The sequence below is a fragment of the Homalodisca vitripennis genome, chromosome 4 (assembly GCF_021130785.1).
Source record: "Homalodisca vitripennis isolate AUS2020 chromosome 4, UT_GWSS_2.1, whole genome shotgun sequence".
Lineage (NCBI taxonomy): Eukaryota > Metazoa > Arthropoda > Insecta > Hemiptera > Cicadellidae > Homalodisca > Homalodisca vitripennis.
The window spans coordinates 34,183,638-34,327,816 of record NC_060210.1 but is presented as its reverse complement, the minus strand read 5'-3'; the positions used below and the strand labels follow the sequence as shown (position 1 = coordinate 34,327,816).

Sequence of the window (144,179 nt, the reverse complement as noted above, 5' to 3'; positions counted from 1 at the left end):
CCGTATAGTACCCCTAGCCATTGCCTTGATCTCGTTGTGAAACATTCTTCTTTCCAGGATGAATCCCGCCAAGCGGTTGATCTTGTCCGTGAGTGTGCGTAGCAAGGCTTCCTCACTAGTCACAGACAGTTTCATCCCCTCGGCCTCACTTGTAATAGTAGGCATGCACGGGGCCAAGTGGTCCACACCTGTCACACCAGCCTGAATTGGCCACATCGTACATTTGGCTCCCCCCAAAATCCGTGGAGCCAGCACCAACCACCGGGGTTTTCACCCGATCGGAATTGGTGACGGGATTTCCCTCGCTAGTGAGAGTACCCGCTTGGGGTAGTGTGTTTTGATGTACACTTTCCATGTTTGGTTTTTATTTCGGGGTACCTTCCCCTAGCTGGTTTTGGTCCGCCCCGAGTATTTCATTTCCTCGGTACCACCCATATCTGAGAAGCATTCTCCGATCCGCCACCTGGGGAGGCGCTCGGTAGGGGACCAGCAAACCCCTCGAGATGGGTTCCTGCGCGCGCGCGCGCGCGCGTGTGTGTGTGTGTGTGTGTGTGTGTGTGTGTGTGTGTGTGTGTGTAATTACTTGGTAGAGAGGTGACATCTAGTAGCGTCAGTCCTCTCAATTGCACTCTCCGCGGTCTGTTTAAATTTGCCTACATGCTCATACTCCACCGAGATCTAAAAACTTGTGCTCCTTCCTTCCTGTTCAATTAAACGGGCAGTTTTACACCGCTAAGGAATAATAATACACCTGAGGGGAAATAATATTATTATATTTGGTATCGAAACTAGCCACCCGCAGCGTAAAATAATGCGTACATGCTACTGGCTCAATGCAAACGAACGTACATGAGAAATAGTCAAGCCAATTTTGTTGCTCTTCCTCCGTAACAAAATTATATGCGTTTTACGGGGACTTTATGATAATGATTTTATTTACCTGAAAATTACCGTAATATACTGTAAATACATTTTAAATTTACATTATTAATAAATCCATCGTTTGTAATTTATTTATCGTAGGCTTAATAATTTTAAGTTATAATTCCTTCTGTATTTGTAAGTGTATTTCAACTACTAAACGGGCTCTAGCAATAAACGCGTAGGCCTACTTACATGTTTAAGCTCCGTGTCTACAGATATTTCTCATTTCCAATTTTCTGCAATTTTTATTGCTAGGAAGTGTAGATAATAAAGTAACAATTTTACTCAGTTTAAGACAGTTACTAGACAAATCCCTCTGAGTACAATTTGCTTTGCTTTTATTGACAGTGAATATATGAGCTATTAAAACTTATTAAGACCGGTTTTTGTTTGTAGACTGAGTTTTTATTACGACCCTTCTTCGGTATCGCCCTTGCACTTATCAATTTGGCCGTGGGATATTTCTCCGTAAGAGATCGTGCAAGATGACAGGTACATCTGACAAAGTAATTTATCACGAGTAGTTCAGCAAGAAAGAGCATACTGAGCAATTTGAGTCGGAGTTGTTCCAATCCTAAGCCTCGAGTCTTAACTGTTTTCCCTAGGACTCAATTTCATTTAAGAACTATACCCTATAAAACCACAAATCTCAGTCTACCACCATTCAACAAATGTGGAGGACTGGTTTATAATGTTTGAAATTACATAACTTTTACTAGATTTGTCATTGGCATTATTGTGGATACCACATTTTATGTTGTAGCATAGATATTATGTGAAGAGATTTGATGTAGAAAATATACATTTAATTCGTGTTTCTTAAGGACGATCTTTCAAAGGAAAAATCTTAACATTTCCTCTTCAACTTAATGTTTTGTGTGTAGAGGTAATAAGGTAGCTGGAGGAGTGACGAGAGAGAGGAACCCTAATTTACCTCTATATACCTTCCTTAGTTGCGAATCCACGTTATTACCAGTATTTAAACAAGCACTCGACAAAAGACCCTCAGTAGCAGGTTTATCATCTCAAATTATTTAAATGATAATAATTCCGCCGCGGCGGAACGGCGTTCCGGGACCTCTATCCTTAAAAAAAAATAATAATAATAATAATCTGTACCAAAAAGCCACTGAAACCAAAACTAAATTTTTGTTTGGTGAGTTAATTACCAAATTTATTATGAACATCAAATTCTTAAAATATATGATTACTATAGTTTACCTCGCAATCAATAATAAAACATTCAAATGTATCACGAAGCTATCTCGAAGTGCCTACAGTTTTTAAAATGCGCCAGAAGCCTCTTAATCTTTCCTCCTCCACATGCGTCCTCCCCTCCGTCAGTGGCATATAGACTCGCCTGATTACTAACTTCACCCCCCCCCCATATGTTCCCCCTCCACCATCAGCGACGTATAGACCCGCCCGTTTGGCTGTGTCGACGTGTCGTATTACGCATTCGCTCAGTTGCTCAGTAGTAGTGGTTTCAAATGTCTATGCGCCTCTCCATCGAAAACGTGGTTTTCTTGCATTTATTATGTTACTTCATTGAGGTTACATATTTTTCTGTGTTTGTATTTGTTATTGAAGTGTTTATTGTGAAGTAAAATGAACAAAAAATGAACAGATTACTTTTCGTCTTCGAGTGACAGTAAAGGACTTAAACGAACTGTTGCATGTCCAGACAACCATGAACAACAGATTTCATCGACGTCACAACCATCTTCTAGCAGTGAAAAGGTAACCAGATTTGAAATTAATGTGAAACCCCCTAAAGAAAAAGAACAGCAGATCGAATGCAACTTAGAATGACTTGCCAGACTTTTGGAATAACTCGTAAAAAAACAGAATTTTGCAAAAGGTATGACTGGTTGTTTATTAAAAATTGAATGTTAGGATGTAGGACTTGTAAGGAAGTTGGAATCTTATCTGTAAAGAAAAAAAACAGGCATGAAAATTTCAAAAGAATGGGCAAATGGTGAAATAGACAGTTATGGAGACACAAAACAGAAAAAACAAACTTCATTAAGGAAAAAAATTCATGACCACAAAGAGAGTGCTGGCCATAAAGCAGCAGATGAAATTTTATCCGAAGCTAAAGACGGAGCATTTGAGAAACATATCTTGAAACAGCGTTCCCAGGAAAAAGAAGTGACTGAAAAAATATTTTGAACGGCATACAAGGTTGTTAAAGAAAATCAATCCTTTAATGATTTTGAAACAGAAATATATTTGCAAGAACTTAACGGGATTAACATGGGTCGCATTTTACATTCTGACAAAGCTTGTGCTAACATTGCTTTGCACATCAGTAAGGAAATGAAGAAGAAATTTGTAAGTAAAATTATTGAGAATGAGACAAAAATTGGTCTGATAATTGATGAATCCACTTCCTTAAGTTTTATTGTATACGTCCGGTGTTCTTTGAAAAAAACTGGCATGTGTGGCTCCACTGACGTATTTCTGGATCTGGTAGAACTTGATGGCGTTACCGCTAAAGAAGTATTTAACTCTTTAATGAACTGCCTTCATTCAAATGGGTTATCTGAGCAGTTTTTAAGCGATAACTTGACAAGCTTAACTTGTGATGGTGCTGCTACCATGCTCGGAAAACACAAAGGAATTGGGGCATTATTTTTTCAGAAATTCCCTTCTATTTTTGTCTGGCACTGTGCAAACCACAGACTTGAGCTGTCAGTTTCAGACGTTATTAAATCTGTTTCAGGAGTAAGCAGATTCAAATCCTTTATTGACAAACTCTATGTTATCTATCACGCCTCACCAAATAACAGTAGGGAACTCCGGAAATGTGCGAATCTATTAGAGGCAGAACTTTGAAACATTGGAAGAATTTTGAGCACCCGTTGAGTCGCATCTAGTTTCAGATCTGTCTCAACTGTATGGGAGTCCTACGAGGCGTTAGTACAACACTTCAAAGAAGCTTCAAATGACACAACTAGAGACAACAAAGAAAGAAGTACTTTTTCTGGCCTCCTCAACAAAATCACATATACAAATTTCATATTAGACCTGGGTTTGATGGCTGACGCTTTACAAGAGCTTTCAGAACTAAGTGAAGCTTTACAGCATTGCAACGCAGATTCGAGCTATGCAAATAGAAAATTGCAAATCGTAGTTGCTTTATTCGAAAAAAGGAAAACAACTCCTGGTCTATACTCTAAAATGGCCCAAGAAGCAGTTGACAACTTGTCTTTTTTCAGTATTCCTCTCCAAACAAAAGCTGGTCGAGTAAACGACCAACCGATGAACTCGGAAATATTTTACGGAGTACTGAAAACGTCTATTGAAGCGAGACTGTTAAATGAAAAAGACAACAAGTTAGCAGAAACTTTCAAAGTTATGGACACTAGAAACTGGCCTGAAGGCATACCAATAACGTTCGGAGAAAAAGAATTGAGGGAACTTGCTTCCAGGTTTAAGCTTCATGAAAGGCAGTTAATAACGGGTTTCAGAGAATATATCTACTCCAGAACGTTACCAGACAGCCTCTGTCGGCTCGAGCAATCGATCAACTCGGTTGCCATTTCATCAAGTGAATGTGAAAGAGGGTTTTCTCAAATGAATTTAATAATAACACCTCTGAGATCGTCACTCAAAATTACAACGGTGTCTGGCCTGTTGTTTGTAAAAATAAATGGACCTGCTCTCCGGCTGTTTTAACCAGAAAAGTACGTTGACACTTGGCTTGTTTCTGGACACCACTCAGCGCTAGCTGTCAAAAGTAAGGAGAGATAAAGAGAAAAGAAATACGATGAAAACAAGTTAAAGTTTTGGACTATATTTTAAAAATAATCCGAATACAAAAAGTAACGCTGTATTGCTCTACTGCTATTTATGTTAATAAAAGAAGTTTGAGTTCTATAAAATCTTCTTGTTTCATTTCAAGAACCTAATTCTTTACACAGGCAAACACTGTTTTGTGTTGGAATGATATATAATAGAAGGGGGTGGGGGATAAGTCTCGGCAGGTTGCAGTTCCGGTACCTCAATTTCTAGAAATCGAGCACTGTATATATATATATATATATATAATATACACAATTAGAATAGTGAATAAACCATACCAATATTTAAAACAAAGCGTACAGAATTAAGTTGTATTTCATAATGAAACGCAATACATTATATTACCAATGTATTCATTACCACAGTAAATATATTAAATTACTACATAAATTCACACACACACACAATCACACATATACAAAACACGTACTTACACGTACACACACATACATATATACATACATACACATACATTCATGCATATATATATATATATATATATATATATATATATATATATATATATATATATATACATACATATAAATACAAACATATATACATACATTTACAAACATACACACATTACCCAAACATATATACACGCATACAAACACATTACAAAGATACTTAGACACAAAAATAAAGATGTAACCGTATCACACTCATACAATAAAAAAGTTTTTGGCAAAAATGGTATCTAATTTAAAGTCACTCTATATGAACAGTTGTAAAAAGCCAATATTTCAGACTCTGCATGAACGTACCCAATGTTTTTGAGGAGGACTCAGCGAAGAGTAATTTGTAATAGAGCTCAGGAGCTATGAACGTATAAAAACGTTTGTAAACTTCTAATTTAGGTAAAGGCATAGTTACACAGTTTACAATTTGTAATCTAATTGAGTGAACGTTTTATCCACATTCAGAAGGTAAATAACTTCAATAGACAACCACTTTCCTTACAAACTCAAACATGTTTTACAGTTATTACCTGCTGCAGGGCAGGCCTCCCTATCTGTATCATTTTCAGTTTCTGGTTGGAACTAATAAAGTTATGAAGTGTTTTTTTAATACTTTACGTTCAAAATTGAGTGTTTAAGTTAACAATAGCGTATTATGATCCCGATGATGCGAGGCTACGGAGACAGACCTATGGTATAAACAGAATGTATCCATACTTTTGCCTCACACTGTATTTTCTTGTTTGTGGGAAAAATGCAAACTAATTGGCGTTGGAAATACTCGTATAATTCACCCAAACTGCTCGTACAGTTGCAAAGCCTAAGTAATTACGTGCGAAATCGCAAGTATAGCAAAGTAGTCAGACATTAATGGTCTAAAACTCAACTCAGACAAGTGCACAGTTTTGCACACTGCCCAGTGCAGACCCTTAAAAAGAGTGAGGTGAGTGTCTCAATTGAAGGCAGGAGTCTGGCTGTGACAAGACTAAGACTCTTGATCGACCTTGGACTCACCTTTACTGAACATGTCACACATCCTCCCAGCGTGCTTTGGGAAGACTGAGAGGTCTGTATAAGTTTAGAAGTTGGCTTCCAGAAATCGCTAAACTTCATTTAGTGCAGTCACTGATATTTTCAGTATTTTATTACTGCTTCCCTGCATATTTCAATAGTATTTCTACGGAGTACATGGATCGTATACAGAGGCTCAAAACTCGCGCTTTATTTTTGCTTGAGAAGGTTCTACCATGTATCTCCCTACTGGGAAACAGTTGCTGTATTCAGGTTGTAAACTTGCTGCATGACACATTGTTTTTTGACGATCTACGGGCCCGACTACCCTTACTAGAGTCTCTCTGCCTGTGACGGGATATATCAGCGCAGGTCTCAATTTGATAGGAGGCTTCACTTTCCTAAGGTAAACTTAGAATTGGGGAAGAGGTTACTTTACTTATTCATACTTCGGCCCCAAACCTTACATCGAGCTTCATATGACCTGAAAACATTGTCATACAGTATCTTTAACGTTTAAGTAAAAAAAGATGTTAATGCGTTAAATTTCCACTCATGTAATATAATATAATGTTAAGAATTTATGACAATAGTTTTAATATTTCCAAAAATGATATTTTATCAGTGGGAGTTTAAAAGAGAATATTTATTTTAATTAATGTGTAGCCTATTGCATCTTGTGCATATTAATACTCAAAATTCTCCTCTTAAGTTTTAGTAAATAATTATTGTAATATAGGACATATATTGGATATACTCATCACAATAGACACAGAACTAATCAGATGAGGGTACTTGATTATAATTATTTAGAGTCACTGAATATGTAGAGGAAGACTACTTAATAAATTTTACTTCAATATTCAACACTAAATCTGGAGGGTATTTAAAAGTATAATAATTAAACATTCATTACGCTCATTAAGGAATGAGACACAAGTATAATCCTTTTACCTTATTATAACGAGATTATGAGGTTAATTGAAGAACCTTTGATAAAATCGCTCAAATGAATAAGCTTTAAATCAGTATCCAATAAAATATTATTTAATTAACTTGCATTTATCCTGGTGTAAAAGCTTCTTTTAATTCCATTACTTTTATCCAATTTAGTAATTGCATAAAGTTTATAACATAAATTTCTCCAATTTTGTTAAAGGTTCAGTGGGATGAGTGAATCTTTTCAACTAGACGTAAGATAATATAGTGATTCTTTTGTAAATCAAATTAATTTGTGTGCTTTAATTTTAATTTTAATTTTAAAAGTTACATTTTACGCTTGTTCAAAATATTAAGACTTTACTGATTGCTATAAATATGCTGTATATTCAACAAAATATTATTTGATAGATATAGTATTTGAGCTTTAACACTCTTACCCTTCTGTGTCTTATAATACAATATGTTTCATAGAAAGGTAAATGTAATAGCTAAATAATATTGACAACAATATAGTCTAAGAATAAAACATAATGTACTCTTACAAAGAAACCTATTTTGTATGTTGCATTGTGTACACATATGTGGCGCCAGTGAAGAGTAAGAATCAATAGTTTAGGTATAGATTCCAGCCAAACTGATAATTACAACCAAGTCTGATTATATTTTAAGTACCTAGCAGCCATCGTGATAGCTCCCTCAGAGTTCAACGGTTTTAACAAATTTCTATAGTTATATGTATTTCGAGCTGATTTCATTTCAATTACGGGTTTAGGGGAGGGAAGTACAGAGGTCATAACACCTCCCCAAATATTGTTCCTATATACAATATTTGGGGAGGTGTTATGACCTCTGTATATATATATATATATATATATATATATATATATTTATATACATATATTGTTTAGTTTCCTTTTCGACAAAAGCAAATTTTAGACTCCAAAATACATAAAAAAGTAATTTAATATGTATTTTTTATTTTCTAGGAGAAGGCCCCAGACATCCGATATTAGTCCAATCACAAAATTAATGCTAAGATTCGATAGTGTTGTATTAGGAACTAAAAAATAAGTACTTCATAAATAGTAGTTCCTGGGTCTGGCCGTAGGATCACATTGTGGACTTTACTCCAGTGTGAAATCTGTGATTTATATTTTTGTGATATTATTTTAAGTTTATTTCTCAAACTTGCTAAAAAAGAATGTCCTAGATATCAGCTGGTCTGAAATTGGGAAGCTTATTAACTGGGTTTCTACTTATAAAGAAATGGCTGGTTTCATACGTATACAAGGTACTGCTCATAACAGCCTTCTCTGAGGTTCCTTTCACAATTTAAATCGATATAGTATTTGCGATTGCTTGTTCATTTAATTCGCGATATGTCCAGATAGATCAACAGATAGGAGAGCATGTTTTAGGTTTTATAGCCGCGTTCACATAATAAAGGTTCCGAAGAGGTACAGAGGGCTCTACAAGTTAGTTTTATTCTATGTATAAAAATTTCTTATGTTAAAGTCTCATTTTATTGTACTATGTCCTTTTAAATATTAGTATACTCCACTATTTTTTTGTTGTCATCATAGTTACCCAAGCGAATCATGTATAAATATCAGCTAACGCTTAGCTGTAAAAGTCCGGCTACATATTTTTAAATGATTACCAACTACGGGAACAACTCATCATGAAGACGACCAAACTTCTAACCGCAACTTCTACAACTGGTTGAGTAAAGTCTAAGCTATTCCAAGATGACAAGACTGAAATTTAATACAAAGCCAAAGTGCTACACAATACAGACCAAATTAAGTTTTCTAGATAAAACCGGTTTATATTTTATCTAGAAGTTCCTTCCTTTTCCTCAATAGCATATTTTAGTTTGGGCATATTTTATAAAATATATCTTAAAAACATAACTTTTTATTAAAGCGACTGTTTGAATTCATACTAATCGCATTAAGTTAAAAACTGGAATATTTATTCGTTTATCTGAGTGAATATCTTTATGGAATACCTATAAAGGACTGTTACAGTGCTGGTAACTGAAATGGACTCCCTCCGCGCCTAAAGAAATGTTGACATCGGCTTTCACTTACACTTCACAAAACCGATTGAGTCGATCTGTCACCATCGAGATCTCGAGAGATTCTGAACGAGAAAGGCACAAAAAGGGTGAGAATAAATTCTATTGTATTATTCTATCTATAATTGCACGGTTCTGCATGTAGCAGTATCATTGTGACATTTTACTTAAGTAATAATAATAATAAAACATTTTCTAATTGTACTTTTTACAACCTTGTTTTTTAGGTATGAGCTTGATGCATACTCATCGTTTTGTCATAGTGAGCGTTTAAATTTAATATGTTACCGACAATGTAAAATGCCCGTAATCCTATAATTCTATAGTTATGAGCTATTTAATTTATTCCTTAATTTTAGCTGTGTGAAGTAATGACACTCTGATTTAATATTGGATTCCTGTCAACACAAATTATTTTTGTTGCAGCAATTTAACAATTATTATTTATTTGATAAGACTTAGCCTATTCTTAACAAATGTATACATCGTTTGATAAACAAAATAATACAGCCTTATAAAATGTTATAAGAAGATTAAAAATCACAAACCAGAATTATTTAATGACTGTTCCTTGACATTAAAGTAGCATTTTCATGAATCATGAATAATAGATTAAGAATTCTCTGCTTGAATATCTTTTTTATGTGTCAATTTTTTCCCGAATACAACGCAAGAAATTGTAAGAAATGTCTCTAAACTTGTCTCTAAAAGTGTATCTAAACTTATTCATCATGTCATCCCCTACTGTTACTTCAAAACTAACACATTTTCAATATTTTACAAACTGTAACATTAAAATCTTACTGCTTAAAATTACAGAACTCTCAAGTTTGAAGATGACGAAGAACAATGATAAAACCTGTAGAATTATATATAAGTAGATTATAACGCAATATCACTTAGATATTCTGCGTTTTTGTAACAAATACTTATTATTATTTATATCAAAATCTACATAAATAGACACCAAATTCAACGGACCTTCAGATCAGATTGACATTAAACTTTGTCATCTTATCTCTTAGGCGCTCATTAAGAATCGAATTTAATAATGTCGTAGTCTTACCACGGAAACCTGCGAAAAACTATACTTTTAATTATAATGTTATCACATTCGTAATTTTCGAACCTTACAAAATAATTAGCATTATAGTCCTACATGAGCTATATATATATATATATATATATATATATATATATATATATATATATATATATATATATATATATATATATATACAGGGTGTCAATTAAGTCTGGAACTTTTTTAATTTTTGAACCATAATAGAAAGAAATACCAAAGTTCACACGTGCTTACTGGTGATAGTAACGCACACATCTGCCCAATTACCGACCGGATAATCCCTTTGGGGGACGGTCCACAAGGAGTCAGACAAAATTCTTAAATAGCAGCATAGTTCAAGTTTGGTATCAAATTAAAGGTCTTACTTAGCAGAGTACAATGCCGCAAACTCGACTTCAAAAGGTGGATTCATTCAGTAGTTATAGCTACTTGAATTTTAAAACAATTGAACAATGTAAATTATTAAGTATTAAGTACCTGTGATCAAAGTAAGTGTTCAAAATGTTCCCCTCCCATCATCTGACAATGTAGTAATCGAAGCCAGGAATCAATAATTATTACCAATAACACAACTACTGTTAGAATGTGAAAGTGGCAGATTGAGTCATACACAGCATCCACAGAAACTTAACGTTTGGGCAGGTATTATAGGAAATCAAATTATGGGCCCATTATTGATCAATGGTAATTTAAATGGTGACCCGTATCTAGCAATGCTCCAAAATTAGATAATTCCTGCACTACAAGCTGCTCTTGGTCGACAATTTCAAAGAATTTATTTCCAACAAGATGGCGCGCCACCACACTTTGCTCTCCTTGTTAGAGAATACTTGGATACAATATTCCTTCACAGATGGATTGGAAGACGTGGTGCAGTAGAGTGGCCTGCTCTTTCCCCTGATTTATCTCCGCTGGATTTATTTCTTTGGGGATACCTCAAAGATAAAGTTTATCATACGAAGCCTCGAGATTTGGCGCACCTAAGAAATCTCATAGTCCAAGAAGCTCAAGATATTCCTCGTGATTACCTTCAAAAATCAGTGGATGGCTTTTACAACTGCCTAGTACATTGCCAGACGATGGTAGGGAAACATTTTGAACACTTACTTAGATCACAGGTACTTAAAAATTGGTGTTTACTTGTAATACTTAATAATTTACATTGTTCAATTGTTTTAAAATTCAAATAGCTATAACTACTGAATGAATCCACCTTTTTAAGTCCGGTTTGCGGCATTGTACTTTGCTAAGTAAGACCTTTAATTTGATACCAAACTTGACCTATGCTGCTATTTAAGAATTTTGTCTGACTCCTTGTAGACCGTCCCCCAAAGGGATTATCTGGTCGGTAATTGGGCAGATATGTGCTTTACTATCACCAGTAAGCACGTGTGAACTTTGGTATTTTTTTATATTGTGGTTTAAAAATTAAAAAAGAGGTTCCAGACTTAATTGACACCCTGTATATATAATTATATATATGTGTGTGTGTGTGTGTGTGTGTGTGTGTGTGTGTGTGTGTGTGTGTGTGTGTGTGTGTGCTCGCGATGTTTTTTGTATGTTCCTATAACCAATGGCAAGAATTTGTGAAAATCCTTGATCATGTATCAACTCATCACAAAATATTACGAGATAAATATTCGGTGCTGAGATTTGAAATACGGAGAATAGTTTATCCACGATATTATTCTTCCTCACTAAGAAACTATTTCAAACATTTTAACAATGAGAACATCTCTTCATCTATATTACACTGGATTGCTGCTGGGCAAACCAGCCTTTTTGATCTAGGTGTCTCAGATGTCGATGCAATGAGTCTACTTTGGTCCAGTGTCGCTGCACTAAGTGGAAGGTGAAATTGAACCCTTATGTGAATCCTATTACGAAATAATAACTATATTATGTGCCAAGTAAGTTTAACTCACTCATAATAAGTAACAGTATTATTCGCTATAATATCCTTTCTATCGGACCATGTTTACACATTGCTACAGTATCAAATCATATCTGTTAATGAAATTATTTTATTTTAAATACTCATATGTTTGGAATTCAATGTTCTGAACTATTAAAAAAAACTTGATCTCATCTGTTTTATGAAATGTGGGCTGATTTTTCTAAAAGAATTTTGTATTACCTAAAAAATATGTGTATATTAAACCTTAAGAACATAAATATGAAAATAAATTTAATATTATTAGCTAGAATAATGTAAAATCTATATTCAAATATTCAGATTAATATAACTACGAAATTAGCAACAATTTTGTGCAAATGGAATAAGAGATAATACAACTACACTGCTATTGACTACTGAAAAATCTCTAAAGATATTGTTAGTTGACCAAAAGAGAGATTGATAGGGTACTTTCAAATTTGAGAAAATTATAATATTAAGAAAGTCCTATTCGGGCATATCATGGACACACTTACATTTTTTCTTGTTTGGCTAAGGGCTTTCACGTTTTAAATAAAATATCCGACTTAGTTTTAATAGATATAAATAAACTATTTTCAATATATTGGTATGGTTCACACACCACATGGTAAGGATATCAACTGCCATAAGTTACTTGGCAAAACACTTAAGCTGGTGCCCATGTAAGTGTAAATGGCTCAAGTGTTTACGGAGTAGGCCTATCTGCCAAACATAAACAGGATCCCTAGCAAAACAAGGACGGTGTGATGCATAATCATGTAAACAAACTTAGTGATACAGCTATTTGCACTGTTTTGTTGACTTTCCAAACCACATTTTATTACAGCTACAAAAAGTATCAGACGTGGAATTGTAAAGATCAAGGCATTGACTTCAACATTACCTATTTAAATGTAAATTTTTAATTTTCAGTTCCGTTTTGAGATAGTTTTGATATCTTATTTAGTAAGATACTGTATACACATATTAAAACGATTAAAATTTTTTAAGTACTAATACATTTTAACATTGTAACTTAAATATTCTTCAGGTGATCTTGCAGACAGACAAATACATATAGACACGATTCTTGTACTACCAAAGTTAATTATTTGTTTAGCGCTCATTCGACTAAAGTTGTGCTTTGTATTACTTTAATATATCCATTTAACCATTTAATAAGTGACATTCAGAAACATATACTATTTTAAACTCTGCAGACCAGAAGTGTTAAAAATCTAAGCTTTTGGAAGACTTGATTTGTAAATACAAAAACGCTAATGTGCTTATTAACTACTCCAATTTAGTACGCAATCCTTAAAGTCATATCACGTTGGGTAAACATTTTCAAAGCCCCAATGATTCTATAAAACAACAATCTCGTTTACAACTATTTCGCTTACGAGTTATGCGTTGTTAACATATCTAACATAAGTACATTACATTTAAAACTATTTTATTCATATAAATTTCTTCCATATAGGATCAAATGCACTACTTTTATAGACGTTTGATGCCAATTATTATACAGTTCATACATCTATGAGTCGTACAGTGTAGTTTCGATGAATATAGTAATTTTGGTATCGGATCCCAACTTCATAATAAATGAACTTTATGAAATTAACTACATATGTAAGAACATTTAACAAATTATTTAGTCTGTAATCCATAAGGGATTTGGAGTAATTGAATAGAGAAAAGTACTAAACCTGATCCTTCGCCTCCCCCCCCCCCGGCGTCATATTTTACCCAACAACAAACTTTAATTTGCATACATTTGCTAAACTTTATTACGCCAATTATCGGTAAGATCCGTTAAGGTAATGTGTAGATAACGCTGAGTAATAACAAAGATATTAGATATCATGTCATAGATATCTGTCAAAGATATCAGAGTTTCACCAATAATGCTAGCTCACTAGATCAAGAAAATAACAGTTAGTAAACTATAAAGAAGATTCTCCTGGCTTTACTGTGGTATTTTAATTTACATACCCGTTGTTAATGACGCTTGGTGCAAGTAAAGTGTACATTTATTACTAATTCTCTGTATACAGGGTGAGTCAGAAATATGGTAAAATATTTTAAGACGTGATTTTAGAGCTAAAAATAAGAAAAAAATGTTAAATAAAGGTAGGTCCGGAAACGCTCCATTACTGAGTAATGGCTGGCGAAAGATTTTGCTTTGTTTTCAGTTCACCTGATGAAATTACGTGATTCTGAAAGGTTTTGTTCTTACTTTTTAACTCAAATAAGATGGATTTATAAAGAAAAATCACCTGAAAAATCAAATAAAACCACTCTAGAGGTTGTAGTGTGAACAGTTTTTGAGAAAAAGTATGAAATTTGCCAAAAATCTAATAACAAAAATACCATCTTAAATGTTTGAAGTCAAATAACATTGTTAAATGACCAATATACAAATTGTTTTTCCTAATACAGATTGTAGAGAATTTAATTATGAAAACAACCATAATAAACAAAGTTAACTAAATGTGTAAAAAAGTTATGAAATTGACTCCTCACGTATTACACTACACAGCAATGTTTTGCTGTTTTATAATAAGAAATGAATATCAGATTGGTAATGCTGGTAATAATTAATTATTCAAACAAAAACTGTTTAATCATTAAAAAAAATAATCAGCTTGGCATTTATTATTAGATGACATAATTATGACACCTCATTGTTGAACAAAACAGCAAACTGTAAAGATACTATGTGCTTGTGTTAAGTACTTTAACGAGTTATTTCCATCCATTTTATTAGTGATTTTGTGTTGTGTGTTTAATTTATTGCAAATGGAAGGTAATATTCATCTGTATTCAAACTCTGATTTAGAAGACATGCATTTTAATGTATGGTTTGGGACGCTGCTATAGTACTGCAGCAAGACGTCTGTCTAGCAAGAGACCTTTCCTAACCGCAGGTGTCAAAGCGCAAGATTTTTGCCACTGTTCATCAACGCCTATCTGAAACAGGTTCTTTGAAGTCTTCGGAGCATAGTGATGCCGGCATCGCCCGATCATGTAGGACTGTTGAATTAGAAGAGTTGGTTCTTAATAAAATTTCTGATTATCCTGAAAAGAGCACTAGAGAATTGTCACTACAGTTCAATGTCAGCCAATCTAGTATTCGGAGAATACTACACGAGTACCAGTTACACCCATACCACTTCCAGCATGTTCAAGCAACTCCATGATCCAGCAACTCTTTTGCCACAAGACTACGCTCCCCATGTTGTTTTTTTCGATGGCTTCTGTTAAAATGTGCTGATCCAAACTTTTTGAATACAATTTTGTTTACCAATGAGGCTCACTTTACAAGAACAGCTATCATTAACTTCCATAACAACCACATTTGGGCAGACATAAATCCTCACGGTATCAAACCTAATCGCCCACATCAGTTTTCAGTAAATGTTTGGGTTGGAATATTAGCAGATCATTTTGTCGTATTCGCACTTCCTGCCAGGCATAATGGCGTGGCGTACTTGCACTTTTTAAGAGACGAACTACCTAATCTGCTTGATGATGTACCTCTGAATTTGCGCCAAAACATGTGGTTTATATGCATGACGGGTACCTGCGCACTACTCTCTGGCTGTTCGTGGACACCTAAATGAGAGTTTCACAAATCAATCGATAGGCCGAGGTGGACCAGTTTCATGGCCAGCAAGATCACCGGACTTAAATCCCTTGGAATTTTTACCTTTGGGGACATTTAAAAACATTATTTTACTCTTCCCCAATAGATACCACTGAAGAACTCCAATTAAAGGTTTCTAATGGAATAGAAACCATTAAGCAGACACACCTGGAGTTTTTGAACGGGACCGAAACTTGATGAGAAGACGCCTGAACGCGTGCATTTTGAACAATGGAGGTCATTTAGAGCATCCTTTTTAATCTTCCGGTGGGACTAAAAGCGATTGTAGATGTTTATTGTATTAAAAAAAAAATTTTTGACCTAAATATGTTTATTTTTCACCAGCTGTTACCAATCAGATACTCATTCCTTATTATAAAACAGCAAAACATTGCTTTGTAGTGTAATACGTGAGGAGTCAATTTCATAACTTTTTTACATATTTAGTTAACTTTGTTTATTATGGTTGTTTTCATAATTAAATTCTCTACAATCTGTATTAGGAAAAAAAATTTGTATATTGGTCATTTCACAATGTTATTCGACATCAAACATTCAAGACGGTATTTTTGTTATTAGATTTTTGGCAAATTTCATACTTTTTCTCAAAAATTGTTCACACTACAACCTCTAGAGTGGTTTTATTTGATTTTGCAGGTGATTTTCTTTATACATCCATCTTATTTGAGTTAAAAAGTAAGAACAAAACCTTTCAGAATCACGTAATTTCATCAGGTGAACTGAAAACAAAGCAAAATCTTTCGCCAGCCATTACTCAGTAATGGAGCGTTTCCGGACCTACCTTTATTTAACATTTTTTTCTTATTTTTAGCTCTAAAATCACGTCTTAAAATATTTTACCATATTTCTGACTCACCCTGTATAAAGCCCACTAAGGCGAATACAATGAACTTTAAATGTTACATGGAGCTTGTTGGATTTCCGTCGCTGCACAAAAATATAAATATGTTCGTATGTATTCTTCACTCTCAGGGATGAGATACTATTTAAATTTATATTTTATTTATGTAATGATCCTAACACTGGATGAGGCATTTTACATTGTTTATATTTATCAGGAACGGTAAAGAATATCTTCTTGAGAATTATCTTGTGATCTATAATAATTTGCATACTAAAGTTTGGGTTACCACGGCTTGAAATAGTAATGGACTTACGATTACTTGTGATTGTCCGCAAAATTCAAATTTTACACATAAATATCACCTCCTTTCGCAAGAAATATAAATAATGTTTCCATACCTTTTGAAACATATACTCTTCTTGTAAATAGTAAATTAGTCACAAATGATATCCAATCTTCATACACAAATAATTTAACATCAATAAGAAACTGGTAGTGTAAAATAAAAATTAAAACAACGCATCACCTCTATACGAGTAGATGCACTACCTTCGTCTAATTTGCTTGTAGCTTCAATAAATTTCATTTTAACCATAAATTGCTTTAGGTATCAAAATTTTAGTGAGTGTCATTAACTTATCTAACTGAATTGTGTAGATATGTTTATTCAATTGAAGTAATCATAATTATCAGATTTGTTTATTTAACTTGTCCACTTCTTAATACCAATGGTCAGTTAAGTAAGAAATCTCCTGAAAGTACTTATCACAAAGTAATTTTATTTCGGAGAAAAACTTCTAATTTTTTTGGATCGATCATTTTAAATTTACAAAGAAGGAAAAGAAACAGAACCGCCAGGAATTCACATGGATTCCTGGCGGTTCTAAGTTAGTCACGATTCCATTCGTAGTTACGATAAGCGATAAACTATAAGAGATAAGCGACAAAGATGGTAGGAATAAGTCAGCAAGAAAATGCCACACAGTCTGTAGACTTCACTTGGAGCTTCAATGCACTCCGTTTTCCGATACCCCACATATATCTACAGGCTAGTCATTCCCTAAATACAAATTCCCAGTACGCAGTAATCATCTCTTTGTGGTAATTTTAAAAATGTATGATTTAAAATAATTTTTGCAGTACAATACAGTACCTTTTTTGTAATTTATTAATCATTGTACCTAAATGCAACAAAATTTGCAACATATTTAATATGTTCAAATAATAAATTGTCGGTATTAAAAGAGCGTAATTGGTTCCAGTTGCTTAATGACCCGTTCATTTTTCACATTCTCGTTGGTCATGTCTTATTACATCCCATGTATGTTTAGTTATGTAGAGGTGATGATTCAAGTATGGGTTTTACGACGAGTAAGCGAAATGTTATGATGTAACAGTTACATGCCTTATGGACAAGCTTTTATTAAAAAATCACAGAATACAATCTTTTTATGACAAATTTAAAAGCATAACAAACTAAAACAAAGAGGGTGTATATTATGTCTGGAAACACCCAAAATATATCCTTTAATAATTTAAATATAAATTTGAAACCTCTTACAATCGTGATAGAGATTGGGCATCTACTTTTTGGAACAATGTTTTGTTATGTCACACCAACGGGGGACGTCCCTGCCCGAGGGTATCGTGAATACTCTTAATGGAAGCCTATACCTTGTGATACATAATTTTTAAAGGTAATATCTTACTGAATTGAATGCCACAAACCGCATCTCAAGGGAATTATTCTATCAGAAAATAGAGCATTTTTTAGTATTGAAAATTTACTGATGTTCAACAATGTAATTTTAACATGGTTCTTGCCGACAAAATGTGTTACACTAATTTTTTAGCATTTTTTTAAATGTTCAATTAAATAAAACAAAAATTTCATTTTATAAGCTGGTTCTATTAGCACAAATTTGCCAGTTTTTATTACAGTACAATTATGGAAATACTTTATGTTATTGATTTCTTATTACAAATTAAAAATAATGTATGCTGTTAGAAAAGTCTTACAACCAACGTTTTATCTGCATTTGGTGTCAAAAGCAATTGTTCGAACTGTGTTCCTTCTACGGTTTGACAATGAGCCAATCTTGTGTAAAAATGAATTCGACAGAGTTGCCTAACATTTCTTCAGTTATCAAAGCAATCTCCTCTATAATCCTGTTTCTTAGGTCTTCCAAATTATGAGGCTTTCTTCTATAAATATTGGATTTTAAATGACCCCATAGGAAATAATCGATTGGTGACAAATCCGGAGATCTTGGAGGCCATTCGATTTCTCCTCTTCGGCCAATCCATTTATGAGGAAACCTTAAATCCCAAATACTCTCTTACCTATCTCCCATAATGGGGTGGAGCACCATCCTGCTGAAACCATACATTTATCAAAGTATTCTCCTGATGCATTTTGAATAGCTTGGGATTATTTATTTCATTTTGGAGCATATTGTAGTAAAGTTCGGCATTTAAATTTCCATTGATGAAAAAGGGTCCCAACAATTTTTGTTACCTAAAATTCCACACATACGTTCAGTTTTTTGTGGTTGCTGTGAATGGGACTCAGTAATCCAATGTGGGGGTTTCACTAGCCAGTAACGGCAATTGTGCCCTGTTAACATTGCCATTTAGGAAAAAAGTTGCCTCATCAGAAAATAGTATGTTGGTCAGAAAATCTCTATTGTCATCACATTTGCGCATCACAAGTTTCACAAAACTCAACTCTTCTGTCGTAATCATCCTCACTTAAACTGTTGGACTAAATGAACATTAAATGGTTTGTATTTATTAATTTTCAAAATCTTACTCACAGACATAGGGTGCATATCATGTTGCTTGTGCAGCTTTTCTGGAGCGATGTATGTGGGTCTTCAATAAATGTTTGCAAAACATCTAGTGCATGTTCTTCATCTGTTGCAGATTGTATCCTACCCGACTTTGGCCGATTACGTACACTCCCTGTCATTTCAAAACGCTCAATAGTTTTTGATATTGTTGAAACACTTATTGGATTCCTTTTCTGGGAAAGAGTCATTAAACAAATTACAAACTTCCCGATAAGATCTTTGACGATCGCCATATCCTCGCATCATCAACAGAGTAATTCGTTCTCTTTCAGACAATTCCATTAAAATGCCAAATAAAAACTGAACTACTGTAATTAGATAACTTGTTGACAGCAATGCTTCAGAGACACTGATTAACTCGACAGGAATGATATGACCTTTGTCCATTTGTAAATTCCCAAGCTTAGACCTGTCCTAGTGAAAGCTCCATGCTCAACAAACTGAAACCTGTAGACCAGATGATTAATAACACAATAATGTTTCTCATAGGCTAGTGACCTTTGTCTCTTTAAACCTTCCTGCTGACTGGAAAACACCAAGTACAAGATTCATAAGTAATCAGAGAAAGTGACTCATAAGTTTTATTCATTGTAATAAAAACTGGTAAATTTGTACTAATGAAAACCAGCTTAAAAAATAAATTGTTTATTTTATTTTAATTGAACATTTAAAAAATGCTAAAAAATTAGTGTAACACATTTTGTGGCAAGAACCATGTTAAAATTACATTGTTGAACATCAGTAAATTTTCAATACTAAAAATGCTCTATTTTCTAATAGAATAATTCCTTTGAGATGCGGTTTGTGGCATTCAATTCAGTAAGCTATTACCTTTAAAATTATGTATCACAAGGTATAGGCTTCCATTAAGAGTATTCACGATACCCTCGGCAGGACGTCCCCCGTTGGTGTGACATAACAAAAACATTGTTTCCAAAAAAGTAGATGCCCAATCTCTATCACGATTGTAAGAGGTTTCAAATTTATATTTAAATTATTAAAGGATATATTTGGGTGTTTCCAGACATAATATACACCCTATAAACCATACCATATTGGTTTCATACTGGCGTGTTAGTTCCAAAGGAGTCTCTCTGCCAGTGGACCTCACATGGACAGGATAGCCCAGACTCCAGGACCTCTATCTTACCTCTGGAGTGCCTTACGTTCTTTTGGAGAGTCCTCTTAGAGTATTTGTGCGAGCGCTTTGTGAAATACTGCAAGGCATCAAGAATGCATCTCAAGCTATACAGAATTAAAGATATTAAAAACGTTAATCAAATGCAAAGGTCATATCATTTAATATAAAGTGAATTAACAACTATTGAATAAGTTATAAGATCCTTAGTTGGCTCATTTAATCTAACTTAGCACTTTTGTGTTGCAATGTTCAGTATGATATTTCTGATTAAAATCTCAACTATTCAAATGTATTATAACTGCTAGGATACGTTTTAATATGATTATTTATTACAACAAATGTATTAAAATAATAATCAAAACAGTCTAATAATAATATTCCTACCATTTTGTAATCATATAAATTTTTGTATATTAATAGAACTATTTGAATATAAAACATAATAATGACCTACTATTAAGATATTGATACTTGTAATATATTTTTAATAATTTTTTAAATTCAAATTCAAACGCAACGGCATTTTAAAATTTTAATCAACGTACATACTGGGTGCACAAATCTATTTTCCAATCTGTCTGTGTGACGCTGCGCCAGTTGGTTGACAATATTAAAGATGAAATTTGTAAATTAGTTTGAGTTGGAGGCAATCTGTATTCCCCTGTGATACTGTAGCTCAATCGTTACAATCAATTTATGACGACATAACGCGAATACGAATTTACTCTGAAGAGCTTCACAAGAGAAATCCGTGCATTTTATAACCAACAGTAAGTAAATTCCAATAGTTTTCACCTAAACATAAATTTGTTTGCTTTTCTAGTACTACAGTATAATTATATACAAATATCATGTGAAGATAAATTTTCCACTTTTATGTTGTGTTTCTTTACACAGAATGGGAAATAAACGAGGAAGAGCATTGCCAGTTTCGCTTTCACTGCACTGGCAGTTATAAGTTATAATATCTGGGAGGCAGCGTGAAAAAAGGATGATTTGTTGGATCTATAAGCATACTATGCTAAAATTTCTACATGTGGAACGTTTCTTAATCCTTGCTCATGCATCGGAGGGGCTTTGCAAGGACAGTGTTTCCTTCACTGTATTCTAGGTTTACCTACCATCATCTCTCATCTTCTCTTTTCCACTCAACTAAACTCAATATTTCTATTTGCCACATCATGGCGGGCATTATAAGAAAACTTTGTATATGTTGTACAAACAATACAACAAACTATTGGTTTTTAGTACTTCAATAGCTTCCCAGATTCATTCATAGTTTTTAAAACAACATTATATTTTTATATATTTATTAATCATAATTCGTAAATTTACTTTCGTACAAATGGTGGGTAAGTGAGTTTGTTACAAATATACGATATAAATAATAAAACTAAAATAATATTCAAAACATACTAAACAATCAAAAATCAAAGGCCTTGCACAGAATAAAAATTATATATTGGAAAATGTTGAATTTGTTTATACTAGTGATAGTACGATAAACCCTTTTTTCCAATGCTCCTAGATTCTACAATCAAAAATCTGCTTGATAAATTTATGGTTATTGAAAATGATTCAATTGCGGATAGAATTCTATGCATTACGTTGCCCGTATAAAATATAATAAATTATATACATCAGGCGGTTGAACACCAATTAATGAAGAACGAGAGGTGGCACCTTGTCTTTACAGATTACAACTTCGCCAGTTTCATACAGAGCTTTATAGATGTCACCTTCACTTACGTCACCATGTGTGTTCGATAGTGTCTACAGTTCCTACTGACCTGTCAATATTCACATGATTTTGATGCTCTGAGACAGTAAATTATGATATATATATATATATATATATATATATATATATATATATATATATATATATATATATAATATTAATACAATATATAATATTGTACATTCATCATAGTTCCTGATGATGAATTCTTAGAATTTGAAATGTACATTGTACGAAATAAAAAATATATAAAAAGGTTTATTATTGTATATATATTTATGAAAAACTTTTCGAGGCTACATCTCTAAAGTATTATACTTTTATCTATATGTTATAATTCTATTAAATATAGGATACTTATTTAATTATTATTGATGTTATATTATTACTACATAAAACGTTATTTCCAAATTGTCTACAGTTATATAACTATTAGAACAGATAATATACTTTTGGATATTAGCTGTTAAAAATTTTTTATCTATTGTACATTACCAATACACCAATATTTATTACTCAATTTTACATTGCATGCAATACAATCAACGCAGAGCAGTCAAAAAGACGTGTTGAAGAAAAACCTGGCATGCATTATTAAACATAATTAGGTAAGTCTGTAAGTGTATACTACTATCTTAGTATTAGAAGTAAATGTTTATACGAGAAGCTATAAAATTTTTTAAATGATGGTCTTTTTTTCAGTATGTTAAAGACGAGATTTTTGAAATTTGTATTTTATAATTTTAGGGAACTTAGTTATTTTGATCATTTAGAGACAGAATCCAAAAACACTCTTATCTATATTTCACATATATAACTTATATAACTTATCTATATAACACACTATATTTCATTCTATACATCAACATCTTGGTGTTCATATCTTTATGATCCCCATTACTACAAATAACATGCATTTTGTTTGGAGCATCCATCATTAGCCATTTTTGTCTTCTCAAGTTTTTATAAGCTTTTAGCAAGCATCTGCGATACACCATAATTGTGTAACTCAATCCCTATTGATTCTACTTCCCAGAGGTTAGAAAATTAGTCTTTCTGAGATAATCTCTCTACTATGAGAGTTAACAAGTTATTTAGCTTTTTAAACCCTTCAACCACTGATCAATTATCCTCTAAAAACCCTATACTTCACAATTACTTTTGAAAACTCCAGCAAGTAGAATTACTTGGCTTAGACTTAAAAATCTGGCTTGGAAATCTCCGGATGCTCAAAACCTGTTTTTAAGACTTATTCATTCATTCTATAAAAGCCTTCGGCCACTGGAAATCCAGTGTTGGAAACTCCCAACTTCTGAGAACTTCTTGCGAATTTTAATGACTGGCCATTGTGAGTTTTCATTTCAACCTTCTGCAAACTTTCAGTCTCTTATATTAAATCTGTGGATCTTCCAACGCTTATGAGATCCTGGAGCCTCATGAAACTTATGAAGCATGCTTAGGAAGTCCTCAACATAATACATCTTTCGGTCTAAGTGTGTAAATGGCTTCTTGAAAAATCCAGAATTTCGGACCCCTTGACCTCTTAGATAATTTCTTGAAAGAATATAGTACTAACCTTATAAAGTAAAAACAGGTATACCCACGGTGTGTTTGGATAAATTTTACATTATTAGACGTGTGTTAAAATGTATTAAACTGATTATTTAATCAGAACAAAATTGCATCGTACTAAACTCACGTCCTTACTGTATATTTTAGAGTGACATTTATAAAGTTAATAATTGATATTCATCAAGAATTGTTACTGCTTTTAACTAAAATTCTCATAAATCCCAACCTCCTTCGCTACTTATTCATAAGAAACTTTAAAATTTCTCTAAAATGTTTCTAAGCACGTAGTAAAGTGACTTGCAAGTTGAGAGAAAGTTGCTTCCTAACTATTGTCTCTTAATGTAGTTGGACTCAACTTGAGCAGTACAGTTTCCAGATTTTATATTAAAACAAATATTTTAGAGAAAGTAGAGTCTATTGTACGCGTATCTTGTTTCGAAGCTATATTAATTTGCTTATATTTATAAAAAAGCTATTATTATGTTTACTCAAGAAAGCTAATATGAATAACCAGTAGTATTAGAATAACTTGCTAATACATCATGACGGAAAATTTCTAGGAAAACCTTCTAAAAAACTCATAAACATTGTGAATACTTTGCGTTAGATTGAATAAGAATCTTGTTTTCCTATGGTTTAAATAGCAATACATTCACCTTTATCATCGAATGCGGCCCACTCTGAGCCTATTGCAGTGTTTATTTGGCTATATTTCCATTAATTAAAAAAAAGAATTAATGTATTTAATTTTGGTGTATTTATTGGTCAAAATGTTGTCAGTCCAGATGGAGTTCATACTATCATTAAAAATCAACATCCAGACATGAAGTTTACAATATACAAAGTAATTCTAAATAGAGTATCAAACATCAGAAAGAAGTTATATACCTTAAAACAAAGATAAAAAATTATAACTTTATTTCCAAAATGTTTTTACGTATATTTTTGATTTTCTACTCTAGTGTCTTTTTCAAGTTACTTGTAGTGGATATTTAAAATTGACAAACTGTAGTATTTCTAAGTTAGTCATTGATTTCAAACACCAGATACCTGTTTTCTTAACGTTGGCTCACCATTTTTAAAGAATAAACACTTTCAACATCTCAGGTAATCGAAGGATGTCATATAATTTAGGGTGGTCGCTTACTTATGGATACTCTATGCGACACAGTAGCTTTTTACATAAAAACGTCATTTATATTATATGACACTCACCTGTAGAACTCTACATTTCCATTTTATAAAATGTTTGTCAAAACTAGTGTTTTTACAAATAACTTTTAACTCTGGTAAATTTATAACATTGCACACGCGTTAAGCAACAATTAGTAAAGAATGGAAATAGATTTATCGTCTTCACTGCGACTGTATACATGTACAGAATGAAATAGAGATTATGTGCAAATTATTTATATTTATATAAGGAACCAATACATTCATGAATAGCTAATATCTCAATTAATCTAGGTAAATGGTGGTTTAATTAAATTATATCTTATTTGGAAAGATATTGACAAACGCTTGTATACCTGAAAGATGTGTTTCAAATATTGCAGTTTATTTAAACAATAAACTACATCATTTTGTAATTAAAATCTGTTGGTTTAAGAATAATTTCTATTCATTGCATTTGTTTCTTGAAAACATAGAAAAGGTTTAAGAAATTTGTTAATACAAATAATAATTTGATATTCCAGCAATGTATGACCTTTAGACGAGAGCATCCTTACACGACAGTCTTGCACTATCCTGGAATAAAGGTTTGCAGTGATACTAGGTTCAACAATCTGACCTTCGTGATTGGAGGATAACAGCAGTAGCCTATTCTAAAATGGAATGAATAGAAGAGTGGCCAGAAGTATACGCTGTTGCCGAATAATATAAATAGCTAGAGAAATATTTGAGTTACAGTTTTAAATGTGCTGTGGAATAAATGAACAGACTCAGCAGGGTATTGTCAAGTGAGAAAAAAACCTGCTGAGAGCTACATTTTTAATTGGGGGTTTTATTGTACTTTGGTCACGGTGCAATTCATTCTCACTTCATTAGGTATTTTCAAACTATTCCTGCAATACTTCCTAAATACATTTATTATTTAGAAAACGTTAATTTTTTAAGTAACCACCACTTATGAATCCAGATATCGCATTTATAAGATGAAAAGTACAGTTTCTTACATTAATTTGTAAATAAATATTAATTATTTATACACATATAATATACACAGATGTGGTGTTATATACCACTGTGACAACAAAGTCCTATTAATATTATAAATTTGAAAGTTTATGAAGAATGGTGTTTGGGACGTTTGCATATTATTGTACTTTATAACGTTTTATACTCAATCACACAAGATATGAAAGACAGAATAAGAAATTACGCATGAATATTCCGTACATAACAGAATAATACGAAGACGTTTTTATCCCGAAATACTACTCTTCAAAACCATATTCCAGAATGTTGTATTTTCATGAACAAAATACCATCTGGCATAGTGTGTTGCATGTAGCTATGATAGTAGTATGATCTTACTTTTACTACAGAATTCAAACCATTTAGTTTATTTTGGAAACTCGAAATTAGTTTGCTTCCTAAAATTATTTGGTTATAATTTGAGAGAACAAACGAGCCCAGGGAGTCAAGATATATCTATTTGATACCTACATATTCTGTTTTAAAATCATCATAAGGTTTTATCATATTTTATTATAAATACTTTCACTGCAAAATTAGGAACTATACTGTATTATGTTTGCATACTGATCTAAAATATTACAAGTGTTACTGAAATCACTGGAAGTATTATATTAATAATTATATGATTTTGCATAGAAATTCTGTTTATTTCGTTGGTAGATGTGAAAACTGTTGCACTCTCCGACTTAAAAGCCTCAAAATACTGTTCTTTGCATTTTTAAGTTGAATTATTCGAAAATTGAACAGGACGCTAACAATATCCCTCTATTTAGCATAACTTATCACAGGAGTATTTGTATGCAATTTAAAAAGATGTGCCTAGGGTGACTCAGTTCTTTCAGCATCAAATTGCGTCCAAAGCCGCGGGTAACTGCGTTACATTTATTTTTTTGTATTTATATTAATTAGTTATGTTTATTAGACTAATAATATCACAGTAAGGCTAGCCGAGCCTATACTCACAAGATCTGCGTTATTTTTGAGACTTCCTTCGTACTCATCTGTGATTCGTCAGCCACACCCAGTAATACTACCAGGACTTTCTACCAAGTCCTAAACCAAGTAATTCAACAACTATACGTTCTTCCATAAGAATATCAATTCGATGATGACTTATGTTGTTCATCCCTTACAATGAGGCTTACCATGATTAAAACTCTCTTGTCGTAACTATTATGCCAAGAGTATTGGATATCATATGTGGATTTGAGCGCACTTCAATATTTTAGACAGGATCTCTGAGCACGTTGGAACAAACCGAGCTTTCTACATATAACGTAGCTATGGTAGGAAGGTTTGCTTCAATATGACTGATTAGTTTAGCTTCAGTTCACATTCAAATTACACTATATTTTGTTGTCTAGGTGTCTCTGATGTCGAAACGATGTAAAGCGTTCATGTGAGCTTCTTAGTCGCCGACTTTTTTTGATCTCTTCAGACGAACATGACTCCAGATTCCAAGACGCAAGTTGTAACAGAACCAACCGCTGCACTAAAATGAAAGTGAACTGGAGCTAAAATGAACAATCATATTGAATAAATCCTTTTCACCATGGGTACGTTATGTGGAGAAACGCCTACTGATTTAAAAATGTATTTTCAATTAATTTTCCTAAATTAAAATAAGTGTGATAAGTTGCATCCCATATTCTATGAATTACTGAAATATAAGATTTAAGATGTTTGTTATCTGATCGAATCATAAAGTTACTTTATGAGGTTTAATTTAGTTTCAATTATTTTAAAAAACTTATATTAGCCCGTTCAATATTAAGAAGAAATTGGTATTACTAAGTTTGAAAAAGATGCGTGATCAGTCTTTGCTCAGGCGAAGAACTTTTAACTCACTGAAGACCCATAGTTATTTTCTTTGAGAGTTCACTAATTGACAATAAACCAACTTTAGTCACTCCTTTTTCAAACTTTACCATCATCTGTAATATTGAAATTTTCCACTTTCTTGATTCACAAAAGGTTTCTCATATTATATCGTAGACTTGAAGCTGTATTCAAATTTATTTTTCAACACAAAAAATCAACTTTTTCCTCATATCTATCTTTATAGTATTCAAGTACATTTGGAATACAGGAAAACATTCAAACAATAAATATAAATATAATTTAAACTGTCATCTCTCAAAGAGATATTTCGTTAAATACAAAGGTATGTTTAGTTATCGGGTTATTGTTTAAAGCACAATGTAAAATAGTTGTTTTCTATATTTTTCAGGTAATGTAGAAAATAAAACTAATTATTTAAAGAGTTGTGAAGAATCTATGCAATCTTTTGAATGTTTTCCCTGCCGCTTTGATCTGAGCTGCCATGTTTGATTAAAATAAGCAATTACTTGTCAAAATTCAATGTAACAAATTATATAGTCCCTGAATAACGAAAAAGTTTTTATATATTTTATCCATGTGAAAATCTATTTTCTGCTGGAAAGTAAGGATACAGATCACTTGACAGTTTTATTGGTGGTTTTAAATAGATAATCAGGACGTTTAACATCTCATCAGCAGTATTAGTGGACTGTGTATCAAAATCAAAAGAGTCATCTGCGTTGAGTTTGTCTATCCAAATTAATCTTATCTTCTTAACTCATAACAGCCATATGGCACAGGAAGACGTTGACTCCTCGCAAAAGAGTTAATTTCTAATTTGATTATCTGGGATGATACGGGTTAAAAGCAAGAATCATGATAAGAGGAAAATACAATTTAGACTATTTGTTCTCGATCTATTAATTTAAATTAAAAGCTGCAAGACACGTTATTCAATGCTGCTGTAAAAGTCATGTTGGTCGCACCATAGATCATGACAATGTTACGTGTATTAAACTAGTTTTGAAACTTACACATTAATTTTTGGCAGCTAAAAGCCACATGGGTTTAGTTAATAATATTAGAGTAAACGCCACAACCTATAGATGGTGCATGGAGCCATTTGAAATATTAACGAGGAGCTGTTTCACTTCTGATAATTATTCAGTATTCTGTAATGTGTGTATTAAATATAATATTTTTACTCCACAAACCTCCTTATTTTTTCCTTATTTTGCTTTTTATTGGCTCCTGTTCATTCTTTTAATGTAATTTTCCGTTTGAGTTACTAATAATTGAAAATTGTTGAAATGAAATTAATAACGACAAGTACTATGCAATCTTAGTTGATAGCTATTCTTTGAATGGAAAAATCAATTCAGTGGTCTATGGATATTGAGGGATAGCTGAATCTTTGTACAAATATTGCAACATAAGCTCAAGCTGTATTCAAGCTGATGCTACAATATCGCAAGCGGTTTAGGTCTGATAAAGTAAACACATCCTGTTGAGTCGGACTTGAGTTTTGTAGATTTATTGCCCAGTCTCAAAATAAATCCAATGCTACATGCTTTAAATCGTATTCTTTCTGTGATGTATTGTTAAGAGTTGCGAAAACTTTTGTTTGCAGAACTTAATGTTAAGCTATCTTCAAGTAAACTATAACTTAAAGGAAAAAAACGCCCATTCACAAATCCTAAATATTAATATATAAAAATATTATATTAATAAGATAAGAATTCCTTTTATGACAAAAGAAACATTTAGTTATTTCTTTTTCACTGTAGATTCTATCTAATCATCCCACCCTTGCCGCGTTGAGTTTCCCAGAGTTCAGTATAGTTCCAAACCGACCCCCGACGTGAACAATACGTTCAAAGGGTACAGAATTGGCTCTTAGTCTGTGGAGCCAAAATTAGAATTTAAGATAGATACTGGTTTGCACAAATTCGATAGTGTTGTGAAAATTGCCAAAGAATCCCACCTGTAACAGACAAATTACTAAACTCACATTCCCAACCGCCTGGACTATATATACTAGATTTTAAGAGAAACCATATTTTAAGGAATATGCTTAACAGGGTCAAGATTCGTACTGAATATTCTCACAGTTTTTCTATTTGCTGAAAACAATCTAATAAACCACGTTATAACACATGCAGGATAATTTATAAAAAACCCTACTTCAAAAGTAATGCCACAAAAAAGCTAACCAACAGTTGGTGAATTACGTCATACATTTAGCAATTAAAAGTACCAACTAACATGCGGATTTTGATCCAACAACTGCAATGTGTAACATAAAAGTACTATTATTTATTCCTTAATGTTTAAGGCTATCGACACGGCAGAGATAGTATCTCATGCTCAAGTGTATTTAACGATAGCCATGACGACTAATCAATGTCAAGTACAGAAGGAACGCCTAATGTTGGTTAAACGTTTTTCAGCGGACGGACCTGGTTGTGGCACCACTGACAATGACATCTGAGAGAGAGGAAGTAGTCGACGTTGTAGCCATTTACTTTGAGAATCTTGAGATATCCATTGGGATTGTTACACCTGCTCTCATTAAGTACAAACGGAACGCCTAATGCTGGTTACATGTTTTTTAGCGGACGGACCTGGTTGTGGCACCACTGACAATGGCAGCTGAGAGAGAGAGAGAGAGAGAGAGAGGAAGTAGTCGACTTTGTAGCCCCTTACTTTGAACAGACCAGGATATCCATTGGTATTGTTATACCTGCTCTCGTTAAGTGCAAACGGAACGCCTAATGCTGGTTACATGTTTATCAGCGGACGGACCTGGTTGTGGCACCACTGACAATGACAGCTGAGAGAGAGAAAGAGAGGAAGTAGTCGACTTTGTAGCCCCTTACTTTGAACAGACCAGGATATCCATTGGTATTGTTATATCTGCTCCCGTTAGGTACAAAGGGAACGCCTAATGTTAGTTAAATGTTTTTCAGCGGACGGACCTGGTTGTGGCACCACTGACAATGACAGCTGAGAGAGAGAGGAAGTAGTCGACTTTGTAGCCCATTACTTTGAATAGACCAGGATATCCATTGGTATTGTTATACCTGCTCTCGTTAAGTGCAAACGGAACGCCTAATGTTATGTTAATTGAGTTAAATGTTTTTCGGCGGACGGACCTGGTTGTGGCACCACTGACAATGACAGCTGAGAGAGAGGAAATAGTCGACTTTGTAGCCCCTTACTTTGAGCAGACTGGGATATCCATTGGCATACCTGCGCTCGTTAAGTACAAACGGAACGCTTTATGCGTATTGTAATTGTAAAGGTTCTAGAATATTGTTTCGTTACGTTTTATTTTTAAAATAAGTAATTTTTAATTTAATAATATGTAATTTTATGGAGTACTCTCTGTTGTGAGTTTATCAAATTGGCTGTTAAAAGGTGTTCAAAGTTCAACCTAAGAGAAGCTTTAAGAATTTTGTATTCAAAGTTTTAGATGTGGTTCTGACGATGGGAATAGTTGTGATTTTTGTTCTATACGTACAATGTCAATGTCTTAAAAATTATGACTTGTAAATTGCTGTGAGTTCCGTATAGTAAGAATTTGTTGCAAAATTAAGTCTGGGTTAACGAATTTATTTATTAACATCGTTTAGGAATGGAATACAATTAACTAGATCATGTTCTTTTGAAACAATACAACATACTTTCCCTGTATATGATATTGCACTTAGACGTAATAAATAGTTTTGGTTCTTTTAAGTTATCCAAAATAATAGAAAGTATCAATTATATCTCTTGATGTAATGTTGATTAAATGGGTATAATACTTGATGTAATACTCTCGTAATCAGTTTCATTAATAGAATATAACATTAATATAATAATACAGAGTGTTCCGGAACTCTCCTGAAAAATTTATTCATTGGTTGGTATAAACATATTTCACAATAAAAACATACAAGCATACCAAATTCATAAGATTTTGAGTAAAGCAATTTCAAAATTAGTCTCTAATTTTTTATTACCAAACCACTTTGAACGAAATATTATTTTCACACTGAAAGTTTGGTATTAATTCTTAACTGAAAAAAGTTTACAGCCGCAAGCTTATTACCATCTAACATATACGTTAGCTACTAATAAGCTATTAAAAAGTCAGCTGATTGTAATAAACCACTGTTAGATAAAATATCAGTTTTAATCAACCATTTTTGGATAAAATATCAATGGTTACAAACTATTGTTGGATAAAATATCAACTTTAAACTTCACTTAATGTACGAGTTTAGTGATTTGCATTTTCACCCAAAGGGCTTTTTTAATAGTCTTCCGATTTGACTTTAAGACTGTTAGAAAGCAATATATTATAAACTAATATTTATTCTTTCTCTGTATTATTTTTTAATCCAGTAAAACATTTCTACGCAAACTATTAAATAATTTTTGTCATTTAATACACATAGGGCGACAGTTCTCTCTAAAGGAGGAATTCCTCTAGCGAATCAATTCTATGCTTAACTTTATTCGAATCGGGACCTGAATTATTGCATAATATATGGAAATAAAGTAATTCAATTCCATCTCCTGCCTTAGTTTGTAAGGTTATACTCGTATGTACGACCTGGGTATCGCATGTACATGTATCATTAAAGTATGTAAACTAAAGCTAATAAGCATAATGTGTTTGAATCTGAACAATCAGCACATACATCACATGACGACAACCACTGTTAACGAGATTACAGAGATCGTGATTGTCTATGTATATCTGAGCACTTAATCATTTTAGAGTTGTAATCTGAACAATCAGCACATACATCACATGACGACAACCGCTGTTAACGAGATTACAGAGATCGTGATTGTCTATGTATATCTGAGCACTTAATCATTTTAGAGTTGTAATCTGAACAATCAGCACATACATCACATGACGACAACCGCTGTTAACGAGATTACAGAGATCGTGATTGTCTATGTATATCTGAGCACTTAATCATTTTAGAGTTTTAATCTAAACAATCAGCACATACATCACATGACGACAACCGCTGTTAACGAGATTACAGAGATCGTGATTGTCTATGTATATCTGAGCACTTAATCATTTTAGAGTTGTAAATCTAAACAATCAGCACATACATCACATGACGACAGACAACAACGCTGTTAACGAGAGATTACAGAGATCGTGATTGTCTATGTATATCTGAGCACTTAATCAACAATCAGCACATCTGTAGAGATTACAGAGATCGTGATTGTCTATGTATATCTGTAATCATTTTAGAGTTGTAATCTGAACAATCAGCACATACATCACATGACGACAACCGCTGTTAACGAGATTACAGAGATCGTGATTGTCTATGTATATCTGAGCACTTAATCATTTTAGAGTTGTAATCTGAACAATCAGCACATACATCACATGACGACAACCGCTGTTAACGGATTACAGAGATCGTGATTGTCTATGTATATCTGAGGACTTAATCATTCTAGAGTTGTAATCTGAACAATCAGCACATACATCACATGACGACAACCGCTGTTAACGGGATTACAGAGATCGTGATTGTCTATGTATATCTGAGCACTTAATCATTTTAGAGTTGTAATCTGAACAATCAGCACATACATCACATGACGACAACCACTGTTAACGAGATTACAGAGATCGTGATTGTCTATGTATATCTGAGCACTTAATCATTTTAGAGTTGTAATCTGAACAATCAGCACATACATCACATGACGACAACCGCTGTTAACGAGATTACAGAGATCGTGATTGTCTATGTATATCTGAGCACTTGTCTATGTATATCATTTTAGAGTTGTAATCTGAACAACGCTTTGTGTTGACTGATTATTAGCAAGTGCCGTCCTCTCGGAATCTGCGTCCTCTCTACTGACGATGTAATATACTTAAATAAGGTTGTGAATCAAACTTTATTTTTGAAGATAAGTTATGGGTTCCCTTGTACGATGAATTTCATAAGAAATATACTTAATTAAGACATTTAACGATGGACCCAGTAGAATCCTCAGTCTATCGGCACAAACATTTACCTTACAACATCTTTTTTAGCAATAATAAATATTACACCTAAACTACATTTCCCTTTGGTAAGAAATATTAACGGATCCATGTCGTGACAAGAATATCATGGCAATAATCAAAACAAAACTTTTATTTGTGCAAAGTATAGCGAAACGATACAGAATGGACTCAGAAAATACTGAAAGATTGAGTCATACATCTGACGTTTAAAATTAGTAAAAATGTACCTAACATCCTGAACAAGAATTGGAACAATCACTATGAGCCAAAACAATAGAACAGGTATAACTTGAAAACTATAACTTGAAATATAATGATTGTGATACACATAAAGTTTTCTGTACAGAAATTTTTCTACAATCAATGTTTACAAATGTACAATGTATTTTTTTCTACAATGAAATTTTTATACATCATGTTGATAGACAGACAAACGTACAAAAGAGACATTTTACAATTCACCCCCTTTGATAGGCTCAGCCAATTATAGGACAGGCTTTCGAAGCATTTCGAGGGATTTTTTCTATGATTTTGAAACAAAAATGAAGTTTACAGATTGGAAATGACCCCACAATTCACCTTATACTTTATTCTACAGTATACATTATAAGGCCATATATGTGTATAATTCCGTCATGGTTTCCATATAAGGTAACTCTTTTATAAACTATGAGAATCAAATTACTATAAACAATATTTTAAAGCGTTTTACAGATGGAAGATTCATTTGGAAACGTTTAACTTTGATTGGCAAAAGATAAACCAATCAAACCCATTTATATCAATAAAAGTCTCTTCCAGCAAACGTTTTTTCAACTTATTCGTATTTTACATCAACTTTATTTGCAAAAGTTCCAGAACATTTGTTTCTGTATATTATCACGATAGTATGTGTTCTCAGCACATACTGTATACTGTGAATAAGTTTTGTTGTAATATATTCCGCCTTCTTTAATAAATCTATATTTTCAAACTATAAAAATACATTTAACTAATGTACAATAACTGTCTATTTGAAATAAATTTAGTTCAAATACTGTGCAATAATTTTCTAGCTATAATATATGTATTTAAACTACTTTACAGTGACTTTCTAGCTATAATAGAAGTTCAGTAGTTAACAACTTCACTTCTGCACAATACTAAGTGAAGATATTTAGTTTAATAGACATCAAATTCACTTGGACGTCTACCGCAGCCAACGTGTTAATATTTATAAATTACAGTATTATTCGCCCTTGTGTTAGTCATAAATTTGGTATAGACTCATGTCAGTCACTGACAGCTATTCAAAGACACGTGACAGTTATTCAAAAGCCAGAGCGGCGGACTTTCTCGTTCTAAATCTCCCATTATTTAAGGTCTGGCTCAGAATTGTGGGCGCCTTAGCAGTTACTGGAGTAATGATATGGTTTCTAGACAAATATTCACCCTACAGTGCCGGAAACAATAAAAATATGCATGCGCATCCGTACAGGTAATCGGCTCTCATAATACCCATTAATTGTATATTTAAAAACGACTATTGCTTGAGTAATCTAATCGTTTCTGGATAAATATGTTACATATATAAACAATATACCTCAGTATCCATTTCAATTCAGGTTTTCCAATTGCCTCCGTCTCAATAGTTTCTGAGCAGTATTTTCCGTATAGAAGCAATAAATTTCAATATATTTAAATTTTAATTAAGTACCGCTGAAAATTAAATTGTAGTCTCATTTCCTAGTAACAAAAGAAAAACGTGGTTATGATTTTTAAACGTATAACTGAAATGCTCTCACCACAAAATGTTGGTAGGTGTGTGGTGGCTAAGATAACAAAATACAGTCATTCATCCCTTGTAAAAAAATAGTAATGGTTATACTGAATCACTTTGATACTTTTTACAACCCATGACAAATTATTCGACACAAAATTACCATTTCTATTCATCCAAGTGTTACTCATACTTTTTATGATACTTCTGTTAAAAGATGGTCCTAGTAAAATCTCATAAGAATCTCAGCACTAAAATACAAATCCAGCCAATAGATGGTGGCCATATATTTACCCATATAATTGGTTTTGTAGATAAACAAACTTCACACTTCTATGAACATATTTTTAATTATCCTATGGTATATTTTTAAGAAGTTTTTTAAGAGATTGTGATGTCAAAACTATTGAACGGAAGATCAATAATAATATAGAAATTAGACCCAGGAGTAACCAGAGGCGACAGAAATAGGATCAAAGGTTGACTCTAGAAACCGAAACAGTGGCCATATACGCTTCTTCCTTTGTCGACTCTTATCATAAATGAATGATCCATTCAGCATATTCACCTCCCAATTACTTCACAATAATTTCCATATTTTCAGAAAGATATTTAGTAACCTTACCTTTTTGTCTCTTTCATAATCCTTAATTTTCTTTATTGAATTCAACCTTCAAATCTGACTTCCACATAAGTAAGAGAAGTTGATTACATCACCACCATGCGTGCACTCTGGTTCTCTTCTATTTTCTCAGTCCTTATGCTTGTGTGTAACCTAATGTCGTATTTTGTTTTGAGCGTTTTCTACTTTTTTTTTCTTGTCTCTTTCAACCTCCACACTTTGTCAGCCATTTTACAACTATCACTACTGCGCAATTATGGAACTCAGTGTTACTTATATTGCTTATATAGAAATGATGATTTATGCATAATACATATACAAATTATTCTCAATGTATCATGCGGGACAGACAGACAGATGACAACCAGACAGAAATGATTTCTTTCCACCCCCTCGAGTGATAGGCTTCGCTAACGCTCATCCAAGAAACATTTAGTAATTTACATTTGGCTTACGTAAACGTCATGTAAATATAAAAGAAAGAATGTTCGTAACCAATTCAAAATATTTAAAGTTATCAAAAGATAGTTAATGTTAAATTTAAATTAGTTCTAAACCTACTACGGAATTACAATCTGAAACTTATTGTATAATAATCTCTTGTTTTCTATATGCTACTTCTATATGCAAACTGCCAATAAATTTAATCTACACCATAATGACGTAAAAATTCACATACTTTGGTATCAATCATTATTGATTTAATTTAATTCCCTATGTGTAAAAATGGTGTTACTTGGGTAGACGGTATAGATAATATGATAAATTTCTTGAATAGTTCCGGTTTCAGGTACATTTTTTTGCTACATACATTTTCCGTAATAACGTCTTGTTATGTTGAACAGATTTGAAAACAAATATTGAAAATATGTCATTACATAGAAAACGTCAAGAATTATATTTTTTTATTGCTATAATTCATATTTTCTCCTAACATTTAAGTATTATTTTTACTGCATTTTGGAATTTTCTCCATATAAATACATATTTTGATATGTGATAAGATATTCTAAATATTTTTCGAAGCTCCCATATACACTGAACCACTTTATGGGTCATCACATGCTCTTGTTTTAATGTCAGATTGTATATTACCAAAAATAATGTTATAAAATACGTGGTGTGAATTATTAGACAGCTGAAATAGTTCAACTCTGAAATGATTTGTCTCCATAGGTTCTGTAACAATAAATTTAAACTGGAATGGTAAAAAGAAATCTCATTTCGCATCATCCGTAGCCAAGAAGGTTCTTTTGTTTCCTGAAACCTTTTGTATTGAAATCTGCTGAAAGTATTTGTCTTCTCCTCGAATTCTGAATCTTTTTATGCGATAATTTATCCCAATTTTTTTCTGAAATGTTCTAGACTATGTTTTATTTAATATTATTTGGAAGGGAACGGTCCAAACCTCCAGATAAACGGGTAAATAAATCCTTATCATTAATTTTGATAGTACTGTAGTTTTTGCTGTTTTGAAATTCAAAATATTTCATGGTTCAACTTAAACTTGTACTGTTAACGTTGGATGCACTAGTAAACATGAATATACACAGTAATTGACTGAACCTTGTACAGTCACTGACGCAATTGTCCAGTCAGTCGAGGATAGTGCTAACCACTTCTGTGACTCACCACTGTTTCAGGAATATTAAGCATGAGGAAGATACCCTTTACAGGTGAAATAAAACCATCGACTATTAGTATTAGATTCTACACGGTATGTTACAATAAACATCTCATTTTATTGAGTAACACTACTGAATTGCTTATATACATAAGACATATGTATTGGTTTCTGCATTAATTAGCTTGGTAACCATCTCTTGACCACAGCACGAACCGCCCCCCCCCCCCCAAAAACCTTCTCACCTCTTGATGTACCAGAAAGAATCAGATAGAAACAAGTCGTTTTTATTGCAGTTATGCAGTATTCTTTTCTTTAGTTTTTTTTTGGGGGGGGGAGTTTAAAATGCTTTTTGCGCACACTGAAAGGCTCGTTGTTCCCTCAATAGTGCCGGACTCCCGTAGGCTCATTGTCCCACGGACAACCGGCTAAAAAACTCCGTCATCACCAAGGATACTAGCCTGTAAGTGTTATGCATATTACTTTGGGCTAGGCCTGTTCTAACGCCACTGGTGCTTTCCTCATCGGGAGAATCAGAAAGTGAAGACCGATCGAACTTGACCTTTTCTCACCACTGGACATTCAAACAGTTCCAGTTGTCAGGGATAGTTTAGGTCAGGTTATTGATATACCGACATTTTCAACCAACTACCTTAATATATTGTTCAAAATGAATTTTTTTTTTATTCACATTTTCATATATTACATTTGTTTGGATTCCTACAGTAATGAGATACTATCGAACCATTATCACGGAGCACGGAATGTGCTAGTACGAGTTTGGATTAATTTCGAGACAAATAGCTTTAGAAAGACGTCCTTATTTAATTAAAACTCTTTTAATTCGTTTATAAGTGATATCCAACAAGTCTTAGTTGAGACTACACTTTAGTAACATATGTACGTAATATGGATCCAAACTTTGATGATGAAGGAATTACTTTTGCTATCTTCAACGAATTACGCTATTCTCTTATGAGCAACCCAGATGAATATAAAAGTGCCATGTAGTTGACATAATATACAATTAATTATTTAACGACATCTAACCCTGTGGCGAGCTTTTATATCATAATTTTCAATGAAGTATTGGCGCTGGAAGAAGAGTGCTTAAAGACCAACAAGTATTAAAACACTGTAATAGAGCTAAGTAAGGTTACATAAATTACTAACTAATGAGGCACACACTACCCTACAGCTTGCCACACAAGACTCCGCCTCCCACTCTGTCGCATTATCAGTGACTCAATTAAAATTTCTCTTCACAAAGAAATTTATTGATTTAACGTTAGCGAAACCTATCACTTGTAAAATTTCATTTCAGCCTGTTTGTCTGGTTGTATATACGCCTGTCAGTCTGCTCGATTTCTCGAAAACTAATAGACTATCTTTAAATTTTACACGAAGCTTAATTTCTTTATAGTCAACACTGAGTACGATCATGGGTGCATGTCACTTCATTTGATTTGGTTGAACGTTATCAATTAATTTTTCTTTATTCTTCCGGGTAAAAACTGAGTTTAGACATATGATATTTTAACAGGTGACATTTATATCAATAGAGTAATATGGAAAAATTAGGGGGAAGTCAGTGATAATAATTGATATCAGCCCACAGTAGCTCATTGTAAGCTGGTACAATTACTCTTATGTCTGCCGAAGGTATGTATAAAAATATATTTATTGTTCGATGTCACCCAGGCTAACTCTGCAGGACATATCGGGAGTGTAATGATACACTGACTTGAAATTTGCCCTGCAACCTCAGGGAAGCCTATTGCAGGTATTGCTTTATTGTACGTTAATTATATACAGTTTACATAGCAGTAACATATTTTATATACTGATTAAAAAACTAAATCGTTTATTTTCATTTCATTACAATTAAACTGATTGGCTGAATATTATCGAAAATTACATATACATATGTGCATCCATGGAATTTGGCTAAGCGCCATTTAAAGCTGTCAAAATCACTCAATGGCCACAGAATTTTTTTCTGCTAAGGAATGAAATTTTTATTCTCTGTCAGACTGTCTGTCTGGCTGCAGGACATCTCTAAAGTGAGACGACATTTTGAGTTCAATCTTAGTGAAACATTTACGCGTAGCGTGATGTACAGTATCATACTTGGTAAAAATACCATTTTTTACTGTACAATTTTTTTCAAATATTACTAACAGTGGAACAGAAACATAGGAGCAAAATGAAATAGTGGAGAGATGAAGGGTATGATTGGGTGGGATCCGTCCTGTGTTCACAACTGTGTGTTGTGTGTAGACACCAACACACGGGACAGGAAGACGGGTCATCTCCACCAACTACAATGGAAGCAGAGTCATCAATGCAGTATGACCACGGACTAGTATCTTACAAGCTATAACTAGTTCAGAACTACAATTTCTGATAATTTTACATTTTAAACCCCTGTTTTCAATAATTGTTCTGATTAACCAAACCCAATTAATTGGCTTCTTGGCCCAATTTCAATAGAACATTACATATGACTTATGAAAATATATGCTGTCATCGAGACATCAAACAATAATGGTGAAAATCGGTAAAAAATACTTAGTCCACTTTTATTTCATTAGGTAACCACTTGCGTAGGAGTCAAATTGAAACAATTACAGATCAATTCAGTAAATTTAAATTCTAGTATTACTTTACGAAGCGGAAATAATATATGATAAATGTAGGGAAGGTTAATCAGTTATAAGGTTACTGGATTTTCAATGTATTCTTCAAATCAAATCAAAATCAAATCAAAATGCCTTTGTTTACAAGCGTTTTTCAGTACATACACTGTTTTGCAGAACAACTCAAGTCATTTAATTATTTAAATACTAAATAACAAAGACTTGTGATTAAAACTAAAAGGAACAACATTGGATTATACTAAATACTAAAACTTATACACTAACAACTCAACTACGTTATTTATCAACACATATGTAGTCCTTAAGTTTTAATTTAAAAGAATTTTAACTGTATTGCTTAAGGCTAAGGGGGAGGTCATTGTACAATTTAGGGCCGAAATACGAAAAACTTCTCCTCCCGACTTCATGCCTGACTTTTCGAAAGTCAAGAAGGTAGCCATGGCGGGTACTGCGTTGCGAGACCCCCTCCCGGAACAACAACCGCTCGTTCAGGTACTGCGGTTCCTGGTGTGATAGGACCTTGTGGACCAATGAGCAAGTCATCGTTATGTGATTCGTTTTCAGACAAAGTTAACAATCAGATGACTCCAGTCAGAGACACATAAGTAAACACACCATCCCCATAGTAAATGTAAGAAGCTGTGGCAAAACATTGCCTTTAGTCGGATTGAAACTCTCGCATTATAGTCACCTGATCCTACCGATCCAATGTTGCCTGAAATTCATATTAGTTTCAGAAAAGAAGTAAAATTATTAGTTCTGATATTTAATAATCGATACTATCACTTAATGTCTCGGTAAATCGTATAAAAATAAAGCATATTAAATTCAAAGCTAATTGTATTCATAACTCCTTACACGCTTACATGGTTAACCCATAAATTTTCTTCTGATACAGATGTCACGGTACTTTCCTCCTAGTTGCTTGTCTCAAAAGCCATTAAGCTCAAGCTAGGAGTACGCCACAAATTGTGTCGCGTAACGGGCTTCCCTGAGGTCGCTCTCAAAACTTTAAATTTATAGCTCATTTCATTTTATAAATATTCTGTGAAGATAAATCTGTAAATCCTCACTGCAGATACAATATTAAGTTATCATACTTAGCCATCTTTAGATCAAATCTTTCTTGAACATCATCTTTTGCAAAAAGCGAACTAAATTCCGGTTCCTGTGGTGCTGAATATATATGTACATATCGTAGCGCCTTTATTTTATTTTATATTTACAGATCAAAGCTTTTATATTGACTAAAACCTGGAAACAATTACTTTTTCTAAAGGCTTATAGTAAATTCCATTTACACGGACTGAATAATAAGGTTCTATTTATTTTATATTATTTTCTTTGATTATTATCATTATTTATTAAATTAAGTTAAACTTACCGTGGTATTAAATACGTTTAAGTTGCATCAAAAGTTAATCATGACATAAACTATTTATTTGAACTAAATTATATTCATGGCAGTTATAAACGCTTAGCCTAAGATTCCTCATATGCTTTCAATAAGACTATAACAAACTTTGACCATTCGGCTGTTGCTAATATTACACTTTTAACTGAAGAATGTTTCTAAAGGTTTAATGAGACCCTCAATAAAATTTATATTATATAATTAAGCCTAAAGGAATCTGAGTTGGACATGGAACAGTTTAAAAACAAAATTATGGGTTAATGCTAAAAATTGTACTCGAAGAAGAACAAAATTTACAAAATAAACTAACAAATATGTAATCAATCCAAACTTAGTCCTTAATTCATTGAATCCACAAATCCTGACAGCACAAATTGTGCAATCTTGATATTTCAATCTTGTTTTGATGTACGAAGGAATCAGCTAAACACTGTATCCACATAAAATATTCACAATTCACTTGTGTCTAAAAACATTAAAAAAATATAAAAAAGCCGGGAATTTCTGTTATCTATTGATTTTTAGGTGATAGAAGGTATTTCATCAGATTCAAGTGCACTATCCTAGGCATATGGAAACCTCGTATGTGTATATACAGTTTTTCGACATGTTAAGCAGTAAATTGCATATTATAGCACTATTTTTTCAGATCTGAACTATGTTCTAAAGATAATAGATTGTACTTAATATTTTCTGTACTTAATAGACAAGGCAGAAACTGAATTAATAGAACATTTTGAAGTACCACATATGAGATGCATTCTCTATCCATATAATATTTCATCAGTAATTCCAGGAGCAGTAAAACCAGTCCTTAACTATTTAACTTAAAGTTATAGCCTCACCAAAAATTTAACCATTAAGGTCAACTCGTTCGACAGTAATCTTATCGTGCAGATACAAATCTGCGTTCGTTCATCAGAAAATGGAGCGACAGGCTTCGCTAAGAGCTTATGCAATATATATTGATTATTATTGAAGGTTTGTGAAGGAAACGGGATTTCCAGACATTTGCTATCGTTCAGTGATGCAAAACATCAGCAACACTGCGTTTCGAGATCTGCAATCTGATCTCTTCTTCAGGGTAATAACTAACCTAATACTTATTATCTACCCGCATGACAGTGACGACAGAAAAACGTCCTCGGTAAGTTAATAACATTCCTATTATTAATGGATTAAAATTCATGAATGCCGGACAAACCTGAATAGTATTATTGTAAACTCATTTTACCGCAATTCCCTACTTTATAAATCTAAGCGTCGGATAAAGTGAATAATAAAAAAAACCCTTCTTACCACTGTTTATAACCAATATAACCAAACTTGTTTGTTTTTTATTTCTAGATTCATTTATTTTTATATGATTTCAATTTGCATGTTGAGAAGTTTCAAACTGATAGATATATAGATCCTGGATACATAGGAAGTGCTTTAAGAAAATCAATTCTAACGTTTTATCTGAGTACACACACATCTGAATTTCAGTTAACAGTTTCTTCTCTTTCTAAATTTACAACGGATAAGAATAACTTTGACATTATGTTACAGGACATGTAATATGCTTGCTCAAAAAAACTCCAATAAAATTTTCATTAAGAACATAGTCAGTTAAATTTTAAAACTTATCATAATTTAAAATTGAATTGTATTAGAATTGAAAATTTAGGTGTAATATGGATTTTTGTTTGGGTTTTTTTATTCACAGGTTTCAAGGCAGAAAAGATCTAAACAACTCGTTTATCTGCCCATGAGGTAAAAACGTATGAAGTAAGAATTTTAGGTAATTTGGTAATCAGGTCCAAATAAAAAAGGTAAAATATAAAATGTGAACTATTTACAATATTGATACAAGTTGTAGCTCCAAGAAGGAACAAGTTTCTTATTCTTATAATTTAGAGGAATGATATGTCTAATTAAATATAATTTGTCAAAAGTAAATGGTATGAAAGAATGTTTTTAAGATTTTTCATTTATAAATAATAACCATGTTTTTGCCTACATTAACATGTCATGTGGATGGATTTTAACGTGATTGATGTCATTTTATTTTGATCTTCAACCTTTTTACTTTGGGCCAGATTATATTATGTCCCAATGGCTTCAAATTACTACCACGTCCTGAAAGACCTAAAGCCTATATTTTTTAAGTTCCAAAAATTATTATAACCAAAATCACATCGTTCTGCCTGAAGTTAGGCTTCTGGTTCTAGCGTAGAAGATTATACCTTGTGAGGATTGTTCATTAAATCAAAGTAGAATGGAGGATTGACATTTAGTATAAGTTAGTTACGGAGTAGAAGAAAACAGAAAATTAGACTTGGATGTCTTCGCTTTATCGATTGGTGATAACCAATTATGTATTGCGTCTCATATCGAGCATTGGGAGTAAGCACATAACCTAACTGAGCAGATGCAGAATGTAGAGAACGTATTAGTTCTGAGAGTAGTGAATTGCCAGAAGAATATAACAGTTTACAAGCGAATATAACAAGAGAGTTTAATTTGTTGCATAATGTAGTTGCAATACTAAATTGTATTTCTAGTCAGAATACCTTATACACTGTTTTCCTTACTTTCTTCAAAAATAAATGTTCTGTTAATGGGTATACTGTTAGTAACTGAGACCCTTATGATTTTCCTTATATTGAGTTATGTTATCCGGGTATTGGCTGAGCATCAGCGAAGGGGGCTAAAAATATTTCTCTTCTGCGTCTGTCTGAATGTCTAAGCGTTATCTTGAAAAATATTTGTCTATAAACTTGCAATTGCATTTATATATTCAATAGAGGTCACAACGTTTTCAATTATATTGAATGTCCTCCATGGGGTTATCCTCAAGATATTTGGAGAACGAAAAATTCTATTCTTTAAATATTTTTAATACTTTGCTAACACACTAAAAGTGATGAAACTTCCTTGTTTTTTTAGTGTTTCACGCAGAATATCTCTATAACATTACATTGGGCTAATAATTTGAATATAATTTCCATATTCACAATCGATTTTTGTGCTCAATGACTTTTCTTACCATTAGCGTAGCTTATCTGTCCTAAGATTTCTCAAGAACGATTTCACCTATAGTCTTAAAATATTGCATAAATTGTCATCACTTCATGAGTCCAATTGGATGACTTTTTCTGTCTCTCCAGACTATTTTTCGGAACGTTAGGAAATTATTACTGTCCACAACCTAGTCGTAATGGCATCGCAGAGTTTGGAATGAATTTACACTTTTTCTGCCATTTTTATTAAATACGCAAAGAAAATTCAGTAGATCATCATCTCACTCAACTTAAAACAAAAAAGCGTTTGGATACCACAGTACATTTTACGATTCTAAATATTATATGCTAAAATTCCAGTTTATAATCATTCCTGTTTCAGCTATAATTTTATTTTCATTATTAATGTATTACTATTTTACATTATTATGATTGAGATAGCGAGAGTTTTCATATCTGTAATAATACGCATTCTAGATATGCTAGAAACTGCTAGAAATGTAATTTGTTTCTTGTGTGTTTCTAAAAATATTAATTTACCATATTTGGCAGCATTTTCTTAAAAAACTACAGTACTTCAGGTTTGATACATCGTCTAACTGTAATCCCATAGATGAACATTAACGAAAATCCAAAATTACGTTTAACTGCAGATTGAATTACAAAGCCGACTTAGTATATGCTGTCCCTTGTAAAGTAAGAGTACATCGTCTGCCTATCAGTAGTTTTTGGTGACAGTTCTAAGCTGACCTGTTCTTGGTCTTTGGACTCAAGAAAACTTAAACACCTACTCGAGCAGATCAGACATCTCATGTGTTGAATATAGAAGTAATTTACGATGTGCTGAAGTAATAAACATGTCGCTGAGAGAATTAGTCAAGAAACCCTATTAAGGGTTAAGTACAGAGACGTGTGTAGGTAGGCTCGAGCCTCTACAGCCAAAGCCCTCTCGTTATCAAATATGCGTTCCCTCTCGTCTACCATAATGTGTAATATCAAGACACTTGTATCATACTACAGTACCGCACTACGTACACACATAAAGATTATTTCTAATACAATAATTTAATCATGGAATAAAAATTAACTTTCTGAATCAGATTGTATTATTACGTATAATCAATTAATCAATTAGAATAACACTTTCACAATAACATTAGATTGTATAACTTAATTTATTAATAATCAAGTCGCATACTTTTTCAATCAATTAAAATACTTCTTTATTCGTTTCATAAGGTTTCATGTAAATTTTATTATACTTTGCTCCATTTTTACGGTAACTAAAACAATAATGCTGAATCTTGTAAGTTAACTTTTATCTTTTATGTTTCAACTCTCAAGAACTCATTTCCCGCTTGATTTACTTCAGCAACTTCTCACCTTCAGAATATTTTCATACACTTCTCTTTTATAAATGTTCACCTTTCTTACTGTTATAAGTAGACAGTGTAATTGACATGTCTGTAACCCCAGTTCAAACACTTAATATTTATGGTTAACTAAGAGGGTACAAGTCTTCGAAATATATTTCGCATTTTCGAAATTAAAATATATTATGATTTACGAAAATAATCTATTTAATACTGTACCTGGAATATATTTCATATACTTTTAGTCACGTTATGCTTTTATGTGTTTCAGATACCAAAAGATGAATAATTTTATGATAAAACACTTAAATACTTTAGTTTGATAACGAACTTAGTAAAACTGTATAAGTTTGTATTGTACATTTGTAGTTGTAATTTACACACATCATGTATTGAATGTAAATACCTTTTTATATATTTATTATTATTATTATTATTATTATATATATATATATATATATATATATACAATCAAAAGTTGATACGGTTTATTTTGTTGTGTTCTAAATGAGCATAAGTAGATACTGAAGATACATTAAATTCAGAAAATATATCCTAAGGTCTACTTAGTTATTAACATTATTTTGGCATTTTCATAAAGATCAAACATTTATAGGTATTTAAACAGGATTGTATCCATTACCAAAACTTAAATTCTTAGTTTCTAGATGATCTACAAAAATGAAATACTACACACACGTCTTATGCTAAATATGAAAGATTTGTCATCAACCTTCCGTAATAATTTTATAGGGTTGCAACCCATTAAAGAACTAGATTTTGTTTTTTAACTCCCTGATCCTATAAAAAAAGAAAGTATAGTACTATAGAAGAACTATACTTTTGTATTTAACATTTCCCAATATCTTAGTAAGATTAAATTTCATACAAACATTCTTCATCGCCTAAACAGAAAAATCCTAGATTTTTAGTCATCACATTAAATTAGTACGTACAATATAGGAGTAGACCACACCACGTTTCGCGTAACAGGGTTCGCTGAAGGCCAATTCAAAATTTAAAATCTATAGCTCATTTCATTATTGACTAATATAATGACAAATAAGAGATTTCTACTTTCCCGGAAAACAAAAGAGGAACCGTGTCACCCTAAAAAGTGATAGACTACAACGACGCTCAGCCAAATTTCATGGTTTTACATGCATCATTCTTGTCTATGTAGGAGGGGTGTTCAATAAAGACTGACAGTACTCTTTCAATACCTTTAATACAAAAGTTCAGACTTTAACATTTGTACCTCCTTCTAAATAGTCTCCATTTTTAAAGACACACACTTGTTCCACCGCCTCTGCCACTCCTTGAAGACGTGTTCAAAGCCCTCCTTAGACAGAACCTTCAAATTCGCCTCTAAAGTCTTAATAGCGGCAGTAGCAGTTGGAAAACGCCGGCCTTTGAACTTCTTTTTGGCCTGAGGATACAGAAAAAAGTCATTTGGAGCCAAGTCAGGGCTGTAGGGTGGATGTGACACAGTGTATATTCCTTTTTTTGCCTAGAAACTGAAGCACAGTATTGGCAACATGGGGGCAAGCATTGTCGTGATGCAGTTTCCAGCGTCCGACGAGGTCTGGCCCCTTTTTTGGGATGTTATCTTTGATTAGTTGCTTCAATACTAAGATGTAGTACTCCCCATTAATTTTCTGACTCTGTGGTATAGTATGGGTGTACATCATACCACGATACTCAAAGAACGTAGTCACTACTGCCTTTGCAGCAGACCTTTGAGTAGGATTTTTTGGCGTCAGTCCACCTTGTTCCACCCACTCTGTACTCTGTTGTTATGTTGCAGGATCAAAACAGTAAATCTAACTTTTTTCAGCAGTAATAATATTTTTCCACCATGCATCACCTTCTCGACGCAACGCAACCTTCTTTGAACGCGATTCTTTTCTGAACTGGTGTTAACAGACTTGGTGTCCAACGAGCACAGACACGTGACAAATTCAAATGATCATGCATGAGTATATGGACACTGCCAATAATTGATATATCGAGCACTATAGCAAGCTGTCTAATAGTCAAATGTTGGTCAGTGTAAATCATAACACCCCCACTGTTAATTGTTTCTTCGGTAAGGCCCACCTTCCAACTCACATGATTCCCGTTCATTTTAAAGTCTTTATGCCACCTAAAACAGGTTCTTTTACTCATTGCATCAATAACAAAAGCTTTTTTTAAGTCGCTGTAAGTATTCGTAGCACTTTTCCTCAGTTTTACACAAAAATTTTTCGCATATCTTTTCTCACTAAAATCAGCCATAGTAAACTTTAGAGGCAAAAATTTGCAACTGTTTATTAATCGGTTGCCATGACAACAATAAATATGGAATAATGCTAACAACTGATTTTTTTGTTGCTAATACTTCAATATTTCATACCAACTTGAAAAAAAAACGAACTACGTACTTTTTTTGTTTGCATGTACGCTACACTGTCGGTCTTTATTAAACATCCCTCGTAGAAATTAAGTTTCAAGTAAAACATTAGTTTACTGATAATATCTTCCTCGTCATATCTTGTTACCGATACATTCATATTTTATTTAATTAAATGAGATACCATATCATTGTTTATATCATTAATGTCTAAGGACAAAATCACCATAAAATTAAGTGCGTATGTTGGGATAGTTATGTTCCATGTTTTAATATGCCACATGTTACAACAAGCCCATATGAGGGTACTGAGTTTGTTAACAAAATATATTTTTATTCTGCTATTTTCTTGCTGCCATCATGGTTACCCATAAAACCATCGTAAAAATATTCGCTGACGTTTAGCCGGATCCCATAACCGGACATGCGTCATTATTGTGTCACTCATATAGAAATAAAGCTTCATTCATAACTTCAATTATATAAGTCAGTTTTCAATATATCGTGTAGACAGATACATAGAAATGAAATTTGTACTGTTCCTCGAGTGATATATCAGATAAATTCTCATATCAAATGTTTTAAAACATTATTTCTATCTAAATTTCACACTATTAACAATAAAATACTTATAGATGTATTAAAAAATATCGAAATATTATAAACTCATACATCTGTCAGATATCTACAATCATTACTTAAAATATTAAAATTAAGTATGAAATACAAAAATATGTGTTATAATAAACATTTTTAAGGATAGAAATGCCAGCATAAACCTTCAATGCTAGAATTAACTTCTTCTGTAAAAATCAACTACGCCAAAGCTGACTTATACTTTTTTTTCTTTCGAGATGGGGGAAAAAACCTTACATAGGCAAGGCACCACCTAGCCCGTATTAGGTGGTAGTGTGGTAGCTGACTTATACTTGAAAAGTTTGAACTAAGCTAGGGGTAAGTATTACTTGCAAGTGGTGACATCTAGATGAGATCGTGAAAAGCAAGTATAATTTAAGCATTGTATGTCATACTTACCAACTTAACCTAAAACACTTTTTGAAATATTTTCTAAATTATTTAATTAGAAAAATATTTTATAAAGAAGGCTATAAGGTGAGAACGTTGTATAAAAGCAATGTACAGAACAGGATCTTTAGATAATTAATCCTAGTATTTCTTATTTAAGTACTGATGGAAAGCAGGACAAAGAAGCAAATTGCCCTTGAATACCCACACAAATTGATTTTAATTTTTATTATTATAGTTATAATTTCGTAAACCTATTTTAATTTTACAATTTAACATTAAAATTTTGTATTATTCTGATAATTCTCATGTGGTTCACATTGCTTATTAAAATCTCTAAAATATATGAAACGTCTATTATGCAGATTACGCGTGTTTATTGTATGCCAGTTGTATCACGCGCTTCACGTTACTTTTTTTCTAACTTTCACCACAACTGTCATAACGGTCTGTCAAACACAAGTCTATTAGTCGATGGACAGTATAGAGCGGTTACACAGCGGCAGGATTAAATTAACGAATCCTTGGTCCTCAGGAATAAAGCACAATTTTCGCGGAAAAAACACACTGATTTCTAACGATTTTATGTAATTCATTCATAGAATAAAATGCTATTTGTTTAGTACCACCAGTATGCTAAATAGAATCCATTACTAAATTTAAAACAGTACTTTGTAATGCGTTTTTTCATTTATTCCAAAATTAAAGTTACGTACAATACAATATTTTATTTCCACCGTTCAGCCTTATGGTCTCTCCTATTCCAATTTTCTCCATTAGAAAATAAACCAGTTATTTAAAAGGACAAAATCCCAAAGGATCCCCAGATTATACTTCATAGAACGTGCAATGCAATTTCATTTATTGCAATGGTAAACAGGGTACAGCTTAAAACACTTCTTTGCGGTATTCAATTTTCTTGAATGAGAGGATCGGAAAGAGTGTTTCCGAGTCTTAGTTGGATAGTTCTTTCTGAAAAAAAGCCATTTATGAATGCCGCCATGTGACCTCCAACACCCTAGGACATTATTTACAATACCCTTCTCCAAGCAGTGCCATAGGTTTTCGACAAGTCAAAGAAAACAGCAACTAAGTGTTATCTTTGAATAAAAGAGTTTAGGATGGACGTCTCCAAACATAACAGATGGTCAGCAGTAGACCTACCCTGCCGAAATCCACAATGAACAGACGACAGAAGATTGTTTTTCCAGATACCAAACAAACCTAATCGCCGTTTTTTCAAGGACTTTGCAGGGGCAACTAGTAAGGGATATAGGCCGATAGCTACTTGGAGACGCTCTATCCTGACCCGGTTTATGTAGAACGATAATATGTGAACGACGCCACAATGTAGGAAATACATTTTCTAGATAAATTTTGTTGTATAAAGTTAAAAGGTCTTTCTTAGTGTCCTCCGTCAGAATCCGCAACATGGCGTAATGTATGTTGTCAGGACCTGGAGCGGAGTTTGATGTGGCCTTAAGTGACAAATTGAATTCGTTAGGGAAGGTTTAAAGGGGAGTCATTATTTCGATTTAGATTAATAGGTCATCTTTCCTGAGCAGCTGTAATATGTTGAAATTCGAGGCAATACGACGACGTCTTTGAGACTTCCTCAAAGTGAGCCGCAAACAAGTTGGCAAGTGTTTGAGGATCTGTCACTATATCACCACGACGTTCTAGACCAATTACGGAAGGACCACAGGGCCTGCTGAAAACTGAACGTAGTTTTCTCCAAAGATCGGACGTAGGAGTAGTTCTGTTTATTTTTTCAGTGTAGTCTAACCAGGATTTTCGTCGACCACCTGAAACTTCGCCTTTTCTTTGCTCTCAATCTTCTGTAATTTTCAAGATTTCGTTATGTAGGACATCTATTAAATACTTTTAGACATTTTCTGCGGTCTTTCAGAGCCTTCGAACATTCCTCTGACCACCACTGAACTTCGTGACGACTTTGTTTCTCTGAGGATTTGGGAATGCTCAATTCGGCCGCTGAAATAAGAGCTGATTTAAATTATGAGGTTTCTATTTCTATGTCAGTATTTTTAATATCAATGGTTAGAGGATTTAAGCTATAAAATTTAAGATATCTTAAATATTATATTGGGCCTTTTCGTATTTATAAATAATTTTTGGAATCCTCCAAAATGACTTATAAATCATTAATATTCCATTGTATAAGCATGATGTTTCGGATTATAATCCATTCAATATGTTACTTCTTTACTTCATAGTAATTTTTGCCTTTGTTTTGTTACAGGGTGGAAAGTTCCATGTAACATTTGGAACTTCGTCCAAAACTCCAATGGGTCCTCAGCGTATCATTATCATTGATGGACAGTTGAGAGGAATTATATGATGACGTATTGGGATTCCTAACAGACACTTTGATCTGTTATCGACTTTAGCTTGAATATTCTTCTTAAGCTTTTCTGACAGTTTCTTTCTATCTTCTAAATTTAAGGCAGGTTTTAAATTTTGCTGAACTTAATCTCTGTATGTAAGATCTTCTAATGAAGGTTTAACATAAGACTGTGCATTAGGTTTAGTGGGGTCTGAACGTCTCGGGGAGATTTACTGGGCAATACCACAGACTGTTCCCTAGTTCCCTAGGACATAAATGGCTTCAGAGTAAGGAACTCCTTTTTTGGAGTTGGGGCGTCCCTCCTCCTGTAACTCTTCACGCGCCTCATTAAATAAAAGTTCTTTAATATTAATGATGTTTAATGATGTAATTATTAATTATGTATTTTATAGACGTTCTTTATAGACGTTACACTCTCTTGAATACGCTGGATGTTTTTCTTTACAGTTGATGATCGCATCTCATTTTTGCACCCCTCCTCTTGGTGTCCACAGCGGGAACGAATGTCTCCGGGTTCGAACACACCTAACTGGAGTGCCTGAACCTTTGACAACGGAAACACCGTTGAGGGGTTTTGAAGTACAGCCGCACAGACAGAGATAAATAACCGGTTTTGATTGTTTCTGGCGAATGAGGTTTTGAAAAAGTTATAATGAGACCCGAAGTAAGCACCTTTACCCCGTTTTTGGTCCAAACTATCCTGACCACATTATTTGTCACCATCTCACAATGCAGCTCATCTTTGATTTCCTTTTCACTGCAGTTCATAAGGTCTCGACAGGAGGCGATTCTCTTGGAAAAGTTCAGAGAGGCGTGAGGCTGGACAGTAATTGGCACCTGGTCGAGAAAGCTCGTCATTTTCAGGAGCTTCTTGGCTTGGATGCAATTTGCAGCCTCCACCAGGATAGTTCCATTCCTCGGCTTTCTTATAGACTTTGGTTGCCATAGGCTACTAATGATTTGTGGATAAGGAACGGGCTCACCTTAGTTAAGCTTTTGACGTCTTCCTTATGACTCTCTACTAGAAATAAAGAACTACTAGAATAGATTTTTGGTGTAAGAATGTTTATTTCATCGTCTTTTTGTTCTTTTTCTGTTTTTCTATGCTTTGCGCAAGCTCACATTCTGAGTCAGACAACTTTCGCTTTTTCTCTACATCGCTTTTATCCCTTATTAACTACGCTTTGCTCTAACTTTAGGATGGTTTCAGTTTCCATAAAGTTTTAACCAGCACATCGTGAGCAAGGGTGCAGGCTGAGATACACCAGGAAAGGGCACGCCCTCGATAAAACTGGGTCCGTGGGAGCCCAGTTTAACCTTACCCCAGATCCCCGGGGCCCGGTGTTGACTCGTTTAACCAGGCTGGGAATTCTCGCACGGCCTAGGCTCGCACGTTGCAGCAGGAACTCCGACACTCCTGCTCAGTACACACTTCCTAACCAAGGACATCGAAGTGGCAGGCTTCTGAACCAGGGCATGACTTACGCCTCGGCAGAGGCTCCACCACCGGCTTAAGCACTCCCATCGAGTCATGCACTAGAACGATCGAATAGAGATAAAGGAGGAGAAAGAAAGTGAAAAGACTCCTTGAAGGTTCCAGTGTCGGAAGTAACATAAGTTGACCTAGGGTGGCCAGTAAGTAGAAGAAAGTGTATGGGATCCTACTTGGAAAGTAAATCAAATAGAATCCCATGCAAGGAGCATGCCACAAGTACGTGGAAGTAATCAAAAGTAAGTACTCAGCTCAGGTAACCCCGTGATCACCACCCACGCACTCATAATTGTATTAGCCCCTGAGGAAAAAGTCTATATATTTGGACAGACAGACAGATTACAGGCAAACAGAAATGGAATCTTTCTATACCTTTGAGTGACAGGCGTCGATATCCAATTATTTTTGGTTATGAAAGTAGTGACAGAGCCGTATCAGAGAGTGAACACCAAGGGATACTTGGAGCTCTTATTAACAGGACCCGACAGAAAGAACCTACGATGACAAACAATTGAAGTAGTCGCCAATGTGCGCCATTGTGATTTAAACAGATAAAACCACCAGGACCTGAACCTGTCCTCCAAGGCACAAAATATATTTACCCTAAATAACAACAAGCTAAATTCTTACTCAGCTGGAGAATTAGTTAGTGACTGTAAAATTTAAAATTAGCATTCCCTTAATTTTACTCACAAATAATACTTTTAAACATATATTACGAGACCTTAAGTTAGTCAGACTTTATTGCCAAAATTTGTAGTTTAATATAACACCGTAAATTAAACTTATAAAATATTATTGTCTATATACCTTTTATAAGGTATTTCAACGTTTACAGTGACATTTAAAATTGTTATTAACAGCATTTTACATTTTCTGCTGATATAATGTCAAAGTTTCTCTTCTCGGTATGAAATATATAAATAAAAGCAGTACTGATGCACTTCCTATGTATCAAGGATATAACTATCTATCAGTTTGAAGAAGTTCAAGGACAGATTAAAAGTTCAGCTCTTCAAGTAAAGTTCTATGAAGCAATGTACTTGTGAAAGAAAATAAAACCAAAAGTATATTTATAAAGTAATTTTTTACAATTACTATATTGGCTTCAATGTTACAATATACAAATTAAGCTTGTAATTAAAAACAGATAAATCAAGATATTTAAAACAAAGATGATGTTTCAGTAATTGACCCGCACTTTTTTTACGACAAAGTAGTTTTCCTTTTTGCTTTCTAAGCATTATATAGATTCGAAAAATCGGCAAATAATGTGAAAGAAGATTTAACGAAAGTTTTGACCTGTTTGAAATTTAATTTATATTTTCCATTTTCTATAACCTTCATTTGTAAAATATTAGAGTACGATGGAACTGGTGTTATATAACAATATTATGAAACTACCTAATTATATTTATTTGACCCTTAATTATTAGAAGATAGTTAAACTAGTTTTTAGTTTTATTTAAATGTATAGTGAATATACCCGAACGTAATTAAGATATAAAAGTCAAAGAGTTGTTAGAGCTTCTCAATTAACGGTAAAGTGTGTGGGTCGTATTTACAACTTATCAAAAAACTATTAACTGAATCCAAAGTTTTTAGGTCATTAAAGAATAATCAATTTCTCATCAAAGTTTTCGTAATATTGAAATTTTACACAATATTCTTTTTATTTTTATTTAAGTTATCGACACCTCTTCAGTTGTATACGAATGATTTACAAATACATCACTAAGTATTTGAGAATTATTTACTTGTATAATATAATACTTATATTATATATATTACTATATTATAATAATAATGATACTTGTATATGTGCTAAAGAGCGTTAGCGAAACTATTGCTCGAGGGGTTAGAAACATTCATCTCTGTCTGTAAAGTATTTCCGCACCCTATCTCGAAAGCAGACAAATCTATAGACGGGAACTTTTGTTTGAATCTTCATTTCCATACAAGGAATATCAAACTCGATGATGATGCATATCACTTTATTGAATTTGGCAAAGCGTTAGCCAAGGAGTAAATTCTTAGACAGTATCAAATAGCAGATGCTGCAATAAAAGGTAGGTAAACTGGAGCTAAACTCAAAATTCAATTTAATCAACCCTTCCTACCATAGCTACGTTATGTGTTAGTATATATATTTACATTTGTCTTGTGATGATAAATTCCTGTCCCATTTATGAAAGTATTTAATCATAACACCATCTGTTTTATAATAATTGATGAAAGTTGATGTTAGTCCTCTAAGGTATTATTACTGTTTATTATGTGTCGTTCTAGCTGAATAACACCGAAATGTACATTTTTCAATGAGTTGTTTTCTATAACATTTTATTCACCTATATTTCTTGTTAGTAACTAAAAATAAACCATTAGTAGTGCGGTATCTAGAACCTGAGAAGTATGATCGTAACATAACTCTCCAGACTCATTAAACCTATGGTCACATTGTTTAAAGACATTTGAAGGATTTGTCAAGAAGTTGGAATCTAAGACAACTGAAATAAAACTTGAAGACAAATTCAGTTTGTTAATCCATAACCTAAACAACCAGTGAATAAATTAATCTAACTGTAAAAAATGGAGATTCTTTAAAAACTTTAAATGCAGTTTATCTCAAACCCAGTAGTGAAGTATTTGTCAGATATCAATTGGTTACCGTAGAGAACAACAGATGAAACTATCAATCAATATTTATTATCTCTCAACATTTTAGATAAATATTGCCATTTAAAATCTATAAAACAGCAGATGAACATAACAACACCTATCTAAGAGATGTTTTTATAAATTTTTTTCTGTTGTCTAACATAAGAGGTCTTTTAGAAAGCACTTTGAATCAAGCTCCTACTCTTGAAGAGGCACAAAACCAATCAGCTTGTTACACATCTCGAAATTTGGAATCAAGATCCAATTCTTTAAGTAAGGAAACTCCTCTTACACGTTCTGAAAATAAGTTCAAAGTCCAATTTAACCCATCTTCATATTATTATTTCAATATTTTTAATATTATACAATAAAACGTTTGTTATTTAAACGAAGCGAGAAAACAATTCGTGCCCCTATTGTAAATAGGAGATTTCAAGAAAAAATATGAAAGACTACGATAACTCAAAGATTTGTATGAAAATAAAGAAATTTGTGAGAATGATCTGAAAAATTTACGAATCTGGGCTACAAAAAACTAAACTTTTGACTACCAAAACGTGTATAACGTAGAAAAATTACGGGAGTGCAAGAAAATTTTTCAAAGAGAATAAGCGAAATTTTGAGCTATATAAAGATGAAAAATACATGCATGCAACCGCTAATAGAGTTTCTATTAAAACTGGTGATAAAACGAGATTTGAAATTATTGAAAAAATCTATGAATCTCTAAAATAACCCTGTAGAACATCTTATTAATGTCAAAAGTTTTGTCCTGTATACAAGGTCTATTTAAGCAATACATTTTAACAAATTCAAACAAGAATTTTATGTCTCTAAAAAATATTTATCTGTAATGTGACCAGAAATTAAAAATGTAATCGGAAAATTCTTATAAAATAATAGAAACACGAGTTAGAAATGGATATCTTTTTTCAGGATCCAAATATGAAAGAGCTTTAATGAATGGCGAAACACAAACTTGTCCAATTTATTTCACTATAAATTCAGACGAAATCTTAAGTTGAAATGATTTTATAACCAACAAATTAAATAATTTACCGCATAGAGAACAAATAAATCGAATAAATCCAAATAAAGATTCTAGTTGGAAATTGAAACGCTGCAAACAACTAATTTTTATCTTAAATAAACACTAAATTATGAATGCCGGACCATATATTGATTTACCAAATGAAATTCAGGTTAAAAACACTTGTATAAACTTTAAAAGTAAAGATGATTATTCTTTTATTCACTAAATCAGATGTGCTATTGAAAAACCAAAATTTCGTCCTGAATGAACAAAACAATACGAAAAATTTGTAAGTGATGAATTATTTTCTCGGCTTGTCTATTCATTACTGCTCAAATATGTAAATATGTTATGAAAAGCGAATTTATGATATAGATATCCGAAAATTTATATATATATATATATATATATATATATATATATATATATATATATAGTTATGATGAAAGATTCAATATTGTTCCTGTGCAAATTTTATAAATATATGATTCAAAATTAAATATTAACCTATTGTATGAAGACACATGTCACTATTTTATGTTAACGTATTTAAATAACCTTGTTTCTTCTCAATTATTTAAACATAAGAGAAAAACTGCTATGTAGGCGAGTTTAATCCATTTCTAAAAATTTGGAGATTTCGCAGATCATTTAGAATTTTGTGAATTTTGTGTTTCAGATTGCTTTACTTTGTATATTCTTACTAGCAGACTTTTCATTTTAATTTTTGATAATTGAGAACAGTGATAATTTAAAATAGTATACGAACTATAATTTTCTAGCAGTTACCCGCGTCTTCGCACGCAATTTCGTACGTTTTTACTTGTATACCATTTCTGTTTCGAGTGAATTATATTTTCGACACCAATTTTGAATTTTCCTTACTGCCACGAACAAGAAAAAATTTCAAAAGTGTATATTTATTAAAACCTTACAAGTCAATAAAGTAATTTAAAATGCCATAAATACATTTGCAGTAACAAATACGTATGCTTTTTAATTTAATAATTATCCTGGAATAACTTGCTTGGCTTAGTGTGGATATACAGTACTCAGTAACGTGTTATATATACACATTAATAAAGACTAATTTAGAAAACCCTTAACTAATATATTATAACTATATCATTAATTTATACGTATAATTTATGTATCGTATTCTTAACATGAATATTACGTGACAGTATCTTAACATGACAGTAAGATTTGGCATATCATAAATCATCAATAAACCCGAAAATTATTAATGTATACCGCTATTTATTACGTCACTTAAAAATAATATTTTGTAGAGGCGTGGACAGTCTATTGAAATTAAACCAACATAGATTTGATGACATGAAAATGGTTTAATATTTATATCTACAAAAACTGACGCCTTCAAAATAAACCCATCTCACCAATCCGAGTGATTTATTGGCAGTTTTCATAGTCCAACTTCTCTCGCACGAGCCATTTCTATGTTAATCAACTGGGCTTACGAGATATATACTGGTCGATTTATAGTAAAATCAAATATTTCCTAAGTATTAATGATAATGTTATTATTATTGATCCTATGTTTATAAATAGACTATATAGGTACTAAGTTGTTATTTAGCTTAACACAGTCGTATGAGATTTCGTGGATATTAATTAAATAAAATAATTATTTCTTACAATATAGTCAAAAAAACAAGAATACTTTATGTATTAGGTAAAAATAAGTTAAATTTGTGGCACTACGAAGATTATTACGTTGGGACCAATCAAAAAGAGTCTTCATTCCCATCACGAAAATTAGTTAGCAATTTGCATTGTGTTTCAGTCAGTATTGTATAGACTATGCTGGACTACTGACGCATTTACATCTAGCTATGAACAGTCGTGGTCAGATAAATAACTTTTTAAGATTTAAAAATTACTATTCTCTTATTAAAATTTGTCAAAAATATATTCCTCTAAGCTTAAATAGAATGTCATTTTTTAACAAAAACTTATTAAAAATCATACCAAAGAGTTCTTGAAATGAGTTTATTTAACTTGCTCTAATGCTAATATCAATAGTTTCTCGAATAAGGGTGAAGTTAAGAAACTAAAATATCTAAATTTATATTTGACTTGTTTACCTGGACTGCGCTCTTGTCGTATAATGAAACTCCTTAAAGGCACAAGTTTTGTTAGCTGGAATGAGGTCCTTAACATCATTCCCAGAGAGGCTTAACAAACCTCTACGTTTGTTTTTAGCCTGATGACTCAATTATAAAGCTACTCGTATTTATTAACATTATAATATCATGCAATATTGCTAATTAGTTTAGTGATAGTATATATTTATTGAAAAGCTGTTAGCATTAAGACGAATACAGGGTATTAAGCTCAATATTTACATAATTTTAAAGGAGTTGTTTAGCCGAGAATAATACAGCAAATAGCATTTAAAAAGGTTAATCCAGTACAAAATTGCAGATCTTCAAAATTGTAACCTTTTAAAATAATGTATATCTTGAGTTATGCTTACGTTAAATGTTTTCGCCAAACTACTTGTAGACCATCTTCCATTGGATGTAAAGAATTACTAACTACTGTAAAAACTATTTTTTTAGTCTCAATTCAGTTACTATAAAGTTTAACTTTCAACCAATAAAAAAATATTAAACCATCTACATCAATACCTAGATTGCAAATTTTTCCAACATTACACCAACGTAATTTTTAAAAGTGAACCTTTCGAGATCACATTTACGACATTGTACTTTACGAATAAAAACCTTTAATTTAATGTACTACTCAACCTATATTCTCATTTAATACTTCATGTTGGCCATCTCCATGACAAAAAAATGTATTTACTTCAAAAAGTAGATTTATAGGTGCAGTAACGATTAATATTGATGATTTTATTGGTTTACCTGTAACCGTTCTGCAATAATCAAGCCTATGCGGGACTTTATTAACACCTTGTAAATTTCGTTTAGTAATTAATATAGATTGTATAATTGTTATTGTAAATTAGCCTCCTAAACATAGATTGCTGGTTGTAACTCCCCTGCCAAGCAAACGAGCTTGATTTGAATTGCTAGAAGGTACCTGCCTCTGATAATGGAACATCCAGGGCAACCAAATAATGGTCCTGAAAATGAGAAAAGCGTGTGGACTTGTGATTTAAAACACGATTGGTATTGCGATTCCTGTGGCACGTCCTTGACCTTCAAAATAAGCCTAGTCCCTTGCTGTAAGTCTTTGGATCCTTCATCTGTCCTCTGGTGGGGGGCTAATTTGAAAAAGTGGATACACCTCAGATGTGAACTCCAATCTACGCTTGCGGATACTGATGAAGTAAAATTGTTTGAAGGTAAATTGTTTGCCATTTTTTTTTTAATACCAGTATTTATTACAATCAGGCAATGGCTGTAGGAAAGCACAGATTGGATGTGCAAAACAACGAAAGAAGAGGAAACGGAAATAATAGAAGAGAACAAGCTCATAAAGAAGCAGCTGAAGAAGCGAATATTGGCAAGGAGAATATATGGAGATAATGGAGATTTTTGTAACTCCGATATGCTTCTATGAGCAATCTTGCTGATTCGAAGTTGGAAGCAGGGGAAGAAAAAACTTATAAAGTCAGAAAATATTAAGCCTCAGGTGGAATCCCTTGGGAAACTAAAGGAAGCGATCAGGAAGTAACTGGTTATTTTTGGGATTCACTAGTACTATAAAAAGCTTCAACGTTTTAGTTTAACATGTCTTCATAAGAATATAAGCAGCAAAGATTTTTTTCTTTCTTAATAAGTGATAAACGTAGTTTACTAACAGTATTTACGCATTTAGTACACCATCCCTTTACAAATACCGAAGGTATGAAATAAGTAAGTGTATGAGTTGTCCGTATTTTCTACCAAAAAAATTACTTCGCTTGACATAACTGTCAGCGTCAAATGCATAGATAGGTTTGCTTGTTTCAGTAACCAAAAATAACGTGAAATACCGCAGACTCTCGCTTAGCCAATATACCGTGTCATTGTACGTCGCGTCGCTCCGACATAAAAAGACTCTCTAACGAGAAAATACTCGGCAAGCATCTGGTTTTTGTTGCCATCGACTGCACCATATCCCTTTAGTGTTTATCTCCATACATTTTTATGCTAACTTGTACTGGATTCATATAGTAGTATTCTATTGCTTGTATTAATATATTAAGTAAATTTAAAGCGTACGATAAAATCGTACTATTATTTAAATTATATTTTTAAGTAAACTATCATAATCAGTTTTAGTTGTGACAATTCATTGAAAGTTTTTGTCTGAAAAATATTTTCTAAATTAATTATAAATTTTTTTACCGGGATTATTCTAAAATGATTCTATTATCCTTGTTATTCTCGTGACACCACGTTACGGTCTTCTGTTTATATCAACTAAGTGAAATTTTACTGTAGTTTATAGTGTACCGTTAGTTAGTTCCATTTTATATAATGCAACATTTCACAACCTAGTTAGCCAGTACAACTTAATATTATTTTTTATCCAATGTTCCGGAACTAAATTATCGACGGACTAACTACCTAATTGGCACGCGTGTGAATATTTTATTGTAACCCTTCGTAGCAGGCCAACTACGTGACCGATTTCACCTCGCGCGCTATGTCCGTAAGTAAAATTTATATTTTCGTATTATTAAATTAGCCCTTTGATGCCAAACATATAAAAATGAATGTAACGTAAAGTAAAGTTGAAAATAGTAACGTAACTTACCCTTTAAGATCTTTTATTTGCTTGATTGAAATGGATACAAGTTGTGGCGTCGTCCTTCTTACGAGCACGTTGTCGTGATAAGTTTTTTGTCTCATTAAATGGCTAATACCGTCGCGAATTTGTTTTAGGCGACTCACGTATTATTTGAGTAGATGGCTACCACTTTCATAACTTCTACTTCTCTTCTAGTAATTACCGACTAGAAATAACCCTTCTTAGACTACAGCTTCAATGTCTCGTGCCAAGACGCCGACGCCCGGGTTGTGAGTCTACATATTGCGAAGGGAAGTAAAATCTTAAAGTTTTATAACGTAAAATATCGTAGGCATAATTCCATAGAGCATTGGATATTTTAGGCAAACCTATCAGATATACATTTTTAGTTCTTGTAATCTAATTGGCAGCAACGTGGCAAGGCATACATTTAATTTAACAACTAAAAGTGGTGCTTGTAAGTTTCATTAATTAAATTGAACTTATAAGTAAACTTTGGAATTCGAGTATTTATTACTACAACCTCAGAAGTCACCACCCCCATGTGTTATCGTCATTCGGTACAATAGTGAATTCAAAAATGTAATTTGAAAACCATAAAATAATAATCAATTGTCAAAAAAACTTATTCTAATATACGGCAAAGTGCGTTTGGTTGTCACTACGGCGTACTCGTGAATTGACAACGAAATTAAACACCATATTTCAATTGCGAGTAAATCGTTACAGCACTGGCAAGCTATACAGCTTAGGCACAAAACTAATTTGAAATACACACATTAACTCTGAATAATGAATCGTAATGAATCATTCGCTAGTATAATATCTTATAAGTGAAACTTAATCGCAAATGTGTTAATAAGCGCTAATTTCGAGAACGGTTACACCAGTTAGGACTTTTTGGTAAGATAATTGTAATCTAATATATTTAGAAATCCGATGAAAGGCTTATATGAAGAGAAAGATATGAAAATTTACATGGAATATCATTTTATTACAAACAATTGTAATATTTACGTTTCTTAATCCAAATTAAACTGAGAAAAAATCGCTTTTGACACTATCTGTATAAGTTTATCAGGGAGGCAGAATTATCTGTTTAGAGTTAAAATTTGAGAACAGTGCTTAATCAGCAATGATGCAGATAGCAAAGACAAAGTTAATATCTAACTTTTACCCTAGATTGTGTCGGTGACGAATTTAAGACATCTTATGCATTGCAAAATACTGTTTAAACACTGTTATAAAACTAACCTTAACGAACAAAGCCGTGAATTTTTTCACTTCAGGATTTCAAAACTGTTTGGCTTCCTTGACATTGCGAAATTGCATTTTAACAGTGGCTTAAGCATGAATAGAAAACTGAACACTAAAATGCCACAATGATAAATTCTTCTCCATACTACAGTCTGTATAAAAACAAGACTTTTATAACACAAAACTTATTTAACTATTTTTGAAATTTTATATGATTTTAATAAGGATCCACTCTATACCTAAATTAGATCGGGATTTCCTCTAGGCAGTAATATGCTTCTCAGCCCTCCATAAATTTCTATAACTATAATCGGGATAACAAGATAACCTTAGCTATGACACTAGACCGAAATATCCTAGACCGAAAGTAAATAGAAAAAACAAGAATTAGACTTGTTTTACTAAAGTACATTTAAAAGAGCTACACATGTATACAGTTTTTGACATACATATATATATATACAAAAGATATGTTGAAATACATACAGAAATGTTCCTACATGTACAAACAGGTTATAAACTCAGGTTAAACTCTCATCCTCTTAACTATGACCACATCAATGGTACCTGATGAACGAGTACGCTTAATTATGTTTCCAAAATTTCATAGTAATACTTTATATTATATTATTAAAACTTTGATTAAGTAGTAAAGTTAAGTTAAGTTAACTTAAGTTTTGAAAATTTCGAGCGCAGCCGAGGATAACAGTTTTGTAATTTAACAATTTCGTTTTGATTTACTGAATAACCTTCTATTGCAAGACGTTATATAAATCGTGCTATACAAAGATGCGACAAATATACCAAATATATTTTGTCGCATTGTGTAAATTTGACCGTAGGTTGACTTAAGTTGGTCTGTTAATTTAATGGATAAACCCTTAATATTTTTGCGTTTATATAAATTCTCCTCACGGTGTGTTCAATTTATTTGCTTCGTCCCATTTCACGTGATGATATTCAGACCAGCAATTTTGAGCGATTTTATACTTGCAGTTACCCTCATGTACTGCTGATACATTTTTCTGACTCCAGAACACATGCCCCAGTCATTTTCGATTGGCCATAGCCGCTGAAGCGATGACTGCCCACCAGCTATTTGACTTGCTAAGCAGATTGTAATTTAGATTTCAATCAGTGTATACTGAGAGCACTGGTAAAGCTTCAACACACCGCTGTATTTTGGACCTTGCACGGCTCTAACTGTCAGTGTTTTCCGAAAGTGATGTAGTTTTTTTATTTATTAGTCAACTATTTAGACGTGTTGTCTGAATTTTTTTCAATAATTGTAATTCTAATTCATGCTTTACCAGTTTTAGTTACTGGATAGCCCATGAAGGAATTATATGACAAGGGACGTTTCAACTGTCACTAATAGAAAAATAAACGAGTTATATTTTTGAATTGTTATGACGTAGAAAGCACTTTTATATTAACAATCAGATAGTAGCTACACCTATTTTGAAATACATAGTTTATGGTTTTAAAACAAAAGATTTCAGCAATGGCTAATTTGGCTATTATACTCGACGACAATAATGTTTATAAACAATAACTACAGATAAATAATTGGCATTAAAATTTATTATGTTTGAACACGTATCATTTTAATAAAATATTGTGTTATATTTATTAACTATATTATATATCGTTATAACTACCATTTTCTCATGTTATCAAATCCATTTCAGAAGAAAAAACCTGCTGCTGAGGGTATTTTAACGTGCACTCCCTAAATACTGGTAATAACGTGGATTCGCGACTGAGTGAGGTATTTAGAGGTAAATTTTGGTTCCTCTCCCACGTCTCTCCTCCAGCTACCTATTAACGCTATACAAACCATTGAGCTAATGAGAAAAGCTTAACAGCTTTCCTTTGAAAGATCAGTTTAATGTAGGTTCTTCTCTTCATCAAATCTTCATTTACATTAGAATATTTTCATGCCTATCTATTTAACCTATATATGCAATATAAACTTTGGAAAACTATATTCCATTTAAATTACACCAAAAGGTTTAAATGCAGTAGCAGTATACACAGGTAAAGGGGGCGATAAATAAATTCTAATAACTGTTAAACACACTCTTATATTTATCTAAATATTTCAATAAGCCACGAAGAAACAAACAGGCTATTGATTTTAATTTATATTCTAGTATTGAAAATTTTAAGACTAAGTAATATCATGTTGTATATAAAGCATTTTGTATGCCTAAAAGTAGTAAAGCTGACATGTCCACAATGGCAAGGACTAACAACGTATACTATTCCAGCGTCACATACTTATTATGTCTCAATATGTTGCAAGAGATACAAGAATTTATACGCCTACAATACAATCTAGAATATTTTTATTATCTGTTATAAAATAAGCAAAGAAAACTAACTAGCACCTTAGTCGATCAATATCAGAGCTATTTATACTACTACTAGAAAGCCCGGACACAAAATCTCCCTGCATGCTTATTTCTCACTCTAATATTTTGCTAAACCATAAGTTTGATACATTTACTAAAACATAATTATAAGTTGATTATATTAAGGTATAACATAAAGTGTGCCATTGACAATCAATCCTATTGAAAACTCAGTAATAAACTAATCTGTAGTTTCAAACATTGTAAACCACTCCTCCACAGTTGTTGAATGGTGATAGGCAATGGGATTTATGGTTTTATGTGGTATAGTTCTTCAATAAAATTGATTCCGTGGGAAAACAGTTATAACTCGAGGTTTAGGATGGATCAACTCCGACTTTTTCACACTCAAATGCTCAGTACCAAACTCTTTCTTGCTGAGGTACTCGTGATAAATTACCATGCCCGGTGCATCTTCAATCTTGCACGACCTCTTGTGAAGAAATATCTCCACGGCCAAAGTGATAAGCGCAAGGGCGAGACCGAAGAGGGTCGCAATAAAAACTCCTCCTGAAAACAAAACTAGCTTTAATAGTTCTTGTATTAATTGTCAATTAAAGCAAAGAAAATTGCACTTAACAGGAGTCTGTCTAGTAACAAAGTCGTAAATTGGATTACATAGTTATATTTATATCTAAACTATCAAACTAGCAAATCGCAGTAAAGTGGAAATGAGAAATATCTGCAGCCAGACAGATAATCATGTATTTAGGCATTTTGGGTACAGAACGGCTCAGCGTCTATTATTATAATTTCACATCTGAATCCGGCTTTAAAGAGACTAGACTTGACATCTACATTGTGTGGTAAAAATTTTGTTCGTCACAGTTAGTTCTGTTCAGTAACGCACAGATAGCATTATTTAATCTTTTCTACTATTACTGCTAGATAGCGCGCAACTATGTTTCAAGAAGTGCATATTTCAGTATTGAATGCAATATCGTCTGATAGACTAAGACTGTTACATAATCAAAGCCCAAGATACTACTGTAACCTTAAGTAGCGAACGCGTGCTGTAAAATGTGAGCATTAAAGTGGAAGTGGTGAGATACTCGTACAAACAGAGCTCAGAACAGTTACACCATCGAGATATGTCATCAGTATGAAACAACGGTCAGTATTTAGACTGATAACCTTTGACGACTGCATACACAATACTGTATCTGTATGTAAACCAGTACTTACTGACAGCAACCAAACTCGTTCTCTATTTGTCTTTATACGATAGATCAATCTATGTTCTGGTTATACTGAATTACATATTTATTCCAGTATTTCTTAATGATGGCTTACTCAAAATAAATTGTGATGAAAGTAAAAGTAGTATAGTCAGTGACTCATAATTATTGCAGTAAACTTCAGATCTCGGTTTTTTCAATACAAACCATATCTAGATAAATTATAGAGTAATATATTTTTTTATCTGTAGGAATTGTGTTTGTTTTAAAACGTACACAATAATCGTTGTCGGAATCACTATTTTCTTCCAGGTAAGCATTATTTTAAAACAATAAAATGGCTACGTTGGTTTCATTACAGCAAATAATATTAAAATAAGGTTACTCCAGATTTTATGAAACTCAAAAATGTAATCGTTAAAGATGGTAGTATATCAACCAGGAAAATTTTATTACATAAATAAACTACCACACCTACCTAAGCCTACCTGTGGCTTCGTACACAAGTTTATTCCGGAAATTTAGGAACAGTATTTTTATTCCAATTTCCTTGCAAAATTCTATGGTTTTTATTGAATATCTCAAGCCCTCAAGTTCGAGTCACATAATCAATTTGAGAAAGAAATAGACGTATGTTTAGGAACATAAGAATAATATAGAGACTTATTATTAAAAATAAATATGGCTTGTGTGGACCAAAAATACAATTAAAAGGTTAAATACTGAATCAGCTTAAGAGAGACTTATATCAGACTCAGAGAAAAGGATAAATATTATTACATAGAGGAATTGAACACTTTTTGGGCAGGTATACATATTGATATATTGCAAACTAAAAATTAATAAATCGTTTTAGAGAAAAAGAGGCTTACTACGCCATATGCTCGGCCAAAAACGAACGACTCCGTTATATCGAATTATATTGAATATTATTAACTATAAATAGAATTGTTTATTTTTTTTAACAAGCCTTAGTACTGTACTAGTGTTTGATTAAACAGAGTCGATTAAATAGTATTAAAAGATATGTAACTCTTCAGGGCATGTATTAACCCTTTACACTCAACCCAAATTACTTATACTACTTTGATTGTCCCAATGGATTCAAGCGTATTACCTTACCTAAACTTTCCAAAGTAATCCCATCACTGCCGTCAGAATTGAAGCAATCCCTTTTCCCAGAAGAGTTCCAATACTTGGCGCCTAAAGTTTCAAAATATCGTTCCTTTTGCAGATCCAAAATTCTGAAAAGTTACCATCAAATCATGTATAGTATTTATATAATACTGATATATTTTTTAATACTTCGGTAATAAGTTTTATATATATATATATATATATATATATATATATATGTATTTATTTATGTATCTTTAAGATCTATATTTAAGATCTTTATATAGATGAAAGATTTAAATTTTGTAAGGGTATAATATGTGTGTGTGTGTGTGTGTGTGTGTGTGTGTGTGTGTGTGTGTGTGTGTGTGTGTGTGTGTGTGTGTGTGTGTTCACAGTTCACAGGTCAAATCATCTTTATTTCAAAAAATACAAAGTACAGTATAGTGCAAATGTTGCCAAGTGCTGTAAAGCACGTGTGGCAAAAAATATTGTTGGCACAATTCTTAATAGTATTCTTAATGTTCTGCTCTAATAATAGCTTAAAATGTCTCTGGTCTTGGTGTGGAGGCTATGCTATACTATATTTGAATAACATTTGCAAATGAAACAAAACAAACAATTAGAAATAATTTAACAAAACTGGAACAACAATAACAGATAAAGAATAACTGAGTGACAATAACAAAGCAATAACAAGGAAATTAATAACAAAATGAGTGAATAACAAGAAAAGTCAACAATAACAGGATAAATACAACAGCAACAAGATAAATTCAACAACGACAAGATTAATACAATGCTTAAATAAAATTAATATATAAAGTAACAATAATTTACTTTCGATTACTACCTATCCTAAAAATAATCGACTACAAAAATGTTTTACTTTAATTTTAAACTTTGGTTTACCCTCAAACAGCAATGTACTACCATACTCTAAAAGAAACCTATTGAAAAACTTAACACCAGAATAACAAAATTGCCTTCTAGAAATTTCCTTTGAAAAATTAGGTAATAATAAGATTACATTATTGGAAGAGCGTGTGTTCAACTTATTTTCTTTAAAACTATAATTTTCAATGTTTTTCAAAATGTGGCAAAGAGTACATAAAGCATACAACTGTTTAAAATTTAAAATATCTTCTTGTTGAAATAAGTGTGTAACAGGATCAAACTTTCTTAAATTATAGATATTTCTCACTGCAAATCTCTGATTTAGTACTACAGGCTGAAGGATAGTTTCATACGTACTATCAAAATGAATAATTCCATATCTTAAAATACCTTCGAACCACGAGGTGTAAAGTTGTTCATAATGTGTGTGTGTGTGTGTGTGTGTGTGTGTGTGTGTGTGTGTGTGTGTGTGTGTGTTTGTGTGTTTATTACATATATGAAATCTCTTAATGCAAATGTAAAAAACCAAATATCGGCAAACTCGTTTTCGCACGTCTCAGTGTACTTCTTCAAACATAAAATTTAATATTGTATAAATATTTACAAAATTAAAGTATTTAACTAACTATATAAATATAAAAATTATATAGAAAAATAACTGAAATAAAATAATAAACCGTGGAAAATACCTCATAGCTGATGTTTGATCAGAAATATCATTTTCTTATATACACAATTCAATTAATTTTACTTTACAAAATAGGTAGATCTATATATAGAATATACATCTCACTTTCTGCTAATTTCTTCGTTGAGTTGGCTGCCTTGTTGAACTGCCACAGCGTACGGCTGCTCGGCGAATATCTCCCCTACTTCCGTCAGGTTACAGTTCCGGTAGACTTCGTACCTTATCTCGGCAGCATCATGGATCAACGCGAACCAACCGGATTCGTGTTCATTCACCTATTGACAACCGAAAAGTATTACATCAATTATACAAATTTACAAAATGCAAACTACTTTTGAATTGTTATAACAATTCTAACGGCAACTACGAAATCCGCCTACGCATAAGCCTAATACCTCTCAACTATGACATGTTTCGCTGCCCAGGCTTGTGCAAGCTTATCTTTTAGGTGGTCGTGCTCGCTTTTGGTTGACGAATTAAGTTTAAAAAATACCATTGGAATTTTTTGAAATTAGAAAATCATTAATATCTTTTAAAATGTATATAACCTGTAAAATGCATATATGTAAACAACTGATTTAAAAAGACAAAATGGTTGCTATTCCCGACTTGTGCACGCAAATCTTTAAAGTGATCGTGCGTGTTTATGCATTGACGGATTTCGTTAAAACAAGTCCTGTTGGAATTGTAATAAGATTGATTGTAAAAAATATTTTGTGTATATTTAAAAATATTGTTTTATCTATCAAAACTTACGTGCCAAATTTGGCTTCCTCCGCTTAACTAGTTTTTAGAGATAATAATCTTTATACAAAATCGCGGCTAGTGACTAAACAAGACATTTTTCGACCTATTTTTGTTACTTTTTTGTTTTAAATAATTAGTACTAGCCACAGAAGTCTCTGACATCATTTTGTGAGTTTTTTGTATGTGTTTAATTATATGTTTATTATCTGTTTTACCATGTTAACACTTTCGGCTTCATGTGTCCAGGTGTCTATTTGGTTATTAGATCCCGGCCGCCTTGGGAATCATACAAGGTTTCTTTGATTCAAATATATGATCTGAAGAAATTTGAAGGAGATTAAAGCCGCTGGTAGAGTTGATTAATCTGACCAGTCAATTCAAGCGTGAATGGAAATAGATCAATATTTTAGGCTGTAATGCTCTTCCAACAGTTTTGTGCTTTCCTATTTTCTTTTATATCGTTCATACTGTATTTATAGCAGTACAATAAATAAGAAAGATTTCCACTGACACTCGATAGTTTACTTGCTTGACCTTTGGGGGTGAAAATCAAAAATAATTATTGCTAAATTTAAAAATACCCGTTTTCGTAGTTTAATTTAGAATAATTTTAGTAGTAATATGTTTAACCTTTTAGCCACACCCCGCTTCCGCTCGCCCGTACCAAGCTAGCTTAACAAAGAACGTGCTCCCATTGGAGCGGAGCGGGGCCCGACTCACGGAGAGAGAGCAAGGAAAGGCAAAGAAAGAACGTGGATGGCCAGCCATAGTGAAAAAATATATATATATATTTGAGAAGAAAAAAAAACAAGGGGACAAACGCAGACAAAACTACCCAGAAAGGTTGCCTACTCAGGTGCACCTGGAGAACAAAACTATAAGTGGTCAACCCAGACTTATGGATAAAATTAAAAAATCTTTATAAATTTAAGTTAGATAGAATTTAGAGCGCCAAATTTCAAACAGGAAAAGCCAAAATCACCCGGAGTCCTGTGGCACAGGGCGGGTTCCTGAAAGGATAGAAATTAACCTACACTTAACTACTTAAAACTAGATAACAAACTGGATAACAATACTTAAAATAACAGGCACACTGAGACAATATCACAGCAGGGTATCACAGAGAAATAATGTCCTCAGGTAGGAAAACCTTAGTAGCCCGCCATGGCACCGGTGTAAGGACCCGGCCAAGAATCATGGGAGAGGCGGACATTGGAGCTGGAGCTCGTGAACCTCGTCAGTTGACACAGCCGTGTTTAGCCAGACATTTGGGGCAGAAAAAAACCCAAAACAAAACCCAAAACTAAATAAAAGGGTAAAAACAAAATAAACTTCACTAGTAACGGTCTGAACAGAAGTGAAAGTCGCTACTCTCTCGATCCTGTCGCAGACGACACCAAAGTCTCGAAGAGTCAACGAGAGCAAACACCAACAACAAAATAAAACACTATAACAAAAAAGAGTCGGGAAACCCGAAGGGGGGCACGAGAATTTGACCCGGCTCAGACACCCCCCCCCCCAAAAAGGGAGACTCCCTCTCCAACAAGGAAACTCAAGAAGCTCTCCCCAGTTAAGGAATTCCCCGGCAAGGCTTTAGATGAGAAATATGTGCCTTTCGATAAACCTTGCCGGTTTGGGGATCTCCCAACAGAGCCGTCACCGGAGTCAGAAACCTAAAGATACGGTGGGGGCCTGTCCACCGATAAGGACAACTTTTCAGCCCTTTTGTCCACGGCCGAACTGGTCGGATGAGCTCTACAATATACAAGTTCCCCCTCTCGGAAAGGGTTAGCCACACGCCCCTTGTTATACTTTCCTCCTCAGCAATTCCCTAGCCCTGAAAAGATTTCGCCGGGCAGCTGCCCAAGTGCTATCAACATCAGGAGTACCAGGCGGTGGCAGAAGGTCCCCAATCCTCCAAATATTAGCCAAAGGGTTGTTGGGTGGAAACCCAAACAACAACTCGAAGGGCATCGCCTTGTGACTTTCATGAACAGCTGTGTTTAAAAGCAAATTGAATCCAAGGGAGTTCTTGGTCCCACGTCTCGTGATTTTTAGCATGGAAAGCGATGAGGGCTGATCGCAGATTACGGTTAAAACGATCTACGTGGGAGGGCTGTGGGTAGTAAGGCGAAGTCGTCACATGGCGGATACCGTGCCCAAAGCACATTCTCTTGAATTCATTGGACAAAAACTGAGTTCCATTATCGGATACTATAGTGGCGGGAATTCCTAAATGTTGGAAAAGATTGGTACGGAGCACCTTAGTCGTGAGCTGAGCTGTGGCTCTTCGTAACGGAAACAACCAGACGAACTTGGAGAAAGCATCTACACAGACAAGCAGGAACTTAATTACCTGACTTGCTACTAGGGAAAGCCCCAACGTAGTCGATGAAAAGCTTCTCCAGAGGTCTCTCCGCCACTTCAGATGACAACAGACCCAGCTTAGCGTTCTGGGCGGGCTTGCTTAACGAGCACAGTTGACATGACCGTACTCGAGCCGCAATGTCCCGATCCATGCCCTTCCAAATGAAGAGGTCCCTAATCTTCGCGATGGTTTTATGTATACCTAAATGACCGCCCACGGGAGAAGTATGGAAATAATGAAAAAACCATCGGTACAAGAAGACTTGGCAGCACTAATTTGGGCTTTCCCCGCTGCCTAGCTCGACAGCAAAGGGTACCTTGGGACAGAAAAGTACGGGGGGTGGGCACCTCCCCCTTGAAGCTCACAGATAATATTGGCCAGCTCGGGATCATTTAGTTTGATGAGGGAGGATATCCGAAAAGGCCAGAGGACAGTCAAGCAGCACAGCCCACATACCGGCTCCAAATCCTGAAGTTGGTCGCCGGGAGTATGGTACATCCTAGAAAGCGTATCGGCAATGATATTTTGCGTGCCACGCACATGTTGCACAGTAAATTAAGGGAAGATATTTGAACGACCCAACGACCAAATTTTCCCAAGCTGACGAGGATGAGCGAGGAGCCAAGATAGTGCCTGGTTGTCGGTTTCAAGGAGAAACTCTTTATATTCTAAAAACCTTCGAAATTTATTTATCCCGAACACAACAGCCAAACACTCCAGCTCATAAACAGATGAACTCTTTTTTTCACAGGGTTGTCAATGTGCGTGAAGCATAAGCAATTGGCTGCCGGACGCCATTCCACCTCCTGAGACAACACCGCCGCAATAGCCAAGGAGGACGCATCAGTTTGTAAGACGAATTTTCTACCAAAATCCGGCATAGCCAACACAGGGAGGCTGCATAACAGCTTCTTTCAACAATTGAAAGGACGTCTGCTGTGTTTTCACCCCATTCAAACTTTAGCACCCTTCTTGCGAAGCAGATTAAGAGGAGCGGCCAACTCTGCAATATTGGGTATGAAACGCCTGTAAAAATGTATCATTCCCACGAAACGTGCAACTCCCTTTGCATTTTTGGGAGGAGGAAAATCCCTGATCGCCTGGGTCCGAGCTGGATCTATGCAGACGCCCCGGGTGGAAATAAGGTGACCCAGAAAAGAAATCTCACTTTGGGCGAAACTCACCTTTTCCGGGTTGACGGTAAGGCCAGCACCACGCAACCTAAATAAAACTTCCTCCAGATGGGTCAAATGTTCTTCAAAGCTCTCACTGTATACAAGAAGATCATCCAAATAGTTAAATACAAATTTAAACTTGACGTCATGGAAAATAGAGTCTAATAGTCGGGTAAGAGTTTGAGCTCCCACAGCTAAGCCCATTGGAACACGGGTAAACTGATATAAATTCAGGGAACACAGAACGCAGTGAGAGGACGAGATTCAGGCTTCAAAGGTATCTGGTGGTAAGCCTGGTTAAGGTCAAATATGGAGAAAAATTTGGCCTTACCGAACCAATCAAATGCCGAATGTAGATCGGGGAGAGGTACCGAGTCAATCTCAATCTGGGAATTAAGCTTTCTATAGTCCAGGACCATTCTGGACTTACCATTTGGCTTAGGGACCAGGAAAGCGGGACTGGCATAACCTGAGCAAGAAGGTTCGATAACTCCATTCTCTAGAAGTTCATTAATGATGCTCCTCAGCGTTTCCATTTTAGGTGGAGCAAGTTTGTAGGGGTGAGAACGAACCGGGCGGGTATCAGTGAGGCGAATCTCGTACTCAAGAAGCTTCGTAACACCCAGTTTTGGTGTGTTATTACTTCTGGGAAGCGGCAACAAATGCCCCTTATAGCCTCAGCCTGCTCCACGGTCAGATGCGCCAACGGATCAGGAATGGAAACCCTATCTCCCTCCGCTTCGACTACGGCAGCCCCATGAGAATATTCATGCGAAAAAGGTATTGACACCCGCCGAGAAAAGCGAAAGAAACACCGGCCATTGCCCAAGTTCAAAATCATGCCAGTCCTCCGAATAAAATCAGCCCCAAGATAAAAGGAAAACACAACTCCCCCCCTGCCACCAAAAACCGCCACACCCAAGAAAAAATGGTGGATTTTGATTTTTTAAACTGGACTTCATGAGTGATGGGCAAAGGAGAGCGAGACGCCGTCCAGCAAATTAAAGAACTAGGTTCAACCTGTCGGATGAGACCAGAGGCTGACAACTCCTGGAAAAAACGCAAGGATATCAGGCTGCGTGCTGAACCAGAATCCACAAGGGCCTTCCGGTTCACATCTCCGACAAGGACATCTACACGTGGGCAACCCGAGCAACCCGCTCTCACACCCAATGCAGCCAAGGAAGCAATGGTCTCCTTATTGGTGGATACCTTACAAGATTTGACTTTATTACCCTGTTCTTCACCCTAGCAGACATCACGCTACCAGACATATTTAGTCCGGCAACTATATTATTACTAACAATATTAGGTTTTCTTGCCGAAGTGACGGAGTTAACAAGGAGTCCAGTTTCCAGGTCCCGGAAGATTAACTAGTCAGGAGGAACCAAAACTCCCACGTGCCCGAGGACAATCCCGCCTCAAGTGACCCCTCTGGTTACAACACCAAAACAAGTTGGGGGTTGCCCACGCGGGAATTGCACCCCCTGCCCTGACCCTGCTGAAACCCGAACCTTTCCAGGAGGTTCACTGGGCAGATGTCCCATCAATCTCTCCCTTAGGAAATCCGCATCCTGGACTCCTCTGGATGCAAGGCAGAGACGGTCTAGATCCGCCCAAGACGTGGGTCTTGTGCAGAAAACCAAACGACAACGGTCCTCCAGGTTGATTCCCTCCAGAATAATGTCCACCAGTTGCCTTTCGCTTAAGTCAAGAGACGTAGTATTTGGGCCACCCCTCGTATCTCGCCGACAAATTGACTAAGCGTCTCTCCGGGTGCCTGTGGGCGATAAATACGTTTCAACTCGCAAACGCTCCATGACACGACCAGGTATAAAAATATTCAATAACTTGAGCATGAAACTCATCAAAAGGTGCTCTTCGCTTGAGACAGTCAAGTAGGCGGTCACTTAGTGGTCTCAAGCAAAAGGGGGCTAAAATTTCCATAAGTACCAAATCGGTCATTCCAGGAAACTCCTGAATTTGAAAGCTTCCTGAAGAAAAGCAAGGAGGTGATTTAACTCCAATCCATCGGCCTTGGGCATGCTCTGAAGTTATAGGTGAGAGTGAGTGGGACAACTTGGCAAAGGCTGAACTAAATAGACCTGAGACATCATGGCCATCAACAACCGTCCCACAACCTACATGATCCATGAACACAGGATGTACCGAAAGACTTTGAACCTCCAATTGCAGCAGAAATGGCAGAGGATACCAATTCCGAATCTCGGCACCCTGGAGCAACACCCTGAGGACCTGCAGCTCCTCCAAGCTCAGCAATACGAGAATCCGAAATTGACAGAGTAGGAGGCTCCTGAAAGGAGGCCCCTCTCTCTCTGACGGACCTAAACCTCACCTAGACTCTCCAGGGCTGACTGTAGTTTTTCAGAAGTAGTAATGGCCCATGCACCAATATCAGCGGTGAGTCCCAGGAGCCTTATTAAGCAGTTGCACCCTGGCGCACCAGTGAATAATCTGGGAGCCCAAACGAGCCTTGGCCGACCCAGTTAAAGGCAGTGACCCACTATCAATGTCATCCTCTAATTCTTCCATCCTAGTCTTGCAGCTAGCTAATTCATCTTCCAAACAAAATGATTCCTGCCATGTCCTCTCTAAGTTCAAACAGGCCCTGAGCTGAGCTCTCAACCCCTTTACGTCCTCCCGACCTGCTGCCCCCTATACACGACCTCAAAAACCAGCTCCGGCTTCCGGAGATACTCAGGCACCAAAGAGACGGCCATATCAACTTCAAGACAACAAAAATCTAACTTACTAAACTTAAGTAGTCTCAACACTCAAAAGGCAACCAACTGACGAGGCTCAATAAGAGTACCCAGCTCCTACTTCCCTGAGGCAAAAAAACCCAGTAAAAACCCCGCACAAATACAATACTATAAAACACGGAATAACTAACACACAAAACTCAACATTACATGCTCCCAGCCCGGGAAACCGCTTGGCAAGCCATACCCACGCTCTGCTACCATCTGAGCCACACCCCGCTTCCGCTCGCCTGTACCAAGCTAGCTTAACAAAGAACGTGCTCCCATTGGAGCGGAGCGGGGCCCGACTCACGGAGAGAGAGCAAGGAAAGGCAAAGAAAGAACGTGGATGGCCAGCCATAGTGAAAATATATATATATATTTGAGAAGAAAAAAAACAAGGGGACAAACGCAGACAAAACTACCCAGAAAGGTTGCCTACTCAGGTGCACCTGGAGAACAAAACTATAAGTGGTCAACCCAGACTTATGGATAAAATTAAAAATCTTTATAAATTTAAGTTAGATAGAATTTAGAGCGCCAAATTTCAAACAGGAAAAGCCAAAATCACCGGAGTCCTGTGGCACAGGGCGGGTTCCTGAAAGGATAGAATTAACCTACACTTAACTACTTAAAACTAGATAACAAACTGGATAACAATACTTAAATAACAGGCACACTGAGACAATATCACAGCAGGGTATCACAGAGAAATAATGTCCTCAGGTAGGAAAACCTTAGTAGCCCGCCATGGCACCGGTGTAAGGACCCGGCCCAAGAATCATGGGAGAGGCGGACATTGGAGCTGGAGCTCGTGAACCTCGTCAGTTGACACAGCCGTGTTTAGCCAGACATTTGGGGCAGAACAAAACCCAAAACAAAACCCAAAACTAAATAAAAGGGTAAAAACAAATAAACTGTTCACTAGTAACGGTCTGAACAGAAGTGAAAGTCGCTACTCTCTCGATCCTGTCGCAGACGACACCAAAGCCTCGAAGAGTCAACGAGAGCAAACACCAACAACAAAATAAAACACTATAACAAAAAAGAGTCGGGAAAACCGAAAGGGGCACAAAAATTTGACCCGGCTCACCTTAAAATTTATTTTTAGGTTTTAAAAATTATGTACGTAAAGGTGGTTCTATAAATCATTAAAATTAGAAATTGGTACTCACAATATGTATAAATATTATACTCGACACTATTTCAGCTAATCCGCTATGCAGTGTACAACAACGAGTTGTGTTATTTTTCTAGGTGTAATGAAACGCACTGTGAACCTCTTAACAAAATATTATTAGACTGGAAACAAAAAAATCTTGGACAATGTTATCAGATTACTTTTATTAATCGAGAATAATTCATTCACCACCTATTGTAAGAAGCCTGGACTATTTTTGTTAGCCTTACCATAGCAAACCCCGTAGCGGCATCAGTCACTGGTCCTGTCTTCTCTATGGCTTTCAGGATATGTCCATATTGTTCCTTGATCGGGTAGTCCCACACACGGTATTGGATCTGGTCGCTGGAGGCGTTAAGTACTATCTCCTTCCAAACTCTGCGAGAAAAAATTATCGTATAGGGTATAAGATCCTCGATCGAGCAGTCCCACACACGATTCTGGGTCTGATCACTAGAGACTGAGCACCATCTCCCTCTACACACTGAAATTGTTTTTGTGGGTTATATGTACATGATATGATAGTCCCACACACGGTACCAAATCTGATCACTGGAGGCTTTGATCACTATGTCTGGGTATTACCTCACGCGTTTGTCGGTGGATAAGGTCACTGGAGGTGTCGAAAACCGTATCCTTCCACATTCTGCTATAGCAGGTTGTTGTATAGGGTATGTAACAACAGTTTTTGTTCATTTGCCATTGTTACATATATTATAAAACATTTAGTCCTATGTTTCAAATACTGAAATATACTGTATTTTCTTCATAAGATGTCAAAAAAATTTTCAGAATAACGTTAAATTTAAAAAAAATTTAATCAAGTATTTTATGGAGCATTATTTTACTATCACTTGTATAAATGAATCAAACATTTTCCAATATATAACTTTTATTTTTGCCTGATTCCATCATCAGGCACTTCACAAATTGACTATTATGGAGTATTACTTGCCATATTTAAATTTGAGAACAAGTTGTGTATTAACAAAATTCAAACATATACCAGAGCATCTAGAATGGTTGGAATGAATTCTTCTTACATGAGTAAGCTCTGTAAATATTAGCAATTACTTAACAGTATTTAAAAGTAGACCACCACTTATTCTATACATGATTGTAATTCTGAAATGGCTAATTTTAGAATTAACCACTTTTTTAGAGGTTTTCTATAATTCTATTTAATTTATTTAAATAAACCTTTTTTAATAGACGACAGTCTAAACACAGTTGCAAATTTTATGATCTCCCCAGAAATCGAACCTGTGATCTCTGGTTAGAGAGCAGCATCGTTAATCCTACGCTACGGTGAAAGTCAGTAAACACAATAACACGCCTACAATATCGTAAACTGTGATTTCTATATTTTTAATATGTTTTTATAATTTTGAGTTTTTGAATTCAATACTATATTATTGACATACAATAATCACCAGCTAGATGCAATAAAAACGACTTGTTTCTGTCTGATTGGTTTTGGTGTATCAAGAGGGGGTAGGGTACGATAAGCGGACCCGGTTTTTTATATCGAAGAATGTAATCATCGATACCTAATATTTGCATATCAAATCATAGGCTATCAATCGATATAAAAGTATATATAGTCCTCAATAACAATCATATGTATTAAATTAAAATATAAATTTAATATTTACAGTGATAAAACAGATTATTATAACCAAAATTAGGAAAACTGCAGACGACCATATTTGCTCCTCTCATAGTTACAGTTGTTTCTTTCCCAAATATTTCACATAATGAGTTATTTGGGTACGAGTCCAACATGTTGAAGTCACGAAAAGCATGTCTTATCATCTTTCAAAGCAATGTTGTGTAGTTTTCTAAAATTGACTGCCATTTTTAATAATCAAATGTTACTTATATAAAATTGAAATATTACATTACGAGTGTTATTTGAAAGTGTTTACAGCTGTTGTTGATATAGATTATTTAAGTTGTTCAAAATAATTAATCATTCTCGATTGATTATATCGACAGTTATGATTAAGTAATATCGTTTGCCAATTTCGATATAAAAAACCGGGTCCGCTTATCGTACCCTACCCTTCAAGAAGTATCAGGGGGAAGTGTTGGGTTATGGTTAAGAGATGGTTATCAAACTGATTATACACAACATAGGCGTAAGAACCAATAGAAACTATCTTATCTGGTTTTTCTTGACTATGCTTAGGTATCTTGACATAGGTCATGTTAAACGACCAAATCATGAGTCAGATTCTTTCTGCATGATCTCGCCATATGAAAAAGCAAGTCATTAGTATTATTAAATAATACAAAAAGTGAATCTTAATATACTGTGTAGTTATTAATCCAATAATAATATTAAATTGTATTCTTTCACCTGTAAAGGGTATCTTCCGCATGCTTCATATTCTTGAAGTAGTGGTGAGTGACAGAATTAGCTACCACTGTGTAGTTAATCCTCGACTGTCTTGACAACTGCTCCAGTGACTGAACAGGGTTCTATAACATAACAGTCAATTACTGCATATATTAGCTACCACTGTGTAGTAAATCCTCGACTGCCTTGACAACTGCTCCAGTGACTGAACAGGGTTCTATAACATAACAGTCAATTACTGCATATATTAGCTACCACTGTGTAGTTAATCCTCGACTGCCTTGACAACTGCTCCAGTGACTGAACAGGGTTCTATAACATAACAGTCAATTACTGCATGTATTAGCTACCACTGTGTAGTTAATCCTCGACTGCCTTGACAACTGCTCCAGTGACTGAACAGGGTTCTATAACATAACAGTCAATTACTGCATGTATTAGCTACCACTGTGTAGTTAATCCTCGACTGCCTTGACAACTGCTCCAGTGACTGTACAGGGTTCTATAACATAACAGTCAATTACTGCATATATTAGCTACCACTGTGTAGTTAATCCTCGACTGCCTTGACAACTGCTCCAGTGACTGTACAGGGTTCTATAACATAACAGTCAATTACTGCATATATTCAGTTTTATTAGTGCATCCAACTTTAACAGTAAAATTTTAAGTTCAATCATCAAATGTTGTATCACAAAATAAATGTAACTATTCCAAGTGGAATTTAAGTTTTGCTACCTATAAAAAACAAGATCTTAAACAGCAATAATTACGATGCTTAATGATGATGTTTGATTTATCAGAACAAGTTACGTTTAAATACTTTAGAATCGTTTTAGTTAATGTTTTTAAGCATAACAATTTAGGTTATAGTTTCTTTATTTTAAATGTTTATGTATTCTGAAACTAAATTAACATATTTAAGATATCTTGATTGAGCATATATTTCAATATATGCATATAATATATATATATATATATATATATATATATATATATATATATATATATCTTGATTTGTATATTTCATTAATGTTGATTAAAATGTCCTGAAACATTATTGTCCTTAATATAATCGTACTTTAAAATATAATTTTTTCCTGTATTATTGTGTTTGATTCAAATTATTTCTGTGATTAATTTGTGTGTAACTTGTATTTAAGCAATGTTACGTTTTTTAACGGGTGAATAATCTTGTAAATAAAAATTAATTTCTAAATGTGTTGCTAAGCGCTAATCTGGAGAACCACTGGACCAATTCGGTAAATTTTATTTTGTATGTTATTTTAAGTCTGATGAAGGTTTTATAAAGAGAAAATAGTAAAAGTTTTCCTGAATGTTTTAGAATTCGGGAAAATAATTGTGATATTTACAAAAGTAATTCAAAGTTACTTGACATTAAACCGCTGTTGACGCTTTTAGCTGTTGAAGTTCATGACGATACAGAAACATTTACTTACAATTAAATTTTATAAAATATTAAATATACAGTGCATTGAACTAATAATAGGACTCGGCTAGACTCAAAAGTTAATAAAGATTTAAAAAACAAAGTTACTATGTAATTTTCACTACAAATCGCACTATTGACGAAAATTTAAGGATCTAATGCATTTTAAAAACGCTATTTAAATAAAACCCATCTGAACGAACAAAGCTGTGAATGTTTTCTTCTAATGAACTAGAAAATGGTTGGCTCCGTTGACATTATATATAACATATTTACTGTAGATTAAGAAAAAAATCGCACACTCTTTTCCGTATACCAGAGGGAGGACAGAAGCGACGGAAGTTAATATTTGTTGACCGAAATATTCTTTTTAAACTTACATATACATATATTTTCTTGATCAGGGTAACAAATTAAAATCAATTTTAAGGAGCATAATAATAGTAATAATAAGCACCAGGAATATCGTATGCCGGAAACTACACGCTGTATTGGGTGGCGCAACAACAAAACCTCAACTGTAGAACCATAAATAATTTAGATTTGGAGTTCACTTAAACGGATGAAACTCACGGTTTTTGACCGCAGTAACTAATGAGTCCAACTTAAGTGTATTTTTTTCGCCGGGAAAAAAGGGCAATTATTAATTGTGGCACTTGAAATATCTTACACCGGAAGCAAGGGCTATTAATAGATGGCTTTTAACCGAATTAGGTCTGGAAAACAAAGAGACATATATATTTTCTTGATCAATGCAACATCAACTGTGAAACTTTAACTAAATTATACCGGAAGTGAATTTAAATTGGCGACATTTGTCGGTTTTAGATTGAATTAGGTTTTCAGAGACCTGTATGTATTTATGTTTGTATACAACAAAACCTAATACAGAACCAATCAACAATGCGTTTTGAATATCATAGCCATGGATACTGAAATAATATTTACTTTAATAATATATATATATATATATATATATATATATATATATATATATATATATATATATATATATATATATATATATATATCTACTTAATAATAAAATTAGTGCTCCATTGTATGAGTCATACATGTATTCACTACGAAGATTTCGAGAATTGCGTGTAAAACCGCGGGAAACTGCCAGTAAAATAAATATTTAAAAATATTTGAATCGCGATTTGTTAAAGGGCATTAGTCCATTTTTTTGAGAAATTCACTTTTTCACTGTTTTGCATTCTTCAGACATAGATTCATCTAACTGTGTTAGAAAGGCACAAATCCACCACATAGCATAAGCTACAGAGCTTGTTTGGTATTGAAAGTTTTGTTAAAAGGGCACTAGTCCGGGACTTGTGCCCCTTTAACAAAACGTTTGTTGGCAGCACTGTCTCCAGCTGTGTTGTTTAGTTTGTGTCTAAGCTGTTTCCCATTCCCAGGTTGTTGTTCCAGACTAAACTTCTGCATTTTAAGGTTATAACTTGCTTTTGTTGTCAAATGCTTTGTGTTTAACATGTCAAATGACGGCTTTCCTGCTTTAAATGACGAAGTTGCAATTGAAAATAATATTTCAAAGAAGAGGAAGTATGATCCTGAGTCCTACAAGAGGAACATCATAAAATTTTCCATTTTGAAAGGAAAGGCATACACAAACCACAAAGGAAACTTTGTGAATGAAAAACGTCCAAAGATTTCGGTCTTGTGAAAAGGCAACTTAAGAAATATGACAGACTCTTCACCCCCTATGAAAGTGGAGCAAATTGTTAAAAGCAGCATACCAGGAAAGTTTTTGGTTAAGAAAGTGAACTGTGATGAAATATTGGATTTAAAAAACTGGTGGGGCAAGCATTACAAACTCCGCACAGTTTCTGATGAGACGAAAAACTTGAAAATAGAGAGTAGGGTTTGTTTTGGTATTAGTAAACTATACCACTTTGTGTATAGGTCAGACTTAAAAGGGTACTTCACGGCCTATTCCACAATTAATGGCCTAGACAAGCAAACATTTTTCATGTCTGCTCAATCAGGTACACCTTCAGCTCCAACCAGACTTGCATACCCGGGAGGGAAAATTCCCTTAAAGGAAGCCAAGGCCAATGACATCAAGAAAGCTCTTCAATATGTCCCATTGAAACATCTAAAGAAGAAGATTTGAGTACCAGAGGTTGAGACCTTATAACACATTAAAAAGTGACCAACTAATACTATGGCTCAAAAATATTTTCTCAAATCAAATTAAATGTTTATTTTGTTAATTTGAATAATTTATAATCCAAATGCTATACCAAACTACTAATGTAAGCAATAAAAGCATAAGTTTGATCAGATATTGTTTATTTTTTATCCTTTTTTGGTGCATTTTGTTAAAAGGGCACAAGTCCATAGTTTTAAATAATTTAAAAAGTAATATAAATGAACAAATAACACCATATCTATTGTTTCAGTAATTAAAAATAGTAATAAACTAAATATAACTAAAAAACATATAAAACATAAAGTAAATATTTTCCAAACAAGATGGTTTTTTGTTAATTCCTGAAAGTTTTACCAAATGGACTAGGGCCCTTTTAACAAATCACGATTCATTTGTATAATATGCAAGTATAAAAAGATCAGAATGCTATAATTTTTATAATATCTTTAAAATTGTGGTTTTCTTTGTAATTTACATATTTACTTTTCAGTAAAAGTAACTACTTTTAACATAAAGAAGTTTTTGCTTTTGAATTTTAAATTCTAAAATTATAATTAATAATTAATGTTCATAAGTAATGTGTAGGGCTGATAATGGATATAATAGATACTAATAATAGATAATAATTGACAATGATACCTTTTATTTCTAAAGATGAGAGTCTTTTTAATCCATATGTTCTATTCATATAATGGTACTGCTCAAAGTTATATTTAATTTAAGTTTATTTTATTTTTTATTTTTGTTTAAAGTTCTATAGAAGGAAGTTTCGAGATAGGGTATTTAAGGAAACTCCAACAAATGATAATACCGATGGAGAATGTTGTTTATGAACTAAATACTTTTATAGAACTGCATAAAAAAACTTTATAAAACACGGAATATTACCATGTTCACTATTCTTCTGAGTGTGTGTTTTTTTTTATTTAAATAAAAAAATATGAGTATGCTAAATTCTACACAACCACAGGAGTATTGTCCATGTGTTGTCCCCATGAAAGGTGTCTTTCTATTATTAGTATCAGGCAGAGTCTAGCCGAGTCCTATTATTAGTTCAATGCACTGAATTCCACATTATAATGAAGAATATTTACTTGATCTATAACTGGAAAACCAGAATAGTATATTTAAGGATCTACCGATCTTAGACACTAATAGACTAGGTAGGACAAGCCATTGGTTTCGTTTATCCGATGGTTTGAAACTTACCTCCCCAAATGATAAAAAAGCAAAGAGTAGAAAATAATGTAAAAAGAAAATTTGAGTAAAGTGTCACTTTAAGCTACAGAATTCGAGGAGAAGACAAACACTTTCAACGGATCTCAATACAAAAGGTCTCGGAAAACAAAAGAACCTTCTTGGCTACAGATGATGCGAAATGAGATTTCTTTTTCGCTCTTCTAGTTTAACTTTATTGTGAATCTATAAAGATTTTATTGAGAGCAATAATTTCAGAGTTCTACTATTTCAACTATTCACTAATTCGCTCAACGTATTTTATAATTAATATTATTTTCGGTGGTACACAATCCTGCATTAAAAAAGAGCATGTGACCACCCATGAAGTGGTTCAGCTATTAATGATACACTTATGGAAAATATTTATGACGTCTCGTCATATAAAATCATCTATATACATGGAAGCAATTCTCAAGCACAATACAAATATTTTGATTTTAGAAAAATATGAAGTTAATACTAATATTATTAGGGATACCCCAAGGATCAGTTTTGTCTGGCCCTCTTTTTCTAATTTATATTAATAATTTGTGCAATGGTAATTTCAAGGGCAAGATTGTAGCATTTGCGGATGATACTGCTTTATTTTATAAAGCAGACTCACTAGCACAAGTACAACTGAGTATGCAACATGATGTAAATGCTTTAAGATGGTGGTTTTCTAATAATTTTATGTTAATGAGCCCTAAAACCAAATACTTATTATTTAACTTATGTAGAAAAGTATCCTTTATTTCACCTGTTAAATACCATGTTTTGAGTTGCCATTCTAATAATAATATAGTGTGTAATTGTTCAAACTTAGAACAGGTTGATAGTATTAAGTATCTTGGATTACTGGTAGATTCAAAGTTGAATTGGAAATCTCATATAGCTGAAGTTAAGTCTAAACTAGTGAAGTATGTTAGACTTTTTTATTCTCTTAGAACGGTATGCTATACAGGATTGCTTAAACAAGTTTATTTTGCCTTTATAAATTCTAAAATTGAATACGGTTTAGAAATTTGGGGAGGAACTTATATTACAACCCTCAAACCAATTGTTACTCTGCAAAAACATTTCATAAGAATAATAAAATTTAAAAATAAAATGGAGAGTTCAGCTCCAATTTTTAGAGATTTAAATGTGTTACCGATAAAAAATCTGTATATCTATAAAGTATTAAAATCATTTTATAATCAAAGCAGCAGTTTTTACAATGCAAATTCACATTATAGTCAGAGAAGAATAAACGTTCAAGTTCCGAGACCCCATCTAACCTTGTTTAAGAAATTCTATCTTTTTTTAGGACCAAAGTTTTTTAATTGTTTACCAGAATATTTAAGAAAATGTAAAATCAAAAATAAGTTTGTTAAAATGCTTCGGCATGTTTTGTTATTGGAAGAAGATGTAGACAGGTTTTACAACACTATAGTATGATCATTACACTTTTAAATTGTAACTTTATATTATAATTTACTTGAACATCTGATCAACATTTCACATATATTTCTGTTTTATGTTACTTTTTTTAGAATTTAGAATTTAATCTAGTTATAGTTGTTTTAGAGTGTATCATTACGAGGATCTGGTAGGGCAGTCCTTTTTTTCGAGTTGCTGTTTCTTTATGTGTACTAGTGTAATTCCCGAACAGGTATTTTGTTACCTCGGGCTTTATTGTTGATTTTAGTTTAAGATCTACTGTATGTAAAATGTACAACTGACAACAATAAAGAAATTTTTCATTCATTCATTCATATTCTATTATTGCAATGAAAGAAATATAGATTTTGAAGAATTGCGAAGCAATGACATTTTAATTTTTTTCAAATCTGTTCAAGATGATTAGAAAAAAATACCGCGCCAAATTTAATTAGGAAAACATTAACATGAAACCGTAACTATTCAGGAACAACTATTGCAAATTTAACATATTTTCATACTGTCTACTCAAAGAGCAGTAGAGATTAAATTCTTCACATATTGAATTTAATCAAAAGTTTGATATCAAAGTATATAAATTTGTTCGTGATTATGAAGCAAGTTAAATTTATTTGCAGTTTGCTATGGTGAGCATTCAATTTTGTACTACATTTTAACAATTCTATTTTAATATGAACCTTAATTTGTTACATCACGAAAACAAATAACTAGGCTGAGTTTTAGATTAATATCGTATTCTGTTATTTATTAGTTTACATGGCTATCTTCTATAGTAGAATTTTAAAATCCGTTTTAAAATTACTTTTATATTTACAATGTATCTTTTTAGATAGCTTTAGATATTTTCAATTATCCAAAAAAATCCATTATTTTATTTTAAAATTAAACGTTACAAACCAAATTTAAGTTACTAAAAGTTTCTTTCTTTTCGAGCGTTAGCGAAGCATATCACTTGAGGAGATGGAAAGATTCCATTTCTGTCCGACTTTCCCGCACGCTATCTTGAGATCGAACTATACATAGACTTGAATTTTGCATGAAGCTTCATTTCTATTCAAGCAACATCGAGTTCCATAATGGCGCATATCACTCCATAGAATTTGGCTGAGCGTTAGAGATCATTTTTACGTTGGTCTTTTGGGTAACATCTTCACTTATTGATTCGTCATGTATACTTATATTACTTAAACACCGTTATGAAACTCAACTTACTGAATAAAATATAAATGAATGATTTCCAGAAATATTTTATCTCTAGACTTAAAATTTTGCGTGCTGCACAGAAAAGAACAAAGTTCTATAATGCCCCAAGTTATCCATGAGATGAGATTAAATATCAGAATAATTCATAAATATAATGTAAAATTTGTAACCATAAAATAGAAATGTCTTTAAAACAGGTATCCGATATTAGAAGTATATCAATTGTATGTACATTAAGAACATCTTCATCTTTAAAATATCTTCATTACATTAACGGATGGGGTTTCACTATCCAATCCGATAGTAATATTGAAAGTTGTTTGGCAGTTCAAGGAATGAATTTTGCAATCTATGATGGTTCCCAAGATTATTAAGGGTTTAATATAACATTGACTTTAAAGGAGAAGACGACAAAAAGAGTTGTACCTCCTGCGCGATCCTAGATCTTTATTTATTATCCTAATCTTCCGTCCCGTCCTAACTGTATATATTTTGCTCAGAAACTGTGTTTACCTACTGTTTGGCTTTTACTTTGTAGACAGCACACAGACAAACACTATTTTCGGCTTGCCGGCATTACTTTCAAGATCTATCATAAGCCCTTTTGATTAACAAGATAAAATCCAAAGAGACGAGTTGTACCTCCTGCGTGATCCTAGATCCGTATTTATTATCCATTTCAGTTAGAAGCGGTCGACAATGCAACTTATAATTTTCACTTTTAAACTTCAGACATCACAACAGGAATGAAGAGATTCCCTTTTAAAAGATCCTTTAAAAGAAGAATAATAGAAGATTCACTTTTATATGCAGAAGAATTCGGTATTAATATGTGTTTTCAATTATATTTTAGTGCAATATTTCACAACACCTTTATCCCGAGATTTAAACTAACAAACAATCGGCAGCAGTTAACACGACAGACGGGAGATGCGGATCGACACGTGATAACATAAACCCTTTTAGCCGGTGTCAGAACTTAAGCTGGTATACAGTTAAGATCAGAAGATAAACTGTGTAACTGTGGCGCTGGCGGTACTGCAGGAGTTCACTCAGCCCGCACTCTCAGGATTACATTATTCAATCAGCGTTCCTTTGGATAGAAACTTTTCCTTGATTGTTCAAAGCTATAAGCTATGTAAACAGTTACTTGCTTCCGTTACTACTATTCATGCAGCATAGAATTAGTTTAGCCCGCATTAAAAATTATTATTCTCAAAAATGTAATCTACACGTTATCCACCATACCTATACAGTATAAAGGTGATCATGGACAATCTCCTTTTCAAATTTTGCAAAAGAATCCCTCGGATATGTGATAAATAATTGAAGATAACCTCATCTTATTACAAGTATAACTGCGTTATCAGATTGCCCTCATTGAAATTCCAAAATAAAACCGTATATTACGGGAACATGTAAAAAACTTTTAAAAAATTAATAATACATTTTTTTTCTTTTTATTCTTTTGCTATATAATCGAATTTTTATTAAATAACCAATTTATTAAAAGTGAGTCAAATTAATTTTTAAGTTTTATAAAATTGCAGTAAATAAATAATTTCAATGTCATGTTCTTCTTTGTGAGTGTATATTGTGAGAGCTTAGAATTATATTAGTAAATAATAATAAGTGCATCGTGCTATGCGATATTTAACCAGAATCACTCGCAACCCACATCCGACTCAATATTAAAGGGGAGGTAGAGTGTGCATGTGATTCACAAGAGCGAACAGGAGGTGCTTACCCATCTGCCGTTTCAGTGAATAAACTTTATTCGGAGAAACTACTTAGCACCTTATATTTTGTAGGAATCCAAAACTAATAATTTTTATTACACACTTATCCTAAAAGAGTATTGTTTTTAGGTATTTCCTAAAAATTATAAACATATAATAGGTACATCATTATAGTGTTATCATTAAATTCCTATGTTACTATAAACAGCTCTTTTTATATAACAAAGTATACTGAATACTATAATTAAATATTCCTACTTCTGTACTTTGTATTTAATTTTCCACATATATTATATTGTTAAAATACTAATTCTTATAACATTGTTATACATAGTTGCAATAATATTCATCAATTTTAATTGAACAGTAATTTATCACTAACAATAACAATAATAGATTAATAATCCAAAGTACAAAATTTATAGAGATAAAACTTACAAATGTTAAATGTTTAACATAATACTTATAACTCTATTGAAAAATATAACACTACTTATTGGAAAAAAATAAAATAATATAATTTTACTAGTTCGAAGTAAAATATGAATTGTACGTTAAAAACCGCAATAACACGTGTACCCTTGAAAAGTTTAATGACTTCAAAAACATTTAACGATACAAATTTATAATTATCACTACTACACTTATCCAGATAAATATGTAACAGTTAGTATTATTTAATATTAATGTTATTGAAACTACTCAAGTTCGTTTAATCCATGTCCTTCAATCTTTAACTATGAGCATCGTGATCTTGTTATTTTTTGATACTTCACCATTATTGATTTCTAAACGCCGAACGTAAATGAACAAGGGACAACCCATAGTTTAATATTAAGGTTCACGATCCTTTACCATCCAGTTCAAGTTCGATTTTCCAAAGTATTTCAAGCGAATTTGTGAGGATCGGCAAGCGATTGGAACATACTTTTCACGTTTCTACTGTAATAATCTCAGATAAATAATAAATATGCTTTCCTGCTTAGTTGGAAGAAGTTGGTAGATTTTGTGGCAACTTATATGGTTTATTTTATATATACACCATTCCAACTTCATTTCTAAAAAACTCTTTTTATCCAGACAATAACAGTGGAGATATAATTCTTGGGGGGGGGGGGTTTTGGGGAAATTATTATTTTGGGTATGAATGTACACGATGGTGAGTTCATTTTTTTTTTAATTTTTATTTCAAATGTTTATTCAATGTTATAAACATTCCACAACAGTGTTTTCTCTAAGTTGAAAAATACCGAGTTGTGAATTATGCAAACTATGGATATTAAAATTTGTAAATTAAATGGCATACTAAGCTTCTCAACGACCTTAGCCCTATTCATATTTTTATAATGAATGTTTGTTCCACTTTTAAAATTATATAAGCTTATGTGGGAAATAATGATCATCTCCACAAGCCACGCTATATATGGTTTATGTACATAAACCTTGAAACTGCGAGTGGTTTAATCGACGGGCGTCTTGTTTGGTGGAGCTATGTAGAAATATGTTTAAGTGCTACTGTGAGACTATTTCAGTAGTCCGATTTTGTATTCCAAATCTACTTAATAGATTTACGAAATACTCAGCAAAATGTTTAACTATACACATATAACATTCAATTTGGTTTACAAGTTAAAAATAAAATTATGTATGTTCTAATAAAATATCTTTTTATCTAACCATTAATTTGACTTTTAGTCACTAAGTAAGAATATCGATTATCCTCATGTTACAACGATGCATTCAGTATTAGAATACAAATAAAGCTGTACGCTTTTTACAGATCAGCTGGCCAAACTGGAATGGTTTACTCAAATAAATATCGCCAGTGTTGGACGGAGCACAAAATATCAATAGAGCTCGGCATGTATATAAAAAAAATTGAAGCAATACGTTGACATGCGCTCATTTTTCTTACTGAGTGGTTGTGTCTGGAGCTCTTTTATGGTCAATGCTTTTGCAATCTCTGGATACTTATTTCACGATATTAGCTCCTTTCTGACAGAAGAAAAGTTATTGTATCGAATCACTTAACATAGATTGACTTTTTATAATTAGACATTCTGTTCGATTGATAAAAGACTTATTATAGTCGATGTTTACATTGGACGATTAAGAGTGGACTGAATGGATAATCAATCCACTCAATATTTCATTGAATATATTACTATTTATGTTATATTATTATCTATAACGATAATATATTATTATGTATCCGATATATATCCACGTCTATAATGTTTGTTTACCATAAAACTTTTTCATTGCAACCTAATATTATCTATTGAATAAACTAAAATTATTAGTTGATCGACACACGATATGTTTTGCACTAAACATGTCTTTAAAAAAAAGGTTTTCTTTATTGTACCTCACGGTAATTTTCTAACAACATTACTCATTGTAACCGTGTTTCTTTCTGATTAATGCCTATCTTATGTTTATAGTTATTGGTAACGACTTTTCTAAACACTGAAATCTTAATTTGTATCATCAAAAGCACTTTTTTTAATTTTAATAATCATTTACCGAACACCTAAGCGTATGTGGTACGTACGAGTATCTTCCATTCGCTTCAGTTTTTAGGTCCACACCGAGTCGAAACGTTGCCTACACAATTACATTTTTGGCATTTTTCGTTTTAACACGTGTTGGCCTTAATTAAAGGCCACATTAAGACTAGAGCTAAATGTTTTAAGAAATTAAATAATTTTTATTTTTAACTGATTAGGCTTAGTTATTATTATTTTTAATTCATTTTTAGTACCTTTTGTATCATGGTTTATTTGTAGAATGTGTAAGTAGGATTTAGTAATTATATTTTCTCCTTATAACAAAGTTATTTCTATGTATACGAAGTTGTAACATAGGTAACTACTGACTTGCATCCTTTCGACCGTGAGAAAGGCGGCCAGGTTGGCGGTGAAGGTTGCCAACATCAGGACTACAAACAACCAGTAAGCGGCGACCAGGGTGCGACCACTGAGGGCTTTGGGGGTCTCGCCTCCGCCCTGCGGAGTGAATGACGTCATCGCGAACCAGAAACTCTCCTTTAGTGTGAACTCCCTGCAGAAAACATTTTTTCAGTATCTTACGGTGGTATAAAGCAGGCACTTATCTGCCAAAATACTATAAACCAGTGAACTTTTCACGTCAAATAGGTACTACTTCTTTGAAGGAAGTTTAACTATTTACTAGTAATTTTATCAAAAATGTTAATAAATCGATTATTGTACATTTTCCAAGTTAAATAATTACTAGTATTATCTATAATCATGTATATTATATATATATATATATATATATATATATATATATATATATATATATATATATATATATACCTAATATATATATATATATATTATATGGGTGTATATAATATATATTTTTTATATGTATGTGTATATATATACGTATATACATATATATATATATATATTTAGTAGGTTCTGGTGTGATAATGAGGGGGGATATTAGGGGATCAGAGAATACTTCGGTAGACCTTATTGCAGAGCACACTATATACTCAAGCTTTTAAAAGTGATGTTGATCAGTCTTTTAACCTCTAGAACATTGAATTCTATTCCACGTTTAAGAAACCAATACCATTTTAATAACCAACAAGTAGAGTACACCACAGCGTGTGCCGTGTATCATGATTCTCTGAGGTTGCATGCAAAATTTCAAACTTATGGCTCATTTGTTTCTTGAGATGTCCTGTGTACATAAAAGAAATTTGTACATCCCCAAAAGAAAAGACACATTTTGTCAGACTACTGAGTGGCTTCAATCAGGCTCATCAAAATTCCATGGTGGACATACACCATCATAGAACTCCGTCTTTTCTATGTATAACTGAAACTTCATACAGAATTTAAAGTCTACAATTGAAATATTTCTTAAAATATCTAATCGCAGATATATTTATAAAGATAAAGATAAATAAATACATAGATAAATTTTACGGTGAGCTAAGGATGATAATGCAACACAAGGAGTGCGCTGATATAAAATTTTTCCATTGAATTTGAGATTAATTGTCACATGTTAAAATCCCATATTAATGACGTTGAACTACGTTTGCTTACATCTTTATTTATTCTGAAATTTTCTCGTAGCCGTCATAATTATCCTTAAAATCAATGTAAATATATTCACAGCCAAATCCCATAGAGGGACACGCAGGGAACATTCAATGGTACCTATACAAAAATGAGGTTTCATTCCAAAATTTCAAATTCATAGGTCATTTTATTTTAGAGATATTTCGTGGAGACAGAAAGATAGATAGACAGACAGAAATAAAATTGTACCAACTTCTTGAGTGGTTTTACTGACACTCAGCCAACAAACATGTATATTGCTTGAATGAATAATCATTCGTATCTTTCAAAGAGGTATTTTATGCAGTTTATGTAAAATGAAGCAGTTCACCAATAAGGAGGTAAAAATGTTAACCTTCCTCTTATAGACCTAAAATCAAGGTGGCCGCTTGTAAAATTGGCTCCTTAAATCATTACAATGATTCAGACAGGAGATAAATAAGTATAGGTAATCTTTCAATACCATTCTTTATTTCAGGAATGCTTTAAAACCATCAGTGATGACTAAGACACAAATATATGTTCAACTACTAAAGACCAGCTAATAGCCAATATATTTTATTATTCCTTCCAGTTACGTAATCTTTTGTAAGCTGCAACACTAATTGTGTAGTTAATTTATTCGTAACTTGAGAATTGGAATAAAGCATACTCTGACAGTAATTAAATCTAAAAATGGAAGATATATAATTATAATTATGGGTGAAATTAAAAAAAAATTAATGTTATTTAAACATGTAAGCAAATTAAGGTTGCAAAGAAAATATTAAATGATAGGACACGATTTTTTACGATTATTGTTTTGCATAGCCGCATCTCAGTTTAAGTGATTTAGCAAAAGGAATAAAACAAGGGTTGAATGAAGAAGAGAACGTGTAGGCTTGGAATGCAAGGAAGGCAATGAATCTAAAATGGTTGCCCTGTTTGGTATGCTTAAGGTGAACGGGGTATTTCGTTGTATTCTGGCTCAGTGTTTACAATTTGTCTGAAATCGAGGAATGCGATATTAGTTTTCCTTCACCCTTAACTTTATTGTTACCTTTTCTTTTGTAAAAGAGAATATTACATTTAAAATTAAAAGCTAAATTGTAAAATTAGTTTCAACCGTTATTATTTCTTTAAGTTTTATTCGGTTTGAGAGATTCTCGATATAAGGGAAAGATATGGCAAAAATACCGTTTGAAGGAAAATATTAATAATGTGTTAGTCCACTATAATGTGTTAGTTTAGTGGACTGTCACAGCTTGGTAAACTTGACTACGATAGGGCGTATAGTAGGAGTAATGTAATGGATCAAAACTGTATTTATTGGACATGTTTATTCAGATTTATTCAGAACTCTACAAGAGTATATTAATACGAGGATGTAAGTAAGTGAAAATTTCTTTGGAATATATCTTATCTATACTAAATAGGTGTTTAAGATGTTCATTAATGGAAATTACATCTTGAAGATTGGATTAATTTGGAATAAATTCATAAACCCACAGCAATTTTTTTTTCTGAATTAGTCCTTTTATCCATACCCTATACAATGCCTGGTTCTTTGATTTCCCCTTTCCCAACAAAGGCAGTTTCCTCCTGTCGTGATATCTTTGATCTGTTGGACTCCTAGATCATGGCCTTTAATTCATTCGTTGGACATCTCGAGCCCCGAGTCTTTGCTAAAGCTCAGCCAATAAAAAGTAGATTTTTATTATTGTTATAAAATACATTTTTAAATTATTGGACTATCAAAATATGTATTTTACTTAAGAAAGTGTTAATTGTTTTAGTTTTCATTACGTTATATGACATTTCTCGTACATCATAAATTAATATGTGAGTTTGGGTTAAAATATAGAAAAGCCTCTGAAAATTATGAATGTATTGTAATGGAATCTATATATTTCATTATACAGATCCCCATATAAGCGAATCGGTCACTAGATAATTTCTCGATCTGTGAAGAAAATAAGAGTGTGGTGTTCACTGATTCAATCACTTTTCAAAATACTTTTTTTGTGTCAGTCATCAAAACATTGGTAAAATATGAGGCCATTTCCTCACTATGCACATCTATTGACAGTGTCTTTCTTTTTTTTTAATTTGAATCTCATATCTCTGCAAGCATAATATTAACATTGCAGTAGTTTCTTTCTTATCTGGTTGTTGGTCAGAGATCTCAGGAAGCTTCAAGTAATTACCTAATGAGGTTTACACAGCATTCTCCCAGATAGGTGGTCACCCAAATTATAATTTTGTGCACGTAATGTGCGTTTAAATTGGCACTTTTTTAGTAAATTTACAATTTTTCACTGTAGGACATAATTATATTGGTCTTGACCATAATTTTTCACTACACCCAATTTGTTAATGCAGAAATAAACTACATTTGCTTATAACGTATTTTTTTATTTAAAAACATAGTATAAATACAAGTAATGAAATATATAGTATTAGGTTCTCCCTCATGAAAGAGGTCTGGTCTTCGTAGGCAGAATCCATCTGTTTGACCCTGCCAATGAATCTTTTGTAACAGGGCAATCAATTGAAGATTCGATTCTATCCTGTTTCTTTCACCTCTGGTTAGTCCGGCTTTAGTTTCCACATTTGCTTCGATATTACATTCAATTACTTTGTTGACATCACATTTCACTTCTTAAAACTATTATATTCGAGAAATATGTTCATGGAAGTGTTATAAATTTATGGACCCTTCTCCTAAAATACATATTTATAAGAAATGTATAAATAGCATTTAAATTGACAGAATTAGTAATGTTTTGCCGAGTAATATGTTATACACTGTAATATGTATCCAATTAATTCAGAATAATTATTTATATTTTGTTGCAAGATATGAATAACTTTGACTTTGTTATTTTAAACACCACACACTTTCCACCAGCATTTTGTGGGGAGAGTATTTCTGATATGCGTATAAAAGCCATAATCACGTTTTGCCTTCGTTACCAGGAAATGAGGCTGAAATCTAATTTTCACTGGTACTTTGTTCGAACAATGATGGGCTGGTTAATGAACGTTCAAATTAAGAGCATACTATGAACAGTGGTTAAACTCAATTTTAATATAAGAATACTGAGCTTTATTTTTTCTGCCAGCAGAATACTTGTCCAACTATTTAACGACTTAAACATCTATAATGGTACAGAAAAGACACTTAGCTAAACATCGATATTTATTGTTTCTATGTGGGATAAACTATTTTATGACGAAAGCAACTATTATGAGAAACTGAGACGTTTGTAAAACCTGCATGGTAATGGACGCTGATATTTATTGTTTCTGTAGGGAGAATACTTATCCAGAAAAACTATTTCATAACACAAGAAACAAAATGAGAGGGGGAGAAACTTGCAAAACCTGCATGAATATTGATGCTGAGAATGATTATTTCTGCAGGGACAATACTATCCCTGAAACCATTTAATGATTCTAGCAATAATTATCATTCATTAACGAGTTAACGGTTATTATGAGACACTTACCTACATGGATACGGATGCATATTTTTATTGTTTCTGGCACTGTAGGGTGAATATTTGTCTAGAAACCATATCATGACACCAGTAACTGCTAAGGCACCCACAATACTGAGCCAGACCTCCAGGCGTAGAACCGTCATAAATTTGAAAGGGGAAGTCCGCCGCTCTGGCTTTCGAATAACTGAAAGCAAAAGATTTGCTTAACAATCACGAGTCAGGCTAGCTGTAAGTGACTGAAATGAGTCTATACCAAATTTATGATTGACACGAGCTAATAATACTGTAGTTTATCAATTTAAATGAACATCCATAATATTTTATGGTTATTAAAATGCAAAGTCAATAAATAATTTTACTCTGAAAATATGGAGATATTAAAGAAGACATAACAACAAAACTTGTTCACAATACGTTGCACGTGCTGAGATAACAGTATTATCGTGAAAATAAGTATAAAGAGTAACTTTTCCGGAAGTTTTGAAAGTAAAGTTGATGGAGATTACGAATGACTGAGAGAATGTTGTCTAGGCAGACTTTTATTGATATAAATGGGTTGAATTGATTTATCGGTTGCCAATCAAAGTCAAGCGTTTTCAAATAAAATATCTCTTTGTAAAAGTTATTAAAACTACAGTTTATATATTGTCATTTTGTTTCCCAAATTATAACCTATGTAAAATAAAATTATTAAATATACTTACAGAGCTCATAATCACTGATTATGGTTACCATTGCGGAATTATACGTATTTAATTATGTTTCCAGTCTGTAAACCACATAAAATTTACTTGCTTTAAAATCATTGATAGTCTTCTAATTGTATGACCGTTTGCAAAGGGGGCTGACAAAATTTCTCCTTTGTACATCCGTTTGTTTGTCCACACAATATCCCAAGAACTAACTAACCTTTAGACTTGACATTTTTTCATGAAGCGTAGGTAACATGGCGTTGTTAATGGTGGCGCGTCGCTGCAGAAAATTTATTTACATTATGTGGGTTACGTAACATGACATTAAATAACACTTAAAGTTTATATAAACAACTCTGTAACCACGTATATCACGTATAATCCTTCTTTTATATTATCTTTTCAGCCCAAATGAGTGGTTAATTCATTGCAGGTTGATTTTCAATAAACTTAACGACTAATCCTTTTTATTTATTTAGAGTAGATACATTCATTTAATTTACGTGATGTAAATGTCTTTTCCTGTTACATAGTTCTGAGTGGGTACCAAGCAACTAAATTATATTTAAATACAATTTAAATACATACGAACATATATGAATATATCATTCCATAAAGCAAAGGAAAGAAGTTTGTTATATTCCTTTTATATAACAAACTTTTTAAAGTGCCTTCAACGAAATATTTGTATGCCAGCAACAGTATTTTTGTGTCTCTTCGTGACATCCTAAAATATATTTCACTCTAAAAGGTCAGACATCTTACTGTTATTTCACTTCATTTTCAAAATCGAAAGTAGATGTCATCCATGGGTTACTCAAAATTAAAAATTTTCTCCAAAAGACTGAGGAATGCCAATTCTGCTTCAGCCAATTAAACACTCTAAATTGCCAGTCTTCATATATTCAATTTCTAGTTCCTTTCTTATATTAGACCCACTGATTGTGAGGTTGAATGAAGCATCTTGATCCTAAAGAAAAAATGTGTTTCTGAATTTTTAATGCACAATCTACAGTACATACGTTATTCTTTCAGGGGAGACCTTTTAATTCGGGATAGTATTTTACCACATCTGCAAATAAATTTTATAAATTTTAAACCACAGTAACTGATTTCTTTACATAATAACAAATCAGATATAAATAAAACTTACCCAATTTTTATTTGCATACTAAGGATTTAATACCAAAATAAACAGTGTATCGTAAACCATTTCAACTAATGATGATAAGATTGATACAAAAAACAATATTTTATTTACAACACGTGCTCAGGGTTACGGCCTGCAACACGATTAGCATGAAATCGACGAACTTGTTCTGATACAAGGTCCTTTATGTGGCCCTACAAGTAGAAGTCCAAGGACATGAGAGCATGGAACCGGGAAGTCCAGTGTACAGGTCGGTCCTCCTCGTCTAAACCACATCTGCGTATTATTTAGATGCTCTCGGAAAATGTGGCCAAAATGAGCTATAGCTTCAGTAAAAATCCCTTTTTTAGAAAAACATTGTTCTCAATATGGTGGTTGTTAAAAAACCAACCGAGAACAGGCCACACGATGGGGGTAACTTAGCGTGTTAAAACATGAACGTTTGGGGACTTATATGGATACGGTTTCTCCTCATGTAGAACTCTCCTCACTGTGCTTTTACAAGAACCGTATTAACAGACTGCTACTCTGCAGCTAATTGTTGGATTTTCTTCAATACGCTGTAAAATATTACGTGAAACTGCGCACTCTGACCGTCCAAGATCAGTCATGATACTTCATTTACTCTATTATGTAAAATGCTAATGTTTTAAAATTTTGGTCTTTTGTATTTGGGAAGTGTTGGACGTACATTTTTACATCCGGGCTTCTTTAAAATTACCGTGGTAGCCTTCCATAAAAGTAGTGGATATCAAAATATTCCTCTTCAGTAAAATCTTTCATTATTGTACTCCCAGTCAGTGAACTAAAATGCAACTCACCCAACTGACAGGCTACACTATTTGATATTTGATCCAATAATGGTCTATTACAATCAGCTGATTTAGTTTTAATATTTAATAGTTTATTAACGGCTAATGTGTTTGCTGGAATGTAATCAGCTTATGGTTTTAAACATCTATCTTTAGTTAGATTTAACATCAATCTTTACTTTTAGTGTTAAAAACATACTCAATCCAAAGCGATTCGATTATAAAAAAATCGAGAATAATTTTGTTCAACATCTGCTTATTTATATCTTATCCTTTTAATATTATAACATCGCATCATTTATTTGAACTATGCTAATATGAATAAAATGTTATGGTTCAAATTGCATCGTTTAGTATAAAACTTTTGTATTTTATATATATATATATATATATATATATATATATATATATATATATATAATATCATGACCTGGTTAATTATATTGATAAACTATGTCATTGATTACTTCGTTAACGTATACTTAATTTCACAAGTTCTTACTATGCAGCACTCGTTCCACATTTATGTTATATAATAATTAAGACACTAAAATCTTTGATTCAGAACAAACAATACCAATATTCCCATCTTGGGAACCACTTGAAATATATTGAAATGGAAATTTTAAAGTCTACACGGGTGTGAGATCTAATTTAGGAAATTTTAAATCTTCTCTTAGAGTTTTACTTTTTACCACCTTCTACTTTTTACTAGAATTTTATAGTAAATTCATAACAGACAATATTCCATAAACTTACAAAGTCACTAAAAGTGACGATTCTTAATCTAAAACTAAAATCGTAAAGAAACCTATTTCTACCACCTTTAACATTTTTCTAAGCTTAAAGCCTTCTGTTTGTACTTAATGAGAGCAGGTATAACAATACCAATGGATATCCCAGTCTGTTCAAAGTAAGGGGCTACAAAGTCGAGTACTTCCTCTCTCTCAGCTGTCATTGTCAGTGGTGCCACAACCAGGTCCGTCCGCTGAAAAACATTTAACTAGCATTAGGCGTTCCGTTTGTACGTAATGAGAGCAGGTATAACAATACCAATGGATATCCCAGTCTGTTCAAAGTAAGGGGCTACAAAGTCGAGTACTTCCTCTCTCTCAGCTGTCATTGTCAGTGGTGCCACAACCAGGTCCGTCCGCTGAAAAATATTTAACTAGCATTAGGCGTTCCGTTTGTACTTAATGAGAGCAGGTATAACAATACCAATGGATATCCCAGTCTGTTCAAAGTAAGGGGCTACAAAGTCGAGTACTTCCTCTCTCTCAGCTGTCATTGTCAGTGGTGCCACAACCAGGTCCGTCCGCTGAAAAATATTTAACTAGCATTAGGCGTTCCGTTTGTACTTAATGAGAGCAGGTATAACAATAGCAATGGATATCCCAGGCTGCTCAAAGTAAGGGGCTACAAAGTCGAGTACTTCCTCTCTCTCTCAGCTGTCATTGTCAGTGGTGCCACAACCAGGTCCGTCCGCTGGAAAACATTTAACTAGCATTAGGGGTTCCGTTTGTACTTAACGGGAGCAGGTATAACAATACCCATGGATATCCCAGTCTGTTCAAAGTATGGGGCTACAAAGTCGGGTACTTCCTCTCTCTCAGCTGTCATTGTCAGTGGTGCCACATCCAGGTCCGTCCGCTGAAAAACATTTAACTATCATTAGCCGTTCCATTTGCACTTGACACTGTTAGTCATGGCTATAGTTAATCATACTTGGGCATGAGATGCTATCCCTGTCGTGGTGATAGCCTTAAACACAATAAAATAAAATAATTATAGTTGAGTAAACTTGTTTTTTTATAACCGATTGAGCTAGACTGCTTCCAAAATCAGTAGGGAAAGTTAGTGTATGTTTATTTAGAAAATATATTTGCTACATTTTTTAATTATGTAAAAGAACTATAAAGATTTTTTATGGTAAAGTACCTTATAAAAATTGTGACAAAATATAATTTCTATATAATTAAATATTTAAAAGAACTCTTAAATCAAGTAAAATCACAAATGTCACAATAATGAATTATGCATCTAGATTTAACATTTGTAGACAGTTTCACAGAAATCCTATCGCACTCATCGTTATGACAGAATTTTCGGTTTCAAGTAATTTCTAAAAGATCCACCGTAATAGGGGGCTTCTGTCACATATTCCAAAAGCTTTCTTACCATACCATGCCATCTTTCCATATAAAACAGTCCATATGATGTTAAAAATTAAAACATTTTAAACGAAACTTAATTTAAACAAAATAACAAATCCCTGTATTTATAAGTTTTAAAGGTACGTACTACGTGTTTTAACATTCAAAACAAATTTAGGTAGGTTTTTATTTTACAGGTTAAAGTTATCTTTTACGATTACTTTAAACTGTTTCGGGTTCGTATAAATTTAATTAATAACAAAACTATCGTATGGGAGTTAATATGTGTGCCAATTAATCTTCAATTTAATTCATTCTGTAAGTATAGTTTAATTTTCAGCTTATAACAATTCTAAAAACTTATATGATGTTGAGTACCGTGAAATATGAGTGACATTCATAGTTTGTCTATATCTAGCTGCCTGTCTGTACGCACGATGTCTTGAACCCGAACTGACCTACAGACGAGACGTGAAAGTTTGGATGAAGCTTCATATATAAAATACCAATACCAAGTTGGACGATGGTACATGTCTTTCCATGGGATTTGGCTGAGCTTTAGAGTACATCGGTCTTATGAGTAACCAATGAAGTCGATTGGACTTGTAACATACAGATTTTAACATGTAGATGTATTTAAAGAGCAAAAAGAATGGACAAGATTTGATTCCAGCACACTCATGAGTTGTAGTACTCTCACTAGCTCATTGGAACTTTTGTTATTTAAATTCTCGTTAAGTTAAAAACTTAAAAATTTAAACTTCGATAAGTTATGAAACCTAACTTAACGACAAAAAATTGCGACAAAATCATGATATAAATACCAACTGCAGTCTTCAAATTTTGCATCAAACTTTATTTCTACATGGACAATAATGACTTATGTCATGAATTTGGCTGAGCGTCACTGAAGCCTTAGCAAGCTGACAAAATCTGTATTCCTCCTAACGACGGATGTAAAAGTTTCTATTCTTATGATGTCTGTGAGTCTAGCTGCCTGCAGAACATACAATACTTAAATGAGCTATAGACTTGAAATTTCGCAAACAATCTTAGCGAAGCTTATTACGCGGCACATGGTGTGGCGTACCTTGCTATATATCTATCACGGTGTTATGTTTCTTGGTTATTTTAAGACGATCAAAATGTATAGTTGTAAAATATCAAGTGCTTTACACAACAAATTGTTGCGTTTTGCAAATATGATTATTGTCAATCCGTCCTTAATGGTAAAGATTTGCAAGTACATTTACTTTTATTGATCTCCCATGTGCTACACCTCGAACACAAAATAAAGGAAACAATTCCAGGTAAATATTTTTTAGCTGAAAATTCGAAAGCTATGAATGAACTAAGGATTGCAGATAATTCTATAAATTTATAATCGTTTTTGAAACCAACTAAGTAGGAGAAACATTTGACCTATAACATTTGCTTTAAAGATTATCTTTCTGCGATAGACGAGTTTCAATCAGTGAATGGAACCTCAAGCGTATCAAAAGTCCTGATTCAGAACTGCTGACAAAGCCAGTGTATTCAGCATAGTGCCTTGAGGCTGGTGATATAGGATTATCAGCGGAACCCAATGTATTGTCAATACTAGGAGCATCTTTAGGGCGGCTATATTAGTTATACCGTCAAAGCAACACTTGAGTAAGTAACATGAGAAAAACCATTGAACACAAAATATAACTTAGTAGACCGTAGTATAATAAACACTTTTTCTCTTGATAACTATCAACGATTAAAATAACTGAACTTATTGACATGTTTGGCACAACTTGAAGAAAGAGGAAATATTTATTATACTCCCTCGTTTATTATAATTTATTTACAAAACCGTAATATTGTTAATTCATAACGCGGATTCCAAATTCGAGAAGTTTTTAAGTTTATTACACGAGTTCCTGTTAATAATCTAGTATTAAAACGAAATACTATTCCTATCACCTACAAAATTAAATTGTGAACGGATAATACTGTAAGAGAGCGTACTCCAGCGACTAAGTCCCCTACAAGTCCGTCCCAGGCGCGGTCCGCTCTCGGAGAACCGAAAACTCTCACTGGGTACAAGCTGGTAGTCAAAGTTCAACTCGTATGCCAGACGGTTCAGGAAGTCAAGGCAGTAGCCGCCCCATTCGTCACTTCCGGTACCGTCCTGGGTCGGTCCTGTGAGACGATATGACCAAGGGATTGCCTGAAACATAACCAATGATTGGAATAAGCGCTATGGTGAAGTGATTTTTAACTTGTCAACTCCAGTGAAAGAGGCTGTGGGTGATTTCTTAGAAATCTATGTTGTAAGCTAAGGTAAATTAAATTTAATTGAATCTGTGCTGGCACAGTTGAACATTCAGTTTTTTGTGCAAGTCAATACATATTAGTCAATATTAAGTTAACAATTAAACTTAAAATACCTAAACTTACAATAACATTTAGGTTATTTGTATACACTTGTATATATGTATATCTTATACAGGGTGGCGCGTATGTTAGTTCCTCCAGAAGAGAAATTTAAAGACGTTATAGGTTAATTAAATAAAACAATTTTAGGCAAGAAAACAAATTCATTATATAATATATTAATCATATAGCACAGAGCGCTCACTTTTTACGATTCAATTATTTTGTATTTGGCCGTATCTGTCACATATGCGTTTTAAATAAGCAAACTAACATATGATCGGAAGACCAAATACCTGTCAAACGACTTTTATTTACATTAAATTGTATAAATGGCATTAGCCTTATTTAATTTCAATATTTTATATATATATATATATATATATATATATATATATATATAACTTACATTATACCATACAATGTTATAGCAGTTGTTCGAAATGTTTACCTTTATTTTTATACAATTCTATACATTGTATACATACTTGTATACTATTGTATACACTTCATAAAACGACTGTGAACAGAATCACAAATCTTTAGCAATAAAGGTTTTTCGTTATTAACAAGTTCAAATACATTTCTAATTAGGACTCTGAATTCGTCAAGATTTTGGGGCTTTGAAGCATAAACAGCCTCTCTTTTATAATACCTAATACCACACAGTGAAAAATCACATGGGGTCAGGCGAGCGCGCAGGCCAATCAATTGTACCACGGAGACCAATCCATTTATTAAATGTGTTATTTAAAAAATCTCAAACTTGGATACCGAAATGTTCTGGAGTACCATCTTGTTGCCAGATGATCGATGAACTATTGAAAACAGGATAGTTTCTGAGCTCGTAAACTACTACTTCTTGCAGGAACCGTAAGTAACTTTCTGAGTTAACATTTCCTTGAAGAAAATAAGGACCAATCAGTGTAGTACTCGAAACATTTCCTCATACCATAACACCAGGCAACTTGGGTTCTGTTTGGATTACGTTATGAGGATTTACATCCGACCAGTACACGCAGTTATGCCGATTAACGCGCACATTTAGTTTGAAACATGCCTCATCATACCACAAAATTGATCGCAAGAAATTTGGATCAGCCTTTAAGCGGATTATTATTATTGTTGTTTCACATCCTCGTGAAGCGCTTGTACTAAAGATGGACGGTATGTCTTAAATTTGTATTGCTTTAACATTCTTTGCACGCTTCTTCTTGATATTTCTAGTTCAGCAGATGCCTTAGGAGTCAATTCACCGGGACTGGCTTCAAAAGCTTGAGCAACTGTCTGCAGGTTTTCTTCGTTGCAAATTTATCGTGGACGACCACACTTCAGGGCATTTAAAACGCTTCCTGGGTATTCAAATTTCTTACTTCACTTCCGCATATACTGTCGAGTGGATATCGCGACACCTGGATATTTACCACTTAATTCTTCATTTATTATAGCAATAGTTTTATTATGCTACCAACAGAACTGGAGGATATAAACTCGTTGATGTGTTGTAAACATTTTAAAAACACACACAAACAAATAACATATGCAAAGAGCGTCACTTTACACCAGCCACTGGAACAGATAACAATGAACTTACTCCGTATTGTCAACTTAACATTGTTACCAACCTATCGAAACAAAATATCCCAATTTATGGGGAAACTGACATATACGGCACCCTCTATATATCAAACACACAAAAGGTTTAGGAAAAGCGACAAAACATAACAATAACAATAAGCTACCTAAGAATGCGATTGGACCTACTAAATCATATCGGGATCCATCCGAGGACCTCCTGTATAATATATAAAGCTCTACCGACCAACCAGAACCATAAGTGGTTCTTTAAATGGTTTTAACCCATTTTGATTTGAATATACTGAGGAAGAGAATTAAATAATTTTAGAAAAGAGTAAAAAAGAAAATTTTTGAATAGGAATAATTTAAATTTATTTATTACAAGGTTTTTTTTGTGTCTTGTATTTTAAATGTGATCGAAAATGTCAAAATTACTTTGGTTTTGAAAAAAGTATAACATGGAAAGGTAAATTAAATGGTCTTAGCAATGTTAGAGTACCACTTGATCGTAAGAACACCCTACAAGTCTCCCGTTTGTATAATCTCGAAACTATACTCAGAGCCCTTAATAATAATAATAAAATAAGATGTTCTATACCTTGCCTCCCTTGCCTGTGCACAATCATTGAAACAGCTCTGCTTTCGATTATTTCTTTCACATTTTCGTTGGTTTTATTTCACACACTTAATACCTATACAGAATAGAACTAAAAAGAAGAAACTTAAACCTTGGATAAATTAATCACTTTGCATAAAAATAAAAAGAAGGAATTTACTTCATAAAATTATAAAAATATAAAAGAAGAGCGGAATAAGTTAAGAAATAATTATGGGTTTATTTTTATAATAAAATAAAAAACCTCCGAGTAATTAACAATTAAAAATACTATTTAAGATTTAAGAATTCATTAAAAATTAAAAGAACTAATTATATTTAAATAAATTTCACAGGTGCAAGGTTAATCCAGAGCTACTTAGACTACTGTTAATGAAATCACTGAAAAAAACGATATAAAATTATAGTGTGTTTCGAGGTGGGTTATATGACTGAGAAAGACTCTATAGTAGTGGCTAAAGAATTTAACAGTTATTTTCTCTACATAGTAGACAATTTCGATTAAGCAATACTCAACCTCTTGGGTTCTCTTCGCTGATTTTGAAAAAAAAACTATTCTCCAGCAATGAAAAACTATTTTATCGGTACCTTATTATCGCAGAATATGGAAAGTGCAATAAAATCTTTAAAAAATAATGCAGCTCTAGGAATTGATGAGACTAGTATATTTCTATTAAAACAATTGCTTGTAATATATTAGAAGTTAGGCTATAATTTTTAAAATTAATTTCAGGTTTAAGACTAGGGTTTTTTCCGGACCGTCCAAAAATTTCAGTAGTCATACCCATATACAATACTAGCTCGAATCTATGCTTTCGTGTTTTTCTTAAGTATATATTTTAGAAAACAATTTTGCTTTTTTAAGCAAAAGTTAAATAAGATTTAGAAAGCAACAAATTTTTTAGCATGAATTAATTTGGCTTTAGGGAAGAGATGAAAGTTCTTTGTTGAATTTTATAACTGATATCTATAATAGAATTAATGAAAAAATGTATCAGTGGGTTGTTTATATATAAAAAATGAATTCGATACCGTTTATCAGGATTTTTATGTTATAAATGGTTCAGTAATTATTGCTAAGTAAGTAATAAAGAAAGTGGTGTGTAAAAATAAATTCCCAAATTAGTGAAATGGGAATAATAAAGCAAATGGTTCCTCAATAATTAGTGCTAGGAGCATCCTTTTTCATAATTTATGTAAATGATCTATGTAATGCTAGATATCAAGATAAAGTTACTTAATTTGCCGATGACACAGCCTTTTACTACATTGGTAGAAGTTGGGATCTGATTCCATCAGCAATTGAAAACTATCTTAAGGCAATTCAATGGTGGGTTACCATTATTAATATGCTGTTAAGTGGAGAAAAACCAAGTACGTACATTTTAATTTGAAGAAGAACATCACCTTTTATGATAATCTGGAATATAAGTGTACTGATTGTCTTTTTTACCAGGGAGTTTGCGGGACAAGTATGTGCTGTTGTAGAAAAAATGGAATCCAAAAAATATTTAGGAATTCAAATTGACGATAGAATCTAGTGGGAAATTAATATTAATAAATGTTTAAATCAATTTAATCTACATTTTTAAATACTTTTATTTTTAATAGGTATGTGTAATGAGATCTTGTTACAAATGTTACATATTTATATATATATATATATATATATATATATATATATATATATATATATATATATAAAATTTCAATAAACATTGAATCACAAAAAGTACTTGCTCCGTATTATATATATACTATAATATATATATAATTTGAATATAGTATATTAAATGTGGAAAACTTTTTAGGGAGGGACATATTTTACAAACATTAAGCGATTTTACATTCTTCAAAAACATTTCATAAGATTAATATCCTTTATAAATAAAACTGAGTGTTCACTTCCTCTTTTTGAAAATTTAAAAATACTTCCATTACAGTATATGTTTATTTTTTAGTGTAATGAGGCATTTTTATAACATGCCTCGTGATAATAAATGAATAAAAACATCAACTTAGGAATAGAAAAGCATTGTTTGACCCAAAACCTTGTACAACCACTTTTACAAAATCCTACCTATAATTTTACTGCATCTAGAATTTCTAATAAATTACTAGACGTTATGAAAACTTTAAAAATTTAAAATATATTATTAAAACGACTTAAGCAATGGTTATTTAGAATAGAAGAGATTGAATCACTGCTTGGAATTCCTGGATGAAGCAAGTTAAAGGTAGCCTATAAAAGTATACATTACATTTGGAGTAAGTTATTGTTACTTAATAATGGTGTAATTTATTATATTTTTATACCCTTAATGACAGTTATATTCTTATTTTTACAAGCGATTATTGCATTTTACATCATATGATACAATTGAAGCATATAAAATATGTGTTTTGTTTTATTTCAGTTTTTGAGCGAACTTAAAATTCTTACAGCTTAACATGCAAACCTTTCGGATGTAGTTACACTTCATTCTACTAAAAGTAGGTTGTGGAGTTGGAAAATGAGATCTATATTGGTAAATAAATACTAGTTGTAATTCCCAGAAATAGTTCCTGTGTCCATAGTCCCTCCCAAAGATTATTTAACCGTACGTACTATTTTAAAAGAAGTTGAATGAACGTTTTTCTAACAAAAAATCCTATATGCCTTAACAAACAATAGTTTTGTAAGTGGTTTAGCAGTTTTTATTCACAACCTGCTTCCTGTTACCTGTATAACTCCCACCATGAAGAACCTTTTGACGGGAACTATCAGGTAGCTTATATTTAGGGTCAAACCGTCCTCCACAGACCAAGAGCCAATTCTGTCCCCTTGAAGCGTTGTGTTCACATCGAAGGTTATCCTTGGAACTATACTGGTCTCTGGGGAACTCAACGCGGCAAGGGTGGGATGCGTAGATAGAGTCTGAAAGAAACTCCTATGTATTAATATAAGCATACATTAAAATGTTGCAATTTTAAATTAGCTTTTTGTCCTTAAATTTATAGTTTAGTTTGAAGAAAGCTATTTCACGATTTATTTTGAAACTGGCTATATAAAACTTTACAAGAGTCCGGCTAAACACAGTGTGTTTACTTTATCAGACCTAACCCGCTCGCAATATTGCACCATCAGCTTGAATACAGTCCGAGCTGATATTACAATATTTGAATAAAGATTCCAGTGTCCATCAATATCCATAGATCACTGAAATGCTTCGGTCATTCAACGACTGGATGCCAACTAAGGTTTCATGTCTTTACTAATTGCATTTCACAGATATTCAAAGACCCTTAACAGAAGGGTGTTAACAGAAGAATCTCAACAGCTTCTTACGATGCTACATCATATTTTTACCTTAATTTTTAAATTACTAGTAACACAGATGGAATATTAAGTGAAAAGATTGAACAGAAGTCAAGAAAAGAAGGAGGGTTGTGTAGTAAAACGGTTCTATATAATAAAAACATTACGGAATAATTGAATCATTATTAGAAGTGATACAGCTCTTCTTTACTAATTCAACTGACTTCATGAGGCATCTGTAGTGTCTGGCATTTATTCTAATACTAATAATTAAATCCATGTGGCTTTTAGCCTACATAATATCTGTAAGTTTCAAAAGTTGCTTAAGTACACGTAACATTGTCATGATCTATCATGTGGCCAAAATGACTTTTGCATCAGCATTGAATAAAACCCTGCAGGTTGTAATTTAAGTTCATTTTCCCAGTACTAATAGTCTATTTCATTTTCATATTATCTTGATTCCTGCTTTTAACCCGTATCAGCCTATATAATAGAGAAAGAAACTCTATGTGCAAGGAGTTAACATCTTCCTATGTCCATATGGCTGTTACGAGTTAAAAAGAGAAGGTTAATTTGGATAAGACTAACTCAACCCAGACGGCTCTAATTTTGATAAACAGTCTACTAATATGCTGATGAGACATAAGACATCCTGATTATCTATTTAAACCCACCAATTAAACTGTAAAATGGTTTTTATCCTCTCTTTCAAGAAGTAAATAGATTTTCTCTCGTCTTGACAGAAATATATCAAAGTTTGTTGTTTTGTTATTCAGGGAATAAACACATTGCATTGTGCAAGTTAATTACTTATTTGAATAAAACATGGCAATCTCAAGTCAGAACAATAAAGAAACAATCAAAATATTTCATAGATTCTAAGCCACTCTACCGGAAAAAAATATGAAAAATTACTTTACATTAGGCTTTAAATTATAGCCAGATAACTCTTCATATCTTTTTATTTCACAAAATATCTGATTTAAAGATGAAAGTTTTATCTATAAATTCTAATTATAATCTGATTATTCCTGGTTATTTCGTTTGTTTTAATGTGTAATTTAAAACTACAAAGACAGAGTAAAAGATTATTTTGTGTGTTGTTTAGTTTTAATGCTTAGTCCACGAAAAGAAACGAACATCTTTTTGTGAATCAGTAAAATTACAATTATAAATATTAAAGATGACTGCAGAGCTTCAAAAGTAGTAGCTATAGATCTTTAATAAGATTAAAATTGTTGACTTAGTCACGCTTCTTTTTCATACTAACGGGAGTTGTTTCTTAAAAGAATGTTCAAGTAATACACACTTCAAACAATGAAAACCGAATTAAATTTCATCGAGTAATTTTATGATTAAAAAAAATAACAAACATCTACAATTTTTTATTTAAATCATTCTCATAAAACGGAATGCAACCTATCACATTTACTTTAAGGATAATCAGTGCAACTAAAATCAAAAGGTGTTTCTCCATAACGATGATATTGTCGGTCGGGTTGATTCAATATTAAATTAATATCCAGATAACCTTTCTCTTAGTGCTGCGTCTGGAATCTGACGCTGTAACGGTCTTACATATGAAGCGTAATCTGGTTGAAGAGGTATCTTACTGTGTCATCAGGTGTATAATTAAAAAATACAAGTCTGTGACAGTGTCAGATTCCAGACACTGCACTAAGAAGAAGGTGACTGCAGGTAAACTCTACATTGAATCAAACTACGATACATGAAGAAAACTCGTTTTAGCCCACCATGCTTAAAGATCGTGTCTAGAAATATTAAAGTCACACTCAAATTCACACATCATATCCAATACGCTTAGTGTATAAGTTAGTATAAGAGAGTTTTAATCATTGTGATTAGTTTTAAGAGATGATCAACATGTTTCACCTTCCATGAGATATTTTATAGAAGAACGTATAGTTGCTGAATTACTTGATTTAGGAGTTGGTAGAAACTGCTCCTGGTATCATTACTGGCTGTGGCTGACGAATCACACATATACACCAAGGGAGTATCAGGGTAACGTGCATCTTGTAGTATAGACGTCAGTAGTTGCTCGGCTTGACTTACTGTGATATTCTTCATCTAAACAACACACCTGATTAATATACACAACGAAAAAAACCTATGTAACTATCAGTTACCCACGGCTTTGCACACCATTTTTGATGCTAGAAAACTAAAACATCATCGGCGTGTAATATTTTAATTACATTTCAAGCACTCTTGTGATAAGTTATGGTAATTAGAGAACATTTTGATCCTCCCGGCCAATTCCCGAATAATTGTGTTTCAAGTTCAAAGAAGTATTTTGAGGCTCTAAAGTCGGAAATCGAAAATTTTTTTATATCCACCAATGAATTAAATTGAATATCTCCGCAAAATGATACAATCATTGATAGTACAGTTCTAGTGATTTCAGTAATACTTGTAATATTTTAGACTAGTGTGCAGGTATATAAATTTTAATTACTAATCTTTTTAGTAAAAGCTTTTATAATGAAATATGATAGAGTCCTGGGATCATGATTTTAAAATGGAAATATGTTTATATCGAGTAGATCTCTCTTGACTCCCTGCGCTCATTTGTTTTCTCTAAACAGAGAGAATGGTTCGTTATGTAACATTTATGCCCGATCTCTGATTTTTGTTCCTCCAGCTGCTATAAATATGACATCCTGCAATGTCAAAGGAAACTAATTTCGAGTATCCAAAAAACTCAATTGTTTTAATTATAGTCAGGTAATACTACTGTCATAGCTATTGCAGCACACTACGGCATATGATATTTTGTTCATGCAAATTCAAAATTGTGTAATATTTTTTTGATGTGTAGTAAGTCGGGTTAAAATATGTCCATATATTATTCTAATAATTCTTAATCATGCTAAATTTCTTAATCTAAGCTTTACATTTTGTGTGATTGAGTATCAAACATTATAACTTACAAATGTGCAAACACTATTCTTTATAAACTTTAACAGTTATAATATTAATAGGATTTTGTTGTCACAATGCTATATTAATACCACATTTATATATGCATATAGTATGTAAATTAATAATACATTTTTATTTCATAATTAATATAACAAACAGTATCCTTTTTACCTCTTAAATGCTATATCCAAATCCGTAAGTGGTGATTATTTCAAAGATTTGCATTTCCTAAAAAATAAATGTTTTTGGAAAGTATTGAGGGCATAGTATCAAAATATGTACTTTTAAAGTGAGAATACTACACCATGGCCAAAGTAGAATAAAGTAAAAATGCATAAATGTAGTTTTCTGTAGGAACGTTTTAGTGTTTTCTCATTTTAAAAAAAATCTAAGAGCTTATTCAGTTATTCCATACTTAAGGGTTTTAGCTCAAATTTACCTCTGGTTATTCAGTTATTCCATACTTAAGGGCTTTAGCTCAAATTTACCTCTGGTTATTCAGTTATTCCATACTTAAGGGTTTTAGCTCAAATTTACCTCTGGTTATTCAGTTATTCCATACTTAAGGGTTTTAGCTCAAATTTACCTCTGGTTATTCAGTTGTTCCATACATAAGGGTTTTAGCTCAAATTTACCTCTGGTTATTCAGTTATTCCATACTTAAAGGTTTTAGCTCAAATTTACCTCTGGTTATTCATGTTATTCCATACTTAAGGGTTTTAGCTCAAATTTACCTCTGGTTGGTTATTCATGTTATTCGACAACAGCGTATAATCTGGCCAATCTTCCTCTCAGTCAATTCTGGAATTAGCTACTGTTGTTATCCTCCAGCCATCAAGGTCAGATTTAAAGCTGAACCTAGTATAACTGTAAACCTCTACTCCAGGCTAGCACAAGACTAGTGTAAGGCTACTCTCGTTCAACTGTCAAAGATTGCTGGAATTCTAAATTATTATTTTTATTAAGAAATACTCTTATAATGTTCTCTATTCACAAGAAACACGTGGAACTTATTTCCAAACTAACAGATTTCAACTACAAAACGAGAAATATTGTTTAAATAAACTACAATATTTTTATAATATATTTTAATTAATATCAATTTTTTGTGAATTTCCAACGAAATAAAAATAATTTACTGAAACTACAATTTACCCAGTTTAATTGTATTATGAACTATTCATGAATGTTTTGTTGCAAGTATTACTTATTTGTAACTATAATTTATTGAACATGTAATTTCCTAAAGTCAGTGCATGACTGGAAGCGCAGTGAAAGTGACAAACCTATTTCCATTTCTTATTCATTATCACATAACACGTGTGTAGCATTATAAGTCAATCAGAATTAAAGGTAATCCATAAAAAAATAACTTTGTAGTACATAATACACTTTTGTTACAATTTTATAAAAAGGAAATGTAACAGAAATTCGGCAGATCGACAGGCAAACTTCATGTAATATAAATTACGTGTTCATGTAAAAAATAACCGTGTCACATACAGCATCCATAACTAAGCGACCGCCATAACTTATATGACATCTTTCAATTACCTGAGCTGTAGAATTCGATGCCTTTATTCTAAGTAGCAACTAATACTTAAAAACACGAATCTTATCACTGACTAACTTAGAAAATACTATATATTGTCAGTTTTAAATATCCACTACGGGTAACAAGGAAAAACACTAGAGTATAAAAACGCAAGCAGACAGAAAAACTTTTTTACTAAATTATAATACATTTATCTCAATTTTAATGTCTTTAACCACTTTAAAACGTTTGATAACATATTTATAAATTCTCCGTACATGTATATAACAACTTCATGGCTTCATATTGAATTGTAATGAAAGTTTGACAACGCCTTAAGGCAGAACGATATCACCATCAAAGCAAATGTATTGCAAAGTCATACTGTAGATTGGCTAATAATAAAAGAAAATCAAACAAATCAATTTAAGAAAGAGGCCATGGTTTTAATGGTTTAATATAAAATCCAAGAACAGTATCACTCAAACTTGAGTCCAACCCCATTAGGAGACAATAGTTAGGAAGGAAATTTCTCTTCAACTTGGGAGTCGCTTTACTACTTGTAAAGTTTCGTTTTAGATACATTTAAAGTTCTTTATGAAAAATTAAAGAAGAAGATCGAGATTTTATGACAAATTTAGTTAAAATCTACAATTCTGTGATTAATTTTCATTATGACGTTATTTTGAATTTAAATATGATTTCGTTAAGGTTTACGATACTTCCCATGAAAAGAGCGTGATTAAATAATCAGTTTAATATATTTTAACAACGTCTCTAATGTAAAATTCATCCAAGCACACCATGGGTATACTTGATTTTACTGTATAAGGTTGATACTATATCATTTAAATAAATTCTTCTTTTCTGTATGAGGTCTTTAGGTATCTAAAAGTACTATTTTGTATACATATTTGTATTTGTTGAAAGTTTTTATACTCTAGGCGTGTTTATTGTGGATTTTATATTATGCTTATGAGACTATATTTATTTTGTTTCATGCTATTAAAGATAATAATAAACTAACCTTGACAGTAAGAAAAAATATAAGTAATAGAAGAAGCTTATTTAGATTACTTTATAGAGGAGCTTCTAGAGATTAATAAATCTGAAGATCGAGGGCTCACAATACTTTTATATTTCCAGAAGCCATTGACACATATAGGCCGAAGGTAACTTATTTTGAGAACTCCATAGCATGCTAACATAAGTTCCAGGTGGATCCAAGATCACACAAAGGTGTTGGAAACTCCACGGCCTTAGTATAATGGACTGAAATTTTACAGAAACTGAGAACTCAAAATTTCCGGTCGCTCAAGTAGGCAAGAATATCTCAGAAAAAGGGAGTTTCCGACGCTGAGTTTCCAGTGATCGAATGCTTCTAAAGAATGAATAAATTAAACTTCAAAACAGGTTGTAAATCAGAGGTTCATAAACCAAATTTTTCAACCTGAACAAAGTAATCAAATCTGTTTTATATTTACAATAATTACATCGTACGGCAAACGTCAATTAATAAGGATATACTAAAATGTCTGTCATTCATACTATAATACACATACATACAGGTACATACAATGTTTACACTCACACCAATGTCATTCATCGCCAATGCAAACCACTTCGAACAGCGGGGTCAGTATTCTAATTGGGCGGCTTCCCATTTGAAAGCCAAAAACTCACCTGTATTATAAAATACTTGAAACACGAAGAAGTGTTTTAGGTGAGTCTTAAGCGTCTTTGGCGTTGGAGCATCACTCGCTTGTGAGGGCAGCCGTTAATAAACCACCGAACCGTTCTGTGTCTACCAGTTCGGTAGTTTGCTCTGCCACGTGTCTCATACATGTGTATGTCTTGGCCTCTGGTTAAGGCACATTTATTCATACAAAACAATGTTTTTTTCCAATATTTAGAGACATGACAGAGCCAACAGCTGAGTTGAGTTGTCTCAGTTCAGATATTACATTATAAAGAAATATTGTCAATTCAATATTTACTAATTATGTTACAATAAAAATAAAGTGATTTTTAAAGATTTTATGTTGATTCTTGTACAAACATCGTTTTATCTGATACTAAGATAAGTAAAATACTGCATGCAATTATAGAATATATAATTATATAAATGTTAGCATGCGATATTTCCGTTTAACACATTTTAATGTATGCAATGTAAACTCAACTAATAAATATTGCATATAGATTACTAATATAAACTGTCTAACAGCTAATATATCGAGGAATCTCTCCACGATAACTCAAATATCCAACGGATTCATATTTAATAAAACATTTGAAATACATTTTATTAAGTAAAAATATAACATAGAGCTCCTAGTATACTATTAATCTATAAATAAATTAATAAGTTACTATCTTTCATAGAAGTACAATATTGCTCAAAATAAAAAAGAATACTACTTTACTCTCTCAAAAGCGTCGAAATCGCGTGGACATTGACAAGTCGGAGGTAACCGTAGGAACTTGCAACACAGGTCGGGGTTCATGGTGACGTAAGTGGAGGTGACATCTATAAAGCTCTTGTTGAAACTGGCGAAGTTGTAATCTGTGAAGACAAGGTGCCACCTCTCGTTCTTCATTAATTGGTGTTCAACCGCCTGAAGTAAAAGATTTTATATATAAATTTAATGAAAAGTTTTTGAAAAAAAAACAAATACTATTGCTTCCTTTCCTGCCAACATATAATATCTTACTGTATGTGTACAATATAATGCATGTAATTTATCTGTTATTAAATTCTTATTAATTAATAATCTTAAATTTTTAATCAACATTTTGATAGCGGGTTTAATATTTGGTTATATTATGAATATAATTTTAGCTTTATTGTTTATTGTATACTTGTTCCAAACGTTCTTACCCACTATTTGTGCAGAATAAATAAATAAACCCATTGTGATATGAAAAATATATAAATATACTGAATTATTTTGTAAACTTTAGTAGTTTTATTTTCAAAATCTAAAAAATAATTAAGCTTTGTTATAGGGATGGGAATCTAAACGTAACGAAATATTAAAAACCGACCGTTTGCTGTCTTTTGTATATTGTTCGTATATATGCATATAAGTTACTTAAAATTTATAGCATTATGTTAAAAATGGATTTCAATTTCCCACATCATGTGGTGTTTACACACGTTCATAACATATTCTAATATGTTCTAAAACAAAATATTGTTTTGAGTTTACTAGATATGAGCAGTATACTGATGGGTAAACCTAAAACAAAGTCTAGGAGGGACTGTCCATGCATCGCTCCTTCGTTGCATGAGCTAAGGATTACAAATTTTTCCATTTGCAAAAATTTCAGTACAGTTCTATGCTTACAGCTCGAACGATGTTCTTCCTCTTTCATTCAATCACCACGTGGCCTCCCTGATATAACTTGTGCCAGTGCAAAGCAAACTGGCAATATTCTTCTTCTGTTACTCTCCCTTGCCTGTGTCTGCTCACGACATGTGGAATATAACTTTTCAGTATATAAATAGTTAGAATATGTCGAAACAGTCAAAAATGTCAAATTTTCTTTGTACTGTTTCCCTTCAAGATCGTATATATGTGCAAACCTTCTGTCACTGCTATCTTAGACTTAAAACCATACTTAATACTTAATTATATATTTAAATTTGTTATTTAAAATCATTGTGAGTGGGCGAGTGTAAGAGATAATTTGTTTATTTAAACTCCTATAATTAACAGGTTTTATTAATCCGTTATATTTCTTATAGTATTAACTAGTCTTAAATCAAGTAAATCAATGCTTTTATCTTACTTGCGAATCAAATTTTATACAGAAATATTTTTAAGAAATCTTATCTAGCTGGATAACATGTAAATGTCTGTAAATTTTCACAAATTTTTCCTCCCCAGAACTTACATCTCATCGCATACTAGAAGGCCTTTTATGGTTCTCTTAGGACAAGAAGCTTATAAATTGTACCTAGTTCTATAAGAACCTTTGCGCTGCTTCTGAAATGACAGGATACTCTAGATGGGTAAGGTTGGGTGTAGGAGCAGCCTCCTATCGAGATCCATTAGAAAAACATAGGCAGTTATAAACAAAACTGCCGGACTGTTATCAGACCTTTCCTTGTTTATTGTTTAGTTTTATCTAACCACGCAACTTGTTAATGTGGTTAGATTATATTCCTTAATAATCTTGTTTGTAAAGTTTATATTTTTTTGGAATAAATCTCATTATCTCATTATCTCTCAAAAAAACTAGGGCACTTATCTCAAATCATTTCCCCTCGAAAGAAGGTGAGGCAATTCAGGCAGGGAGTGACACACCCTTATGTTGAGGCCGGCAAGAACCTCTGACACGTAGGGAACGAACCCCACTAACTCCAACAGTCATCTCCCGCAGTAGACTGGACCTACTAAATTACCCTAGCACCCCAGAATCTCATTTGTGACGTGCCGCTCCTGTACATCCATAAGGTTGCCCATATTTAAGTGACACATCGGTTTTTGCTTTGCCCAGTGGTAGGTTCAACTGGAAGGTATAAACCAGGCAGAAGTGATCCGTGCTGGGTTCACGAGAACGCTTACGTGTAGGCTAGCTGAAAGGACAACTGGCATAACATTCGCAATGGACGTTACAAAAACAAAACTGCCTTTTATTATAAATTGACATGGTAGATACAATTTTAAGATGAACTTACGTACCGTGCTAACGATTACATTCATATCACTTGCCGGTGCAAGGACCACAAAAAAGGACGGCGTAGGTCTCATGTCCTTGATTGCATGAATAGCGTCAGGGCTCAGACCTGGCAACACGTATACCCTTATGTGGGTTAACCCCACAATGTAGTACAGTAGCTCTTCTAGAACTGAAAATAATGAAAGATGAGACTGGAAATTAGCGAGTAAAAAGCAAAGATCTTATCATTATTGATTATGTTACTTTAGTATAATTTCATAGAGGTGGACAATTTTTTTTAACAATTGGTCACAAGTCAAGTCGGATTTGATAGAATTACATTTGATAGTAACCATTAAAATATGACAAGAGATATAATTATCAAAATTTATTATATTATTTCTGGCTTGAACAACTACGCGTTTTTTAGGTTAAAAACTACCTTCTCAAGCCTCCCGAAAATGTTTGATTCCACATATATTGTTAAAACATCGATATCCATTCGTTAATATACCCATATCGTCTCTTACAACGCCACGATATTCCATCCCACTCCATCCACAGGTTTAAGAGCAGATTTTGAGGACGGTACAAATATAAAATGTCCATTCCATTCATAAAGGGGCAGATAAATTGTCTTTGAACACACTTCGATAGTTATTACAGACAATTCCACGAGGGAAAAAGAAGAATTTTCTCCTTTCAGTTCTCTAGAGAGACATTTTAGCAGCTTAATTTTCATAATAACATCGGAGCCGAGGGACGTGCATTTGTCATATTCCCGTATTGCAGACCAGCAGAGTTTATATTCCTAGCGTTTAAAACAATCTTTATACAAGTGTAAAATGTCCATTATTAATAAACATTTCGTTCATAAAAGTATCTGAAAACTTATTTGGTTTTTTACAATTTCTTTTAACACAAGTATAGTGTAGTAAAAATAAAGCACTTATTACGACACTTTTATTATTATTATTCCTGAAAAATGTTTGGTAATTTTATGTGTTTAGCTCGAAATTTATTTAGGAATAAATTTTCTAGCTTATTAAAAAACTAAACATTTACTTAGTTTTATAAACAGTTCCATTTGTGAACTTTATGAAGGACGGCGTGACCTTATACAAAGTTGTGGAACTTTGAGGGGCTGTAATCGATTTGTAATAGTTTTTAAATTATGGCAGTTTTTCTAAAAACACAATATAATATAAGTGTAAACTTATCCTAACATAATATTTGTATACAATTATACTAGTTGTATTTTAAGAACAAACAAAACTTTTGTTTACAATGATTCTACTATAATTTTTCTACCTTCGATGGTTATAAAATGCACGGATTTCTCTTGTGAAGCTCTTTAGAGTAAATTCGTAATCGCGTTATGTCGTCATAAATTGATTGTAACGATTGAGCTACAGTATCACAGGGGAATACAGATTGCTGCCAACTCAATAAACTAATTTACAGATTTCATCTTTAATATTGTCAACCAACTGGCGCAGCGTCACACAGACAGATTGGAAAATAGATTTGTGCACCTAGTATGTACGTTATTTTAATTTTTCTATTAAAGCGTGCCATTGTGTTTCAATGTCAAACGTTATTAATAAAATATTACAAGCATCAATATTTAAAATTGGGTTATGTTTCATATATTAATGTTAAAATATTTACACTAATATTAAACAGTAAACATATTATGGTGCTACTGTTAGTACTATTTTTATTACTACTGAACATATTAATATAGTAAAACTCTATTTGTAAACATATCGTATAAATAATCAAAATTGTTTATAGATACATTTTAATAACAAATAACGTATTGAAAATTGCAATACTTGAAAACTTAAAGTTAAATTAAATAATCCAACTAAGGTACTAACTTGTAACTTAGGTTTTAAATTTACTATCTTACATTTTCTATCGCTTAAGATGATGATTGCGTCGGATGCGTTCCTGATGCCTCGGAGTATTCCATCAAGCGCTCGCACAAATACTCTGAGGGGACTCTCCAAAAGAACGTAAGGCACTCCAGAGGTAAGACAGAGGTCCTGGAGTCTGGGCCATCCTGTCCACGTGAGGTCCACTGCCAGAGATGCTCCTTTGGAAAACTCCTGACATACTATAAAACAAACAACAAAGTGTAAGAATGGATAATAGTTTCTTCGGGTTCCTCTTTTGAAGAGGTCCTAACATATTATGAACAAGCAAGAGAGTTTAAGAATGGATAATAGTTTCTTCGGGTTCCTCTTTTGAAGAGGTCCTAACCTATTATGAACAAGCAAGAGAGTGTAAGAATGGATAATAGTTTCTTCGGGTTCCTCTTTTGAAGAGGTCCTAACATATTATGAACAAGCAAGAGAGTGTAAGAATGGATAATAGTTTCTTCGGGTTCCTCTTTTGAAGAGGTCCTAACCTATTATGAACAAGCAAGAGAGTTTAAGAATGGATAATAGTTCCCTCGGGTTTCCTTTGAAGATCACAAAAATTGAGACTTACTAATCAAAAATTTTCAAGAAGATTGTTTAAAAAAACCGTTCGCAATTTGTAGCGTTTCACAGTTTTAACCATGTGATTGTAAAATTTGTAACGTTCATAGCTAGAATGGTAATTATTTTTGATGGATTATTATTTTTTATATCCTCTTTCATGTTGAAGATGGAGCTTGTATTAGCTACTCTTAATTTATTCACTACATTGAGAAAGCACCAACCAATACTAATAACATTTTATTTAGTGAAGCCTTTCGATAGCAAGGCTATCTTCATCAGACACATCACTAAAGTAAATACAAAATGTAAATTTGTTTTAATAATAGTTAAACATATGTGATTTAATATTAATTTCCCTAAAGAAAAATTGATATACGATATAAAGAACATTTATCCCACATTAAATTCAACAGAGAAGAAAACTCGGCCGTCGCACACCACTTGTACATTATTAATACAGGACACACCTAAAATTCAAAGGACACGCCTATTAAAGGATAACCTAAAATTATTAAAACACGTTAACACACCTAGATATTTAAATGCATAGGAAACTTATTACATAAATCAAGCAATTACAGAAGATTTATTAAATCAAGAAAATGGACCTATACAAAGTTCATTATTACTTCCACGAAGATAATAAAAGTAACTTTAAAAATTTATATAGTAAAACTTCAGTAATGATTTTATTTTATTTTATACTCAATGCCACAAAGGACAAATTATCATTAAATCACATATGGCTAAGTAGTATTAAAACGAATTTACTTTTTGTATTTACTTTTGTGATGTATCTGATGAAGATAGCCCTACTATCGAAAGGCCTTACAAAAAATAAAAGTTTTTAGTATTGGTTGGTGTTTTCAATTCAGTGAATAAAACCTCTTTCATGCCATATAGATATAGATGTTTATAATCGTTATAAAATTTTATTTTACTGCAGGAACAAAATTTGTTATATTATTGCCAAATTTCAGGTCAATATCAGAATATTTATTTATATTTTATTATGAAAAATTACCAAGGCAGTAAATAACAATTTTTGAGAACTTGTTAAAACTACCGACGTTATCTTTATTTTGCCTTAATCCGTCTTTTAAAATAGTTGAAACTTTTAAATTATGCTCTTTAATTGTTTGAAACAGAATATTTAGGCTTATATACAAAAACATTGGCAATTTAAGAAGTAGATCATTAAAATTTCGTTTACTCGTGGTAAAATAAAACACACAATTAATGTGCACTTCTAAATAACCAAACAAACAGAGGGGATGTGATAAGACATAAACAACCGTCATCGTCAACTGGAACAGAACCAGGAACGAGTAATTACGCATCTGGAACAGAACAAGGAACGCAACGAATTAAGCGGACAGCGTCTGTTGACATTTTCTAACTATGAGCGAAGTTATGTATAATAACTATTTCGTAACCGGGTATATATTGACTAAAAATATTGTTATATTTAAGTACAATAATTAAGACATTTTTAAGAAATGTTATGTTATAGGTTTTTGTGACAAATTTTCGAAAATTACCATAATGAAATTATGCTACTGCGTACACACACGAGCGTTATCACACATATTAGATAAATTACTGTTTGCTCAGAATTATTCTCCATTTATTACATCAAAATTTATCGACAAATTCATCTTTCCCTAGATTTTTTAATCAACAATATTTTGGAATAGAATAATGGCATGCATAAAACTTGTTATAATTCATAAGTATAAACCCATATCGTAACAATATGATCAATACAAACGTTTAAAAAATTAGGTTTTCTAAAAACTCATAGTCAAGTTTGCCTATGAAGAGATTATTGTAAGAAAGGACAGTAGTTGTTCCCGTGGCACTCACTTTAATTTGGAAACCTAAGTAATTAATGGTTAAAATTAAAACTTGATTAAAGTTACAAGTTAATTTGACGAATTTAGTGCATTTATTAGAATATTGCATTGGTTTATACGTTGTTCTCGTATACTACTTTACAGAACAAGTTCCTTTTCTATGTTAAACTGTCATTAATTAAACATGAATTGTGATCATTGTAGTATATTCAGGAAGAGAATATGGTACATTTTTCAAACAATCCGTAAAATCATTGATATTTTATTGTGAAAGAAGGTGATATGTATGTATAAATTGTGAACTTTGAGGGCAGTCACAATAAATTTCTACAAATCACTGAATACTATCTCAAGCCGTGGTAACCCAAACTTTAGAATATAAATTATTATAGATCCCAATAAAATTCTCAAGAAGGGTATTTGCAAACCTTCCTGAAAATATAAATAATGTAAAAGGCCTCATCGAGTTTTAGTGTTATTACAGCAATAAAATCTAAACTTAGATATTATCTCTAAATGACTCCTTGTGGATGAATAATATATATATACGAATATATTTTGAGACGTTTTAATCAGAGGCGGAAATCCACCAAGCTCCACGTAACATTTAGGTTCATCGTATTCGCTTTAGTGGGGTTTATATACTGAGAATAAGTAATATATGACTTTACTTGCGTCATTACCAACGGTTATGTAAATTAAAATACCACGGTTAAACCAAGAGAATCCTCAGTATTTTCTTGAACTCGTGAGTTAGCATTATTGGTCTATCCCCATTGAGCTCTGTCTGCGTTCTAACAGATACTCTATCCATACATTGCTACGATTAAATTGTGAATGAATGTTAACCAAAATTGGCGTAATCGATTTATAAACTAGTGTATGCACATTTAATAAGGAAAGTATGACACGAGGGGGCGGAGAATGTACAGTTACCATGGAAAATGTATGTATGTCAGTGAAGAATAGGTGGGATGTTTTATATGTGTAGGTAATTTCATTAAGTTTATTCATTATCAATTTGGGATCAAGTGTTAAAACTCTTTTCATCGCTATACTATACTAAGTATCGCCAATTTATATGAATGTAATGTCTCACCTTCATAAAAATCTACATGAAAAGTCTAAAGACTTATAAAAATAAATTGGTGAATTTGGTGGAACTTTATGAATAGTATAGTTTAAAATATACTGTATTTATATTAGGCATTTAAAAAAACGTAGGGCTGTAGTCAAAGTAGTTGTTAACAAGGGTTGTTATCTTTGGAACTCTGGGTCAGAACTAATTTTCTACACAAAACCCCTAGTGACACCAATTATGTACAGATACCTGACATGATATAAATACTCAAAGTTCTAATGGTTGCATACTAAATCGAAATAGTTAATAAACGCATCAGCGTACTGGTGGATTCAGAAACCAGAATCCTTCAAAGGCCTAGATTTCCAAGAGGTTTAGTTCACCGGAAATACGGGGCTCACAAAGATTAAAATATTAGATGATTCCGGTTTCTGTAAGGTTTAAATAGTAAGAGATTTTAAAGGAATATAGACCATAATTTTTTTTTGATGAGCGTTAAATAATTAATTAATTATTTTGGTATAATAATCGTGTCTTTGTATTTATTCTTTTACTCCCAAGATATCTTGAAATGTTTTTGCTATACAGTTTAAAAATTTTATGTATATGTCTTTTGAATAGATACGCTGTTAGATTTTTTAAATTGTCCTACTCAGAAGATCTGCATGTCAACTTATCAGTATTGGCTAAACTTCAAATAATTTATTATAAGATTAAGATAGCTTGCTTGAGATAACAAAACGGACATTAAAATGAACTAAAATGTAAAAAGCTTAAATCTCCTTAATTCCATGTCTAATTTTATACGGCTTTAAGCAGCTCAGATTGGGACATGAAGCAATGCATATAGCTATACCACTAAGTTTGTATTACATGATTATGCATCACACTGTCCTTGTTTTGCTAGCGATCCTGCTTATGTATGGCATATAGATGTAGTCCTACTCCGTAAACACTTGGGCCTATTAACACTTTCATGGGCACTAGATTAAGGGTTTTGCGAAATTAATTATGGCAGAATATTCTTACCAGGTGACTTATAGAGAAAGTTTTTGAAAATAATGTATTTATACCTATCAAAGTAAGTGGAATAATTTATTTAAAACATGAACGTCTTTATAAAAATGAAAATATTTATTTTTACTTATACTGTGCACCTATAAGAAATGTTTTGTATATCTCTCTTAAATTTAATGTATTACTCCAACCTCTCTTTTGATCAATTACCACATCTTGAAATGTTTGAATAATCAATAGCACTCACTTTAGCTGTATTATTCTTTTTATAGTTTCACACACACACACACACACACACACACACACACACACACACACACACACACACACACACACACACACACACACACACACACACACACATATATATATATATATATATATATACTAGCTGTTTCCCGCGGCTTCGCACGATTTTCGTAAGTTTTGCCCGCGTATGAGCATTTCTGGTTGAAGTAAATTATATTTCCAACCCCGATGTAGATTTTACCTTGATGTCACGATCAAGAAAATATGTCAAAAATGTATTGTACATGCATAATGTATTTTATTACAAAGTGGTCTACCACTCAACCTTTAAGTTCAACCAAAAATTTAGTTTAGACAATTATACATCATAACTTAGCGCCTTCAAATAGTGTTTCACTGTTTAATATACGTATCTATCTCGTAATTGCAGGTTATAATGTGCAGGCGCTTTGAAAACTTTTCTTCATTTTATTCGTTTATATTCACGACATAAGCGAATAATTCAGATAATAACTATCCTATCTTCTAAGTTAGACTAAATTACGGATACATGTGAAATTTGATTGAAATTGGTTCAGTCGTTTTGGAGTTTATTGGCAACATACATCGTGACTCAAGATTTTTATATATATAAGATATATATATAACATTAGTCTTGCTAATAATATAAAATTTTCATATTTTTGTTTTTAAGTTTTAATATACATACTTTTTTACATTAAATATCTTGTTGATAGTCATTGTTTAGAAAATAAGCCTAATATCATATAAAACATATGAGTAACAATGTAACTGATAGTTCAAAACAATAGATTCTTTGTGTGTGTGTGTGTGTGTGTGTGTGTGTGTGTGTGTGTGTGTGTGTGTGTGTGTGTGTGTGTGTGTGTGTGTGTGTGTGTGTGTGTGTGTGTGTGTGTGTGTGTTCGTTTGAAACACAACAGTATTCATATCATTAAACAATATATTTTGAAACTAAATCAGTTGGTAAATATTAACCAATTGAAAACAAATTTTATTGTAATTAATAATATTACATTTGTAAGAGTAAGCCAAATTGATTTTATATATAACATATGGTGCGAAGGGTTCCGTTTCACTTTTCGCTTAATGCAGTGTCTAAAGTCTGACAATGTAACAGGATTGACTCTGTGCATCGCTTCAATATTTAGGGACAACTAGACCATAAAATGTTATGTCTGGTTTACCCAGCTGCCTTCCCGTGTAATCTAGATGAACAGGTGTTCTCATTGCCTAAATGTTTGAAATAGGTTCTTATGGAGGAATTATAATATCGAGGTAAACTACTTTCCATATTTTAATTCTTAGCATTGAATATTTACTAATATTTCGTGATGATTTGAAACATGAGTATTATTATCATAGATTTCCACGAGTTCTTGCAATTGGTTATACAAGCATACATAAAACGTCTTGAGCTTTCTATAAGTCATGTAGTACTAGAGTACTATTTTTTTTTTTTTATTATTAAAAAATCTGAATATAATAAAAAGTATTTTTTAAAGTATCGGTATTAGTCGTGGATTTGCACGGTATTGTTGCGAAATTTTAAAACTGAGCAACTAAAAGAAGATGAAAATATGTACAGAGGTTCAAGTAAATCCGATCTGTGGTTATGAAGGTAACATTTGGATTTTATTTCAATAGAATTTGGAGGTACATAATTATTAGTATTTCTTATCAAAACGTAGCATATGTAAGAGATGTTGTGCTATAATAGAAATTCTACGTGTTTGTTGATTGTTTTCCACCATCTTAAAAACTTCTTTAGTTTTAATTAGTAAGATTTCAGTAAGAGTATTTTTTTTAATCGGTTAGTGTTGAAGTGAAAATAGGGAATCGAGGAGATGACATGCCAGCGTAAGCGTAGAACTGGTTATTGCGTAAGTTTTAAAACGTTTCTGTCAATATCTTGCGATGTAGGCCGGGGGAAAATTAGCACATGAAAATTATTTGTATGCCCTGAGCTTTTAATCACACTGCTGCTTCATGGGAATTCTACTAATGACATTATGTCACAAATCGATTATTAAATATTCTGGTTTATAATGAGTCTTCTTCTTATAACATTTTAAATGTTATAAATATTTTATTCATATTATATAAATTTATAAAAGTAAAACTAAGGGGTAATTTAATACAACTAATAAATGGATTACAGACATTTGCTATTGTTGGTAACATATACAATTTAAATACGACACTAAAATCAAATAAGTGTTCAAAACTTTATAAATAAAATCAAGATTGTAATCTTTTGAACAGAAAAATTGCGTTAAAAACTTATAAACACAATAAATTCCTAATACGGGTGAAACAAAATCAAAGGTACCATTAGGTACAGTATTGATAAAAAATACTAGGACCTAGGAAACATATTGCACATAACAGCCTCCTGTTAATAAATTTTTAACTTGATTTCCTGTTAAAACGCTGCTTCTTTTATAATACGCAATAATGTCACATGTTTATATTCCTTTCTTATAATCCTAATGTTTATGCTCATTCAGCATCATTTTGAAGCTTGAAGATATAACAAACGTGTATTATACTTTTAATTTATAACTGGCAATAATTTAACATTAAGATTTGAATTATTATGTATTACATAACTTTCTTGCATTATTGTAAATATATAAAAACAAAATATTCCAAATATACTGGAAATACTTTTTCACTGAAGTTCCTCATTTATCACAAGATTTTCTATACACAAACATGCAAATTCTAGATAGAATAAGACAAGAACATTTATTCCCACCCTCTTTGTACCCTTCTGTTTCAGAATCTCTCGAGATCTCGATGGTGACAGCTCGACTCAATCGGTTTTGTGAAGTGTAAGTGAAAGCCGATGTCAACATTTCTTTAGACGAGGCGGCATCCATTTCAGTCACCAGCACTGTAACAGTTCGCCATATGTATTCTATAAAACAATTCACTCAGGTAAACGAATAACTATTCTATTCTTTTAATTAATTAGTATAGAGTGAAATTCCAGCAGTTTCTTTGATAAAAATTGAATTGAATTGAATCCTAATTTATTTCCAATTGTGGTATATGAAACATTGTACAAACTAAAATTCAAACTCCTTAGAAAATAGACTAAATGTTAATGTAGTAGTACATGTAGTAACATTAAGTAGTAATTCTAAGTTTAGTTAATACAATTAAGGAATTAATTTATACTACTAGTTGTACATTTGTTAATAGTAACTGTTAATTTATTTAAAAAATTTAAATTCATTAGGTATTAATAAAAATACTAGGACCTAGGAAATAAACCTACATTGGCCTGTAGAAAGCCTCTGCATAGGCTCGAGTTGCTGCCATTAAATCGTGGACGTTAATGTTAATCAGCTGTATCTAATGTTTAAAAAATAAATAACTGCCTTAAACAGAAAACTCTTTATTTAAATAGTTATAAAATAGTACTTTTTAACTTGACTATTTCTCCAGATTCAATATGAATTACATATTTCGTACTTACATATTCTTCCTGCAATTTGGTTGGGGATAACCGCAAAAGCTAGCCAGACCTTCCAGCCGTCCATTTTCGAATGAGTAAACCTGGTAAATAAAGTCAATGATAAAAAAGGCATATTTTAGTTCACAAGCTGTTTCGCATTTATTTTCCTTCACAATCATCAACACTAATTTTAGAAATAAAATACTACAGTTTATCAAATTTATGCAAACTAGCACCCAGTACCCATCCTACCTCTTAATATTCTTCCTTTTCTTTGTCACTTATATATCCACTTTTGCACTTGTATATCCTAAACCCCATCACGGTTCTGGAAGCACTAGGCTTCAGTCGATGCTAAGTCACGTAGTTTATATTCTATACTCAACCCCTAGGTCTTAGTTTTGATAAAAATTTTCGGCCTTTAGAAAATCGTGATTTCTAGAATCTCCAATATCTTAAACGCCTATGAAACGAAATAACCTGGTTTTGAAGGATATTTAGACCATTTGGACTGCTTAGTATCTACCAACTATTCTTTGGAAGCATTAGGCTTTGACACATTTTTGTAAGGAGTATACCTGTAATACCTAATTGGCTGAATGTTAGCAAAGCCTACCACTCGTTGGGGTAAAAAATGTATTACCTTAAAAACGAAATCACCCAAAAACTTATTTTTGTATTAGCTTTTTAAATGTTTTATTAGAGGTTTAAATGATCAAATTTCTTTAAACTATTTGGAAGCGAATTAAAAAAACTTAGATCCTAAAAAGAAAACTAATTGCTGCGTTAACAGTCGATATCTACCCACTAAATGATTTTCTTTGTGTCATGAATTATAAAATTGTGTCTAAGAACTGAAAACATTTACGTTTATTTTTAAAGGCAAAAATTACTGTGTGATGAACTAGCAGGCCGGCAAGTGTGAGAGTGCCACCTGATCGAGAGACTTTCCTGCCACAGTCTCGTCGGTCCAGTCCCCAACGATCCTCAGTGTCCTCTTCTGGATGAAGAAATTTCTGTTAAAGACATTTGCACTACAGGAGCCCAAGAAAATAATACAGTAACTAATCTTTGACCAAACAAGTCATTGTAACGAAGTCTGAAAGTCTCTCTAAAGGCAAAAGTTAATAGGAAACTCAGGTAAAATGTTGCTAGCTGAGTTGCTTAGCCAACATATTAGTTGGGAATCACATTTTATATTGAAGTATAGATGAACCCCTAGAAACTTAGGGAACTTTTAAGGGTGATTTTGTTCAAAGTAAAGTGATTAGGAAGATTTTGAGTCTTTTTAGGAGTAATATCTCAAATGTGGCATCAGTTTTTTAGATATTAAGAAACATTTCATTCTTGTTAAACCACCCCAGAAGACGGGACGAAGTTAAGTCAAAGCACTGGGCAAGGTATTGGTAATCACTATGAGATGTGTCATCTACAAAGAGGGTTATGGAGAGTGCTTAATTATTCACTATGTTATAAATACAATTAGGAAGATCATTGATATCAAGTAGAAACAAAAGTGGCTCCAGCACTAAACCCTCAGATACACCTGTCTAAACTATACTGAAAAATCTTAATTATAAATTTTGCCGTTGTTGTGGACTTCAACACACTAAATCACACGGAAAATCAAATAAGATTTAAACCAGCCCAGGGTTATTTCTTTAATACCATATTGCTCAAGCTTCATTAGTAGGATATTATGATCAACTACATCAAAAGCCCTTGATACAAAAAAGGCGGCCAAGGTTCACAAACATTATTTTCCAGTAAGGTTTGCAGAACAACATTCAACATTTTTTAAACATCTGTTGTGAAATCAAATAAAAATGCATTTAGATAAATTGGCCGGATTTATTTTGTTTTTCATAACTGAGGGTTATTATGATAAATCACTTTTCACAATATATTTATTTCTTATTTATTATGGACACTAAAATATGATATTTACCCCATTATTTGATAAGGATTTTAGTTTAGTTAATTAATACGAGGTGTTTTAGGTAAGAATTAACTTTTTGTTGTTATATGAAAGGTAATGGAATCAGACAAATAAAAATGTGAATAAACTATTAATTTTACATATAAATGTTATAAAACATTTTTAATAATGTTATTTTTCTAAGAAATTTAATGACCAATGATTTCAGAATGTTTTCATATATTTTATATTACAATTTCTTCTTTGAATTCTTCAAAGGATTTTGCAAATGGACTTATTTCCTGAACATCAAAGGTTGCCTATTTCTGGAATCCCTATCTTTATGATGAACCTCATATTACTCAGTTAAATACAGGGTGGTTATAAATTATTGTACACATTTTAAGATTGAATAAATAAATAACCAATCAACTTAAAAACATGGAAATTGTTTTATTAAATAGCAAATTTAAAACAGTTTTATTACCAATGAAGGACAAAAAGATTACTGTTACTCATACTTTTACAAGGAAACTAAACTAATTCCACGTGCTCTCCGAGGTTTGCACGCAAAGTTTGTAGTCTAAATTCAACCTCACACCATGTGTTTCTGAGCATTGCTGGAGTTATGCTTCCAATAACCTCTCGAACTCTATTCTTGAGTTCCTCAATATCTTGAACTTTTTTGGCGAAGACTCTGTCCTTGACATAGCCCCACAAAAAAAGTCTAAGGGTGTAATGTCTGGGGAACGTGGAGGCCAAGGAATTGGACCATCCCGTCCAATCCAACGACCAGGAAACGTGTCATTTAGGTAGTCACGTACTATCTTACCCCAATGTGGAGGGGCACCATCTTTCTGCCAGTAAACATTTGGTTGTCTATGCTCAATTTGCGGTATTGCAAAAAGTTCAAGCATGTCGAGGTATACCTCTTTAGTGACTGTCGGTTCTGCGAAGAAAAAGGGTCCTATCACTTCATCTATAGCCAATGCACACCAAACGTTTATTTTAGGGCTGTCTCTTTCTTGTTCTCGAACATTATGAGGATTTTCAGTACCCCAAATCCTACAATTGTGTTTATTCACCTTATCAGAAACATGAAAGGTTGCTTCATCAGAAAAAATTACTTTTTTCAAGAAATTGCTTTCTCCAATGTTTATTGTTTGTTCTTCGAGGTCAAGTAATCTAACAGCAAAATCGTAGCGTCGAGGTTTATCGTTAGGTTTTTAGTTCATGTAATAACTGAATTTTGTATGGATGGAGCTTAAGGTGTTTGTGCAAAATTTTTAAGACTGTTGATCGAGGTAATCCTAATTCCAAACTTGCAGGCCGAGTAGACTTACCAGGGCTCCTCGTAAACAATTCTCTTACTTGATCAACAATAGCTTCAGAAATTGGAGGTCTACCAGCACCTTTTCTATGTTGGACACTTCCCGTCTGTTCAAACTGCCTATACCAGCGTTTTATAGAATTGTTACTCGGAGGATTGCGGCCATACTCTAAACGAAACCTTCTTTGAACAGTTATTACAGATCTGCTTTCATGAAACCAAAGGACACACCTTGCTTTTTCTTGCACACTAGCCATTTTGATACTGAGGTTAGTTTAGTGTTTGTTTAGTCAACTGTAATTAACAGCTAGTGTGGAAAGATCCATTGTTGACCAGCTGACTATGTCACAACACAAGTCATTAAGAAGAATCATATCTTACACCCACAGTTTAAGTGACATTTTTACTTTCTTTTTATAACTACTTTTTATAATTATTGTAATGTGTACAATTATTAATTTTCAATCAGTATATAAAACTGTTTTAAATTTACAATTTAATACAACAATTCCCATGTTTTTAAGTTGATTGGTTATTTATTTATTCAATCTTAAAATGTGTACAATAATTTATAACCACCCTGTATATTCAATACAAGCCCAATAATAAGTAATAACTGACAAAGTAGATACCATATCTTGTTACCACATTAATTTATTGCTATAATGTATAACATGACTAAATACATGATAGCAATATTTAGCATCTTTAGAAATCTTCATAAAGTCTCATAATCATGTTATAAGGTTTTATTGTTACTTTTTATATGTCACTTAAACACAATATTACAAAAAAGCGTAGACAAAGTATTTTCAAAGTATCTATTTACAAAGTAAATCAACATGCATTTGATAACCTGAAATGGTTTTTAAGCTTAAAAAGGATGTATCTACAAAACTGACTTAATGTTCAATAAAAGCAACACATCAATCCGAACAATTTATTGGCAGTTTTCATATTCAAACTGTTCCCACATGAGCCATTTATATTGTAAACAACTCCGTTTGCGAGAAGTGAAAGTAGTTTTATAGTGGAATTGAAAATAGTTCTCAATTCATATCTTTGTGTTATGTTAATATTGAGCCTATTTTTATAATTATGTTTTATATTAAGTTGTAGCTTAGATCAGTTGCATGAGATTTCCAGTCTGACCTCAATTGTACCCATGCAACCTCGCCTGCTTCTTTTTTTGTTACTTCTTACAATTCGCACACTATCCTTCCATAATAATGTGCTATTATAATATAACCTAATAGTTGAGAATTGTATGAGCGGACACAAGATGTAATATATTTAATTATATTTATTTAACTAAACATTATCTTTGTCAATTCATTTTGCTTATTCCTTACAATATTATTTTAATTTTTAAACTTTAAAATCATCCTTAAAATCTTATTTTATTTAAGAAATATTTATCCTCTAATATTCATCACCCATACCTAGGCCAAAAACCTTGTACAGCCAAATCGAATTCCAATAGGTTCTGCTAACATATGCTATTTTCATAAAATATTCAATTTACATATCCTCGGCCCATTTACTTTAATTTAATACATAAGCATGACAACGCATTTATTTATTTACAAGTTCACAATTTAGGTAAACTGAGGGTAAAATCAACATATAGCTTGCTGGAGCCTTTAGGCAAGAAGAACGAGACTTTTCTTTCTGTTCACCAACTCTTTCACCTCTGGTAAACTTTACATCTCAAATTGTACTATATGAAATGTAATATAAACTGTAATGTATAACATCCATATTTAAAACTACCATTTAGTTATTATTGTAACTAAAGCAAAATTTAGCTCATAAATATAAAATAACTACCAGTTACCCGCGAGTTAGCAAAAAATGTACTATTGAAAATAGGAATACCATAGGTATATTTTTTAAATGACTCCTGAGATAACCCATAGTCACTGAGAGGTATGCCAATCTTCTGATTTATTTTAAAACGGTGTTTCAGGATCCTCAAGTCGGATTGTGAAACAATTCCACAGTTTTTTTTTGGAAATAACTCGAATTTCTTTGTAATCTTCCATATTTTATTAGATAGCTCCAACGATTTCATAAACAATTGCATTATTTTTGGCCAGTATGACTCAATTCCAATTTCAAAGTCTTTAGTTTTTAAGTTAACACACATAAGATGTAATAAATAATTCTGAAATGTAAGTATATGCTTATTTTATGTACGTGATTAAGAGCTTCAGATGATTATGAGCACTCTTAGTTCAATTAAATTATGTTTCCGATATCATGTTTGAGTTTGATTTGTTAACCCTATAAAGGAAATACACACATACACAGGTCTCAGAAGGATACTTTGGTCATAAAGCGTTAACTTACGGCCATTGTATGAGTAATTTACTTCCGGCCTAACATATTTCTGGTGCTATAGTTGACTTTGCTATGTTGTTCAGATCAAGTAAACATACACACGTGCTGTTATGAGAAACTTATTAAGAATATAATTAAGGTGAATTTTATAACAGTCTATAAATCTGCAACAAGGTACATTTGTAATTGATATATGCATTACACTTCTGATCAAGCACTACGTACTAAAAGAATTGCTAAAATTTAAAGTTAAAAGTATACCCTTACCACTTGAAATTACATTGTCTGGATAAACTCTTACTCAACAGCGATTAAATAAATTAAGTATATGATTGTGTCCCCATAATATAAGGATTACATAGAACAGTTTATTATATTCTGACAGATTCTTTAAAATTAGAACACGTGTTTGCTGCAAATTATTTTGTTATTGAAATGTTCGTAACTTTAGAGATAAATGGAGCGTAGCCCTGAGATCAGAGGCAACAATTCTTCCGTTATAAAAGATAAAAATTTGTACCAAATTTCAAGTATCTATTTTCATGGTTTTATTCTGTGCGTCCGAGAGGTATAAAGGAGTTTTCTGGGTATAAAGAGTGTCCCATAACTCCCTAAAAATATTTGCAGGTATTATTCCTAGACCAAAGAGAAACCAAAATATCGTATTAAAACTTTTGAAAACTCAATAATTACCCGAATACCCTCCATTTAGTTGTTTCCTCTTAACTATTTTTTTATTTGAGAACGGCTTGTTTTAATAAGTTGAAATTTGGTATTTCCCTTCATAACCTAAAGGACTAATTACAGAAAACATACAATCTTTTCACATTTTATTTTTTAAATAGCGACTTCTTACAATTTCTTATCGTAAATATCTTTAAAACTACATGTGATAAAAAAGTCGCCGTCATTACTTTTTAGTTAAGCAATTTAATTAAAAAATCGATGATACCAAGTTTAAGAAAATCGGTTGAGAAATAAGAGATATAATGTGCTAATAACACTAAGATATAATTACTTATTTTCCAACCTTTGAACAGCCACAGCTTTTAAACACTAGGAGATAAACAAATTGTGCAATAATAAAGGTTATTTATAATTAATTCTAATTTTTATAAAGACCTTTGCTCGAATACGAACGGAAGCCATCTTGAAAAGTTATAAAATAATGGCTAACTCATCTAAATTTTATGCAAATTCTGTATCCGTACCAGGTTTAGTGTAAATCTATTACAATTATGGCAGCTATAGTGCTCACAATCTTGCATTGTAGTCATACATTGCATACAAGCATTACATACATTACAATCTTACATACATTACAAGCATTACATAGCTCATACATAGGTATACACACTTCTGACTATAGTGAGAATCTGACGGTCATATTCAAAGAAAATTAAAAACACTTTAAGAAATTGCGACATTAGATAGATAGCAATAGATTACGTAATTGTAATTAAATATACATAATACTGTATAGATAATCAGTGAACAAATACTGTTTAATGTGTTCCATTTTTAAAGAAGTATGAAAGTTATAAACTTTCTGATAGAGGGAGAATATTACTTTCAAATAGCTTAATAATACTGTGCGTAACTGTGGGAACCGGGGCTTAAAGAAACATACATAGGAGAGTTTTGAACTTACTATGGTTTCATAATCCACTTGAATGTCATCTTTATTTTTTCAAGAAGTTTTCTTATTCCTTATTCCTGGCTTCTGCAGCTTCCACGTAGTCTGGCTTAATGAAACAGTTGAGGGCACTAACTGTATTCTTTCAAAGGTATTTTATCCCAACTCTCCCAAAACATTTATTAATATTAGTGTTTACTTATTATCGCTAGTTAATACTTTTCGTATGAATAATTATAATTAATATTTCGTATGTATAAATACTATTTCTTTTCAATTCCTACATTTCCATCATTTAACGTTCCCTGATATCCATATCTTACATATAAACTTTTTAGAATACCTGTAATATAAAATGAAAAATAGTAGTACTGTATAACGGTAACACATTAAAGCTGTAGAGACCGAACGTAAAAGTTGAATGCGTAAACATTTAATAGTTATAATGAGATATTTATTTAAAATATTGTACTTTCGTAATTTAAACGAAGCTATGCATTAATAAAACTAATAAAACCTTTCCTCGACACATTTTTTCAGGTTCAACTCCATATGATTTGAATTATTTACTATTATTTCAAAATCTAAATTAGTTAATGAAATTAATCATACTGATGGATCCTTACATGCAAATCAACGTCTGGCAGAGGATGATTTCAAATAATGCAATTATAATTAGTTATTCCTTCTTCTATTATTTTACTTCCATACTCTTTGGGTTTCTTCGTCTTATATTTCGTCACTTACATTATAGATAACGATACCGTCTTCCTCCTCATACTTTGTATTACTTCCATATCCTTTTTCTTCAACGCGGTATTCTTTAAGCGTTCGTCGGCCCATTCCTGTCTTGGACATCTACTGTAGCCATTTTTATTATATTAATTCTCCTTACCTTTATCTCAGTAAACAATAGTCTCGTAATTATTTTTTTTACTTGATCTCTTTTCTATTTTTCTTCTCTGGGAATCATGAACAATGTCGGTCCCAATGTGCATGTTATATAGGACTCTACTTGGGTCCTCTTTCTGTTCTTGGGTTTGTGCTCTCTTACCTGATTCCTCTCTTACAGTTAATCTCGACATTTCCACAAGATCTCTTGCTTCCATTACCTTGTTCCTGTCGGTATCTTTCTCACTTCCTTTGGTCACTTATTTCTTAACTGTAATCATCAATACATTTTTTAAATGTATATGTAGCCTCGAGACCATTTTCCTGGTTAGTGCACTCCACACTCAGTATTGCAATTTAGTTTCTGAGTCAATCCACCCCTATTGTCTATTTTTCTTTTTCTACCTCCACTATCTCCTCCATTATCGCTTTCTTGCTTTCTGTTTGTAGGATTTACTTCCTCGTTCTCATCCTCTTCTGGTATTGTCTCCTTAGCTGTGCATAGATATTGAAAGATGCTCTTCCCAGGTTCTTCCTTCAACCTTCTGTATATGATTTCTAAGAGCTCTCTCTGCATAACTATCCTCTTCCCTTCTTCATTGTTCTTCCTAGCACTCCATGATTTTTATTTTCTTCAGCAACTGCTCGATTTTTGTAATTTGCAATGTGTGTTCTACTCTAAGAATTATGAACTAGTCGGTAATAGCCAACTGTTACTGCTTCCTTATTCTTTCCAAAGGCTTGACCATGCTATATAACAAGATATAGATTTCTGCGGATTAATCCATTCATAGAATTTGCAGATAATAATTTCGGCGCCTTTCTTTGGCTTAAAACTTAAGGAAAAGCCTATTTAACCATTAATAAATCTTTCTTTGACAATCACGGGGATAAGAATATGTCCATGAATATGTCCATAGTACTGCAATCAGATTTAAAAAGCTTTGGCTTGTTGCTTTCAGCATGGTGAGGCTGCTGAATTAGGGTGGAATACTTGCTAGGATTAATTTTATTTAGTTTTATTTGGAATATTGTATATATATATATATATATATATATATATATATATATATATATATATATATAGTATGATATACTTTTCGACATGAACATATGTTTTATCTCTAGTCCTTCAACGTTATAAATGAATACGTGGAAAAATAAAGCACGGCACCAAGGAGCATCAGCATCATTGTTCGAGAAGAACAACGATCATACCCCGTTCAAAATACTTGATCTTTATTAGAAATGTAGCCTATAAAAGTGTTTGATATAAATATACAACCTGTTTATTATTTTATATTTATTTCGACCTGTGAAAAACAGCTAATACTACCGAAAATAACTCTGAATAATATCAGTTAATCAGGAGTGTATTAAATAGATTTATCTATTCTAAACATTGTCTATTTATATTTTTAACTTCTATTCTTCATTTGAACAAACCCCTTTTTTGGAGAAATGTTAAAAACACAACCTTATTTTATAGTTATTACGCTGAAGTCCTTTAGTCTACAATTATAGTCGTAACAAAATTTTATCGAAATCGACGAATTTGAGTTACATAAAGTGACAAATCTTCCTACTCCTTAGAATAGCCAAAAAAGTTACAGTGGTAGTTAAAAACCCACATAAGTTTAAAGAAGCTATTTTCAGAGGTTTCTAAAAGTTATAAGTCTACGAGTAAATTCTAAAATCTCACCTAGCTGCTATTGTCAGACAGGCGACAATCCTCTCACAAAGAAGCACGCCTCCGCTCTCCCCGGCAGCGAGGTTTCAAGTAACAATCCACCACTGAGTGGGACTGAACACCTGTAGGTTATCGATTGTGACTTGACCCATGAATTATCCAAACATTAATGTAATCTGGCAAACCTAATCTTTTATTGGAGATTCCATAACATGCAACGCCAAATCATTTCTTTAATACATACGTCCTTGAGGCAATTATATCTATTGTCTGTTCCCTCAAATAAACTCCTTTGCGTTTCGTTCCCTCAACTGTCAACTCGTCCACTTTAGTTTTACAACCCTCAGCTGAAGATCTATAAGAGAATTATGTACTTTATATCTGTTAGAAAGTTGTGAATACCAGCTTCCAACACTCACTACTTTTTGGCCTTCACGTTTAACATCATTTTGAGAGTTATGGAACAATTTACAGCTACACTAGTATACATATTTCCATTAAAACTAGACTTGTGGCTTAATTCACTCGTCTTTGGCCTCTTAGAAGCATGGCACTACTCGTTTAGGTGAAAGCTTATGCCCGTAAACACTTTTCAGGACGGCAGTTAATAATATTTAATTAGTAACTCCATTTTATGTTTAAACAGAGATTTTAGTTTTCGAGTGAAAGGTTCCACAACACAGAAGAATTGTGGAAACCTTTTATACTAGAATAGGAGGTTTTTATTTTTTTATGATTTTAATAGTGCAAAATAGAACGTATTATATACTTTTAAAAATGTTTAAGCATCTTTTTATCCTGAATGAACATAAAATTTTTTAAGCATATGACTTAAGTAATTTATATTTATTTGAGGAGATATTAAAATTTAAAGCAAAATTCTGTGTCAAGTGTTGAACTAAACCTGAAAATATAGCTCTCCTGGAATCTTTAACTTAATAATCGGCAGTGAGGACATACAGCAGCAAGAGAGTATAAGGATAGGGCTGGATCAAGGAACAGCTGGCAGAGACGATAAGTTATCTGTCCAGCACCAGTCAGCTGACAGGATGTGAACGCCTCCTCAGTGCGTTAACACACTCCATGTTGCGTTGTTTGTATGTTATATTTTAACCTTGTACTATTTTACTAAAAATAATATGTTTGACGCAATGGAGAACATTTAAAAATAAACGTTATTGTCTGAAAGTCTCTAATGTGCAACTTCATTACAGTTACCAAGTAAGTAACTTTTACCCAAGACACAACAGGTACGGAAACTATTGTTGTATAACTTAACCCTAGTGAAAAACGAATATAAGAACAGGCACAATTTTTCCACGACATATTTCGTGAATACTTAAACACAAACTCAACAGAATATTATTTTATCGCGTGCGTTATGATTTTTTTCTTCCAAATTAGAATTTAGTAATACAAAATATCCAAGTAAATCATCGTTCTCGTAATTGGCACACACTTCCTTGCATCCCCTTTTCACTGAAAATATGTACATAATAGTACATAATTAAAACATTCAATATCTCAATAACATAGATGGGTTTCGTTAATTTTAAATGTGTATGTATAAAATATCTGCTGGATTATTCGTTATTGAAATAGAAAAATAACTTGGATTTCGTAGAAGTTTCTTGCGTAGATGTAATCATATGATCTCTGCGCCTTTTAAATTCCAAGAAGAAAATTTAAAGGTATCGTATTTTTGGAAATTAGGTTGGATGAGGAATCGATCAGGTTCCTCAAACCAGATTATGGTTAGACAATGAAAATGTCAATTTGAAAGCTTTAGTTAAAAAGATGAAATTTACAAAATATGCGCTGGGTATAAATGCTTGTTATATACCGTATTATGAATTTTTAAATTTTGTTAAAAATCGAGATCGGATTTATAACTGAAATTAAACTTTCGCCACATCTAAAATAGATAGGTACAGTCTACTCACACATCGCTCACTACCAACCTGGGTCGTGGATAGTAGCAAGTAAACTTCTCTCAACAGCCCTGTCTTATACCGAAACCTTCATGAGATGTGACAAATGGCCAGTATTTTCGAGTATGCCTTTGAGTTTGGTAAATCTGAATGAAAGTTATTCTATATACAATTTACCAGCTCTTCTAACAGATAAGGATAAAAAACACGCAATATCCAGGGTTGAGACATATTATTCCTCTGTGGTTTTGCAAAGTATACACCTTCTTAATTTAGTCATCTTGAGATATGTTTTGTGACTTTTAAAATAATACAAAGAAGATTAGAGAGACAATTAGAGAGATTATTTATTATAAACTGCGATTCTTTGAGTTCAGAAAACCTTCTGAGGAGGTCTATGACTACATCATTACTGCTAGTTTTGTCAAAAACGAACATATTGCAAAATAATATACTTTAACCTCGCGAAAATGACATAATTATTATGAGTCAGTTATAATCCTATTTTAATGTATTTAATAAATTGGGCATATTTTTATAATGTATTAGTAAGCATTACAGTGTCCTATTGTCAGAATACATGTAAGCGTTACATCATAAGTGTATTTTGGGACTACGAAATAATTAATATTAAAAGAATTCGTAAACCATAACAATCATCGCTGAAAGATCGTGCAAAAATCTTATTAAGGCAACTAAGAAGGTGTGTCGACTGAGCTGAACCTCATTAAAAGTAATGAATTCATTATAATGTTCCAAGCCAGATCAACAAAATATAAAAACTAGCGGAACTACGGAAGCAGTTTTCCTATGTCAGTATATTCTGTATATCGCAATCTCAATTTCTGCGAATCTGATAACAACTATTCACATTAAAACTCTGTAAGAAAATTTGTTTATATTGCGCACGGTGGAGTAGGAGATTCAGGCTCCAGTTCTTCAGGGGTATTAAGACTGAATCTGTGGACTTTTTTCCTTTAGGTAACAATTTGGCAGCCCGTATTTTATCCATGCGGCTTAAAGTTATAGACTTATTTAAAAGGATTTTAAAAAAAGCTTGGAATTTTAAGTTTTTACTTTTTTTTTATTACTCTTTCCATATTGAAGCCACCATGTCCAACACCTTAGGCTTATCGCAAGTAGAATATGCAATCATACAATTGATAAGGAATGAATTTGGACTAAACATGATTATTGCTGTAAATGAATGAGTGTTGAAATACACATGGTTGAAATCAGATATTCAACTCATTTTGGCTATCCAAACAATTAATCATATTCCTCAACCGATCATTGACCACATTGACGCTATTATGTTCCTTGCAGCATTAGTTGTTCTTCAGGTGTGTTTTACTCAATCAGGTAAAAGTCTATTGGTCTCTATTGTTCCGAAAGATCTCATATTGGTCTCTAAAACTGCATTGAGCAAATAAAAGTTATTAGTTTTATTGAAAGAGCCTGTTATTAATGTAATTAACTGTTCAATGTCAATGAAGCATTGGTTCTTCAAGATGGTTCTTACAACTTTCCCAAAATCCTAAAGAGGCATCCTGAAGGGCACTGTGAGGCTCCTGTCTTTTTTGCAGCAATCATATGACTCCCATTTCTTTATATTAAAATAAATACATAAAAATGCCTTTTATTGCGAGCGTTTCTCAGAAATATTTATGGCTTAAGGAGCAACTCAATGTCAACCATCATACTTATGACTAACATTATTACTAAGTAAAATAAATAGTCCATATCAGCAGATAGGTGCAACAACTTTTATTATGCCTTTATTGGTCCTCTCACAATGATTCGTACACTTATAACATGGATTTCTCCGTTGGCACCTGTCCAAAGTATGTAGACTTTATTGTGAAGATCTACGATGCTTGTGGTTTTCTCTCCCTCCATAACAACCACTAAATGTTTTATTCAGTTGCTCTGGACCTTTGGGAGTGATTGGGATGAACACCTTTCTTCTGAATTTGACAAAAAGTGGAACAATTTTGTGTCGGAACTTAAAAGTGTGACTGACATTTATATTCTCCTTCCTATACAATTGAATAGCCGTATAGATCAATAACTACATGGGTTTTCTGCCGTCCGAAATTGGATACACGGTCGTAGTATATTTGCGGTGCACAAACAGTGAGAGTGAAGTGCGCATAAGCCAAATTATAACAAGAAACTCGTACCGTTTCTCTTAAGCGTGCTATACAGTGTATCGTTATTTAATACTTGCATATATTGCGTATATATATATATACGCAATATATGCAAAGTTTAAAAGTAAGTTTTATTGTGGAAAATACAACTTTCAAACACAACTTCTTAATGGTAAATTAAAATATGGCTTTGGAACGTTGTTGCTAAAATAGAGTAATAATGAATTAACACGATATCTGGGGGGCCTAGTACTTCCAATTTCCATTGGAATTTTGTCTACGAACTTAATCATTTAATAAAATGTTACAATTATTTCCCTTCACGGTGATGTTGATTCACATACGCGGCGTATCTTGGCTCGTTATTGCAGCTCCAGTCACAAAAGGGAAGAAAGGATCAAAGTAGGAGGACAATCAGTCTACTCGCAGTAGTACGCGAACACGCCTAAAACAAAATCTCAATGGGATAAGCCGATTGTGAAGATAACTTATAACAATGACAACGTGGTCTCGTCAGAAGGCTATGACCACAACCTATTCCCCTTTTAATCTGTCAAATAAAACATCATCACAGGTAATACATGTCTCACATGAAAGGGCTAATTTACAAAACGAAAAATGTAAATTTTCTTACGGACAACGCACGCGAGGTCTTGTACGGCAGCCAGTTAAACAGCTACAAATTTAAAGAGAGAGAAGATTACTACGCGTGCTTATTGGGTTATATTCCGCCAAGAACTGTGTTATAAGAACATTGGAGAAAAATAATACTAACCAGTAACGAGTTACAGGGTTCCCAATTTATTTGTTTATTTTTCTTCACTTTAAAGATTTAAAACCAACTGTCAGATATATAAATAATATGTATATCAGCGTCAGATACGAGATAAAATCGCCATTGTTGGTCTTTACAGCCTGTTTTTACAGTGTTGTATGAAATTGATTTAGATGTAACCATAGAAAGTTTTTTTAGGTGTATTGGGCTAAGAAAAATTTAATGCTTGATTGTTTTCGAAAT

General features: G+C 32.8%; 1 protein-coding gene across 1 annotated transcript; it reads right to left on the bottom strand.

Moving 5' to 3' along the window:
- Positions 1-65,996: 65,996 nt before the first annotated feature.
- Positions 65,997-129,354, bottom strand: LOC124360984 (glutamate receptor ionotropic, kainate 2). Its single transcript, XM_046815020.1, is given in 17 exon segments — positions 65,997-66,457; positions 68,248-68,369; positions 69,932-70,101; positions 78,289-78,436; positions 80,421-80,542; positions 92,529-92,712; positions 97,244-97,421; positions 101,110-101,209; positions 104,040-104,103; positions 104,105-104,241; positions 109,364-109,558; positions 111,881-112,033; positions 116,849-117,040; positions 119,114-119,280; positions 121,006-121,212; positions 128,565-128,702; positions 129,291-129,354. Coding segments are annotated over 17 exon segments (2,577 nt in total). The 3' UTR covers positions 65,997-66,221.
- Positions 129,355-144,179: the final 14,825 nt, after the last annotated feature.